Source organism: Primulina tabacum, chromosome 1 (assembly GCF_025594145.1).
Source record: "Primulina tabacum isolate GXHZ01 chromosome 1, ASM2559414v2, whole genome shotgun sequence".
NCBI classification, from domain to species: Eukaryota; Viridiplantae; Streptophyta; class Magnoliopsida; order Lamiales; family Gesneriaceae; genus Primulina; species Primulina tabacum.
Window position 1 is genome coordinate 52,589,261 of NC_134550.1, and position 143,790 is coordinate 52,733,050.

Below are 143,790 nucleotides of genomic sequence, written 5' to 3' on the forward strand. Positions count from 1 at the left end.
TTGGTTTTCAGACTGACTTGATTCACCAAGGGTTGTAGAATTAAGACACACTGAATTTGAAGAGATGTTGCGACCAGGTATTGCAACACCTGTGGCAACACCTAAAGGATTGATTTGCATTGAACGCTTCTCCTTGATCACAGCAGACAACGATGTGTGATTTTCAGATTCATTTGATCCTTGATCATCATCAGACTCTTCATCACTCAAAGTGACAGCCATGCCTTTGTTTCTCCGAAGTCGATTGGCACACTCATTGGCATAGTGTCCAAATCCAGAACACTCTCTGCATTGTACTGAGTCCAAATTTCTGACATTTGATTGGATTTGCAATTCAGTTTTTGGTCGAAATTGTCCTTTCATATGAGTAAAATTTTGAGCTTTTGCAGAAGTGGTGATATTGGGCAACACAGATTTTTGTCCAATTTTCTTATTTTCTCTCATTTTCTTCAAGTAATCACCGAATTTCTTAGTAATTAAAGAGATAGAATCTTCACCTAAATCAGATTCATTCACTTCTTTAGATATTTAAAGGGATTTCATTATAAGAGTTAGTTGAAACTTCAAGGGCTATTGTCTTCCCTTTATCATTCTTTTGTAAAACAAGATTCATCTCAAAAGTTCTGAGGGAACTCATTAATTCATCCAGGTTGATTGTTGAAGTGTCTTTAGATTCTTCAATTGCACAAACTTTGACATTAAATTTCTCAGGTAGAGATCTTAAAACTTTGTTCACTAATCTTTCATTGGACATGGGATCTCCAAGACTGTGAGCTTCATTAGAAAGTTGTCTCAACCGGCTATCATAATCAAGAATAGACTCCTTGTCCTCCATTCTCAGGCTTTCAAATTTTGATGCCACCATCCTTAGCCTAGTTTTACGCACACTCTCGGATCCTTCACAATGTTTCTGAAGTATATCCCAAGCTTCTTTGGCACAGACACAATTGGTGATTAAATTAAACATCCTTGTGTCAAGAGACGAGAATATAGCATTGAGAGCCTTGGAATTAAAATTTGACGTTTGCACTTCATCGATTGTCCATGTACTTTCAGGTTTGAGCCGAGTGTCTCCATCAGCATCCTCAATCTTTGGTGGACTCCAACCATCAAGTACACGCTGCCAAGCTCTTTCTTCAATTGATTTAATAAAAACCCTCATCTTTACTTTCCATAATGCATAGTTTGATCCATCCAATATGGGAGGTCTAAAAACAGGGTTTGTTGATGCTTCCATGATCCTTTTCCACCTGAAAAACAAAACAAAACAGGATCTCACTTAGTAGCGTCAAGTGGAGGCTCTGATACCAATTGAAAGTTCCGTTTCCACAAAGTGAATGTGACGAGGGTGAGTGTTGTGTGTATCAGAATATAGGTGTTGTGTGTATCAGAATGTAGGTGTTGTGCGTAGGTGTTGTAACACCCACGACAACATGCAGCGGAAATTATAGTTTGACACACTAACACGCAACTTGAATGATAACAATACGAGATACGAGTGATAAATTATGCACAAGTATAAAATACTTGTGCGGTGCCTCAGGGCAAAATAATTCACTAGAAAAACTTGAAAGTTTAAAAAAACCAATACTAGTGAAAGAATAAAACAACTCCCTTATTAAGGCGAGTAACAAATTGCATCCTAAACCTCTAACAAACCGTATAACCAAAATACATAGGATGCATCAACTGAGAAGTGAAAAAGTCTTCAAAAATCAGCGCACTAATCAAAACAGTGATTAGGTGTTGTCTTCAGATGTTGTCAGCACTTCACAGCAACATTTTATCAACCACGCGAGATTGCTTCAATCAGAAAATATTTTCTTCATACAAATGCATCTCTGTCTCTCCGAAAGTTTTATGCTCTATATCGTCCCTCTCTCTCGTTTCTTCTTCTTTGAGTCCTATTTAACATAGAAACGCAATTTCATTAGGAAACAAACTCTTTTTAAAACAAGGATAATATCTTAAAGATATTATGATATCATATCTTAAAGATATTATAAGTCATATCAAATATAGTCTTATATCACATATTGAATTTATACGAGATCATATCATCAATTTCGAGATTATTCTCATGTCTAGAAAGGCAAAATATTAAAGATAAAAAAGGAAAATATATCAAGGAATAAAATTCCTTTCACACATGTAACACATAAGTTAATAATATGACATGCACATCTAACATAAAGCAAATTACCATCTAAAATTTGTTCTAATGAATCTTTAAGATATTTAATCGTAAGAGTATTGGCGTTAGCATTATCTAATGTGACGACATTATTTTATTTTGTATCTCATAAATCTTAACAACATTTAACATATCTAGCTATATTGTATGCGTTGTGTGTTGATTCTAAGTGCATAGTCCAAGTTTCATCTATCAAATGACATGTAACAACAAGATAATATTCATATTTCAAATTAGTCCAAATATCAATTGTTAAACTAACTCTACAAGAAAATTTTGAAAGATGTGATATTAGTATTTCTTATATTCATTATACATATCAAAACAATATTTCTCAAATGTGTGTCTAGAAATATTATGAAAATCAGGTTGAATAGTACTGGTAAATTCAACAAACCTTTTTGTTCAGCTATTATAAAAGGTTGACAACATTTATTAACAAATTTAACGATAGCTTTTCAAGATATTTCTTTTGTAATCGTAAAAGCTTTACCAGATGAAAGATTAATTTGTTGTTGAGTTGTTTCCCTACCGAATGGTTGTAGAATATCATGATCAAGCTTATGTATCTTGACTAAATATTTTTTCAAAGTAGGTACCACCGAAACCAACATCTCTTTTATAAGAATATCTATTTTTGCAAATTATACCCACAACAAAATAGTCGTTTGTACCAGGTCTTTTTTCAATGTCGAAGTGATCCAAAACTTTGGTTCGCTTTGCTCGACCTGTTGTCGTGCTCGTCAGAATATTGCTTCCTCCGACGGATGTGATGATCGAAAATTCTCACCACCTTCGTTGGGAAGTTCCGCGACATGTTCTTCCTTGTGACTAGCTTCGAAGTATTCAAAATCGGGAATGTAGGCAAAATCTTCACCAAAATCTAAATTGCGGTTTGAAGACGAAGCTATTGAAAATATATTTAGTAAATATGTATAATGAATAATAACAAATAACAATTGTGTTGAAAAAATTAACAATTCAAGATTAAGTTCAAAGGAATATAGAATGAGATTGTCGGGTAAACATTATGAAAAACAAGAACATATTTATAGGGATGGAAAAAAATATTTACAATTTTATCCTAAAAAATTATGATTAGGTCATAATTGCAATTATTTCAAAAATATCCATTGGGCAACGGTTGCCCAACGGATATGTCAATTTTTTTATTATTTTTCATTTTTTATTATTTTTTTGGCTAATGGTTATGTCATTTTGTACTTTTCATTTTTAATTATTATTTTTAAAAATTCAAACTAGAACTGGATCCGAAACCTACTATGACCGGTTTTTTAATTGAACCGGTCCACTCCATTTAAATACGGTTTCGGACCGGTATGGACAAACCGGTTCCGGTCTTTTCGGGTCGGTTCCCGATCGAACCGACCCAATAAGCATGTCTAACACATACATATATATAAATATATATACATAATCCAACATTATATATAATAACATCCGTGAATTCAAGTGCAGAGTATAAAGTTCTTTTTAAGTGCATAATATAAAGTTTAATAGTTCTCAACAACGAAATTTCAATATTTATAATAAAAAATAGTATTTTTGTCATAAAAAATATCACTATAGATGACCAGGGCCGGCCCTTTCCAAGGGCAAATTGGGCCCATGCCCAGGGCCCCATTTTGATGGGGGCCCCAAATTTTTTTAATATATATATATATAATAGTATTGGGACCCAAATAATTACTTTAATTATATTATATATATAATAAGACCTAAATATGATAAAAAATTGATTGTTGAATAAATTATTTTGAGATACTGGAGGATATCTCATATGACGACATAATTGATGACTTTGCTTCAAAAAACGCAAGAAGAGTGCGTTTTAAATAATATTGATTGTTGAATAAATTATTTTGAGAAATTATGTAAACATTTTTCTATGTGTAGTTTTCTTATTTACACATTTTGGTTTACTTTGATTTTGCTATTCAATTTTTTTAATATACATTTGAATTTCGAATCAATACAAGATGATCATATTATAAGTTTCGCCCAGGGCCTCTTTTTTCTTAGGACCGCCCCTGTAGATGACCCAAATAAAAAATGTGTCTCACAAAATTGATATTTAGCATTCGAGTTCTTACTTGGGCTGTTTGACTAATTTAAAATTTTCAATTCTGGTCGTGAAAGTTTGCTTCATCCTTTTTCTGCTGCTGGTAAGTTTACAGATGATTTGTTTTCAACTGTACAAATAGGGATTATATTTCTATTTCCGTGTTATATACTTCAAGAATAAATTATAAATATCCTTCTTGCATTTCGTTTGAAAATAACTCATTTTTATCTTGTCTTTATTTTAGTTATGATATGAAATGGGAAAACGTGATTCTTCATTTGATATATGCTATTTTGTTACCATAAAGAAATGCATATATTGTGGGGCCCTTAGCTCCTAATAGTTATTACAATGCAATTGATTAGGGTTAACTAATTACAGCGGAAAACGAGTTTAAATTTTCTTTACAATGAGCCCAAATCATTTTATTTGAATACTAAAAATAGTATTTCATCTCAAATCATAAAACACGCTCACACGTAATCAAAGCCAATCACATACAAACAACTCATATCCTCGGGACATGCCCCGGTATATAGATACATATACATATATACTGGGAACAAAACATAAACCTCAACTCAACTGTGACTCCCTCCAGAAGTACCCTCTCCGGTCTCCTGATATCCTGGAGTACCTGCCATTGTCCACACACAAAGACAACAACAGCCCCCCTTCGGGGTGAGCAAAGCTCCGTATGGAACAACCAATCATATATACCACAAGTATCTAAACAATGATATATGGTATGCAATGCATGTATGTCGTGGAGGTATCAGGTCAAATGCCCATCCACTGAGCACATGTCAGAATCAATCGAATCGCTATCAAATCAATGCTCGAGCTGGCACACCGGCCAATATGGGATACTCGTATGATAGCGTCGGCAAAGCGCCATCAAATCCCAAATCTCATATCCAATCATATGGGGCCACAATTGTCCATGCTTTACGGGTCATATAATACCGGCATAGCGATTGTGTTCACAAACCCCGGAATCCAATCAAATCATATCAGGGTATCCAAGGATCATAGCTCAACGTGCATGTCATGTATCGATGTATGCATAAAATGATGTGTATTAACAAAATATTTATTTTATACATCGATATCTCAATCTCAATGTCATGCATGCCACATCAATCAACAAATAAGGCACATAGACACATAATCTCATTTCAGTCAATCAAATCAATCCGACATATATCATATAATACAGATACCTGTCGTATGTTACACGGTCGCAACATACCTCAATTCTTCGTTTCCAGTTGATATAGCCTGAAGATATTGATATTACACTTTATCTACATCAATAACATACTCATTCCAATCAATAACATACTCCAAAATCATTAATATGAGTTTCAAATATCATTTGAAACTTCAAAATTCATATCGAATTCAAATCATATCATAATTCAATTCCGACTTCGAATATAAGTTTCTTGTCGGTTATTCTACTACATATAAGAAATTCAACTTCAAATACATGTTATTCCAGCACTTTGATATTTAGAGCTGCTGGAACCAGAAGAAAATTACCTCAATCAGAAGCCCTCAACGCGAAGATCACAAATATATAATTTGTTTCGCGTTTAGACAGCGCTTCGAAGTCGATTTGGACGGAAGAAAATCGAGTTTCTTTTCTCTTTCTCGAAACCTCTGAATTGCAAATGAAGAAAAAAAGAGAAGAAAAGTTACTCTTATTCTCATCTCTCTCGCGCTCGGGCGGTAGAATTCTCGCGCCCGAGCGCGAGACATTCTGCCCCCGGATTTTACTTGTGCCGCGCTCGGGCGGTCAAAAATTACCGCTCGGGCGCGGTGTGTTCTGCTCGAACACTAAAATTTCTACCTTGGCGCTCGGGCGGTCACTTTCTACCGCACGGGCGCCACATCTTCTGTACAAATATTTATGTTTGTACTATATTGGCGTCCGGCTTCTCCACTCGAGCTCTTACAACGTCAACTCATATTCAATATTCAATATTCATTTTCTCAATTTCATTGTCATAATATACATCAATTACATAATCACATAACAATTTCATGAATTATCGATAATCATATAAGATTTACGATAATACGATACACGGTCCTTACATATATTCATCCACGTTTTTTTTAGGTTTTATGAATTCATAGTATAGATCTTGAACTAAATTATAGTAAGTAAAATTCTACTCATCCCTTTGCCATTTTTTTTCAAACTTTTATGCTAGACGTAAATTAACAGAAAAAGTCGTGATTGTACTGTAAGGCCGCGTTTGGTTCGGATGATTAGCCGGGATATATTATTTTATCCTACCTAGTCAGCTGTTTGGTACGCGTGATTATTTAACCAAGTTAATCCCTCCTATGAATGATTAGGTTATATTAGGTAGGTTAAAATAATACCTCCTCACCCCCTAGGATTATTTATCCAACTCTTAATACCTCCTATTTTTCCAATTTTACCCTTCTCTTATATTCAAACTCACCACCACTTCCCGCCACCGACCGCCGCCGCCGCCGCCACGATCGCCGCCGGCCGACCGCTGACGTACCGTCAGCCGAGCCCCGGTCGACCGCCGGCGCCGACTATTTCCGGTGCCGGTCGAAATTTCCGGCCGGCCGTTTCCGGCCGTCGCCTCCCGCATGCCGTTTCCGACCGTCGTCCGCCGTCATCGCCTCGCCGCCGCCGCCGCGAAGGGGAAGGACAATTTTGTCTTTTCATCAAAAAATTCAAAATTATCCTACACTTAAAAATCTTACCAAACATAATATTATTTTACACCATATATTACAATCCTACCACAATCATTTTCTTTATCATTTACATACTAATCATTAGTTTATCCTATCCTTCCAACCAAACGCAGCCTAAGTGATTAAAAGATCATTAATTTAGTAAAATTAGGCTACGTTTGGTTGGAGGATAAAATTATGAAATGATTAAGAGATAAATGATAAAAAGAATGATTGAAGTTGTAACGTCCTAAAAATTTGAAGGTCCACGTAAACCACGTGCATGCAAGTTATTAAATTTCTTTGGTATTTTATTTAATTATTTTAAAGCATTAAATGCTTGTTTATCTCATTAATTTACGTTTAATTATTTTTATGCATTTTATGCATAATTCATGCAAGATAGGATTTAATTAATGAAATTTTAAAGTTCATGCATTAGGGTTTCTAGGTGCATTTCACGTTCGAACGAGGATCGGAGACCGAAGAATTTTCAGAAAAATTATTTTATTACACGATTTGTTTTTATAAATAAAGCTAAAGCATTTTTAAGTGTATTTTTCAAAATGGGAATTTTTGGGTATTTTTACCCGCAGAATCTTTAATTTTTACGGTACGCAAATTTTATCGAATTAGGGGACTTTTTAGTAGTTCGGCTAATATTTTCAATATCTTTTCATCACGAAATATTTTTCGGGAGTGCGTTTAGAACTAATGGGCCTATTTTTAAGCCTATTGAGCTTAATTAGCATTTTAAACCTTTAATTGATAATTTAAAGCCCATTACCTACTATTTATCTATTTACTCACTACATAATTACTCATTAACCTAAACCTAAATCCCTTAGCAGCGGACACCCCACTTTCAGAGTTCATAACCCTCGGGTTTTTCACCCAGCAGCTGAAAGCACCGGTGGTTGGCTTGGGTTTGCAAAGAAAACTCCTTCGGGTCTCCATTTGCATCATTCTTGTCTTCAATCATCAGGCACGCTTTGCACCATTTTTTCTGCATCATATCCGTGTTATATACTGATGATGGTGTTCATGGATAACATGTTTCGATCTAAGCATTTCCATGAAAGATCTTTTCGGTTTTTATGTGGGTCTCGTTCCTATGAGTGTGGCTCACGTTTTTTCTGGTTTTTGGTGCAAGGAGCTGCTGTATTATGATGTTAAGGGTCTGTTCAGATCTTGGTTGGTAAGTTTTAAGTGCTGGTGTGCGCAGCTTGTTGGGTTTTGATGAAATAGACGAGGGCCGATCGGGTGTGAGTTGTGAGATGGCGTGATCCATTCTTCCTGCTACACCAGCTGTGCGAGGGCCTTCTCCAGCCCTGGACCAGACCCTGGTGGGTCTGAGTTGAGGTCTGGAACAGCTCAAACCATGCTGTAGTGACGGGACGATTGATCAAGCCAAGGCGAGACGGGTTGGTCACGGTAGGAGCCTTTTGTTGTTTCTCGATTTTTAGAAGACAGCCGCTTGCATAGGGCTGGAACCATGGGTTTAGTGTGTCAAGTAGAGTCCCAAGGTGGTCAAGGGGAGGTCGTTCATGGCTGGTACGTCGGGTGTGGGCAGTGGCGTGAGTTTAGAAAAGAATGAGTGTATGAGGTGGTGCAATAGGATAGGACCGAGAGTTTTGGCTAGTTCTGGAAATTTCAGCCGTGGGTTTGGGGCCTAATGACAGTGTTTTAGGGCCTATTAAGTGTTATTAGGATATGGTAAAAGTTGTAGAAGATTTGGGTAAATTTTGGATCGATTCGGATTAAAATCGGAACCCCGAATCGAGTTTTTAAACGAATTAGATAAGCGGTGAATTGTGCTCGAGTTACGTCTAGGAACGCTTATAAATATGTTTTGGGACATTGTTTTAAGGAGTTTGGTAAGCTTTGGGTCAATTTTAGAAGTCCAGGATTGAAACGATAATTTTTGGGCTTCTAGGGCAAAATAGTCATTTTGCACTCGGAGTGAGATTTTGGTCGTGGCAGCGCCCTGAGCACAAATTTATGATATTTTAAATGTTCATGCATCATGTTTACGATTTTTACGCAATTATGATAAATACGGTGCATGCTTGGTTTAAAAGAAAAGTTACGTTTATGCATGTTTTTATTAAGTGATGAATATGATGATACGTTTTGAAGGAAGTGATTTAGTTGTGACTAACACGATGACACGATGATATGATTGGAGATATCGTGAGGGAAAAGGCCCCAGAGGGAGCCCGTTTACGGGAGAAGGCCCCAGAGGGAGCCCGACGATCGTATTTTCATTGACATGATATGATGACATGATAGGCTCGGGCTCAGTTGACGGGTGAGAGTGTCGCTGATGTCCCCCGCCGTCGGGTACCGCGGTTACACGTAGATGGATCCATCGACTGACATGATGACATGATGATACGAAAGTCACAGCTAATGAACGGAATTCAAATTAAGATTTTAACACGTATATGTTAATACGATGGTACATGCTATTACCATGTTTTGACAGATCACTGTTACGCATACGATATGATAACATGATGAGACATGTTTTGACAGGTTACGATTTTACACGACACGCTTATGTTCATGTTTTTAAGCTCATGAAACGTATTTTGATTATGCTATTTTTCACTGCTGTGTGCTACGTATATGTACTTGTTATTACTGGTACAGGTGTGTTGAGTCTTTAGACTCACTAGGCGTGTGTGATGCAGGTGAGCATTTTGATCAGGGGACCTGAGGTGCCGAAGACTGAGTAGGCAGGCGGGATGCGCGGTGACACGACCCGAGGACCATTATTTTTCCGCATATTGATTCACGTCTTTTGAGAGGAGTTGCACATTTTTATATGTTGATGATATTACGATTTTTACACGTTACGCTTTCGTTTGATTTTGGAGTAGTTTAGAAATTTAAAACTGCGTTATTTTTATTGTCAAATATTTAAGATCATTTTAAAATGTTATTTCGAGATTGCGAAGCTTTTATTCAATTAAAAAAAAATGTCTAGTAGAATTTTGAAAATGAGCGAGACGTTTCAGAAGTAGATAATGATAAAATAATATTATGTTTGGTATGATTCTTAAGAATGAGATAATTAATAATCTTTTGATGAATTGACAAAATTGCTCTTCCACTTTTGCGGCGGCGGTGGTCGGCCGGCGGTGTGATTGCCGCTAGTGAGGCAGTCGGCGTGCCGAAGGCGGCGGGCGGTGGTGGCGGTAGGCCGGCGGCAAGGTGATCGGTCGGTAGGAGGGAAGTGGTGGTGAGTTTGGATTTAGAAGAAGAGTAACATTGGAAAAAAAATAGGATGAATTAAGAATATGATAAATAATCCTAGGGGTGGGGAGTGATTATTTTATCCCAGTTAATATAACATAATCATTCAAAGGAAGGATTGACTTGGTTAAATAAAAATCCTACCAAACATGAGATTAGGTGTGTTAAAAATTCATAAACCCACTTTTTTCCCCCAAACAAACGCAGCGTTAATGTATAATATTAACACGCATACAACACGTGTGTTTAGACCCTTCTCGCGAATATAAATCTATCAGATCGTCTAAAAAGACCTATTAGTTAATCAACATTGCATTAAAGAATATTTTAGGTAAGTTTAAAATTATACAATGGACCCCAAATCGTTATTCTATGATGCTGAGCTGTTATATGACAATAAAGATTTAATTTGATAAATAAAAAATTGAATTTAATTAATTTTTATTTTAATTTAAATGTAATTTATGAATTATGTGTTTTTTTTTATTTTCTTTATTAAAATTGAAACTGAACTCAATTGAAAACATAAACTACTTTTAAATCATTCAAAAATATATTTAGCACTTAAACTCTGATTAGTTCGTTGATATGATCTACCAGCATATGAAAACAACATGAATTCAAGTTTAAAAAAAAATTTCATTATCAAATTTTATTATTATTTTTTCCATACATTTTATTTTTTGATTTAAGGGTATTATTTATATTACCTTTATTTTATATGGTTCACACGCGCACACACATATATATAAACTAGGTTTTTTTCCATATCTAGAAAGTTTTTCGTCAAAAATAATATGTTATAAAAAAATTATTATTATTGTATTCACATACCACATCAATATTAAAACAAATAGGAAATAAATACATAAGTAAATTTGAATTGTTTTCAATTTATTTTTTAAAATTCAAATTTAAATTTGATGTTTTTTGAAATTATAAACTACATTTAAATATCTGCATTATTATATCATTATATTTATTTTTGATTATGGTTTTAAGTTGTGCGTTATTTTATATAATTTATGTTTACTACTCTCTATAATACTAAATAAAATATAAAAGCTTTTATATAATATTATGTTTTTCAATTTTTTTAAAATAGTGTCTGTAAATTATTGTTATTATTGTTATGTATCTTAATAGAACTTTAAAATATGTATTTTAATAGAAATTTAATATAAATATTATTAATATGTCCAAAAAATAATTAATTTTTCTGTCAAAATTTATTTAGATAATAAATGACAAAAAATTTGTATTTTTAAAAAATATTTATTTATTCTTTAAAATTTTGATAAACAATATAATAATATAATATTTGTTAAATATTTTTCTATTCTTTTTCTTTATAGCGATTCCACTTAACCAAGATAATAAGTCAATTTAACGACAAAATATTGTTATCATCATTTGATGTTTATTTCAAATGATAATAATATTTTGATCTAATAATTTTTGATAAAAATATTTAAAATTTAAATATATTCATTATATTAAAGTAATAATTTTAAATAATTATTCAAACATTAATACTTACTAATTTTAAAAATTAATTATATAAAATAATATTCTGCACATCGTCCATGTGAAATAATATTTTTATTTAAAATAACCGACGAGAACAAGCCCAACAAAAAGCCCATCCATAGAAGAAACGCAGCCCAAATACAAATATTTTATTTTAGGCAGAACTGTTGTGCCGTATCCCTTGCATCGTTTGTCATAAAAACCCCACTAAAACCCTCGGAACCCTTGCTTCGCCTCTTTCAAACTCTGAATTTTTTTCCTTCCCGTTCCTCTCCGCAAGTTCCCTCGTTTTGTGCCTGGTTTCAATGGAGTTTTGGGGTAAGCTCTTGGTTCTTTGATTTGAATGAGCTTTCACTGACTTGTATTGTGTTCACTACTCCCGAAATAGTTAAATTTCATGTTCAATCATTGTTTGTTGATTGTGTTTCCCTTTTCGAATTAGAGTTGCAAGACAAAATTACGGTTAACTACTTTTCTTATTTTTTATATGATATTTAATTTAATTTTTTTGTGGAATATAAGTATGTATTCACTTGCTTTGAGCTTTTTGGTATGCTTTGAATTATTAAAGCTGTGTCAAGTTGATGGCTCTCTTTGCGGTTGAAACAATTTTGGTCCAGAAGAGCATGTATAAGTTTTGTCAATTTAGTGTTTTTTTTATATAAAAATAAGTTCCTTCTATGTGCCTATGCAAAGTTCTCTTCTTTTGGGTATTTCTTTTTTTTTTTTTGGCTTTTCGAATCATCTGGATTTATGTTCTGAAGTTGAATCTTCGTATATCAAGTTTGACGAGGGCCTGTTTTGAAAATGACTTGTCGACAAGTTCCCAAATATCTTACGTCGGATTCATTGTATTCTGGATCATTTAAATATATCCGTCCGTTACTTTTTTCCTATTTTCAATGTGATTTTTTTAATTTGTTGTCTTCTTGCAACTCTAAGGAGTTGAAGTCAAATCCGGTGAACCACTTAAGGTGCAACCTCAGTTTGGCAAATTGATACATATCTCCCAGGTGAGAGTTGTTTCTTTCGACATAGAGTTGCCTTTCATTATAAGCTCGTGAATGTTGACTAATTTGACAAATGTTTCCAGGCCGCATTGGGGGAGGTGAAGGATGTGGAAGGAGCCAAGCATGTTCCCCTTCGTCTGAAGATTGATGATAAGAACTTATTTTTGGGAGCTCTTTCGGCAGAAGAAATAAATCAATTGATGTTTGACTTGGTATTTGAGAGAGAATTTGAGCTATCACACGACTGGAAAAACGGTAGCGTGTACTTCATGGGTTATATCGCCAATGATCCAGTTTCAGGTGCATATTCTTTGTCCCATAAATGTATGTGTTATTGCTATTCTTTGTGTAAGCAGTCAAATGCTGTTTTAAGGTGTCTCTTATTGCTTTGATTGTTTTTCCTAATTCTGTTCATCATATCTCTATTCAATTTCTGTATTGCGTAACTATCTATTGTTTACTCTGTGAGTTGGTGTTCAGGATTCTGAAGATGATATGGATGGGAGTTTTTCCAGTGAAGAAGAACTGCCAAAGGTACCAGTCCTTGAATCTCTGCCATGATTGGTATAATAAGAATTTGGCTAATTTCTCTTTACATAGAAGGAGCAGCAAACCAAGAAAAGATCAGCTGATTCTCCACGAGAAGCTCCTGTTCTTAACAAGAAAGCTAAAACTTCTACTCCTAACAATACAGGTTTCATCTTTATCCCTTTTTGTGTTTTTACTGTAAAACAGTGCCATTGCATGTTCTTGAACATGTCTCGAACTTCATTCAGTTCAAAACATAAACCTGCCCCTAAACTTGCCCTCTATTACGAATTACACAACCGTGTGTATCAAAGATATAGGCAGGTACTAAAGTAAGTATTTTGTTTAGGTAACAAGAAGACTGTCCATAATTCCATTCCTTTTCCTCCAAAAAAAGTTGGAAAAGGTCCATCTAGCAACAAGTCAAATGAAAAGAACAAGAAGTCGAATGGCCGCATGTCTCGCTTATTTAATGTCTCGCAAATAAAATAAGCTATAGTGCCATCTTCCTCTCCTATACCGTCACTTCCGTATTTACTCCTCCCTTTCAAAGAGTACTCTTCTGTTCACTCTGCAGTTGCACCGCAGATTGTTGATAATTTTTGATCTGGCATATACTACAAGAAATATGGCTCATTTATGTTTTGGTTTAAATTTTAAGTTCTTAAAATTTTGAGTGTTTGTTAGCTCCAACATGGTGGATTTGTAACACGAATCAAGAATCTTCTTTACCTTGTTGCATTTTGGGAAAATCCACCATGGATTACTATTTCGTGTTTACTTATGGATTCTCTTACTTGTTTATTTTCATTCAAGGCAATATATTTCTCGAGAGGTAGCCATGGAATGCGGAAACGAGTTAAATTTCTAGATTCCTCAAAAGTCAAAACCCTGTATTTAGGTGCTTGGAGGCGTGTATATCATCATTCGAGCACATTTACAAAGAAAATTGGTCTTTATGAAAACATTATACCTCCTAACAAATGAGTTTGCACGCAATCTTCCCATGGAATTAGAGCGGTGGAAATGAGTTGGACCTGTCTGGTCTACACGTTCAGTCACATAAAATAGGTGGATTGGGTGGGTTGTGGTTTAGCTCATCCCGTCAAATTCAACACAAAATTGACAAAGTTTGTCGCGTCGATCCGTCTCAGTCATATAAAATAGATGCGTTGGGTTAGTAAAATCCTGAATTGTCAAAGTGCGAATGTTGGGTTATGGGTTAGTCTTCCCACCGACCGTTTTGACAATACCAAGTGGAATCAGCTACCTTTTTAGGACAACTTTTTTTCCGAATAGAGTTTTAGAACAATTTCTTAAGTGCTCTTCATGGATACGGTGCCAGTCTTGTTTTTATTCCCCTGAATAGGGGTTATTTATTGCCTGAGAATTGCTTCTCAAAGTACTATCAAAAATTGATTATTTACGGTTTGGTCTAAATTCTGTAGATCCCAAATTTATACAAGAAAGATATAATTTACACTATCCGATTTATATAAATTAAATTATTCTTGTTTTATAAATTTTTTATAAAATTTAAAAATCAGAATCAAAAGAATAAAATAAAAAAGCACAATAATCTGTAGTATGATTGTGAAACAATTAAAAATAATTAATGATTTCATGATTTGGTGACTCCTGTAATCTTTTTTTTTTTATTTTATCGTTTTTTCAAATAATTTTAGTTCTACTCAGCCGAATTAGAACCGAAACCATTAGCATCAGAAGTAGCATTAGCATCCACTATTTTCGGTCTGCTAAGAAATATTCAACACCATAATGACAAGGGATGAAAAAAACCGGATTGATTTGATTTTGTTAAAAACTCAAACCAAACACGACTCTCTTCCAGATGCCCAAACCCTTAGGCTTGAGATTTTTATATTTCATAGTAATATGACTGATATTCACGGAAAATTTTAGGGTCCGTTTCCAGCAAGTGTCACTAGTCCAGACGCAGGTTTTGAAATTACCCTGAGCCTGAAATCACAAATAAGATCGTTAGAAGGGGGCCAGGAGGGTGTCCTGGCGTAGCCCCTCCGACGCTCAAGTCAGAGACTGAGGATATATGTGGGGAGCAGCTAAGGGTGCTGCTGAGAGTAATATAGTGAATGAAATAACTGAACACTCAAACCTGGTATTTATAGGAGAATACCTGGGTCCTTGATGAGCTTGTCTTCCACTTGGGCTAGGGATGGGCCAGGGGTAGTGAGCCCATCCATGGGGTATCACCAGTCTCCCCTCCCGAGTCAAACTGAATCGTAGGTTCAAAGTTCGATTGATTGGGTTATCCTCGATTTACCGGCGACGAGAGCATACCGTGTTAGAAAAATCTATTTAGTTTTCGTTAACGAACGATGTTTGCCGCTGCGAAAATTACGGGGATCGATCTGCCTGGTCAGGTCGTGGGGGTTGCCCCAAAAGCTCTTCAGAAACAAGCACTCGTCAGGGTGAGGTCGTGCATTTTTCTTGCCGTTCGTCAGCCTCCAAAGATTTGGAAACGAATCAAATCGTAATCCTGCTCTGAAGGTAAAGATATCAAATCAAATCGCAATCTTGTCCTGAATGGTAAGATTTGGTCTGAGCTCCCTTGTAGATAGCAGTCATCTCCTCATTTCAATTTCACTTCTCCCCTACATAATTTCCTCTGCACTTCACATACGTTCCACTATCGCAGCCCACTTTCTTCTCCCTACACCTGCGCTTGTAGACCTCGCCCGACGCCGTCGAGCCCTCGCCCCTGCCGTGCTCGCCCAATGCCCGCACGAGCGCCTTCGCCACGCTCGCCCAGTGCCCGAGTCACGCTCGCCCAGCGCCCCTGCCACGCTCGCCCCTCGCCCTTGCCTACGCTCGCCCAACGCCCGCACGAGCGCCTCAGCCACGCTCGCCCAGCGCCCCGGCCACGCTCGTCCAGCGCCCGAGCACCTCCGCCACGCTCGCCCCTCGCCCGAGCGCCCCGGACGCCACACTCGCCACGCTCGCCCCTCGCCCTTGCCGCATTCGCCCAGCGCCCTTACGCTCATTGCCTTAGTCTTTTTTTCTCGAGCATTTCCTCACGCTTCCTCCGGGTTAGTTTGCTCCTTTTCTTGCTTGATTATCCTTAATAGTTATGTCTTCTTCCACTTCTGAGTCTAGTTCTTCGAGTGACTCCGAGAGGTTTAGCGAGGCTAGCGAGTCTAGCAGGTCTAGCGAGTCTGACGAGAGTAGGACTTCCCTAGCTGATCCTGAATTTACCCTTTATTCTCATGAGGAGGAAGTCACCACTCATAGCCGTCCTGGTAAGGAAGTTCGCCATGTGACCCAACAGATGAACATATCTGACGCAGATAAATTATGGTACGATCATTTGTCATCCCACATCCGTCATGGTAGCGAGTCAAAACTTAGGACTTTGTGGCACATTCCTCCCTCCCATCAGATCATCATTCCTATCTCTAAGGACCGACCCTATCTAGCTCCCGAAGGCTGCTGCTACACCTTCTTTCAGCACCACCTTGATGCCGGTCTTCGTTTTCCCTTGTGCGATTTCCTCCAAGAATTGAGCAAGTACTATCGGGTGCATTTAGGTCTGCTCACTCCCAATGCTCTCCGCTTGATAAGCTGTTTCGCTGTGTTATACGACCTTAGATCTCCCTTTGAATTACACCACTTTCTCCTGCTTCTTAGTTCTGTCCAGATCAAAAGAATTACGTTTTTATGTGACTTCTCGATCTAGCCATAAGCTTTTCGAGGGGGCTCCTAGTCATGTTAAGGACTGAAAAAAATACTTCTTCTTTATCCATCCACCCAAAGAATTGACTTGTTATACCGATTGGTACCCTACTTTCACCATGCCTGAACTTTCCAAGGATTACAAGAAGGATAAGGAGTCTATGGAGATAATGAGTGTACTAGGAGACCGATGCTTTAGTATTCCCCAAATTCTATCTGAAGATCTCCTGTGCCATGCCGGGTTAAGTCCCGCGAAAATTAAGTTGAAGGAGGACGCCGGTAGATATTCTCATCTCTTCACCCTTTCTGTCTCTCTTTTGCTTATTGTGATCTTTGATAATATTCTCATTCGGTTCACTGTTGTTTTTATTTGCAGGTGTTAGAATCATGAATGCCGCATTGCTTCGCGAGGTTGCGAAAAAGAAGGCTGGGAGTTCATCTAGCAGTCACGATGGGCACAAAGGGATATTGTTATGCTGCTGAGAAGAAGAACACATGTTCTTGCTCTACTACTGCGAAGAGACCTGCTAGCTCCCCTACTGCTGTGAAGAAGAAGGAAGGCTCATCCTCCTCCGCCCCAAAGCGAGTCTCCTCTCCACCTCCTCGAGCTAAGTCCCCTCCTCCGTCTGGTAAGAAGAAGGCGTCCACTGATCCTAGCCTATCAGTCCCACAGCATGGTAAGCGCAAGATTTCTGAGATCTCAGTCGTATCGGTCTCTTCTCCAGAAGGGTCAGGGTCAGATGAGGGGCCTCCCCCTAAATCGGGGGTACATCCTCTATACACCAGGGATTCGACCATCGTGGGGCAGGGTCCTACTCATCTGGCTCAAAAGATAATGTATCAGCTTCCTTCCGACGCGGATGCAGCGTTCATAAGTTCACTGGGGTGGTCTGAACTCACTCGCCGGACATGCAGCAGTATCACTGAGGTATATTTCTCCTTCTAGTCTCTAGATTGATGTCCAATACATGTATGATTTTTATGTCGTCTTTTCACTCTTGTCTACTTATTCAGGGCATGATGTACGTAGGGGAGTTGGTTGAGCGCGCTAACGCCACTCGATCTAGCGCATGCCAAGACTTACGCGAGGAGAAGGCTCTTCGTGAACAGCTGCAGGTTACTATTGACGAGATGAAAGTGATGCATGCTAAGGAGCTCCAAGCTCGAGGTGACGAGCTTCTGAAGGAGAAACAGGAGCATCAGCGGCGGACAGAGGACCACGCGAAGGAGAACCAGAGGCTGAAGGAAGAGTTAAAGAATGCTCGAGCTGAAGCAGCACAAATCCATAGGGACCTCAAGGACGCCAAGGCGCAATATGCTTCCGAAGCCTCTTCATTCAAGGAAGAATTCCTCAAGTCAGAGGAGTTCAACGAGATCTGCGCTCCTAAAGCTTATCATTTCTTGGAGGTGGGTTTCGAGGGTGCAATCGGCCTCTTCACGGCTCAGGGTTATCCTCCGCCAGGCGCCCCTACTGACTTCATCGACATCGAGGGTTTCATAGCGAGTCTCCCCCCCGATTCTTAGACCGAGCTCATTTACTTATGTTATTTTTCATTTACGTAGACATTGTATGCCTTCGGGCCATATTCTGTTATTTTCTGCACTGTTTTACTTTTCATATTATTATGCGACTATGGATTTTGTGACGTTTATATCTCTCTTTGTGCGCACTTTTGGTATGTACGAACTCGTTTTCTGCCATATTGAGTATTTTGAGTTTGCATTTACTGCTTCCTCTTAATTTATCTCTGATGCTTTTTAAACCACTAGGGTGAATAAAATCGGCAGAATGCGAACTCCTCTGCTAGGCGATGCCTTTGTATGATAATAAAAATTCAACGCCCTAGCTCTGTAACTCTTCTGCTAGGCGACGGTCCTAGCAGGAAAATAAAAATTCAACACCCTCACCCTCTAACTCATCTGCTAGGCGATGCCTTAGCAGGAAAATAAAAATGCATCATCCTTGCCCTCTAACTCCTCTGTTATGTGATACTTTAGCAGGTAAATAAAAATTCAACACCCTCGCTCTCTAACTCCTCTGCTAGGTGATACATTAACAGGAAAATAAAAATTCAATACCCCCACCCTCTAACTCCTCTGCTAGGCGATGACTTAGCATGAAAATAAAATTTTTTCTCTTCTTTTTAACTCTGCTCCTCTACTAGGCATAACCTAAGTAGGAAAATAAAATTTCTCCCCGCCCCAACTCTGCTCCTCTACTAGGCGCAGCCTAAGTAGGAAAATAAAATTTTTCTCTTCTTCCAAACTCTGCTACTCTACTAGGCACAACCTAAGTAGAAAAATAAAATTTCTCCCCGTCCCAACTCTACTCCTCTACTAGGCACAGCCTAAGTAGGAAAATAAATTTTTTTCTCTTCTTTCAAACTCTGCTCCTCTACTAGGTAAAGCCTAAGTAGGAAAATAAAATTTGTCCTCGCCCCAACTCTGCTCCTCTACTAGGCGCAGCCTAAGTAGAAAAATAAAATTTTTTCTCTTCTTTCAAACTCTGCTCCTCTACTAGGCACAGCCTAAGTAGGAAAATAAGATTTCTCCCCGCTCCCCTCTGCTCCTCTACTAGGCGATGCCTTAGTAGGAAAATTTAATTTTTTCTCTTATTCGCCTCTGCTCCTCTACTAGACGATGCTTTGGTAGGAAATTTAATTTTTCTCCTGCACGCTACTCCTCTGCTAGGCGATGCCTTAGTAGGAAAATTTAATTTTCCTCCTGCACGCTATTTCTCTACTAGGCGATGCCTTAGTAGGAAAATAAAAATTTTTCTCTTCTTCGCCTCTGCTCCTCTACTAGGCGATGCCTTAGTAGGAAAATAAAATTTTTCTCCTGGACGTTGCTCCTCTACTAGGCACAGCCTAAGTAGGAAAATTTTAATTTTTCTCACCCTCAAAATACAACAACATTTATGAACTGAAAAGAAGAACTTGATTTTATTGAATCCCAAATGATTACATAGGAAAATTCGAAATGAAATACATCAACAAGAAAATCAAGGATAATATTTTCTAAGGTGATAAGCGTTCCAGGGCCTCTTCAATGCCTTGCCTTGCGCATTCTCCAAGTAATAGGCTCCAGAGCTCAGCCTCTCGATAACTTTGAAGGGACCCTCCCACTTTGGGTCCAACTTTCTTCTCTGCTCTTCTTGCACCTTCCCCACTGTTCAAAAGGACAGGCGACCGTGATGGCCTTCATCATCGCGGTCGGCCGGTGATGCAATCGGGCATGACGTTGACAACTATCACAAGACATCACTAACTCTTGAGCATCATGCAGCACTGAGGGCCAACAATAACCGGCTAGCAGCACCTTCCTTGCCAATGCATAAGCCCCCAGGTGATTTACACAGCACCCCTCATGAACTTCTCGGAGTACATAATCAGCCTCTTGATAACTCAAGCATCAAAGAAGCGGCCCTGCAAAAGATGTTCTATACAACACTTCTCTGACCATCACATAACGCGAACACTTTGTCTTCAACTTACGAGCTTCGCGAGGGTAATCAGGAAGCTTTCCCTCTTTCAGGTAATTAATTATGTCAGTCCTCCAATCCTCCTCCTCCTGTTCAACTGCGGGCGAACTCGTGTGAGGTGTGAGTTCAACTTGAAATACCACATCTCTAGTCTTCCAACTTCCCATTGTTCCAGCCATTTTGGCTAGACTATCCGCCTTTTCATTTTCTTTCCTGGGAATCTGTTCAAATGTAATCTCTGTGAATTTCTCTCTGACTCTATCCACTTCTTGAGCATACTCAATAAGTTTTTCATCTTTCACATCATACATTCCCTTCATCTGTTGTGCTACCAGCTGTGAGTCAGAAAAAATAAGTACCCGGGTAGCTCCCACGTTCCTGGCTGCTCGAAGTCCTGCCAACACAGCCTCATTGTTGGATGCTCGAAAGTCCAACCTTACCGCTAACTTCACCTCCTCCCCAGCTGGTGAAATCAGTACCACTCCCACCCCACTTCCCTCCTTCGAAGAGGAACCATCCACATAAACTTTCCAAGGTTCTCATTTTTTTGATGCACGATCTCAGCCAGAAAATCGGCTAAGGTTTGCGCTTTAATAGCTGTTCTCGGCTCATATTGGATGTCATATTCTCCCAGCTCAGTAGTCCACTTAACCAAACGGCCAGACATATCTGAATGAGTTAAGATCTTCCCCAATGGACTGTTGGTGAGCACCACAATTGGATGAGATAGGAAGTAGGGTCTCAAACGTCTTGCCGTCATCACTAAGGCCAAAGCCAATTTCTCCAATCCGGAGTACCTTATCTCTGTACCTTATCTCTGCCCCTTTGAGGGCATGTGAAACATAATAGACTGGCTGTTGAGTCGATCCCTCCAGCTTGACAAGGATCGAACTCACAGCTTCCTCGGTGGCAGATAAATATACCCACAAAGGCTCACCTGCTGCCGGTTTGGCCAGGACAGGCAGCTCAGTAAGATACTTCTTTAACTCTCCAAAAGCTTTCTCGCAGTCTGGATCCCATTCAAATTTTTTCGCCTTCCGCAAAGTTCGGAAGAACGATAAGCTTCTGTGGCGGACCTCGAGATAAAACGTGCCAACGCAGCAATCCTCCCTGTCAACTGCTGAACATCTTTGGGTCCCCGGGGAGAGACCATATCTTGGATAGCTTGAGCTTGCTCGGGGTTGGCCTCAATCCCCCTCTCTGTCACCATATAACCCAAAAACTTTCCACTCCTCACTCCGAAGATACACTTTTGAGGATTCAACTTCAGCCCGTAGGATCTGAGGGTGGCAAAGGTTTCCACCAAATCAGGGATGAGCTGGGCTGAGTCTTTTGATTTTATCATGATGTCGTCCACATACACTTCAACATTCTTTCCCAACTGCTCAGAAAATACCCTATCCATCAATCTTTGATACGTGGCTCCGGCATTTTTAAGTCCGAAGGGCATGACCACGTAGCAGAAAGTTCCTTCAGAGGTGATGAAGCTCACTTTATCTTGGTCCTCAACAGTTAAGGGGATTTGGTGATATCCCTGATAAGCATCCAACATACACAGATATTGATGTCCCGTTGTGGAGTCCACCAACTGATCTATCCGGGGCAAATGATAACAATCTTTAGGGCACGCCTTATTAAGGTCTCTGAAGTCCATACACATCATCCATTTCCCTGAACTCTTTGGAACAAGGACGACATTCGAGAGCCAAGTAGAAATTGTACCTCTCGAATGTTCCCAGCATTGAGCAACTCTCCCACCTCATTCTTTATAACTCTATCTTTCTCAGGCCCGAAGTGTCTTTTCTTCTGTTTCACGGGACGAGAATTCGGTAAGATGTTCAATCGATGTTTTCTACATCTGGGCTCGTCTCTGTGCGCTCTTGGGCTGACCAAGCGAACCCGCTAAGATTAGCTTGTAAACAAGTAATGAGTTCTTCCTTGACCTTTGGATCAAGGTCAGGGCTATTCTGAGCGTCTTCTCATCGGGCCCCAATGTCACAATTTCCGGCTTTTTATCCATCACCTCCTGAACCTCCCTCACTACCACGGGCAAACCGTTTCGCCCCCTTCTAATCATATTGACCTCCACACGCGCCCTCTTCCCCTCTTCTTTCACTATTCCTTCATAACATCGTCGCGCAATTTTCTGGTCTCCACACAAGACTCCCACCTCCTTTCCCACAGGAAATTTCAACTTCTGATGATACGTGGAAGCTACAGCTCTGAAGTCCTTTGAGGCCGGCCGTCCCAGGATTCCATTATATGATGAGGGGGTATCCACCACGGTAAATGTTATCATCTTTGTTACCTTCCCAGCGGCGGAATGGCATGTCCTGCAAACCCATATAGAGGAGTAGAGATCGGTTCGAACTCAAATCCTTCCACCTTCATCTGATCCAAAGTGCTCTTGAACAAGATATTTACAGAGCTTCCATTATCAATAAAGATTCGTGCCACATCATAATTGGCAACGGTAGTTGTTACCACCAAGGCATCGTTATGCGGAGCCACAATGCCTCGAAGGTCTTCCGGCCCAAAACTGATGACAGGATCCTGGGGTAAGTCCGCACCCTTAGATATTTCAAAATTTTTCAACCTCCTCCCATGCGCTTTTCCCCCAGGCCGCTGCTCCGTCCTTCTATATCGTTGGGCATCTTCTAGAGTTACATACTTCTCCGCCCGAGCCAGCAAGTCATCATAGCTCGACGGAGGTTTCTTGACTAATAATTTAAAAAACTCTCATCCTCTCAGGCCTTGGGTGAAAGCACTTATCATGATGTCCGGGGTATCCGCTGGTATCTCCATTGCTGCATTGTTAAAACGCTGGAAAAATTCTCGCAAAGTCTCAGAGATATGTTGCTTCATCACGAACATGCTCAAATAATTTTTCTAGTGCCTCTTGCTGCTAGCGAATCGGTGCAAGAAGGCAGCTGAGAAGTCCTCAAAAGAACGTATGGAGTTAGGCTGCAAGGTGTTAAACCACTGCTGGGCTGACCTCACCAACGTGCCCAAAAACACCCTGCATTTCACTCCATCTGTTTACTGATGCAACTAGAGCCGCGTTCTCAAATCTCCCCAAATGCTCTTCTGGGTCGGTATGTCCATCGTATTCTCCTATATTTGACAGTCGGAAATTTGGAGGAAGTCTTTCCTCCAAGATGGCCAATGAAAAAGGACTTCCTCTCTTGGGTACAGGCGCTCGGCTTCCTACCTGCTGCCTCAACATCCGTATCTCCTTCCACATCTCCCCTATCTCACTAACTTCCCCACTGTGGAGGGGCTGCGTCTCTTCAACCCAGCTCTGGTGGCCCTCCACATTCTCCTCTCGCTCCTGGCGAGCGGTCTGCTCTTTTGCAAACATAGACTTTTGATTCCTCTTCATGGCCTCATCCACTGTCCGGGTGATAAATTGGCCCAACTGTTCTAGGGTCAAGTTCCCCACATTTTCATTGGGACGGGTTTGCTCGACCCTTGTCTCGTGAAGGGGCTGCTCGGCTCTTGTCTTTTGACGAGGTTGTTCATGTCTCGTCTCAAGATGCGGTTGTTCCTGTCTTGTCTCAACATGAGAAGAACTGAACTCACAGCTTTTTTGGTGGTAGATAAATATACCCACAAAGGCTCACCCGATGTCGGTTTGACCAGGACAGAGAGCTCAGCAAGGTACTTTTTCAATTTTTCAAAAGCCTTCTCGCAATTCGGACCCTACTCAAATTTTTTCGCCTTACGCAAAAGACAGAAGAACGGTAAGCATATGTGAGTGGACCTCAAGATAAACCGTGCTAGTGCGGCAATTATCCCCGTCAACTGCTGAACTTCTATGGTTCCTCGGGGGGAACCCATATCTTGGATAGCTCGGACCTTCTCGGGGTTAGCCTCAATCCCTCTCTCTGTCACCATATAACCCAGAAACTTTCTACTCTTCACCCCAAAGATACACTTATGGGGATCTATCCGAGGCAAATGATATCAATTTTTAGGGCACGCCTTATTAAGAACTCTGAAATCCGCACATATCCTCCACTTCCCTGAACTCTTCGGCACTAGGACTACATTCGACAGCCAAGTAGGAAATTTCACTTCTCGAATATGCCCAGCACTAAGCAATTCTCCCACTTCCTTTTTTATAACTCTATTTTTCTCGAGCCCGAAGTATCTCTTCTTCTGTTTCACAGGGCGAGCATTCGGCAAGATATTCAACCGATGCTCTGCAACATTCGGGGCCGTCCCTACAAGTTCTTGAGCTGACCAGGCGAATACGTTGAGAATAGCCTGCAAACAAGTAATGAGTTATTCATTAACCCCTGGGTCAAGGTCATGGACTATTCTGAGTGTCTTCTTCTCAGACCCCAACACTATAATCCCAGGGTCTTCATGCACCACCTCTTGAACCTCCTTCTTCACTATGGGTAAACCACTTATTCCTCTCGTGATCATGTTAAACTCTACTCGTGCTCTCATTCCTTGTTCCTTAACTACTTATTCATAACACCGACACGCAACTTTCTGGTCCTCACATAAAACTCCAACTCTTTTTCCCACAGAAAACTTAAGCTTCCGATGATAGGTGGAAGCTACAACTCAGAAATCCTTTAGGAGTGGCCGTCCCAGAATTCCATTATACGTCAACGAGGTGTCCACCACGATAAAGGTAATCATCTTTGTTACCCGCCGATGATCATTCCCCAAGGATAGGGGAAAAGCAATCTGACCCAATGGCAGGATGACATGTCATGCAAATCCATGCAGAGGGGTTGAGACCAGCTCAAACTCAAATTCCTTCCACCTTCATATGATCTAATGTGCTTTTGAATAAGATATTCACGGAGCTTCCATTATCAATAAATATCTTTGCAACATCATAATTGGCAATGGTGACCGTCACAACCAAGGCATCGTTATATGGAGCCATAACGCCTCGAAGGTCTTCCGGCCCAAAGCTGATGACGTGATCTTGTGGTAAGTATGCACCGCTGGATATCTCAAAACTCTCCAACCTTCTATCGTGTGCTTTCCGAGCTTGCCTGGAATCTCCATCAGTAGCACCCCCGAGATCATATGAATCATTCCTCTCTTAGGAGGGTTATCCTCATTCATTCTCCTCCTCGGATCAGCAAGCTCCCGAGGGACATTTTGACCTCACCTTTCCCTTCTCTGCTCGTCGACCCTCTGATTTATCCATGGAGGACCTCGACCTCGCCTAGGGGACGGGTGAGACCTCGGTTGACTCTCGGATGAGGATCCTTCTTGTCTGTCCAGCAGAGTCAATCTAGCACTGCTCTCAACCCTCTGCGATTTATCCCACATCTCTTCTGACTCCCTCACCTTGTCACGATTTCTATTCAGAGGAAAATGAGACGAGAATTGTCCTCTTTCTCTAACTTTATCCTCCTCTCTCTCACCCACACCTCTCTTCATACCTCCTCTTTCAGCTCCCTCAACCTTATCTCCCCTGCGCCGCTGCTCCATTCTCTTGTGTCGTTGGCCATCTTCTAGATTTACATATTTTTCCGCCCGAGCCAACATATCATTTTCATCATAACTCGATGGAGGTTTTTTGACCAACGATTTAAAGAAATCCCTTCCTCTCAATCCTTGGATAAATGCACTTATCATAATGTCAGGGGTAGCCGCTGGTATCTCCAGCGCTGCATTGTTGAAACGCTGGATAAATTCTCGCAAAGTTTCAGTTTATTGTTGTTTCATCACAAACAAGCTCAGGTAATTTTTCTGGTGCCTCTTACTGCTAGAAAATATGCAAGAAAGCGGTGGAAAGATCATCGAAAGATTGTATGGAGTTCAGCTGCAGCGTGTTAAATCATTGCTGGGCTGATCTCACCAACGTTCCCAGGAACACCCTGCACCTAACACCATTTGAATACAGATGTAACAAAGTTGTATTCTCAAATCTTCCCAAGTGTTCTTCTGGGTTAGTACGCACATCATACTCTCCCATGCTTGATTGTCGAAAACTTGGGGGAAGCCCTTCTTTCAGAATGGCGAGGGAAAAATGACTATCTTTCTTGGGCGCTGGAGCTCTGTTTCTCAATTGTTGCCTCAAAATTCTTATCTCCCTCCACATCCTCCATCTCCGGATTCTCCCCACTTGGGAGGGGCCGTCTCTCTTCAACCCTGCTCTGATGGCTCTCATCATTCTCCTGTCGTTCCTGGCGAGTGGCATGTTCTTCGGCAAACATAGACTCTTGGTTCCTCTTCATGACCTCGTCTGCTGTCTTGTTAATGAATTGAACTAACTGTTCTAGGGTCAGGTTCCCCATATTCTCATCGGGGCAAGGTTGCTTGGCTCTCGTCTCAAGACGAGGTTGTTCATTTCTCGTCTCAGGAAGAGATTGTTCGGGTCTCATCTGAAGACGTGACGATACTGAGTTGGTTCTTCTGCTTCCTCTCTGGCCTACTATCTCTACGTCTCAGCTCAAATTTCCCACAGACGGCGCCAAGTGATACTCACTGAAAATTTAGGGTTCGGTTCTAGCAGGTGATAACAGTCCGAATGCATATCTCGAATATATTCTAGACCTAAAATCACGAAGGGGACCGTTAGAAGGGGGAGAGGAAGGTATCCCGGCGTAGCCACTCCGACGCTCAAGTCAGAGACTGATAATATAATGAGAGAGCAGCTAAGAGTGATGCTAAAAATCACTATAGTAAATGAGTCAATTAGACGCTCAAACCTAGTATTTATAGGATAGCATCTGTCATGGACTTTCTACCTGAGCTAGGATGGGTCGAGGGTTTGAGCCTGATCTTGATGGCCCATTCATGGGGTATCAATAACCATTCTAGAATTTGAATCAATACGACTACACTCTTTCTTGGTTCTAAATTCTAATGATTCCATTCCTCTTGGATTAATATGGTTTGTTTTTGTTCTTCGTTGGATACTAAGTCACATAAATAAATGATTTCGGTAGTGCAACAAGTTGACAAAAAAACTGAAACAAGATTTCACACAAAACTACAACCTCTATAATCTGAAAAGAAAAAGAAAAGATCTTACATATATATTTAAGCACTATTTATATGATCTTCATGCTCCTTCAATCTTTCTTGAACGTGTAACTTGCTGCATCTTCTGCCATTTTTTTTGGCCACGAGCAGCAATAGACATCTGACTGAAATGAGAAGCTTGCATTTTCTATTACACTAAATAAATATTTTATGTTCTTGTCCTAAAGGATGTAGGACCGGTGTCGGCTTTTGGTCCAAGAAAAGCATAATCTTGTATACATATGTTGTGTAGAATTGAGAGATACAGTAAAAAGCTGAGTTGAGAAGACAGAACCCTGCTATCAAGAACTTGGGACTATGGTGCCAATGTACCCGAATCCCGCAATGGTAAAAGTGATGACTTGAAGGAATAAGTATATGAAATAGCAGTTCTTTCCATACAAGAAGTCGTAGCACCCACAGATGAAAAGAAACACGGCTAATCCCAGTTCGTGCAGCTGTATTCTGTAGAAGAGACAAACTTATTTAAGAAAGTGGGATTCGATCAGCAGGGGAGAAGTAGAGGCACAAGAGTGACAACAATCTGATCTGAACTTTCGAGATATTTTACCTGTCTCCGAGAAATTTAAACAGCTGTTTCTTTGGTGCAGCTGTTTTACTATTGGATTTGTTCTTAAGCGCATCACCAAGTTTTTCAGTGACTACCCATTCGTTAACTCGCTTTGCCTCCAATAACCCGATGAACGCGGCCTTGGTCCGGTGAAACGACATCACATTCTCAAAAAGAACCCAATAGAACAGCAAATGGAATGACCTGAAAATCACCCAAGTCTGATGAACTTAAAAAAACCAGCGTGTTCAAAATTCTTAACCAACTTCACAATTTCTCGCGGACTCAATGTACATATAGATTTATATACCTTGGAGTTCCGACTGAGTTGAGGGCCGTTATGATGCATGGAATGTAAATGGCTCCCCATTTAGGGACGTCGACTTCCGGGACTAGAATTGACAATGGTAAAACCACGCAATAAAAGAAGAACGTGAAGAAGTGGGCGATGATCTTTCGGACGAAGAAGAAGCTATAGATCACATAAAACTTCTTGTACAATGAAACTTTCTGCAAAAGATTAGCACAAAACAAAAGGATAAGTTCCTGTCCAGTAATATTTCGTTAAAAATGTCAATTTAAGTACAGATTATTGCAAAACAAATTACCCTGTTCAACACAATATCTAGCACCATTTTTCTGAATAAATTTGCTGGACCACAAGACCATCTGTGCTGCTGGAATCGGAAGGCTTTAAAAGTACTCGGAAGCTCACTTTTAACCTATAATAATTATACACACAAGCCAAAAAAAAAACCTTTGATAAAATGATAAAAATTTAATTACAGTTTGACAAACAAGAAGAAATATGAAATCCATTTGTTATGAAGATACCTGGAGGTCTCCCAAGTAGACAAATTTCCAACCCTTGAGACCTGCTCGAATAGCAAGATCCATGTCTTCCACCGTGGTTCTATCTTTCCACCCTCCTGCCTCATTTATCGCCGCAATCCTCCATATTCCTCCAGTTCCTATAAGGATCGTTCAGAATTATAAATTATTACGCCGTTATTACGTTTGTAAATCAATCAAGTTTTTATGAAAACACTTTAATGGAGTAAAGGCTAATTAAATTCATTGTTGAATTGATCATCATTATTTTAAGCATGCTTGTATTATTGTTACCATTAAAGCCAAAGAAGGCATGAGTGGAAGATCCCACTTCTTGCTCAACTGTAAAATGGTAGTTCAATGACATCTCTTGCATTCTTGTCAACAAGCATTCGTCCGCATTCACTGCAAAAAATTTTAGGAACATTTGAATTTCCAATATAGAAACTTACATTTCACAGTCCAATTTTTCCAAAAAAACAAAAACGTGTCGACCAATGTGTGACCAATGTTCCAAACGTGAGCAAGAGAGTTTTCTGACAGCACGTGACTTTACAGTTAAAAAAACCCAAGATGCGATACAAAATATTGTCGGTACTCAACATTTTCCGAAATAGGTGGCGATGAATTACAGCCCTGCACTCCACCTTCTTGGTTGACCGTTTTGACCGGCTTTAACTTTTTATTCACCGATAATAGCCATTCAATTTATAAGAGCGCACACACACACATACATTTATATATATATATATATATATAAATAAACCAAGTTCTTATCTAAACTATCTAGATTGTCTACATCTTGTTACCTCACTCCTGTGATCAGAATCCTTCTATCGAGTAGCTTATTATCGATAGAAAAACGACGAGAAGACGGACATCGTTTGAGATTTTGGGCAGGGGCATCACTAGGCTAAGAGTTGGGTCCTGACGCCGTGATGTGGGGCGCCAAGTAGACAAACCAAGTGTCTCAGATGATTCAGGGCGTTAACGGCCCCACTCCGTCAGTCAAGATAAGAGGGCCTAAATAGATCCCACTTGCTGGTTAGGTATCGGGCAAATATCATTAACAAAGCAACCCACGACAAAAATAAAATTCTAAACAAATAGTTTATTAGATTTTTGTCTTTTCGAGCTTTTAATTTTAATAATAAATAATAATTTGGCGGTCTATGCTAGTTCAAAATTTCTAAACACGAATGAATTTCAATAATAAATCATGTATCTAACTAATATTAAGAGTTAAATTCTAAACAAGTTCAATTCTCTAACTTGAAATTGAACTAATAAACAAAGGCATGCATGCTTAAGTCCACCAACACACAATATTCATGCATGTTTCCTCCATCACCGACACTCTTGCATATTAGAAGAATGGGGGGAAAAGCATCTCCAATGTCACATTTTAGTGAAAAATAAAATATTTACCAATCTAAAGCAACAACAGTAATATTATAAAGTTTATATTAAATATTTTTACGAACAAAAAAGTAAAACCTAAGACACAGATATACGACTCTTACCGAACCTCCAACGGCCTTGAACAAGGGCAATGTCGGGGTTGTGAATCAGGAAAGGAACAGACCGGCGGAGAAAGTCGGGATCGGGTCGGAAATCCGCGTCGAAAATGACGACAAAGTCACACTCTTTGACGTAATCGTGTTTCAAGCCTTCTTTAAGTGCTCCGGCTTTGTAACCTCCCCTAGTCTCTCTAATTTGGTATCTGATATTAATGCCTTTACTTGCCCAACTTATGCATTCTTTCTCTACCATATCCTACACAACGTTTAATTCAGTTTAAAACCTTTGTACTATATAACGGCTGTGCTTTTATGTTTAACGGATCAAATGATGACAACTAATCATCTACTCAATAGCTAGCATTTCAATTTCGACACCCAAATCATGAAAATGCAGATATATACGTAATAATTTCTGAAAAATGTAAACTTCCATCATTACATGTAAACGTATAGATTCTATGAATCTACGACTGCACCACCGTACACAACAATGGAATAGCCCTTCTATGGAAAACGTAGAATTAAGTGCGAAATGGAATCATGCATCGTACCTTGATGACAAGATCAGTGGAATCATCCAGAACTTGAATCACCAGCCTACCAGTAGGCCATGAAAGATTACACGCCGCTCCAATGGAGATCTTGTAAACCTGCAACAAAACAGCCACAAGAAAACAAACAAATGTCACTTTTTTTCTCTCCCCAAGCATGTCCATCTGTGTGTGTGTGTGTATGTGTGTGTGTGTGTGTGTGAAGAAAGTACAGAGTCAAGAAACCAGAGACTCGCCTCTTTCTCGTTGAACATAGGGATCTGAACAAGAACCATAGGGAAAGCGCCATTTCCCATCTCCAAATCATCTTTCATCGGCTCCCATTTGTATCTTTTCTCGGGCTTTTTCCAGAAAAGCTTCACGAGAATGATAACGACTCCCATATACAGCCTCTCCATGAAAACCATGATTGACATTGCCAGACAGATGTACACAGAGATTCTCAGCAAGGGAACAATCAATGGCGCTTTGATTAGCTCCCATAAAAGACCAATCTGGCCCGCCATGTCTGCCGTGTATCCAGGTAATGATTCTGGTATAAAACTGTTCTCGGAGACTTCAGCCATTTTTCGTAGTTTTCAAAAATCAAGAAACAGGGGAATGTAGAAGAGAAAAAGACGGGGATGCTCTGTTTTTCAATCTCACTGTGCTATGTGCTATATCTGAATAAACCTATAGATCTGCTAACTTCTTGCGCCCGTGTTCAAGCCCAAAAATAGATTCGAAAACAACGGAAAAACGGAACTTGGGTACACAAATTGGCCCATGATTTTCAAAAACTGAGGCTGGTTAAAAGAGTCGCACACCCCTTCTCTTGCATTCAGATGTTTCTGCTCTTAGTTTCGAGCCAATGAATTGCTTATTTCACTGTAGCATCGTGTGAGCAGTAGCGGGAAGGGAAGGGAAGAGAAGGGGAGGAGTTGAGGAGAGTGGAGCAAGTGAGTAATGGGGGAGCAAGTGTGTGAGAGACGAAGAGGCTTTTTTTATATAGTCATTATTCCGTTTGATTTAGAATTACTGTTGCTAATTACGTAAGTCTTTTTTTGGTAAAAACATAAAAAAAAAAAAGTATTGAGAAGTTAATGGCATAAATTTTTGACTCTTTCTTTTCTTTTATTGTCTTTCTTATTCAATATTTAAATTTTGAGCAACGGTCTCATGCTAATTCTTATTTGGAAGTATTGAATTCTGATTTGAAATTTGGTATAGTCACACGAAAAAATTTTTGATTGCATTCGAGGATTGTCAGTTCCGGTGCAGATATGAAATTCACGAAATATGTGTATATTTAAATGAAATAAAATATGTGACCAAAGTCTAAAAGAAGCCCATTTGCACAAGGATTTCAAGAAAAATATTAATCTTAGAATAATACACAAATAAATCTTTTATGATATGACCTTATAAATATATATAAATGTAACGAGTCGATTTGTTTCATAAAAATATATTTTATGATAAGTAGGGTTAAATAAAAGATCCGTCTCACAAAATTATCATGTAATTCTTTTTAAAGATAATTACTCTTGTAAAACAATAAAAATTAAAATTTTATAAATAAAACACTCCTTAAATTTGCAATCACTTCCCTCATATTAATTCCCAGAGACACGTTGATAACTCACAGAATTTTCTTACAAACCCTCCTTGTACTTTCGTACAACGATTGGAATTTTATTTAGGTTATAATATCTATGAATTATGTTCCGCTGGACCTTTAATGATATTAATGCCAAGAAACTATCTTGTACACGAAAAATAATAATAAAAAAGAAAAGAAAAGAAAAGAAAAGCAAAAGTGGGTCAAACCTGCAGTTGCTCCGGGACATGATTCCGGATCCGGGTTTTTCTTTCTTTGGAAATGGGATCCGAATTTTGATAAAACAATTATTGGTCTGCAAGGACAAACCCAAATGATGATGATAGAGAGAAAGTGCCGACAATATCCAAATACTCATCTTGGTTTAAGATGTGTTATTCTCTTTGACAATTTTTTAGGAGACATTTTTTTTATTCGACATGATATATGATCAAATATTAATTTTTATTTCAAGAAAATTATTTTTAACTCTAAATATTGACCGTATCAAACTGAATCTATGACAAAAAACACACTCTTATCGGAATAACTTGATTGTTCGCAGGGAGTTGATTTTGGTTGAACAATACGTAGTCCAAAAAGCAGGTCGATATATCATGCTCGAGGTTGCAATTCTTTTATTTTGTTTTCCTCGTTTAGTCAAAAGCAAATAGGCTAAAATCCGCGCAAGAAATTGCGAGATTTGCTATTGGCATGCAATAAACCTTTAAAATGTCTCTTTCGTGGGTCATCTCTGTAGTCTTCTAAGTAGATCTCTTGTGAGACGGTCTCACGAATCTTTATCTGTGAGATGAGTCAATCCTATCGATATTCATAATAAAAAGTAATACTCTAAACATAAAAAGTAATACTTTTTCATAGATGACCCGAGAAAGAGATCCTGTCTCACAAAATACGACCCGTGAGACCGTCTCACACAAGTTTTTGTCATGTCGCGTACAAGGTCTTTGGGAATTTGGGCTGTTTGACGTGGAAATATATGGAGTAAATACGAACATAATAATATATATTTAAGAAAGATTGAGACAATATTTATCGAGTATTAACACACAAACAGGTGTACAAGGTATCCTGCATACAATGCATCCGTTGTTAATAAAATGCTAAAATATTCGCTTTCGACTAACAAATTTAAATTCTAATAAATGACGACTTGTCCTTCTAAATTGTACGAAAACAAATTGAAATTTAAATTATTCCAACATTATAGCAATTCCAAGTTACTCGTTTGCTATTTTTTATTTATTTAAATAAGTAACATATTGTGGAATTTATTAAAGATTTAATAAAGTGAAAAATTTCTAGATTTAAAAGTAAAAAAAGACCTAGGTTTTATAATCCAAAATTAGGCCCATGTGTTTGAATTTTGAAAAAGCGAAAGTTTCTATCCATATCAATCAGCGTTATAATATAGATTAAGTCTCTTTTGAGACGGTCTCACAAATTTTTATCTGTGAGACGAGTCAATCTTACCGATATTCACAACAAAAAGTAATACTCTTAGCATAAAAAGTAATATTTTTCATAGATGACACAAATAAGATATCTGTCTCACAAAATACGACCTGTGAGACCGCCTCACACTAGTTTTTACCTATAATATTTATTCTAGTAATACTTGGATGATATGTACAAAGTTTTGTAGGAAACAATGTCGTATTTTCCAGATAGGGCTTGCTAAAAAAATTATATAGACACTATTAAAAATATGATATCAGTATATTCAGAAAAATTGCTTTAGTAATTTTGAAAAAATTAAAACTTGATTGAAAATTAAGATTTTTTCTAAGTATTTGTTTGATGTAATCACTGTACATGTTAAGAGAAGCATATCAACTTAAATTTTTTAAGTTGTATTATTATCGTAAATTATAACTTTAAACACTTACCATATAAGCATTATTGGACCATCTTATACACATGGAGTTGGGAACAATTTCGTATCAATTTAACAAAAGCTACAAATCATTTTTCTTTAAAATGTCGTGACTATAAAAATCAACCTTGTCATAAAGTAATTTTTTCCCTCTTTGCAATCCAATTAATAACAATACAAAATAAAAAGAAGACAAGGTAAAAATTATGGTGAACCTTGCTATTCTAACTTTCAGTCTGTCACGTAGAATTTTCTCAAATATTGTTTATTTGGTTAGCATAGTTTGCAGGTTACTGCGTTGACCATTTGGATTTACTCGTAGTACATCAAAAATAACGGCTGGGAGTTCCAAAATAAAATATAAAAGTTATGGTAATGATTAACCACATAATTTACCTTTAAAACTCAAATTGAGCAGTACACATCAACCGACGACAAGTAGTTTGTTATTTATAAGTTTTGATTTTTACATAATCACCCCATCTGACTGGAAAATTTATACTCCCTCTGCTTCATATATTCTTAATTTTCTTTTTCATTTGTCAAAAATAAATAATTTAATTTTTATAATTAATATTATTTTATATACTCTTTTATCAATTTATCCTTGTTTAATTTGTTTTTTCAATATGTTAAGATTGAAATTTGGACTTAACTCGATCCCAAAAGCTAGGTCAAGGGGGAGGATTATCCAAGCCCATATATACAACTCCCAGATTATTTATCCAACCGATGTGGGACAATTAACACAATTCACTAATTTGTTCTTTTAATTTTGAAAATTTAAATTATTAATTCTTACATTTGTTACTTTAGTGTGGAAAGACCCACTATTTCCCCCTACTGAATACACAGCTGCTGCATGGAAATACGGTATGAAAAAAATTGAAGAGCTTCTCCATAGGAGTATTTGGAATTAAATAGGTTGGTGAAGATTAAATTAAAATCATTCACTATTCCCAATAATTTTTCTTATCCTATTAAAAAAACTCATTGAATAAGGATAAAAATGGAATTTTTTTTATAAAATTTATTTTCTCAGACACTTTTTTAATCAGTATGAAAACACACACATACCTAGATATAATTAATTATTGAGTAGGTCTCTTGTGAGACGGTCTCACGAATCTTTATCTGTGAGACAGATCAATCCTACCGATATTCACAATAAAAAGTAATATTTTTTCATGGATGACCCAAATAAGAGATCTATCTCACACAATACGACCCGTGAGACCGTCTCAGACAAATTTTTGCTTTAATAATTATATATATACTTCCTGCTGCAATTAAGCTTTGAGGCATTCTATGCTCTGGTTAATCATTGACTAGGAAGATACATTTACTCCTTTTTTTTTTTTTACCCTTTAAGAATAATTGGACACCTAGTATTATAATATAGATAAATTATTTTATTCCAAAAACTGGTGGGGCAAATTAATAATTTTAAGGGCTTGGTTTAACAAATATACTAAAATATAGAATTATCATACAACGTACAAGAGTATAATGATCCCCGGGTAGAAAATTACATTGAACTAATTATTTTTTATTAAAACTAAAATTAATTGAGTATAAATTTATAAATATATAAAGGTAAACATTAAAATATTTCATTAAAAAAACAAAAATTAAAATCTTGATAGTAAGATTACACACGTACGCTTATTTAGGTAGTGTTTCAAATGTTTAAAAAAGTGATCATTTGTAAAAGAAATTCTCATAATCATTTTTTAAGTATTAGTAAACACTATTTTAATCTACTTCGAATTATCGTTGGAAAGATCTAAAGTTATCTATATATATATTTTTTCATTTTGTAAAAAACATAATACAAAAACTCTTATGAGATGGTCTTATGAGTCTATTTTTTGACATGAATATTTTATTTTGGTTATTCATGAAAAAATATTTTTTGTTCGTTGATTCACATCTAGATTCGATTTTAATTGGACATAGGCTTCTAATCCAAGGTTTTCCCAATTATGTTTTGATTGTGTCTCTTGTGAGACGATGTTATAAATGTTTATTCGTGAGACGGATCAATCATGTTAATATTCTCTTCAACGAACCAGAAAACGAAATATTATCTTCAATCAACAGACAAAATCATAGTTATTTATCAATCTAAGACGTTTTTCTTAATAAAACAATGTATATCGACACATGTTTTTTGTTTTTTGTTTTTGGTTTTCCTAACGGAACTTAGCCGAAATATAACGTACATAGAAGTATTTTTTTTAAACAATAAAACGTACATAGAAGTAGACATGACATGTATGAAATAAAATATTTATTAGAGTATGTCTCTTGTGAGACGGTCTCACGAATCTTTATTTATGAGACGGGTCAACCCTACCGATATTCACAATAAAAAGTAATACTCTTAGTATAAAAAAGTAATACTTTTTTATGGATTCATCTACATTGAGCAATTTAGTCTCAATTTTGTATCTTTCGAAATGAAATTTTAGTCCTTCTACCATATTGGTAATGTGACATTGCAAACATTATGAGATCAAATTAACTCATCTTATAAATATAGATGTGGACTCTTACAAAAACTTTATGTTTTAAAAGATGTAACTAAGAATTTAAAGAAAAAAAAATTTAAAACCAATCTTCAGAAATTGAGATATGAATCACGGAACAATAACCCGAAGACATGTAATCTGAATAGATTGAAAATATAAAATATTCAAAAGATAATATTGATTTCATGGCAAAAAAAATTCTTCTGACACATAGTAAATCTGACTTTTCTTTGAGATAAACATATCAAAATTATACGTCTAATATACGAGCTCAGATCAGATAGTCAGTTCCAATTGGTATTCAATTCAGTATAGTGATTTGAGGCCAAACAAAAAAGTTGGAGGCGAAAGGATAAATTCATCGAAGCACAGATAAAGAAGTAACATAAATTGAAAATGAAGGTTCGGTGACGTGACGACATCTAGATTGCACGTTAACATGCTGGAGAAGCATATGACAGCACATGCCTTTCCTAATTAATTCCCACAATATACTCTAAATTAAAAATATATACATACGAACACAAAAAAATAAATAAATAAATAAATATAGTGGAATAAAAATTGCGTATATCCTAATTAACTTTTACTCCATTATTTTTCGACACAAGGGAGGTTAATTTGTAAATTAAAACATATAGTAAGTACTTAGGAACAAACACTTGACGATTTGAGTACGCATTTCATAACTTCGTTTATTTGTAATTTTTTTTATGAATGACTTAAATAAGATATCTGTATCACAAATTGATCCATACAAACAGGGATTTGTTGAAAATGAGTTACTGTATAAGAATATCTCACTAATATTATATACTAGTTACTATGCACACGCGATGCGTGTGTGTACAAATTTTTTTTTATCTTTATTGATGGATTAAAGTATAATTTGACAATTTGTGGAGTGACTAAATTGATATTTGAATTGTTGAAATAAAAAAAATTAAAATAAAAATAAAAGTGTGTGTTGAAATTAAAAAAAAATAACAAAAAACAAAAGTGTAATATTAATATTATATAAGGGTAAAATTGAAAAAAAAAATTGGTATTTTCCTAGGTAGTTATTATCAAGTGTTCAACCTTAATACAGTAGAATAGATAAAAATAGATTTTACCCATAAAATAAAAAACATAAAATCCACGAACGAAATACGAAGAATCCCTAGTGGACTATTATGTATTCGATTTTCTTTTAATAAAAAAGCACCGATTAAAATTTAAGACGAGGAATTTATCTCAAGTGTCGGCAATGCAAGACTAAAGGGCCCATTTGAGGGAATATTGGGAATGACAGTCATTTCATTTGGAGGAAGCACTTTTTACTGTAACTGAAATTGTATCACTTTGTCTCCACATTTCCATATAAAACCAATAAAAGATCATCACATACAATTTTCCAATCTTACACAGTAAAGAAAAATAAATGTGAAAATGTAAACAGTCACACGTAACATACTACAGCATGTGAATCGAACTAGTGGAAGAGTTTTTATATTGAAAATAGGGATTTAACAGAAACAAAGAATAAGTAAACATGACTAAGTCGACACCTAAAATGAACATAAAATCCTTTCAATCCCTCCACTAAACTTTGCCTCGCAATCCCCCATATGGCTTCTAAGCTTATGGAAAGCATCCAACTTTAATGGTTTTGTCATAACATCTGCAATATGCTCCTTTGTTCCACAGTGCAATAACTCGATGGTTCCATTATTAGCAAGCTCTCTCGAGAAATTAAAGGGTACATCAATGTGTTTGGGGCTTGGTGATATCCCCAGGTCATGGTTACTGGATGATCTCGAGTCAACTGGTTAGGTCCTGATAAGCTGATAATAGCTACCCAAGATATTATATTTCCGGACTGCCAGAAGCTGGGCTTCCAGAAGAGTTCTTGGGTTAAGTTTCTCTATCCGGGTTACCTCGATAATAGTATCTCACTTGAGTACACAAGTATGAGATACTTTATCTTGGTAATCATTAGTGTTAGAATCGCATGGATTTGATAAGACAAAAGGGGTAGTTTGACGTGTCAGAGAAGTTGGTGTCAGAAAACAGGTATGAACAACCATCTTGCCATAATTAGTAAGTGAGCACTGAAAACAAGGTTATCGCTGACTTTGTAAGTTTGTTAAATATTGATTCATTCATCGATTCACATATATGCTTCCCCTACCATTTACTCTATAGATTTTCATACATCGTTGGCACATCATTTCTCTTTGTTACATTGATTTTTCTCATTCACCTGCTGACTTTAGCATCGGAGTTGTCACGTCAGACATCTCTTCGACGCTCATTCACGTGATTATCTTCGTGTTTGCATATCAGCACCAACTTTGCTCGGAAGCAAGGTTTCTAGTCTTGATAAATCTCGCTGTGCTCTCATCCTTATCATTTACATAACCCGACCCGGTGAAAAATTGCCCACACATCTTGCACCCATTTTTATCCAGTTTCATCAGCGCTTTTTGCAACAGTAGCTGCAGTTAGAAAGATCATTCTTATGCCAAAACTTACAAATTATTTTGCCAATGTTTGATCATCAGACGACTAACTTTTTATAGGCCAACTAACGGCCTAGAAACTTAGATCAAATTATTTGAGTCCGCAAAGGATTTAGCTCAGGAGAAACTCACACATCGAGCCCACAAGTGAAAAAAGTAAGAGACTAGATTTTGGAAATCGGGTGTTACTTTCTATTATGATGTTTATTTTATGACTAGTTATCAATCGTATGAATTTAAGTCAATGGCATACCCTGTGAAGGAATTGTTGAAATTAATGCATTGTAGGTTCTCATATTTTATGGGAAAACCACGTCACCCAATAATTTACATACGAAGTGGAATATTTCAATAGTCATGTAGCTATTAACCGATTATTTAATTGAACAGATAGCAAATGCAGAAACTGAGGCCGAAATTTAGTAAGACAAATTAAAACAAGTAAAAATTCTTCCTAATAAAAATCATATCATTAACAAACAAATGCGTCTGCTCTAGCGTTCCTAACAAAATATTTTCGTGTGCCATATTTCATATTACAGAGACAAATGGAAGTAAAAACCTGACTAGAAAAGAGGCAAAAAAAAACAGGATAAAAATATTACACATCTATTGAAAAATAAGGAAAACACCGCTACGGCACAATAAAATTGTGCAAAAGAATATGAAAACCTCACAACCTCCAAGATTTATAACTTCAATGCAAAGCCGAGTCCACACAGATTCACCATCTTCCCCGCGAGCTCTAGCATCACGTTCTTGCTGCCCTTTTTGCATTTTAAGGATGTAGGGGCAGTTGCGCTGTATGAACTTTGTTCATTACATAATATGGTTTCCACTATTGACCGTGTCAACATATATCAGTTAAGCAAACCAGCAAGAAGATCCCCAGGATCAGATGCAGCAGTTGTGGGTTGACTAATTGGTTGAGCTTGAGGAGGCATAGGTGCGGAAAGAATGGGTATGTCGACCAACTGTTCTTTAATGAACTCCTTAAACCTAAGAATGGTTTCAAGATAATTTACCATATATAATTTGATGCATAATCCGAATACATAGACTTGGACATTAAAGACATACTCAAATGTTAGCGCAGGATCACCAGAAGCAATTGTCATCCGCAACTGGGATCGATCTGCTGGATCTGTCTCAATTCTCATCTAAATAATGAAGACCATATCAGATTCATAATTAGGTAGAGTAACTTACACGTAAAACTTTTAAGTCATTTAATTGAATGCAGATAAATTCATAACCCAATTCTTAAAAGGTTTCGGTACGACTGCAGTGAAGCATGTTAGAATGAGAATTTTAACCAGCAGAATCTACTAGCGTGTCATGTGTATACAGGTCATTGAAAAGATTTATCGAACAAATAGAAATCATATTGAATATGTTCATAAGACCGAAGGCTGGTCCCCGCATTTTTCATCCAATGGTCCTTATGCAGTTACCGTAGCACCTGAAGAGATCACTACAAAACAAAAACTAAAAAATAGACGAGCTTACCAAACATAGCATGGCTCGTGTGCTTTCAGAGTAGAAAGTTGTGCTAGCAACCAAATTATTTGCATTCGGATCCTAAATGTGGAACCATAGGAAATCAAAACAATCAGAGCATCAACATAAAGGCAATAAATATAATAATAATCCAACTGTTGCATCGGGGGGAAGTAAAAAGGAGAAAGCACTTACCAGCCCAGGGCAAACCATCACCCGCAGACTGTTAAATAAGTTTGTCATTTCTGCCAGCGGCATCGGTCTTACACCTCTCACCTGGAAAGCTCATGCAAAATGAGGTCAAGTATTTTATGTCTGAGTTGAGAAGATATAGGAGTTTGAAGATAAAATTCACCAAGCACATACAACTTCTTGCAACTTCAATGGAGGCCCCGAGAGGGATCTCCACTGTAGGAAAAACTCTTCAGCGGAAAGTGAGATTGGTTGAAGAAATTTGTTCAATAGAGCGGGAAGTCGAAGTTTTACATTGACCTGCTGATGGAGACACCCGTATGTAAAGTTTACAAACAAAAACAAGTTAGAATGTGAGTGAGCATTTCACGCACACTTCAGGTGTACGTGGCTGTACACATACACTATAATATCTTCAGTAATGGTTACAAAATTATCAAGAAATACCACATGGATTCCAAATTTGTAAGAAAAGTCCAGAACAGCTAGATCTCTGCTTGGCCGAAGGTTGATGACTTCAAGAGGGCATTGAACCTAAGAAACCAACAGACTTTGTTTTAATCTCATTATCCTAAAAAATAGGAATATAGTGGTAAAACATGACTAAAGAATGCGGAAAACAGGATTTGATGAGAAAAAGAAATCTTAAGCAATCCAACCTGTGCCCTTGGAGGAATAGTTTCGGGAACTAATGAAAGTTCAATCTGTAAATGTGAAGGGGGCAATATCATAGCTTGAACTGAAAGGAGAGGGGCAACATTTTTATTTCCTAAGAAGAGAACAAATCGCCCTTGATGTGATCGCCACTCAGCTTTTATGCCAATCTGGAATCATATCAGAAAAGTTGACACTCAACCACTGGGAAACAATCATCATCAGCTAAGCTAAAACCAATTGGTGATGCAAAAGAAGTAGATTCTTTACAAATAAAAATTGGATAAAACAAATGAAAAGACTGTACCTGAATATAAGGGTCCTCGTACAATACGCCACTATCCTTCACTATCAAAGCATGAAACCGTTCAGCAATATCACCAATTGGCTGCAAGAATAATGTAATAGGGGGAACAAAATCATGAGAGAAGTCATCTAGAATAAGGTGTTGCAGCATTAGAACCAACTAATTAAGAACTTTACAAATCTTCTTTAAACACAGATTTTAAATACTATAGAAATGCAAGGCAAAAAAGAATTTAAATCCCATAATCAATCTTTGATCCTGATATGGTTATGTTTGAAATATAAAGAACAAGGCCCACGGGATCCAATCTCTGAATCTTGCTACCGACCACACAAGTATGCGCACATACAAATGCAAGGAGACTCAAAAACATAGAGGATAGTTTAATTTACCTAGCTTTATTTGTATGTGCATATTTAGGTTATTCTTCATGTGTATATCCAGGTTATCCTAACAAAAAATTCTGAAAGCTATCATGCGTGAATCCCCACTAGTGATTGTATAGACGTATTTTAGAATATAAATACCATCAAACGGATGCTACAGTGGACAAGAATGTTAGCATTCTGTCTCACAAAATGTGGGTGGTTCTAATATATTAAGTGGGAAAGTTAACCAAATTTTAGTCCCTATGTGATTGTCAGTGGCAAAAAATATATTAAATAATAAGCCGAATCATTATAATATACCATCAATTAAGGCAGCCTTAAAAATGATTGATTGACTATTCAACTCTAGAAAAATCAACTATCATATCAAGATGCATTATCTACATAGAGTAAGCCAATCAAAGAAGCCTGAGTAAGCATTTAGAAGCACCCACATATAAATTTGTGACATAAAATTTCCGGATCTTGACGACAGGTCAATCGGATCATACGCTGGCTTCTAGATTTATATATAATATAAAGACAGATTAGTAAAAACCGTCATACTAGTGACTACCAGATCCCAAGATAATACCACCCTTCGGGTAACCTGGGTATAGATTTCTATAAGTAATAAGAAAGTGATACCTGGACATTGTTTGCAAGCTCTTCAACAGGTTCAATAGCTAAAGCATCTGCTCTTATACCACTTGGCTCGCCAGATGCCACACTTGGCTCAGACCGGTGCGCGGTAACAGAAGGGCCTTCAATAGCCAGTGGCCCTAGAAGGTCCCCAAGGAGATCAGGAGAAACTGTGCTGGGCGGTTGAGAATCAATTACGGTCAGAATGCCATTTTCACGTGTGACTCCTTGTTCAGAGGTGTTATCATCCTGCTGACATATATGATTTTTGTTCAGGTACATGAATATGACCAGATTATCAAATCCTCAAATCTGTAGCATAGTTTGCCACTACTAAGAAAAGGATATCTTACCGTGTTACTCATGCTAGGCACCTTCACAATACCAAGCTGGCCCACAGGTTGTGTTCCGTTCGCAGGTAGTTGATCGGTCACTACCAAAGCATTAGAAGTCTGCTGTTGTGTCCGCAATTTAATTGCACTTTGCTCGGCAGTATCAGCTTCAGAATCTTCAGTTTTTTTTATCAATGAAGACTAGAATCAAATACTTACACAGTCAGAATAACAACTGAAAGAATTAAGCTTATTTTCAAATCAAAATAAAGGCCCTCAGCAGAACAATGTAAAAAGTGTAAGCTAAACAAATTCTAAATCCATACTGGAATCTCATCTTTGTACCTGCCGCTCAGGGAACTTTGGCATTTCAGCAAGTATGTCCATTAGAGCTGCACCTTTCCTACTCAAGGCATGGTATTCAACTGCCCTTTGCTGTATTTCAGAATCAATGCACCCTTCATACCTTAAAAGAAACAATTGGTCATCTCATGTAAGTACCCAGACATATACTACTAATAGTGAATTAACACAACAAATTTCTTCTTGTGATTACTTGCTAAAAATCGCCCAAATTTGACTCTGCAGTTCCTTATCTGGTGGTTGGGCATGCATCAGAATTTTTGCATATGTGGAAAGAAGAATAGGAATCGTTGAAGTCCTGGTTGAATTTGATACAGTTAAACATGGTAGAAGGAAAATATAAAGCACAACAAAAGTTGAACAAATGCACTTACGAAACGGCAGGAAGCTTCTCATTTATGATGATAAAGATTTCTTTAGGGCTACACCCAGGGCGTCTGGCAAGAAGATGGCCGTATTCTCCAAGGATGTATGCGCTAACCTTCACATTTTATTTTAATGTTCCAATAAATACAACCATCATGCATATTTTAATAGTTCAGAACAGAGGACTAGTCTACAATTAGTAGTATATGGTGGTGGAGCAGGTCATATCAGGTGTACCAGGAATTCAATAAATAACATAAGCACACAAGTAAAATTTAAGTTCAATTCTAGCCCACAATATATGATGAAACAATTCATATCAGCTACAGTCTATGTAGCACGGATACTCCTAATTTTTTATTCTAAAGCATCGGACACGGATACGACAAGTCGATACGCGTGTCAGATACAACAAAATCCGTGTTGCTAACTTTTTGTATATTTGACCAATCAGATACGTTTTGGACACGGTTAGGATACAGCATGTACAAGGCGGAGATACGTTTTTTGGATACGTTGCAGCAAAATTTTTTTTTTGTTTTTTCTTCTTAAAAATCTCGTCTGAAGTTGTACATGGTATATATTTACGTAAATAAATATATATATATAATATTTATATATATTTTAATAATTATCGTATCCTAGGTGTATCGTATCTTATATTTTCAAAATTTGTCGTATCGCCGTATCAGTATCGTATTCGATAAGATATCCGTATCCATGCAACATAGGCTATAGTTCACCCCAATAAAAAATTGAAGAATATTAAAACAACAGGTGATGTAACACCTTCACCATCGTCTCGTGGGTAGCAGGCTTATCCATATAACTTCTAGCTTTTAATGCTGCATAAGGCTGACAAGATTACAAAATGAAGTCTATGAGAAGCACGGAAAATGTCATTTCACAAAAACAAGAACACTATGCAGCAACGTACGTGACAATTACCTGTAGGTCCTCGTTGTTAGTCACAAACTGCACTACGCGAAACCAAATGTCATCGCTGACGAAATCCCCTGCCTTGTCAATCAACTGAAGAATCACATCAACATACCTGGAAACGAGAGAGTGATATATTTATGTTCTTATATCAAGCTTGCTACAAACTGTCATATAAACAATCTAAATACCTACAGATCTGTATAACGTCACATAAAGCTTATTCTACATATTGATGAAAAAAGACTAAATTTGATCCTAGATTTTCTTGACATCACATCAGACAGTCTAATCCACTAGACATCAACGAACTTGACCTTCTAATACCTCATTTAACATGGGGGCATTGTTTCAAACCCCTTAACCACCACAGTAGGCTCACATAGCTCATTTGGACAAGCTCCAAATTTGATGTTCAGCAGTAGTGAACCAAGAACTAACAACATAGAATGAACCTTTCATAATTTTTTAAACCTTGATAAAAGTGAGTTATTATATAACAACATAAATGAACCTTTCATAATTTTAAACCCGGTTGACCACAAATCTAGCGCATTATTGGAAATTCTTTACTATTCTCCAAGTCTATCTCTTCTCTAACAAAAGAGAAGTAGAGAAAAGAGCCCTCTGGGTTCTGCAGATTTGCCTTTGACAGAACACAGATAATGCATCTAGTATAGTCCAATTAAATCTGATATGGTACAAAAAAAGCAAGATTACATAAAAAGCACATGAGTAATACCTCATCATGACAGACAACCACCATAATTTAAAAGAAAATACTCAATGAGGGTATCAAGGACATTCCATCAGTGTTAGTTGCACATTTTTTTAGTATGTCACACACATTGTCTATATTATCTACTTTAAGGTAAATATCATACCACGACAAATCAGGTGCAAACTTCTCAGCCAGAATAGCAGCTTTAAGTGACAATTCTTCACGCATTGCAAAGTCTGCTGTGCTAAGATACTGAAACCAGATGAAATCAGCCAATTATTCCATCTTGGTCAGTTAAAGCAACCAAAAAATATAATTAAAGGCCACTTATGTAAATATGCACCTGTAATAATTCTTCAACTATGTCCTTTGCATTAGAGACATCACACATGCCATATAGCAAATCCAGTGCACGTCTCCTAATACTGTAGAAATAATTGTTCATCAGAAGCCCTCGGCTTAAACATAAGCCGAAACAAACTAACTTTTTTTATCATAAATTAAAAGTAACAAGGAAACAAACCCACTTTAAGAAAATAAATGTCGACAGCATCGTTTAATCAGATTATGCCTTTTGTTTCAATTGAAATTTGCAAAGGAAATTATAGATACAGATCATAAAGTGAAGAGACACAGCACCCAACTGTTCATAACCTTGATACAAACACTAACTGTAATGCTTAGTAGATAAGTAACTCTAGTGAAAAACATGAAACAATTTAGGCGACCTGATATCAGGATCCTTCAGGGAAGTGATGATCTGGGCTTGATGTCTTTTGATGATCTCTTGTACTTCTGTGACCATCAACATCCTGGTCATGTTCTCCTGCACCAAAGGAATATTCAGATCTCTGCAGTAACATAATAACAATCACCTCACAACAGCTACACCATTGTAATTTGAGAACCCAATTACTTGTGAATTTGGTGAAGTAAAAAAGCGAGGAATAGATACAGTAAAGCTGAACAACTCACCAAACCAAGATATCTTATATTAGGTTCCCGAACAGCAATGAATTTACCAAGCAATGCAATACACTGAGACATCATTTCCTTTTCTGCGTCAAGATGCATGACCTACAGTCAAGAAGTAGACACGAGAACTGTTATCTACTGGTCAAATTTACCACCACGCCCGCAAAAATGCACATAGAGAGAGAGAGAGAAAGAGAAGAGGAGGAAATCCCTCACCAACCGTTTCCACCATATGCAGAGATGTCTCCTTAAAGGATATACATTACTTGTGCTAAGACAAAACACTTGAACAGCACCTTGAGTGAAAAATCATAAAGGAAACTTCACAACAAAATCACAAGCATTTCATCACTAAATTAAGGCCTAGTGGCCTACATTCCTCACTTAACATCTCAGCACCAGCTAATAACCAGTTCTTAAAAGTTTGTCATGAATCCATACATTTGCATAAAAATCACATTAATTCTGCCCTTTAATGGAACAACTATCAAACTGGTAATAAAAGGAAAAAATCAGTTCAACTGCAATGTAACAATTTTAAGTAAATAACAACCAAATGAAATTGTGAAACAAAACTTACGAGAGCAAGGGCTTCAAATAGAACAGCATGTGATGCATTATTCTTGTTCACATTTTTCACAACATCAGTTCCCATTAATATCCTTTGTAACACCTGATCACAAAAAATGAGATAATTGAGGAGATGATAGATCATGATACAAGAACACATGCTGGCGCACTTATATAAAAATTACATCATAATTCTTTTAGAACTTAAATAAAATGGTTATCACAAACTAAAAAGATCAACTTAGACCTCAAACAATGATCTTCTAGTGTTTGGATCTTCAATGGTTGGAAAATACTGAAGAGCCCTCATTGTCCTAACCTGCAGAGCCAGATGTTAAAAGCATCGAAGAAATGATTGGATACTAAGAGTGTAAATCTAGAAAAAGGTTCTTTTTATGTGCTGCTATTTTTAGATTAAAACTTTAACGCGCACGGATTTATTTCATCTGATAAACAAGGAAGACAAACCAAGAAAAAAATAATGACCATGCTTCCTCTTTTAGCTCAAATCTGGGCAAATGTGCACAAGGTAGCTGAAACTATTGAAATCCTAAGCAAGCATAAAACTATTATCAGGGCTATCACACTACCAAAATGCATGAGATTTATCGATTGCAAATTGACTAATTAGGGACCAATAAACCATGCAAAGACCCTTAAAGGGCTCATCTTTCGCCAAACCGTGTTGTGCTCAATATAAGCATTTTGGAAAGTAAAGCTCGAGCCTGAGGAATATTGACCATGCACATAATTTTCCTTTTTCTTTTTTTGGCATAAGGTCGACATCAGAAATCACCTACGAGAGACCAGTCATTATGATATGATTGTTGCTACCATTATCTGACACAAACAAAAGGTTGGTTTATTTTTCATCTGCTCCATCCGCATGCCACACAGGATACAAGTCAAAATAAAATATAACAGTCAAGTAAGGTGAGTTACTGTATTTAATGGTAAACAATACATTTTGTCAAAACCGTGTCCAAATTTGGTTGGTGGCTGCAGAAAAGGAATATCGCTTCGTTTGTTCATACGGGAGGATTTCACCTATAAATAGTGCATAATTTGCATTGTAATATTGTCCCAACAAGCTTTTCAGCATTGTAAAATAGAGAGCAAAGAAAAAAATAGTGTTGTTTTTCTTGAGTGTAAAGGTTCTCTTATGAATTAGAGAAAATATATTATTGGTTATACTCTAGGTAGAGATTGTGAGATATTAAGTGTTTTGTATACACTTGTAATTTTCTCCTTAGAAAAAAGATTTGCAGTAGCTCCGTGTATGTAACCTATATTGGTGAACTACGTAAATCTTTGTATTTTTGTTGATTATCTTATTTTGCATTTTTGGTACTATATTATCATCATGATCGTCATCGTTTAGGTGTAAATCCACAACAACTGGTATCAAAGCTTTCTTGAAAAAAAAAATAGAATTCAGAGTACCTTATGTGGTTGCAACTTTGTTTGATCTCCCACATCAGAATTTTTTTTATATTTTTTGCTAAGGCTAGAAAAACGATGGCCGGAGATGATGGATCGGGACCGGGAAACAACAAGTTCGACGGAACAAATTTTTCGTTCTAGCAGTTACATATTAGAGATTATATGTATAGCAAGAAGCTGCGTCAACCTCCATCAGAAAAGAAACCGGCAAAGATGGAGGATGATGACTGGGAGCTCCTTGACCGACAGGTGTTAGGTGTAATATGATTGACCCTAACGAAAAACGTAGCACATAACGTGACGGAGGCACAAACCACATAAAAGATGATGTCCATTTTATTGGACATGTATGAAAGCCACCAGTAAACAACAATGTACATCTCATGAAAATATTATTCAACTTAAAATGGGAGAAGGTGTTATGGTGGCTAAACACATTAGTGAGTTCAAAACAATTGTTTATCAGCAAACATCGGTTGAAATTAATTTTGATGATGAGATTCGTACACTTATTCTTTCGGCGTTTTACCAAATGTTTGGGAACCAATGCGGGCAGCGGTTAACAACTCTAGTTGGAAAAAGAACGCTACAATTACATGATGTCGGAGATCAAATTCTCACTGAAGAAGTTTGCATGATGGACTCGAGTGAAGGAACATCATCGAGATCTGCTCTAAATTTCGATAACAGAGGAAGAGCCAGTAATAGCGAAATAAGATCTAACAGAGGGCACGTTAGGTCCAAGTCAAGAAATGGAGAAGACAAAAACACTTTTGAAAAGAATTTGAAGTGTTGGAGTTGTGGTGAAGTGGTCACTTGAAAAAGTACTGCAAATCACATTTATCGACGATTCGAGCCAGAAAGTTTGGGTTTATTTTCTTAAAAAATAAATATGATGTTTATGAAACCTTTAAAAGATGGAAACTCGTGGTTGAGAATGAGACCAACTTGAAGGTGAAGTGCTTACAGTCTGATAAGAGTGGTGAATTTGAAGATGATGAGTCAAAACGGAGAAAACCATTCCTGATACATCTCAACAGAATGGCGTAACTAAAAAGGTGAACAAGACCCTGAATGAATGTGTTGGGAGCATGAGACTGCATTCTGGATTATCGAAATCATCAGGGCTGATATTGTTAACACTGCAGCATATCTGATCAACAGAGGACCTTCGATACCGCTTGACTCTGCTAGCAGAAGAAAGCTTGAACCGAAATCAAAGAAGTGTTTCTTTATTGGTTATGGAGATACTAAGTTTAGTTATTGTTTTTGGGATGACCAAAATCGAAAGATCATTCAGAGCAGATATGTAATCTTCAATAAGCAAGTATTGTACAAGGACAAGTCAAACATTGGAGCGGGAGATGAAAGTCCTGAAGTCAAAAAGACTGATGAAGTGCCAATGACATATATTCATGTGAATGAATCAAAAAGCAGTAACCAAGAAGATGAAGAAGCAACTGCACAAGATGATAACCCACAAACTCCGGTGATTGAACTCAGAAGATCTATCACTATATTTTACTGACAGATAAAGGTGAACTAGAGACCTATGAAGGAGCAATGCAAAATGAAGATTCAACCAAATAGGAGTTAACCATGGAAGATGAGATGGATTCACTGTCATCTGATCAGACGTGGGAGTTGACAGAACTTCCGCAAGGCAAAAAACATTACATAACAAGTGGGTGTACCGGTTAAACGAGGAACATGATGGTAGCAAAAGGTACAAGGCAAGAATTGTTGTAAAAGGTTTTCAACAAAAAAAAAGACATTGATTAGACTGAGATTTTCTCTCCAGTGTTTAAGTCAACACTATCAGGACTGTACTCAGATTAGTGACAAAAGAAGATTTACATCTAGAGCAGTTAGATGTAAAGACGGCATTTTTTCATGGTGACCTAGATGAAGATATTTATATGAAGCAACCACATAGTTTTGAAGCACGCGGAAAAGAGAAAATAGTGTGCAAACTTCAGAAAAACTTGTATGGTCTCAAACAAACTCCAAGACAATCAGAGTGCCATTCATTTAGCAAAAAATCATGTTTATCATGCTAGAACAAAGCATATACAGATTCGATATTATTTCATCATATCGGTACTGGAAGATAGAGTCTTGATGCTTGAGAAGATTCCTGGAAGTAAGAATCCTGCCGATATGCTCACAAAAGCTATGATCATTGACAAACTGAAGTTATGTTCAACTTCAGTCCAGTTGGACTCTATTCATAAATAAGGAGATATGAGCCGTTGCATTAATAGTGTGAAAACATGATTGAAATCAAGTCTTCAAGTGGGAGAAATGTTAGGTAAGGTGGGACACTATATTTAATGGTAAACAATACATTTTATCAAAACCGTGTCAAATTTGGTTGGTGGCTGCATTGTTCATACCGGAGGATTTCACCAATAAATAAGTGCATAATTTGCATTGTAATATCATCCCAACAAGCTTTTCAGCATTGTAAAATAGAGAGCAAAGAAAAAAGTGTCTTTTCTTGAGTGTAAAGGTTCTCTAGTGAGTTAAAAAAAAATATTCTCGGTTATACTCTGAGTTGAGATTGTGAGATATTTATTGTTTTGTATACACTTGTAATTTTCTCCATCTAATAAAGATTTGCAGTAGCTCCGTTGACGTAACCTATATTAGGTGAACCACGCAAATCTTTGTATTCTTATTGATTATTTTATTATGCATTTTTGATACTATATTATTATCATGATCGCATCATTTGTAAATCCACAACAACAATTTTTGTCAATGTACACATCCCAAAGCCAATGATAGCTTGCATTGTCCTGCTCTTTGGTCAACCCAACAGCACTATATTTCCCCCTTATCTCCCCATTGTGATTTATTGTTTATAAATAGATGGATGGTTGCCAATATTATTATCAAACAAAAGTAAAGTGGGTCTCAATTTTCATCTGTTTCTTTCCCACTAGCCTTTGTGCTCTAGAGACACAAATCACATAGCAAATTTCTCTCCATATCCCAGCACTGTCCCACTGTCTTGGTCAACAGAAACCCCACACTTCTCTCTTCAAATCCTGCAAATGCATCATCCGAATCTGACAACACCACAAAGTTCTCAACTCAAATCACTGGTCACCTGTTGCATGGACAATCTAAAGTCCCCCCACGTAGTACTTCAACAGTTGGGCCTGGATATGTGTTCAAATTTTAACTAACCACTTTACACTTTCAGATTGTATATCTTATATCTAATGAAATTAATGCTAATTCTATACGTCAATACTTTCATATCTTATATTTAATGAAACCAGAGCTAATTCTAAACGTCAATCATATTCTTCAGGTAACTTAAGGTATTTAATTTGTGGCTAGCAATCAATTCTTGGATAAGGCTCGCTAATTCACTGCACGGGCTCAAAACTTTCTTTAGTAAAATAAAATCAGATCAGGAAGTAATTTTAAAGGACATCCTGGTAATACGACAAAAGTTACAGACTTGCGTCATTTAAAACAAACAGAATTTAGATTAATATCACATCTGGAAAGAAACGGAGATCAAGATAAGCACAAACCTGAATCCAGGGAGATGGAATACCATAGTATGTGTATTCTTGGGGAACATCTTGGTTCCTGATAAGCCTTTCTAGTATTCTAACACATTTGGGAACACAACTCCAATATGCCTCATGGTTATTTGCAACTAAAGCAACTAGAAGACTCATAGAAGAAGTCAAGACACCCAAATCCCTTTCATCTAACAATTGTGTCATTCGATCCGCCCTGCAATGACGAAAACAGTTGATAATCGCTTTGTCATGCATTCAGATAAAAACAAAATTAGTGGCATATATTTATTTTACCAGCCATCGACATTCACCACGTCAGGATTTTTTCTGTAGAGGCGCAGTAGGCATAATGCTGCCTTCTTCCTCACCAGTGGTCTGACACTACTAGAAATCTGGAACAGGATAAATGTTCAGCATCATTGAATAGCTGCATCAACATGGATCCTTCAGATTAGTATTCACTTACGAGTAATTTTTGAACATCAGGAGCTAGGGATTCAGCAAATTCTCTCCCACCAATATTTCCAACCTGTACAAAATGACAGGATTGAACACAGTAAAGAAAAATAAATAAATTCAAAGAACATGGTATACAGAAAGAGAAGAGAAGATCCAGGCATACCAATGTTAAAGCTAGACACTGAAAAGTTTCATTACGACCGATAATATCATTCCGCACTGTATTAATTGCTAGTCTCAAAAAATCGTGATTCTCATTGAGAAGACATGATGTGACTATATATCCAACCTGAAAAATACGAGTCAAGCTAACTTCAATGAAAAACTGATAAAAACATATTGTTGATCCTAGACCATGAAGAAAATATATGAGTACAAGTAATATCATATATCATTGTAAGGCAACTTTTGGCCAAAGTAATAATATAAATGAATAGAGACATAATTTTATTCTCGGTTGATTCCGAAATCTACAAATAAAATAGATATAGAAATGTGGATGTAAATTCTTCCAGATATCAAACACATTAATCCTCTTGAGAACATTCAGATACTCATTATAATGACCATAAAACATATCCCTTGATATCTTTTTCTATTGACACTTGACAACTTACCTTGATTACCTTCGTATTCCAGAAAGAGCAAGGCAACCAATTGCATTACATTCTAAACACATCAACAAAGCTATCCATCAAAATTTCTAATCCAATTTTACAGAGCATGGTGGTGATGAGTTAATGTATTTTACAATAAAAAAAGTGCATATACTGGCATATAGTGACAATAATAGTTGGTTTTATCAGGGTATTATAGTGTTAAATCTATTTGTGGTTTCATAATTCATTCAAACTTCCCTAATCGCAGTGGTAAAACCAACAACTTCATTCCCTCTGGATTTTCCAAAAATATTAATATCAATCATTTATTATTTTAAGATATAAACTAAAAATAAAATCTGACTGACTTTTTCGAGTAGTACTTCATTACTAAACACAATCATTATTATCTCCCAAATGAACTGGATGTACGAACTATAAAATTCAGCATGTAATATTCGACATGGATTACGGATTGAGTTCAAAGAACCGTTAATGTATCAAACAGTAGGCCTATGTTAACGGAAATACAGCTAACCAAACAGTCAAGTGGTAGAACCTCATTATAATAGGCAATTATCACACGACATCCTTAGCTAACCAAACAGTCAAGTGGTAGAACCTCATTATAATAGGCAATTATCACACAACATTCTTTTACAAAATAAATACTAGAAAGTCGATCTTGATAACAATTAACAACTATATGCAGACCCACATTTCATTTATCAATTGATTTGGCTGCTTACAAAGTCAATACTAACAGTCATGAGATGCAGGTTAACTATGATAATGCAAAAGTTTCTAGCATATGATACCTGCTTTTCAGGATACTTCGGAGCAGATATTAAAGAAACTGCTTCCATGTGACCAAAATCAACATCATAACCCAGCATATAAATGTAAAGCATTTTCCAGACATATTTCTTCTTCTCGTAATGTGTTAGACCCTGCTGAGTGAACGCACACGGGTTAAGTAAAAAGGGCTATCAAAATTTGGAATCGTGAAAATAAATGTAGCCACCTTCAATTATCCATTTGACATTGCTTTTTATTGAACAGATAAGCATCAAGATCCAAGACTACAGTTGATGAGCACAACACGTTTGAAACTTGTGTCTACCAAAGGTCAAGCAAATCTTAAATTCATATTAAAGATTCGCATGTTCTCCAACCAATGAATTTGAGTCAATGCCTGCCTCTCGTTCATTTTCTTTTTGTTTCTTACATCACTATATTGAAATGAAGCCAAATGTGTAACTCATTATCCATGTAACAGGCCATTGAAGATTCAGCTGTGATATAGTTGGTTCAATGAGGATAAAAGTTTCAATGAAATGCACCAGACTGGAAGCTAGTCGACCTCCATTATACATCCCATTCCCATCCATGAAGTGAAGATGATCACATCTGAAAAACCAAATTCCTTCACAAGATATGATTTATGATCCTAACCAATTCCAATTTCTTTACCAAATGATTACAACTTTTAAGCTATTAGGACACCTTTAGGCTATAACTATTATACTTGAATCTTAAAGAATGGAAAAAAAGAAGAAGAAAATGCTTTCCCCGGTGTATTTAATTCTCCGAATCAACAGGTCGACAGTAACCAACAATTGATTAACTTAACAAATTCGATATATCCAGCTTATCTAACCAATTTACACGCACTGGAGCTTTTTCCTGCTGCTTAATCTCCACCCTAAAACCCTAGATATAAAAAAGTCCAGCCATTTCTCCCTATGAGATCGATCCGAATTCCCGCAATGTAAAATTAAAAAGTGATTACAGTAACCCTGAATTACATCTCGAGTTCAGTTTCAAAACTGAGGCTTGCATGTCATACCAGAGCCCACATATTCAAAATCAATCAAACACTGACAGCAACAAAGGGAAGAGCAAGCTAAAAGAACAAATTAAAATGGATTGATAGAGAAAGACTAGCCTTTTCATTCTTAAAACGTGTGCGCAAGTTTCCCAGCTCTTTATCAACACGAAGCCGCTCCTGCTCTTTATTCTGGCAATTCCGAACATCACTGATGAAAACGGACAATCCTCTCATCCCCGAAAGCGCCATCTCAGATCCAGCAAACCACCAGATCCAATAGCCAATATCACAGATCTCGATCAAATAAATTCAAGTTACAAAAAAATTGCAATTAATTTTGGGGAGTATTTGGTCTAAGATAGAGAGAGTGGAAAAGCCCGTCGGACAGTGGACGGAGGCAGGGTGACGGCATTTTATTTTATTACAGTGATATATATATTTAAAAAATATAAATTTTAGTCTAACACGTACGATATTTGATATTTCAAAATGCCAACTAGCTAATTAATTTATTTATCATAAAAAATAAATCTATTATTGTCCCTTTGAGTGTTATATATGGGATTGAACAATCCCCCCTGAGCTAACTTTTGGGGTTGAGTTAGGTCCAAGTTCCAATCTTAACATGGTATCAGAGCCCGGATTCCACCGTTATGTGTTGGACTACCTAGCTCCAGATGTTCATTCCTGTGCGTGAGTGGGGTGTGTTAATTGTCCCATATCGGTTGGATAAATAACCTTTGAGTGGTATATATGGGATTGGACAATCCTCCTGAGCTAGCTTTTGGGGTTGAGTTAGGTCCAAGTTCCATTCTTAACAAATGTAAACGAACCAAACCGTTTGTGAGCTATTCGAAGCTCGAATTAATTTTATTTAGGCTCGATAAAGGCTTGAGAATAAGCTCGTGAGCTATGCATATATTCGTTAAATAAAGCTCGAGCTCGACTCGATTATAAACGAACCAAGCTCAAATATTCAAGAGTTCGACTCGACTCGACTCGATTACATGCCTAATTCGGATACATACTTATTTATTTTTATATAATAAATATATATATTTAATTGAAATGAAAAAAAAAGAAATAAATTATCACTCAAAATCTTCTAATATTATTCTTTCACTTTCTCATTATTCTAATCACTATCTCATTATCTTAACATAGAAAAAAATATAAATAAATTCAAATTTGCAATAATAAATTTTAATTACACAAAAATTTATATTACATGTACGTGCATTGCATGTGTTTGGTGCACTAATATATAAAATATAGATAATGTTAAATATACTACCAATATATCGTACAATGATATTTACATCAATTATATCGTGAAATATTGATATTATATCATAAAATTTTGCAATTATATCGTGAGATTATATATTCGATATATCATACGAATTTGATAAATACGATATATCTGATTTTTAAAAAAACAAAAGTGGTCCATGGCTTCAAAGACTAGAGCCAGGCCAAAATGTTGGACCTCGTCGCTCGTAAAACGTTCTCGACAGGACCACTTAAATTCTGAAACGAGGCTGATTATGATTTTAAAAACTTTGTATGTGCTACCACCCTGGTGTTTGTTCTCCTGTTCTCAAAAACCTCAATACTTTTGTTAAAAAAAAAAATTTAATATTTACATTCATTTATCTCACAATACATCAGCAAACTCCATCTCCAATAAAAATATTTTTGGAATTTATTAAAACATTATTTTACGCTTTTAACTTTTTTCCAACACTCTCTATTTCTTATTTTTTCGTATTTTTTTTATAATTTATAAATTTTATCATTTTTCTAAAAACATTTCAGGTTAAATGCAATAAGTATTTCTGGTAGATAAAGCAACCAAAACGTGCATTTGAACTATTATATGGTCTAAAATATAGAGTTACCTGATTAACTTAAACTATAACTTTTAATAAAACGAAAAACGCTCGATCCTAAAAAAAAAATTTTACTATTCCAGACCATCATTTGCGATTGACAAATTATAAAGAAAAAAATGTTGACTTCCATTTTAAAAATTAATGTATTTCATTTTTTAGTTCATTGTATATACAGTACATCTTTAAATACATCTGTAGATCCCATTGTGTTAAATCAATGCATTTAAAAGCGAAACATAATATTGTTTTCGTAAAAAAAATTACGAGATCATCTCACGATTTAATTTTGAGAAAAAAATTCCATACTCAACCCAATACATAAAAATATATTATTTTTATGTTAAAAATGTTATTTTTCACCATGTGCAAAACTAAGTCGACAACTCTCATGGGAGACCTGTATCATATTGCTACTATAACTAATTTGTTCAAAACAAAAATTTTCTAAAATTTAGCAATTATATATGTGGTATAATAAAACTTTGAATTTGACTTAATTTTTACAAATATTTGATAGATTACAATAATTTAATATTAAAAAAATTGATGGTATACTTATATTAAAGACAAAAATTTGTGTGAGACGGTCTCACGGATCGTATTTTGTGAGACATATATCTTATTTATGTCATTCATGAAAAAATATTGTTTCTTATGCTAAGAGTATTATTTTTTATGTGAATATCGTTAGGGTTGACACATCTCACAGATAAATATTCGTGAGACTGTCTCACAATAGACCTATTCTTAATTAAATATAAGTAAAGGTAGAAATCAGAGATACTAACTTTTGTGATAACTTTAATTCACACCTTTTCACTTTGGTTGGCCATTAAAGAGTACAAAGGTGAAAAATTTTAGGGGCCAATTGAAAAAGATGGCGATGATTACAAATCGAACAGCAAACTTTTAAACTTGTCAAAATGGAAGAAAAAGTATAGGATATGGAGTACCATAATTTCTAATAATTAATTTCTAGAAGGTCCGAAACGATTGACCAATCATAACCAAAGAATTCAATACATGCAGCTGGAAATTATTTTTTGGACCATTACTTCTGGAAAATAGAAAGAAGATCATAATCAATTGCTATTCCATAATAACTGAAACTTTACGTCTCACAGTTATTAACATGAGATGCTATCTTTAGTTTGTATGTGTTATCATATATATTTGAAATCTATATATTTTGATTCTAATTTTACCGTTAACAATAAAACAATTGATTAAATCTCGAATTCATATCTTACTTATTTACTCATTAGTTACACAAAGTAGAATAAATTTCAAATCTTTCATTATTATGTGAACTATAAATTCATCATATTTAACATAAAACACGATATAAGTATGCAAGAATGAATTTGAAGTTTACAGTCTTACTTTTCTAAAACTATAAAAATACATTTAAAATTCATCAATGCAAATTCAACTTTAGATTAATGTTTTAAGAATGAATTTGAGGGTATTTATTTATCTATATAAGTGAGCATATATATTTTTCACATATGTTAGAAGAAATATCTTCATTTAGATGTATTTACCTTAAAGGTATGTTGAAATTTGAAGGTATTTTTAAATTTTCTGATGGAGAACATGCGTTTACTTAATTTATAAAATAAATTTTTTATATTATTTGTCATGTAGTTCTCACGTTTCCAATTTTAGTCACGTTATGAGTCAATTTGAAATCCTAGTGCAATAGCTTGTACACAATTCCAGTCCTTTATTTTTGTCCAAAATTGAAATTGGTCAGGAGAAATTACTCGGCTGGTGTTCGTGTATATTGAGTTGGAAAATGAACTTGTGAATTTTGGTAGGAAAGTAATACGTATCTTTTTTAAAAAAAAAAAAAATCCACTAAAGAAGTAAAATAATTTTAAAAATCAAGCCCGTCCACCAAAAAGACACATATTTCTAGCTTTGGCTACTAACTGCACATTTTTACTAATTTTTTGTTATTTTTATTTTTAAGATCACATGGACCTTGGCTTATCAATTTCATTTTGTTTGCTCAAATGAATTTTTTTTTTTAAAAAAAGAGTCAAATAAGCTATTTAAAATCAAAATCCCCAATTTTTTTTTTAAACTCGACAACCCAAATTTATTGTCAAACTTGACATATCCAACGTTCAACTAAGCAATTTCCCGTGGTCAATTTCAATTTTGGGCAAAGAAAGACCGAAATTGAGGGAAAAAAAACAAATAATTATTTTAAAACCGCAAATTAACTCACAACAAGGCTTGGAAAAAAATTTCTTTATAAAATTATTGAATAATTAACCTAAAATCAATTTGTGCTTACATTAAAATTCATATATTTTTCATCAGCAATGCATGAACGAGGCTGGTACCGCTCTCTGTCGGGTACCTCTCTGTGTTTATGTATTGATGTAGTTAACAAAATAAACCGCTTTTTCAAAAAATTACCTCTTAAAGTAATATGTATATCGGAATATGTTACGAGAAAAAAAATCTGCTAGATTATAGGAATAATATTTTCTATTATAGGAATGTATATATTAGTCAATAATTGTAATTGATTCTGTATATTATATTTCCTAGAATAGCACAACTTATGCCATGTATAAATTCATGTTGCTCTTTATAGTAAATACACAGAAATTCTCCCAATATTCACTTCTTCTTTCATGGTATCAGAGCATTGAACCTGGTGACTCTGAAATCTTTCAAACGCTTCCGCAATTGTTACAATCATGGGAGACAAAGGCAACAATGGAAAAGAATCAACATCGTCTAAGGCTATCATAGAAGCCCTAGACACCTACAATCTACATCACTCGGATCATCCAGGTATGGTACTTGTCTCTAAGGTACTCGAAGGAGACAACTACAGCACATGGAGTCGAGCTATGCGAATTAGCTTGAGCGCTAAAAACAAGATTGGGATGGTCACATGATTAATCAAGCCACCTTCTACAACAGACACTAGTTTTGATTCTTGGAAACGATGCAATGACATGGTTTTGTCTTGGATATTGAATTCTATTCATCCGGACATAGCCAATAGTGTAATTTATTGGGAGACTGCAGCAGAAGTTTGGGCAGATCTGCAAGAGCGATTCTCTCAAGGGAACGATTAAAGAATCTATCAGATCAAACAAAATATTGTGGAACATAGGCAGGGACAACAATCTATTTCAGTCTATTACACAAAGCTTAAATCTTTTTGGGATGAACTCTCATCCTATCATGAGACATTATCTTGCTCGTGTGGAGGATTGGAGAAACTTAATCAGAGAGATGAAAAGGAGAAGGTTATGCAATTTTTGATGGGATTAAATGACAGTTATGCAGCCATTCGTGGTCAAATTTTGTTGATGCAGCCTCTACCTGATACACGACGAGTTTATTCACTTATTCTTCAACAAGAAAAACAAGTTGAAGTCTCTCTCAATTGCGGGAACATGAACCACCATGCCATGATTGTAGGTCAAAATAGCAAGACAACTCAAGCACATCAAGAACAAAAACAAAAGGCACAGTTGCACTGCTCTTATTGTAACCGTGATAATCACAGCATTGAAAAGTGTTTCTACCTCCATGGCTTTCCAGTTGGTCATAAGTTTCACGGCAAGAATATGAAACCATTTAATCAACGCTCTTCAAATGCAAATAACGTGAAGGTGGCACCAGAGACAACGACAAAGTTTGTTTCAATAGATGATGGTCCAAGGCTCACAACTGATGAATACAACCAATTAATAGCCATGATCCGGAAAACCAATGAGGGTAACACACAAATTTTTACAAACACTACAGGTAACATCAAATCATCATCTAAAGTTAATTTGGCTGCTTCGGGCTTGTGCTGGATTATTGACAGTGGAGCCACAGATCATGTGGCTTCCTCAGTTGAATTATTAGAATCAAAAAGAATATCAGGAACAACCACTATTGGTTTGCCAAATGGTAGTCAGGCACATATTGAATCAATTGGTTCATTACGCATTTCACCTGACATAGAAATTGATGATGTTCTCAGAGTTCCAGAATTTAAAGTTAATTTACTATCAGTTAGTAAACTAACAAGGGCATTGAAATGTATCGTAATTTTCTCTCCTGATTTTTGTGTTGTGCATGACGCTACTACGAGGAAGACGATTGGCCTGGGCAAGCAACATAATGGCCTCTACTACCTAACACAAGACCAAAATCCAGCCTTGGCCCACACTATCCGCAAACACTCCAACCTTTGGCATCAACGTCTTGGGCATCCATCATCTAGTCCTCTTCAAATTCTTAGTAAATCTATTCGTGCAATTTATTTTGATTCCAAGCATGTTTGTGAAGTTTGTCCTTTAGCTAAACAAACTCGTTTGCCTTTTCCATCTAGTTCAATTTCTTATCAAGCACCTTTTGATTTGATACATTGTGATATTTGGGGACCTTATAAAATAAATTCTCATTGTGGGGCTCGTTATTTCTTAACAATCGTTGATGATTTTACTCGATACACTTGGATTCATCTTATTTGCTTTAAATCTGAAACTTAAGGAATACTACAATCATTTATTTCTTGGGTAGAAACACAATTTAAATGTCGTATCAAAACTCTTAAGAGCTGACAATGGTGCTGAATTTACCTCTATGAAACATTACTTGGATAACAAAGGAATAACTTTTCATCATTCATGTACCTCAACTCCCCAACAAAATGGGGTAGTCGAGAGGAAACATCGCCACCTTTTAAATGTAGGAAGAGCCCTTCGTTTTCAAGCAAACTTGCCACTAAATTTTTGGGGAGAGAGCATTCAAACAGCTTGCTATTTGATAAATCGCTTACCTACTCCTCTTCTATCTCATAAATCACCATATCAACTCCTTCATAATAAGCCACCTACATACTCACATCTTCGAATCTTTGGGTGCCTATGTTATGCCACCAATCTTCTACCCACATCTAAATTTGATCAAAGAGCTAATCGTTGCATATTCATAGGCTATCCATTGGGTCAAAAAGGTTATCGAGTTTATGATGTTGTCACTCATAAAATATTTTCTTCTAGGGATGTTGTATTCTATGAACATATTTTTCCATTTCATACTAATTCTCAAAAACAACCAGATGATATGCTTGTTCTTCCTTTACCACACACATTAGATGAACCAGCCCCCACACATACAATTGACCCAAAAGATATTGACCAACCAAACTGTCCAAGTATTTTGAATGAAAATATACCGGCCCATACTAGTGTTCTACCACAAGCACATGTTACTACTCGACATTCAGATCGTATCAAACAACCCAATGTCACACTCCGAGACTTTCATCTCTACCACACGGCCAAGGTTGCTTCCAACCAGTCTTCTTCCTTGTCAGGTACGCGTCATCCCTTATCTCGATACATTTTTTATGCACAACTTTCGCCCACATATTGCAATTTCATTTGTGCTATTACTACTCTTGTGGAACCTGTGACTTATGAACAGGCAGTGTTGGACCCCAAATGGCAAAAAGCTATGGATGCCGAATTAAGTGCTCTTGACCAAAATCGTACTTGGACACTCACACCTCTTCCTTTTGGTCACCGTCCAATAGGATGCAAGTGGGTGTACAAGATCAAATATAACTCTGATGGCACCGTTGAGCGCTATAAAGCTCGTTTGGTGGCTAAAGGTTTTACTCAACGGGAGGGAATTGACTATAAGGAGACATTTGCTCATGTGGCCAAATTAGCTACAGTCCGTTGTTTACTTGCTGTAGCTGCTGTTCGAAATTGGTCCCTGCACCAACTGGATGTCCAAAATGCATTTCTCCATGGTGATTTACTTGAAGAAGTCTACATGCAATTGCCTCCTGGTATGCATTCTCATCGACAGGGGGAGATACCTCTGGTATGCCGACTCAATAAATCACTATATGGGCTCAAGCAAGCCTCCCGGAGTTGGTTTCAGAAATTTTCTACTGCTATTCAGCAAGATGGTTTTCGCCAATCTAAAGCTGACTATTCACTTTTCACAAAAGTTTCTGGCAATTCTTTTACAGCGGTACTCATTTATGTGGATGACATGATCATAACAGGTAATGATGACAGCACAATTGCTGCACTTAAGGAGTCTCTTCGTACCAAATTTCGAATTAAAGACCTTGGTCAGTTACGGTACTTTCTTGGAGTTGAAGTTGCTCGTTCTGCCAGTGGTATTTCAATATCCCAAAGAAAGTACACTCTTGACATCTTAGATGAAGCAGGCTTGCTTGGTGCCAAACCATTATCGACGCCAATGGAAGAAAATATCAAACTTCTACCTATGCAGGGAGATTTGTCAAAAAATGCATCTATTTATAGAAGATTGGTGGGACGACTTATCTATCTTACTATCACAAGACCAGAGATAAGTTATTCGGTTCACATTCTGAGTCAGTTTATGCAAGAACCAAGAAAACCACACTTAGATGCTGTTCATCATCTTTTACGGTATCTTAAAGGTTCACCTGGACAAGGATTATTTTTTCCAGCAAAAAGGAATTTACTATTGAGGGGATTTAGTGACGCAGATTGGGCTCGATGTTCAATCACGAGACGATCTGTAACTGGTTATTGTATTTTTCTTGGAGGATCTCTTATTTCGTGGAAGACCAAGAAACAAGCAACAACCTCAAGGTCCTCGGCAGAATCAGAATATCGTGCTATGGCTTCTATAACATGTGAGCTTACTTGGCTTAGGTATTTGTTAGATGATCTACAGGTACAACATCCACAACCAGCAAAACTGTTCTGCGATAGTAAGGCAGCACTGCATATTGCAGCAAATCCAGTTTACCATGAACGAACAAAACATATAGAGATTGACTGCCATGTTATTAGAGAACGTATTCAGTCAGGTGTCATAGAAACTGCTCATGTTTCATCGAGCTGTCAACTTGCTGATATATTTACTAAACCTCTCAGTTCATCAACTTTTCATTCTCTCCTTAACAAGTTTGGCGTTCTCAATATACACGCTCCAACTTGAGGGGGAGTGTTACGAGAAAGAAAATCTGCTAGATTATAGGAATAATATTTTCTATTATAGGAATGTATATATTAGTCAATAATTGTAATTGATTCTGTATATTATATTTCCTAGAATAGCGCAACTTATGCCCTGTATAAATTCATGTTGCTCTTTGTACTAAATACACATAAATTCTCCCAATATTCACTTCTTCTTTCAGAATATGCTCGAACAATTTGGGTTGAGTTGTATATTTTTCAAAAAGAGAAATTTGACCAAACTTATTCACCAAAATTTCCCAATGATCTAACCCTATGAATTATACAGCATTATATGAATCGAAGGATCTCTATCAAACACTAGACAGTATATTTAGTGGCACGGAAAATCCCGCGACCATGCACAAGCTTGATAGTTGACGCAGAAAATCAGGGAAAAAGGTCTAGTACGCAGTAAAATCACGACCACAAAGCGTGGAGAAAAGGTTGATATTACTAGGCATTTTTTCCCTGCCCATTATGCCAGCTACATCCAGCTTTGATTTTCTTGTACTAGGAACATCATGATCTTTGTTATTACTTCTCGATTGCCGCAAGGAGCTGACTCAGCTTACTAACATGTGTTATATAGGGCCTGCGACTTATGTTAGATATGTCAAAATGGGTTGGCGGAACGGGCCAACCCACAACCCGTCGCAACCCGCCATTAGGCGGGGCGGGGCGGGGCGGGGCGGGGCGGGGCGGGGCTCTAAATGGTCAACCCAACTCAACCCACCTTGGTCCGCGAGTTAAGCGGGCCAAACCGCTTATTTTTTTAAAAAAAAAATTCTAAAGAGTATCACATTAAATATAGAATAAAAATATATTTCAGTCAAATAGTTTCATAAAATACTTAAAAACGTTGAAATAAGAAATTAAGAAAGCATACAACATAATCCATAAAAAATAAAGTGTTTAAACCAAACATGAAGATTGAGACATGGAAGAATATAAAATCGAGGAAAGAGACAGTTGTAAATTTAAAAAATATTATGTCTTCAACAATACACATAATTAGCAAACCTCCGCCGGGTCTACAAAATTTCACTGCAACTCGTCGGACTTCAAACGAAACCACTTTTGGGTTCACAAACAACTGCTATGCTTAATAATTAATTTACAAAAATTTCTTTCCTTTTGTTTTCTTTATGTATATCTGTAAATTTCTCTCTTATTTTCTTTATGTATATTTGTTCTAAGAGTAAATTATCAATATATTTGTTCTAAGATATGGAGGCGCATAAAACTTATTCCAATTTTTATATAAAACTTAAAAATATAAAATTTTATCCTAACTTGGCGGGCCAGCCCGCCCCGTTGGGCCTGACCCGTCTTGACCCGCAACCCAAACGGGCTCAACCCATTTGGTCCGTCTCCAAACTGGCTGCTATTTTATCAACCAAACACGTTCAATTTTTATGGCGGGCCGGCCCGGCCCGACTCCATTTTGACAAGTCTACTTATGTACTGAGGGATTCTTGGAAAGTCAAAATTTACCAAAATACAACTTCAAGGTGGTGTATTGACATAAAGATGGACTTCTCTTGTGACGATACTCAAAACAATGAGAAGCTTTTACGATGTCGAGAGAGACAACTAGAAGGTTGTGCTTGTTCAGCTGAAGCTTGTGGTATGCCTGCTGTGCCATCTTCAGTTCTCTTGTGAGCTGAAATAAGGGGAATATGTGACTTTGACACCTTTTTCATTTCTTCCTTCATCTTACCAAATTCCTGTTCAAGTTCTCCAACTCGAGACCTCACCCTTTCCAGATCAACTTTCAGCACCCGGTTTTCTCGTACAACATTTACCCACCCATCTCGTTGAACTACTTGACTAGCTGATTCATTTGAAAAAGTTATTGTATCTGCAGGGACGGATTCAGCATCTAGAACATGGAGGTAGCCAGCTAAAGCAGTTCTCAACTGCATCTGTTCGAAAAACAAAATTTGTAATATCACTCTAAGGGGGAACCTCTCGTTTTGGGATGCATGAGCACAAGCATCTATTGAGAGCTTCTGAAAATCAATGATGCTACACAGTTGCTCCCGCTCGTTTTCTGAGAGCCAGTGATGTGCCTGCATGTTCAGCATTTGTCAGAATTCTTGATATTTCAGTGGCATTGTTATCGAACACCTCATTCTAAAGACGCCCTCAAAAGATGGGATTTAATGGGAATCCTCATACTCTCGCTACTAAGATAAAAAGAAGTAATCTAGAGTTACTATTTTGACTGCATTTTAACTATGGAAAGAAAAAGAAAAGAGGCATTTGATTATTAGCAAACATACAAATGTGGATTCATAGGGGGTAGAGCCAATATGGACAAGCAAATAAAGTCACCTAAAATTAGCCATATAACATGTGAGTTCCAACACATTAGAAGCAAAAGAATCAAGCAAACCTTGAAGAATATATCCAACGCCCTGTATAGCCCATCATGCAAAGATCTGGAAGATTCTGGCAAGGCTTCTGCCAATGAACGTAGATTTCTGGGTTTCAAATTCACATCAGAAGCAACTTCTTGAATATAACTGTCCACCAGTTTAGCAACTCTCTTCCACCGTCCGGATGATGGGGATGTTTCAAGGTCAAGCGATGATGGGGATCTAGTAGTTACACTATGGTCAGAAGAAACAAAATGCTGAAGCAATCTTTCAACACACTCAGTATTATACAAAATATCAGAATCCGAATAATTAGGTATTAGAAGACTATCCAAGGTTGCGAATTCTAGCTGTATGCCTATTTTCCACTCCAAAGAGTTCTGACACGTGTGATTAACTCCTAAAATTAATGCCACACGAAGAAGCCCCAGTAAAAAACGACAAAAGGATTTACCGTTCTTGTCGGGTAGTAACTTTACGACCCTTTCCAGGAGAAACCTCTGATCAACAGCAGCCGGAGTCATGCTAAAACTCGCAACTGTTCTACCAGTACCCGTTTGTCCTCCCGGCCATCGTCCCAACCCCGGGATATATTTCTTACAATAGTACATTATGGCAGATGCCAAATTTTCAGGTTGTATACCTTTGACCCCCATTTCCCGAATCAGCCTCTCAAACAACTCAACACAGAGATATGAGATGTCCTCAAACCACCAGTCAGATTCAGCACTATGGATCTTTGCACCAGTGTTTATCCCATTCCACAGGATGCTACCTCCAGGGCTTTGCAGACTACCGTACATCATCATAGGCCATCCAAATAAACTGGGATCTGTACAGACCATTACAGATAAAGCATTTATACATCTACTTGTAATTCGAAGTTTGTCTGCTCTTGTAATAAAGGTTTCACAACGTTGGATAGCAAAAATGCAATTCTTCCAGTGTTGCAGTATATGCTTATGGAAAAAAGTTTCTGACTTAGACAGTAAATTTTCATCTCCATAGTTATCTGTCATATCAAGAAAGTCTGCTGCACAATACAACATCACCACATTGTTTGGTGTCAATTCTACTCGGATACCATAACAGAATTTGACAATCATTAGAAATGCATCAGCACCGCCTGGAAATTCTTCGAGAACTGTTGTGAATGTCTCATCGATGGTGCTTTGAGATTCTTCAATGATGTGAACTATCGTCCCACATTTTGAAATCAGAGGAAACTGACAATAATCATTTTAATAAGATCTTAGCTAGAAATTGACACTGTAACAAACGAAAAATGAAAGTCTTATTTGCACTTCAAAAAGTATTTATCACGCTCAACTTCAGATTTTTGTCATGTCAATGGCCAGGATTGATCCTTGACATTCTTCTCAATTTTTCTTATAGAAATATAATATTTTAAAAAACCATGCACTTCGCTGTCTAATTTCATCTTTTGACCAACTAATAAATTTTAATTTCTTGATGTTACCCAAGAATATCTGATGAAATGTGGAGACAGCTAAGAATAAGGAAACACAGCGTAAATTTATTGTTACTGGACGGATGAATTTTATGGTATATGATTGGTAACAAAACAATTGTGCAGCAAATAGCAAAATTGTGGATAATCAGATCTTCGAGATCATATTTTATAATTAATTTTCAGAACATTATAATTCTAATGGTCGACATTGTAAAAGTATTGCCTCGTGATTTTCTCCAAATAACAAATGACAAAAAGAATATTTAATATTGTCAATGACATTGGATTGCAGTTTGCATACGTACACAGAAGAAAATTTACCTTGTGAAGATGGAAGTTTATGCCGTCCACCACCACAGAAATATCGCTTGGAAGACTTGAACTGCAGAAACTGACATGAAACACACAAATTTCAAATTGCTACGTCCGTGCCAAATTCAGCTTATTGTAAATTACTTAATTTTTTTCTCCAGTGTGCATAAAACTCTACTATTTTCACAATTTACATCTCTCCTCTGCAGAAACACCAAGCTTCTCAAACTCAGGCCATTCATCAAACTGACTACCCCATTCATACCATATTCCTCACAGCAAAAAACAACTACAACTAAATAAGCTCTGTAAAGTATCAGGGCTAACTATTACCAAAACTTGATGCTCCAATAAATCGATACATACTTCACTATAACTATATAACAAGAGAACGGTATCTATTTCTGATTGTGTTTAGCGAGAGTCTGCAGTTCATGGGTACAAAAGTGAAAGAACTGGAAAATTTTAAAAATATATAGCAAAAAATGCAAAAGGGGAATCACCAGTCGTTTCCTTCACGGTAAAATGCAGGAATTTTGCCGGCAGGAGCCATCACAAACCAAAATTCAAGAACCAACTTTATTTTGTGCAAGAAGAGACTTTCAACACATCATTTTCTCTAATAAATGACGAATTCAATTTAAGAATCAGCTCTTTTCTCTGTGTCCTAAAGCATAAAGAGATGTCCCCATCAGAATTCAGTTTCTTTCAAGCATCGGAGAAACCTAATGATAATTCCACAGCTCAGCACTTCATTAATCATGGATATAAACAAACCCCACCAAAAGGCAGCCCACCGACCACATCAATCACAATCTCATTCAAACAGTTAAGAGAACACAATGAGTCTCGCGTAGTTGTAAGGGGAAAAGGAAAAAAAGAAAAAAAGAGCAATCATACCTACAAAGACTCTAAACTTTAGAATATCCTTCGTCGAATGGTTCTTGTAAAAAGTCCAACACACTGTTCCTAATGATACATCACTTCACTCAATTCACTCATTAATACAAGCATAATTTACATAGGTTGTAAGCGTACGCGATTTTTTTTTTTAAAGACAGATAAAATCCAGATAGGATCATAGGATGTTAACAAAACTAAAAACAACAGGAAACCGCATAATCTTTTACAAAGATTCTAAGTTCACTCATCATTCCGTCGTATCGTAGTCGTGCGTCTTCCGTGGAGTTTGATATATTTTCCCATAGTGTTTTGGCATTCATGCATGCGCTGGCAGGCGTGTGAGAATGATATAGGCCGGCCAAGAAACAGATGGCATAAAGACGGAGACAAAAAAACACGGGTGATCATTATTAAGAGAATAAAATAAAACGTTTTGACTGCGACTTTTCGTCGAACAGCTGATATGGGAGAGAAACAAAATAAAAAGGACCTAATAGCGGGAGAGAAATAGGGTTTTGGTCTTCAGCGCTTCTGCGCGTGCAAATAGATTCTCTAAAATGCGAATCATCTCTTATGGATTGGCATAAACCTCTCCCCATGGTTCACTCCCAAATAGGCGCAATAGTTAAACTCAAAAAAAAAAAAAAAAAAAAAAGATACTCTAAAACGTCTACTCGTTCAGCTCATGGAATTACTTTCATGCCTTTATACTGAAAAAATCAATAAGGATTTGAGAATTTCAATGTTTTCATTTATAAATAAATATAAGAAATGGGCACAGCAGTATAAATTAATAAGAATTTGAAAATTTCAATGTTTCCATCTATAAATACAATATAAGAAATGGGCACTGTCAAATATAATTATCTAGGACAAGTCTCGTCAGATTGAGCGACGCCGAGCCTTGTATACAGTTTACAAATTCCCGCCAAGACTTCGAAAGGCTTCTTCCCCCTAAATCAGAACAATATACGTCCCCTAGTTTTTCATCAGTATCATATCCAGTATACAGTTTTGGCCGAAGTGCTGCGGCATGTTAGAGAAAAATAACAAATTATGTTGTAACTACTGAAGTGAATTCTCAAAGGTACGAGGCATAAGATCCTTACAACTACGGAACCAATGGAACATTCCAAGATTTTCAGAGACAAAAAAAGTTCAGATATCCTCGAAGAGGAGGACGCGAGTCACGTAACAATAACTGCAAATGTAGAATAACTGGAAATGAAATTCTCTTCCTTAGAAATCTTAATTAGCCACTGGTTTTGAAATAGCTTTCTTGATGGCTTCAGCATAAGTCCTGTGTTGGTAGGTTAGTGTGGATTCGAGTAAATCCCAGAGCGATGTCTTTGGGTTCCACCCTGAAAAATAACAACATATGAAAAATAAATGGTAGAAAAAGGATCGTATTCGTAATCTAAGAGGAGCCATTATTGTACTCTTTTTATGACATAATCTTGTAGGAATTGACGAGCAAACGTAGTAGATCATTTTGGCTTAAGTTCAGATATTGAGGTGGACAAGCATCTGGGTAATGATGAGTGAAATGAGAATTAGATTGGCAAAATTTAATGGGAAAAATAAAAATTCCAGCAAAAAGGATCGATTGTGTTGGTTGGAGCCAGACAATTAGCAGAGGACAGCCCCGTACACGCATCTAATGGAGGGACCATAAATAAAGGACTAAAATTCAAACTCATGTTAACACACAGAAAAAATGTAATTTTTGGCCACAAGAACGATTCTTTACCAAGTTGTCTGTTGATTATCGTCATGTCTGGAATTCTCTTGTCACTATCATCATAGCCTTCGCCATAAAATTCTTTAGAGCTAACATCAGTAGTAGGTGTCTCTAGCGGAGGTTCCCCACTAACCTTAGAGTAAACCTGAAATCGTGCAAAAAGAAAGAAATTACTTACCAAATAGAGAGTTTAAATCGAAGGTTAATAGTTAAGAAGATACCAAATACCAAATTCTTTTTTTAAATAAAAGATATACCAGATTCTTAATTTACCTGAGTCATCATCTCAGCTAGTTGTCTCACCGTAACTTCATTGTTAGGGTTGCCCACATTAAATATTTGACCATTAGCTCTAGCTGGATTTTCCTGAGTTTAATCGCACCACTTAGCTACTGTTAAACATATCCACATAGAGAAGGAAAATGGAAAAACAAAATTTGAACATACAATCATCAAAAGAACAGCTTCAATTGCATCCTTAATATAAATAAAGGTTCTCTGTGATTGGCCACCATCCACAAGCTTCAAAGGTTCACGCCTCAAAAGATTCTGAACAGAAAGAACCAACAATTAGAAAATGAGATGAGCATAAATAGTGTTTATGGCTTTCGGATTAGCATGAAAATGATCTCACATTGCTGAAGCAAGCCAAAACTCTAGGAACGCCCTCACTCGGCCCATCAATTCCAGGTATAAAATCCATCCGGGGACCAATCCAATTGAAAGGCCTCACAATCGCAAAATCAAGACCATTTTCAGCACCCTCGGCTGTTATACAAAGTAATTAAGATACATATAAAGCGTCAGTTACAGCACAAACACCAGTTAATCTTTTAATACAAGATCATTGCTCACCATAAATCAGTCTTTCAATTAACTGCTTTGCACATGCGTATGACCACCTCTGTTTTTCAATAGGACCAAATATGCAAGGGGAGGCATCTTCCTTGAGAACATAATAACTAGGATCCTAACAAAAGATAATAAACAATGATTCAGTATTTGTTTGAAAATTAACGCAGTCAAGAGACCAAAATCCATCATATATCCCCCTCTTAAGTTGGACAATCGGCATAGCTGGTTGACAGCTTTAAGCGAATTACACCACCTCAGTCACTATTTACTAACTATATAGCTGAAAATCCATATTTCGGATTCAAATATTGACAATAAGACATTCTCCGTCAAAATTCAGTCCTTCAAAGTAAACATAGCATAAATTTGAATATAAAAAACATATATATTGAGGCTCAAAACGGGGGGAAAATCAAGAATTGATTTGTAAAACAAGTAATCGATAAAGCATTTTCCATTGAATTAACACCTACATTGTATGTGTTAAGCAGTAGGCAAAAAAATAGATAGGATATAGAGAAGTATAAATCAAACTATCTTAAACAAACCTTGTTCCTCAAATATTGGTAATTTTTTTAAGCATAGATTGCAAGCATCTGAGAACACTTGTGTTTGACAAGACTTCTTCTGACCTTCAGTTAAAACAATTATTTTTTCCAGAAAGAAACATGACAATGCTGATACTAGACATACAAAGAACAATAAAATGTTTTGAATAAAGCAAAAACCAACATGAGTCAGATCCAAGGCACAACATTCAAAGTTAACTACAATTTTCTGTGGTCAAAGGCAACCCCAGGAATCAAACTAGAGTATACATTTTGCACCTTCGAAAAATGATATTACTAGAGTTTATTCTCTTGAGTGCATGAATGAGACCCCTTCGCCCAATGGGGGCCTGTCTTGGACTAGAGTGGAAGAAATCTCAATAAGAATACAAAACAGGTTTGGAGACTAACAACACCAGACCGATCATTTCAGGAACGACATGAAAAGCATAACGAAAAATTGAAACCATTCTTCACCAATCCAGCCAATGATACAAAACGTTTCACTTACGAGGTAAGAAAAAGACTTAAAAGGTAGTAAATAAATAAAAGAAATAGCACAACATTAGTGCTCAACTAAGGAAATATAATCCTACAAGAGTGGCAATGCAAATTAAGATTCACCTGGCGCAACGGGCTATCTTTGGGTAAAAAGCTAGCAATGGTTTTTCCATAAATCTCACAAGTGGAAAAATGTATGAGTCGCTTGCCATTTTCTGAGCAGTACTTGACCTAAATCCACAGAGGTCAAATCGAATCCAAAAAATAAACTCACAAATTATTCAAATACCATCAAAAAGTGTGAAAGAAAACATACCACCGGGAGAGCATCTATGAAGTTGCTATAAATTGTGTCAAGAGGGCGGGTGTTGTAATCTGCTGGAGTGCATATAGCAGCCAGATTTATAGTCTACACCACACAAATTTCTATAGTCAATCCCAGTCAAAATCGTATGAGTCATGTCCGCACGTAAGTACAAAATAAGGAGGATAATGAGCTGATAAAATTAAAATTGACACCGGTGCAGAAGAAACTTCTACACAGTAAACAATTATCTAGACTCACGTTCACATCAAACTTAGATCCAAAAGACAATTACGTACCATCAAAGTCTTAAATAAATAAACTCCAATTTCAGAAATAAATCCAGTTATATAAGAGCTCGAAATTTCAATTCCGTTTTGGTTCAGAAGAAATCTCCAATCACCATATGAGTTAAAGTTGAACATCACCAGCAGTAAATGCAAAGCCAAAAACAGAAAAAGAATCAAACGAAAAATCAAAGACACGAAGAAGGAACATCCAGACAGAAACAATGAACTTCTGAAAATGCTGAAATCAGAGAGAAGGCATGAATAATTTACAAGATCCGCCATGCGAATGAGGCCTTCGAGGCGAGAATCGTTTTTAATGTTGAGGCGGTGGAACTGTATCCGATCAGCCCAGGGGAGGGTGGACGGCTCGAGGAGGCTCTTGATTTTGTCACTGTATACATCAACCGCTAGCACCTTGTGCGGGGTCTCCATCATGAGCTTCTCGCACAGATGCGAACCAATGAATCCCCCCGCGCCAATCATGCATATCGTCATCGGCTCGATCGGATTCCCGTCCAGATCTACTCTCGCACTCGCCATTTCCTGTCGGATAGCCGGAAACTCCTATCACGACGGATTTTTTGTGTTGCGTGAGAGAAATTCTGCTACAGCGTAAGAATTGGGTTCCCTGAATTTGTGGCGCTCTGGATTTTATGCTTGCCATAGTACGTACAGAGATACTCGCTGTACTCGACTAATTTTATGCCACGTGGATGCTTGGAACCGCAGCTCTTTCTATTAAAATAAACGGAGGAGATTTAATTATTCTGTTATAAAATTTTATTTTTGTTACGCTTTACTTTATAGCAAAATTCAGATAATTACATTATCCTTTAATTATTACCATATTTAATAATATAAATCACAATAATTTTAAAAAAAATTGATTACTTTTCATTTTATAAAAGTGCACACATATCATCTATGATTTTACACGATATAAACTTAAAATATTCAAATTGATGTTCAAACCAATATGACGTCCAATTTTTTTCACATCAACTGAGTGTCCAAACATTTGAACGCCCAATATTTTTTTTTTTTTTTCAAACTATTTTAAGGTACATGCTTCCACACGCCATGTCTTTTTTTAAAAAATTTCTTTTAAAAAAAATTTGTACCAATTTTAATAATAAAAATAATTATTAATAATAATAATCTAAAATCATATATATATATATATAAAATTTCCATGAATTTTAGTATTTGAAATGAGCATATTTGGATACAATCACTTTTCTTTGGAGTTTGCATACACTCCATATAATCTACCTATAATAAGTTAATAACTTGGTCTGATGGCCTCCTTTTTGGTGATGTAAATTATATCCATGTCAATTGTATAAAACTTTATTTATCTTGTTCAACGTGAAATTTTAAAAAGTTCCACGAACTAATTAAACAAATTGAAGAAAATTCACCAAAATGTTACAGAATCTCAATGGATAAAGCCAAACTAACAATTATTACTATATATATAAGAGTAGAACAAATCAAATATAATTTCACGAGGATGTATTATTGCGAGATCATATTCTTTCCTTAAATACAAATATACAGTAGAACTCTTTTATAAAGAAATGTACAGTATTCCTGTATGAATCTTCTGTACAAACAGCCTGTATAATCCTATGAGGACTAAAGCCAGTGGAACAAAGCTTCAATCAATATACTGCACGATATACATCTACCTAATGCCGTAAATTTGTAATAGCAGGGAATTATGTAAAGAAAGTCGAAAAAAATAGAGTTGGAGACGGTAAGAATCACTTATCCAATCTCATAAAAATGGTAAAACACCGAAGAATGCAACATGCAACAGTAAAGTTATTATGGTACTCGATATCATCTTATAAGCTTCGATATATGCAGAATTATTGTCGTTAAACTGTCCCGCATTGAAAAATTCCGTTTTACCAGTACTGCCTGCGGTGGTGACATTTACAGAAGACGAACCTGTTATAAGAAGTGAAGTTTGTTTAAAATGAGCTGTAGTAATGCTAAAGAAATAGGTTCAAAAATTTAGAACAGAAAGAACTTACAGTCATAATTTGCCCATCCAATCCTTTGGTCAGCCAAATCATATACAACAATCTTTTCTTTCAGGACCAAATCTGCACATGGGACCAAGAAATTCATATAATCCGAATACAGCATTATCATATTTTGAACGATAAGCAGGCAAGCATGCGAAGGCAGAGTTTTAGCGAGCAATAATTGTTTTTATTGCCTGCATGAATGTGGTGCAACGATGAAATGTGGCAGTTGCCTGTTATATATATGATTCAAAAACTAATCTACGACTTTTGATAAATAAAAAAGCAAACTTTTTAGTAATGCAACAATTGTGTAGTTCTATAGAGTGCGTTGGTATTAAAATAATCGTTCAAGATGCATTATAATATATGTATGCTTCATACCTCCTAAAATTGTCATTCCTTCACCCTGAAATTTCTGAATGCCGATGCACCACACTGCTGCACCACCCTGAACAAACAAGAATCAAATGTAACAACATTCATTAACAATCAAGAAAATCAGGTTCTTATTTGAGCGTGTAACTAGGGTGCACAAGGTTTGTAGGAGCATGCAATGTTGACTCACAACAGTGTTTTGCGGCAAGAGGTAATCTTGAGGCCTTAGCATCATCGAGGCACCACCAGCAAAGTTTAAACTAACTAGAGGGAAAATATCTGAGATACTGGAAAATAAAATAAAAAATAGTCAAGACTATATGACAAGACAGACAAGCAATGATTTTTCATGTGAGATTTATATGCTGCAATTGGTTTTTCATGTGAGAGAAAAACCTGGAGGTAGTTAGATAGCATTGGGTTCCCTTTGAAACAAGAGGGCGGACGGATTGCGAAACAGTCTGTGTAATCTGCCAAGGAAAAATATGCCGCATTTTGGACATCACGGCGTATAAATTTTTGAAAATAATAATTAAAAGAAGTGGCTTCTGAAAGCAGAAACTTACCGCGGTAACAAAAGGGTCATAAGCTTCTTTTGCAAGATATGCCAGCGTTGTTCCTGAATCAATTATTGTTCCTCGGTTGGTTGATGATGCAAAAACAGATGGATCGATGGGTAAAGTTTGCCCATTTACTGAAATGCTTTGTAGATTTACGTTGTAATGGGGCCTGAAATTTAGAGCCACAAAAACCTTGAGAGTTAAGAACTTGATTGTTCTCAAATAAGAACCTGCCTTCACAAAACAAGATATTTCGGTACATGCAAACCAAAAAATGATTTAAAAAGTAATATGACCCCATTATAAATAAACATGATTCCAGGATCAGTCATTTCAATTTTTGACCTAAATTCCTTTAGCTTAAGCTCTTTCAGTATTAGTACCTATATGCTATTGGAAGGTAACAAAAATTAAAATTTTGAGACTATGAAATAAAGAAGCTAACCCTTCGAACATAAATCACAATGACTGATACTGCCATTGCCAAAAGAATTAAAAAAGTAAGCTGAAGATTCTTGGTAACAGCCTCAAATGATAGTTATATAAATGCACATCAAATTTAACAGTAAAATTAAATATGCATAATCCTGTTGCATAATGCTTCTTTAAGTGACATATCGGACACTAAAGAAGACTCTTAATAATTTATGAGCAGGAAAAGTACCAAAAAGAAGACTCTTAATAATTTACGAGCAGGAAAATACTAACTGTGATGGAACTAGAGGAGTGTAAACAAGATTTGGCTCCACAATCTGCCCAAGCACCAAAATACCACCCCCACCATTTTCTCCTTTTAAGCAATGGGAAAATGAATTTGGGGTGATTCCCTGTGATGAAAGTTGAGAGATTACAGATAAGCCATTTTGTCCAAAACCAAATATACCATCAACTGCCCTATCTGGCTTTGTAAGATCCCCGGTCTGTGATGTGCTACAGCTGAGTAGAAACATAAGAAACCATGTCAACCATAAGTAACCATATGCACCAAGAATTGTTTAATATAGATAAAAGATAACTCACCCAAAAACAACTGCTGCTGAAGAATTCGACGTCAAAGAATCTCCAACAACTGTGTCCAAATATATTGAATCTAACACATAATATCCTGATGTGCCACTGCCATCACCATACTGGAATGTGTATCCGCATTGGTTTTTACCTGAACACCCGGAATCAGAAGACTGTGCTCCTAAAGCACATCTCTGATCTGAACATGAGACTGGCGAAGCTGTTTGTGAGCTGGAAGGATCGAAAAACTCTAGCTGAATCTGTTAAAAAGAGAAGCATTGGAATTTAAAATCATTCAATATTTCCACACCTAAAAAACAAAACAAAGAAATTTAAATTTAAAGATGAAAAAACGAAGATCTGCATAAATGAAGGAAGAATTTACTTGTAGTCCACTTGATGTTGGGCAGCCAACACAGGGACTGCAACTGACCCATAGCACATCACTTCCAGTATCTATCTGTACATAGAATTCTTTTGGAGGAGTACCCAATTTAACTCTAGTAAAGTACAACCTAAAAATCAAGATTCACCAGCTTGATAAGTTCTTGAATCATTAATTTTTCTCTAAATCAAATCCCTGATGTATCACCAAAGAGATATATAAAGAAAAGGCCAAAGAGAATTATCAAGAATTGAACAGAACCATAATCGAAGAAATTATTGTATTTATCAAATTACAATGACAGCCCAATATCATTTCCTTTTTCAAGGTCATTTGAACGATCGGCATATCAACTAAACTGAATTAAATAATACGTATTCTTTCGTTAGCCAGAATCAAAACCCATCAATAAAAAGATCAGAACTTCTACACAATACATAAAAACGAATATCAAAACCATTTATAAGAGGAAAAGGTAACACATATACGCATTTCAAAAGAAAGAAAAAGGCGAGAATATAGGTACATACCCCACAAGATAAGGGTCATAGGTTCCTTCGACAGGGAAATCAACGACACCAAGAGGCTGTTGCTGCAAGAATCTGCCGTGTCTAAACCTGTCACGGTTTCTGAGTTGACTCAGCTCAATTCCCTGGTGATTCGCCCTCTCAAGAGTCAACGTCACGCCCTTCCCTTCACCAACGACCGCCGCCGCCAACACAACCACCGTCACCGCCACCGCAAAAGGAATCCACGACGGCGTCATTACCTATAAACACCCCTTCTCTTTCTCTCCTCTATTTCTCGCCTTTTCTCTCACTTGAAGCAATACAACGGCTATTATGTACAGGGATTTTTACGCAATTGTGTCGGGCGTGGATATCTATTCATGCATATGTATGTATGTCATATGTGTGTGTTACGTGTATTGGATGGATGCGTGTGAATCTTGGGAAACAGAGGGGAGGGGAGAATGCGCCACAGACAAGCCCGATAGCAGCAAGCTTGGTTTTGAAAATTAGATTTTATATTCGCCAAACACGCGTTTTATGGAAATTACCCTGCCTTGTGTAGAAAGCGTTGTACCTTGTTTTGACCAAGTAAAATTTGGAAACCTTTTTTTTAAAAAAAAAAAATCGCAAAATCCGTTTTTATATAAGTAAAATCTATTTAGAGAAAATTAAAAGAAAACCGGTGGCTCATTTTCTTTAACTGTTTCAAGATTGAATTAGTTTTATATCTAAAAATAGGGGATAAATATGGCTATTTGTTTACACAAATGGATGAGATTTAATGTTTTTGTATTATTTTGTATTTGAATCATTTTTAGGATAATTAGAATTTAAAAATAGCTATCTTAGTATTATTTTTTAATTTATTATCTCATCATTTATCATCCAAATTATGGGATTAAACAATGATTTAAATTTTCAGCTATTTTACCTCTACATTAAATATCAACAATATGTTTTAGTTTTTTAAAACTAACAATATATCATACCTTCATTGCATGTAAGGCGTGACGATCGGGTGAATTCTTTGTGCCGTGTATAGTTTATTAGATTATCAATTCTGCTTTTAAAATTTTAGGCTTTTCAGACGAGATCTCATTATGTGTGTGAGGTCATATCAGCGTTCTGGAGAAAAAACACTCAAATTATTGAAAATCAAAAAATATACGACTAAGATTGAAATTTAATAACATATTATCAAAATCTCGAAAACAAATATACAAACATAAATACAATTTCTCCATTCTTTTATTCAGTTTGTTTAGAGATCCATTCTTTTATTTTATGTCCCCTTATGGTGTGACTCGTCTTGCTACATGATCATAGTTATGATATCCAATTTTAAATGTACAATGTTCAGATATCTATACACGATTATTGAACATAAATATTTTTAGGGAAAATATTTTTTTTGGTCCAACATCTTTATCGTTTTTTGTTTTTGGTCCACTAACTTGTCAATTTTTATTTTGGTACATTATCTTTTCATATTCGACAATTTTGGTTCATTCTCCTGCAGAGTTACCAATTTCTGCCAGAAAATGCGGACGAGACGGTGACCGAAGCTGATGTGGCTAAACGATTAGGCATTTATTTTCTTTTTTTCCTACGACGACGTCATTAATAGGGAAAATATATTTTTTGCTCCAGTATTTGTCATTTTTTCGGATTTGATCCACCAACTTTCCAGTTTTTGTTCTTAGTACAATAATTTTTTTATTTCGAATATTTTGGTCCATCTACAATTGAAATGTTCAGTTTTCACCAAAAAACACGGATTACATGATTGTTAATGCATATTTTGGTGTCACGATCATTCAATGATTATGATAAAATACATAAAACTTGTAAAATTTGTTTGATTTGTTCATTTTTTTTTGTTTAGTTGCTTTCAAATAAATTTGTTTCCCAAGAATTCCATAAATTTTTTTTGTAACTTTAGCTTTAATCACCATCTAATCAATGTTTTTTGACAAAAAAAATGAATATTCTAGTTTTAGATGAACCAAAATATCCAAAATTTAGCGGTTATTGTACCAATACCAAAAATTTAAAAGTTGGTAGATCTAAACATAAAAATACAAGTTATTGGACAAAAAAAAATCAAAAAATCCTATTTTTGTAGGCACATCTGCTTCAGTCACCGTCTCGATAGTATTTTCTTTCGAAAAATTGGCAATTTCGAGAGATAATAGACCAAAATAGTCGAATATGAAAAGATAATATGCAGAAACAAAAACATTAACAAACTAGTGGGAAAAAAATAAAAAAAGGGTAAAAATATTGGACCAAAAGAGTATTATGTATGCATACTTCGTGTGACAAGTGCATTAGTATGCATATTGTATATGTGTAAACGTTTAAATTGAAAACTTTGATAAAGTCACGAAAGAAACAAGAAATCCCAATTCATAGATGGCGATGAGACTTGCGTTACCCAAAACTAAACTCGTTAGCTTTTAATCGTAACAATTAAAAGTCGGTCGTATGCCTCTTTTTACACCATCGGACTTCTCAACCCAAGGTACATCAAATTCAAAGAAAGACCTGTAATTAAATAAACATTAAAGAACCATGAAATTTCAAGGAGTTTGAACGCTTTCGCTTTCGGTGTTAAACTTGAGTAGGTTTCTTGTGAGATGGTCTCACGAGATTTTTATATGTGAGACGGGTCAACTCTACCGATATTCACAATAAAAAGTAATACTTTTTAATGTATGACCCAAATAAGATATCTGTCTCACACAAGTTTTTGCCGTTAAACTTTCACTTAAAATCAAAATTAAAACGATATATCTTTCTTTTGATAAAATAAGATGTATTATTCGTATCTTGATCGATCATATTTGAATTTGTAGAGACAATGTTTAATGGGAATTAATTGTAAATCAATACACACAATAATTAAAAAAACTCGATTTATAAGTTCAATATCAAATTACAATCTACAAATTGTTACGTTACACACGCATCGCGTGTCATATTTTAGAAGTATCGACTTTGATAGATTCGGAACCATTGCTATATCTTGTCTGCTTTATGATAAATCAAAAGCTACCAAAAAAAAACACACACACACTAACCTTTTCACTGCAAATTATTGATATAGCTTTCTCTGATTTTGTAAAGGTAGATTATAAATTATTATTTTATTTTGAATTATGATTCACATTTTTGTATTGTGTTTCATTCCTTTTGAGAAGCTAATTAAAGCACAAAACATTATTGAAAGGCGAAGCCGTTCTTTAAATACATTGGGCCAATATATAAAATTGTTGCTTTTTCAATATTTTGCCCTGTGACTGAACACTTTAGCAAAACTTGGTGCCTCCATTATTTCACGCTTTCACTTTTTGCTACCCTACTTTTGCTTCTCCCCCAAATGGACAAAAAAGTAAAAGCGGGCACACGCCTTTTGCGAAATTACTAGGGGGCACCCTGTATCTATTTTGCATTTGAAAAGCTGATCCATTATTATTTTAATTGAGTCTGAATACAATCATATGCATGACTTTTATTTCTTAGTCCTCCTATTTGCATTCAACTATTGTAACTACTACTAACAACTAATTCACACATTAACTACCTAACGTTAAATTAACATTTTCTCCAAAAATTTATCTGAATTTGGCCAGAGTTCTATCAAAAAATCAATTTATAACGAAGACAATAGTATGCGAATGCACGAATGTCAAGTTTTAGTATAGATTTGAGAGTCGGGTTGTCGTACCCACATGTGTGAGAACCTGAAATTCCAGCAGTAGCAGCAGCTAGCAAATTTCAACAGAAGCTAAAAATTCCAGCAGAAGCTAATATTCCAGAAGCTGGCACCTTTCCAGTAGAATAGAATCCAGCAGACAGAATCCAGCAGCAGAAGAGCGAATTCCAGCAGCTGAAGAACGAGATTCCAGCAGACAGTTACTGATTCTACTTAGGACTTGTAACTGAAGCATTTATCATGGAATTAAGGTTGTAATGGCACATAATGGCCATTAAGTGGGAGGACTAACAGTCAAAATCTTGCTTATAAATAACACTCTCAGATCTCTGAATTGGTGTTACACAAATCTGAAATTATCACTTGAATTTTTCGAGCTAAGGGAGGGTGCTTATTTTCGAGCAGTAGAAGCCAGTAGCAAGAACGATCATATTCCATACTTCTACCGAAACCTTATTGCAAATTACGGTAAGTGGGCTTATATATAAATATCTTAAAATCCGTTTGATAATTCTGTTTTAAAGTTCAGTTTCTGTATGTTTGATTTCTGATTTTGAAGCACTGAAACTCCATAGTGAACTAATGGTAGGAATATATATTCTGAACATTTCTGAATTCTGATTCTGATTCTGATTCTGGCCTCACCCCTTAGAGGAGAGAACATATAGGGGACTGATATCAGTTTAGCCATGAAATTCACTAACGTGTTCAGTGCTTACTAATTCTGATTTATGTTCTGAAACCTGTAAATTCTGAATTCTGATTTCTGTTATGAAATACGAGTTTTCTGTATATTATTGTATTACTGTTTCTGTATTAAAAATGCTTTTCGAAAACTGGGAGTTATTCCCGTCCTCGCTTACTGAGTGACAATCATATCACTCACCCACCAAACCCATCTCAGATAAGAACGAGGAAGAGTTGATAGAAGAAGAGGAGCAACGTCAGTTTTGGGGCTGGTGATGAAGATCGTTGTTCTTAGTTCTGATTTATGTTTTATATTTCGCTGCATCTGTTCAGACATTGTAATTTTATGGTTTTACATTTTCGCTGTAAAGCATTTGTCATTGAGTTGTAACAGACAATGATTATTATGAATAAAAGACTGGTTTATGAAATTTTGTACTTCTGAGGCTTGTTGTTTTCGAATGTAAATTTGAGAGCAACGTCGGTGTCAACCAACCCCCATCTCGGGGCGTGACAACTTGAGAATTCGGGATTGCAATATTTCATGCTAATTCTAACTCAAGATAATCAAAATAAATTATTAAAAGTTCAATGAATTGAAATGAAGTTGTTTAATGAAATAAATTCCTTTTGGAACTTTCAAAATATCGACTACCAATTGATTTAAAGGAAGCTATTATTGAGTCACCCTCTCCTATCGATTATAAATCAAGGTTGGTAGATTTTACTCAGTAGTGTTCTCATTCACTCAACACATGACAAGTACTGTATTGATTGATGAATTATAGTAACTCATCCATATATCATGGTTGTATGCACTACAATAAAATATAGGTTTAACAACACCTAAAAGACAATGATTTTTGTTAAAAACCATTGTCTTTTGTCTTTTAACAACGATTTTAATGAAAACCGTTGTCTTTTAGCATTTTTAAAGCAAAAGACAACGGTTTTATAAAAATCGTTGTTTTTTAGCGTTTTTTTGGGGGTCAAAGACAATGATTTTTAGAAACATGTTGTCTTTGAGAGTTTTTTTAGGGTCAAAGATAATGGTTTATAAAAAAATCGTTGTCTATTAGCGTGTTTTTTTGGACAATCGACAACGGTTTTAGAAAACTGTTGTGGATTAGCGTTTTTTTTTTCTCAAAGACAACGGTTATAAACTGTTGTCTATTAGCGTGGTTTTTTTTGGATAATCGACAACGGTTTTAGAGAAAACCGTTGTCGATTAACGTGTTTTTTGGACAAATAACATAAGTTTTTTTAAACTGTTGCTATATTTAGCGGCGGTTTTAATAAAACCGTTGCTAAATATAGCGACGGTTTAGATAAAACCGTCGTATGTTTAAATCAGTGACAATTTTAACAAAAATCGTCGCTATATTTAAAATTTGCGACGGTTTTATTAAAAACGGCTTTAGAATAACCGTCGATATTAACTGTCACTAATATCGACAGTTTAATCAACAACCGTCGCAACTTCTCTATAAATATCCGCACCCTTGCTCCATTTTCTTCACACTATAAATTTTTATCTCTTAACCGTAGCGTTTTTCTCGTAGTGATGGGTAGCATCTATCATATAAATCATAGATCATTACGAATTTAGAACGGTAATTCAATAAGGTGGCAAAAATTCTCAAGTTACCAAATATACTATCGTGGTATTTTGATGTCTAATTTGACACCTAGGGTGATCAAATCTCTTCGAAAACCTGTCAATTTTAAACCCACAAAATATTAGCAAGAATTTCATAATCCTTCAATCAATCAATCAAGATCTATATATGCCACAATGTGTGTGTGATCCAATATCTCTATAGTCATCACATGCACCCACGGTTCTATTGATTCGTTCACTCGTCGATAGTAATCTCTCGATCTAAAATCAACAAAATAAAACGGCATCAAAGGTTAGCTACTTCTCTAATGTATAAAAATAACAAAAAAAAAAAAAAAACTCATATTAAATAACTAAATTTTAATAGAGATCCACAAAACATAAGATATAAGGGAGGGTTTCTCGAACCCTAACACTCAAAGAAATTATAAGCTCATGTCTAGATTCAAAAATAAAACGAACATGATTCTTTCTCTCGAACAAAACATGTTCAAAATTCAAATGATCATCCACTTTACGATCGATCTAGTATCGACATATATATATTTTTAAAATACAAGACGATCAATGTAGCAAAGTATCTTATATCTCCGCTAGAAAAAAAAAGTATTTCGGCGGCCATCAACCTTTCTATGATTTTAGTCTTGGTTTTAGTCAACTACTAGTTTCAAAAATAGTCACAATGAAAGTTCCATCGTAAAATCGACACAAACACTAACGTGATTGCTTATGAAGAAATAGATGCTAATTAAAATTAACAAAACTTTCAATTTGAGAAATAAGATGAAGGTGGCAAGGACACTTGGGAGAAAGTGAATTAGGATATCCTTGAATAATCAAAGTGGTGACCAAAAAAATATTTACAAGGCTTTCCCCAAAATTCTCTTGATTGTTTCAAGAATTTTAGAAAAAAAACATGAAAGTGATTTTGGAAGAAATTAAAATATAGCTTTAATACCATGCAAATAACCTGGATATTTCAGTTTTTTAGTCCATTTTTTCAAAAAAATTAAAACTAAATATGAGGAAGAAACAATTTTGACATATTATTTTTTGATCTCTCGTCATAATTATTTTGAGAACATGGCTACTAATCTATTGGAGAGTAATAATTATTTGGGCCATGAAAAAGGTGTGATATATCATATTTGGCCCATTTATAGTGGGCTCAGCCACACGCCCATACCTAAAAATTTGACATGCATTTATTTCATAGTCCTTGGCCCAAATTTAGAAATTGTCACTTACCCATGAGTTTGTAAAATAAAATTATAAAATAATCCATCAATTTTCCCTATATTTCAAATGGAGGATCCATGTGAAAATATAACAGCCCGCGGGTTGCGGTTTGTAATAAGAATCTGCCAACCTCAATGGCTAGAAGTTAGTATATACTCGATCGATCAATTCGGAAATTCGATTTTAATTTCAAAATATATCGTTTAAATTGATTCAATTTTTGGTTTTCAAAAAAAAAAAAAAAATTGATTAGCCCAATTATTAAATAATTAAATTTTGAATTTTTTATATTAGGATTTACATATAATTTATAATATTTCTTTTATGTTTTTATATTTAATATCATACACCATTTTTGTTATTTTAAATTTTTTTAGATATAATGTGTTTTATTATGATAAAAATCTCATATTTCAATTGTTAATTTTGTATAAAGAATTTTTTAAAAAAATTCTATTAATTCAGTACCAACCGAAATAACCGATTTTAATTCTTTCGATTATTTCGATTTTAGAAAGAAATTCGGTTGGGTTAGTTTCCGGTAACCTTAAAAAAATACGTTTAAATTTATTTCTCTTAATTCGGATCGGTTTATAACTGAATATTCACCCCTTATTAGTAGGCTCCGAATTTTTCCACTTTGACAGTGCTGAAGGGAGAGGAATATCGTGGACTCGACCTCCTTCCTTTTTTTTTTTCAGTTCATGCATATTATATTCTTCAAATAATTTATGAGTTGGTCTCTTGTGAGACGGTCTCACGAATCTTTATTTGTGAGATGAGTCAACCCTACCGATATTCGCAATAAAAAATAATACTTTTAGCATAAAAAGTAATAATCCTACCGTTATTCACAATAAAAAGTAATATTTTTTCATGAATGACCCAAATAAGAGATCCGTCTCACAAAATACGACCCGTGAGGCCGTCTCACACAAGTTTTTGCCACAAGTTATATAAACATGAAAACACAATTTCAATTCCATATATTTTAAAAAGGTTATTTAATTTGATTATTAATAATTCTTTCAAGATTCTTGAGTCCACCCTTGACTCAATCCATTTGGATAAGGGATAGCATTGGTCTTGCATGGGTTGATGGGACGACACGCTTCAAATTTAGTACTCCCTAATCATTCTGATATAAGGTTTGTCAATTAATATAAGTATGATATTTGTCTCACAGTGATATGTCCTTTTTAAGGAACAACTCCGGCAAAGATCCGGTCAAGAATATCAGTCCCCTTCCGAGCTCCATCGATTCCGCCGCAGATCTTCGTAACCGGATAAATTGGCGGATGATTATATTGAGCAGCCCCTGCATACACAGATTCCAATAAATCTTCCAGCTCGTAATAAATATTCAACTGCCAGAAATTGCAACCAAAAAAGGAAAAGACATTGGTCAATTACACATTTTAACGTTAATCTAAACATGCCAGACGTGATTATTAGTACTCAAATTATAATAATGTTAATAATTTAATTTGTTTTGACCTACAAAAATTAGTCGGGGACAATGGAAAAGTATCCATTTTGTGGGGGTGATGTCATCTATTCTATTTTATTAAGATGGTGTTTTCGTGGTGGCATGACTAAAGTAAAATGATCAATTTAATTTTAGATAATTTGAAAATCTGAATATGAGAAAAATATGGAGAATGAAAAATAACTTCCAATTAATCTAACTTTTATAAAAAAAATAAAATTAAAATTTTTCGGAGTAAAAAATCACATATCATCTATGAATTAATTCAAAACATATAATAACTTTTGTTTCAAAAAAAATTCACATACGCATTGCGTGTATACTTGGCCACTAGTCAAAATAAAGAATAGGTATCGATGACGATAATGCGCCAATTGCGATATGTGGATACTTGAGCAGACACCATGAGGCCAGCACTGAAAAACATTAAAATGAATTTAACAATGTTTAATTTCATAAAATATTGTTTTTTTTTATAATTATAAGTTTTTTGCGAAAAAAGAAGAAGAAGAAGAGAGTTTGTATAATGAAAAATGAAAATACATTGATTTTCCAGGTTATGATAAAATGTTCAAGTTTGTCATATTTTGGATTGATTTGTTATATATGATTATAAAATTCACTAATTTTTTTACTTCCTCCGTTGGATTCTCCAACAACAATAATTGGAGAATTATGTACAGAGAATTTTTCTAAAGGTTTGTTCCTTGTTATCTGTGCAAGCATCGTCTGCAAGAGTCCGGATCTTGACATGTGTTAATTTTAGTCACGTATGAAGATATTTTCCGGACTTGATTTTGTTTGCTAGAACAGGATCTTGACATGTGTCAATTTCTAGACTCATGCAGAGAGTGTGCACGGGTAGCGTCGAACAAGACGTTTTTCTTTTCTCAACTGTTGAATTCGATTTGGAAAAAGATATTGAGTAGTAGAAATATAAAAACTCCTACGAGACGGTCTCATATATCAATTTTATGATATGAATATTTTATTTCGATCACCAATGAAAAATAAATTTTATTGCAAATACAAGCAGAGTTAACTCATCTCACGAAAAACATCTTTGAGATCATCTCACAAAAAATTTACTTTATTAGAAAAATGCGAGATATTTTTGCCATTTCGAAAAGAGTTTCATCAACACACCATGCCATCATGATCCCACGAGACAAAAAATAAAATAAAAGAGAACCATAATGGGACGCCCATGTGACGAAATATCAGAAGCCAAATCCGGATTTTTGTAATTGGGTGGACTAAATTAAATACAAATCATAAATATTTTACATGAAAAAATTAATTAATAAAATCTTAATTTATCAATATTCGCAATAAATCTAACATCTTAAAATGTATAGCCTTTCAATCAAGATTACAAACGAATATGTCAAAAGAATAAAGATTATACGACGGTGGAAATATAATCAAACTCAGTGATTTAATGTTCTGGTAATTGTAATTTACGTCTCTTTTTTAAGAAATAAAAAAAAATGAAACTCCGTGATCCTATGCTTTACTGAAAAAAGTTAACAGCATTTATTTGACCCATTGATTTTGTTGCAAAAATGATATACACTCGACTTTGATTTATTCATTGAAGGATGTATTCACTTATTGTCAATGGCCTACATTAGCTTTCATTAATAAAATTAATGAGTTAATAGGATGAAAGATTTAGACTCTAATTAGTTTCATATTTGTTTTTGAAACCGAATGACATTATCCATAAATATTGATTAAAGCAAGCTATGTGGATACAAAATCGAATAAATATATTTGAGATTTTAAATTTTTTTCTGAGAAAGAAAACCGATACGTTATTATGTGCTAATAATTCACACATTTGGTTCTCCATATCATAAACATCAATGAGGAGTATAAACTCCATCGTGTTGGTCCCACATGCAGAATTTGAGATAATAAAACCCGAAAATAAAAATAAATTGGACACCGAGATTTACGTGGAAAACACCTAAAAATTATTAGGGTAAAAACCACGGGCAAGATGAAAAGAATTCCAATATAATATTTTGTGGTGTACAACTCACTCACTGTGTTTCCAAAGAGAACACACACTCTCTTAATACAGGAAAACAAAACACCTCACAAATATTATAGAACTAAGCACTCAAATGCTTATAAGATGAGAGAAAACTCGAAGAATGGATGATTTCAGAATGAAGGGGAGAGCTCTATTTATAGAGTCCTTTGTCCGTGTGAATACGCGTTAAAAACGCGTATTCATATTTCCGTCTGAATGTTTGAATGCCAACCACACGTCTTCTCATTTATTCCCACGTGACTTTTCCTGAGACAATTCTGCCAACCTTGGTTTGAAATTTCAAAGACTACAAATTTGTCCCTACCTATTGCCGACATTTCTCCCACTTGGAGATTTGATTGAGAATCAAACACATCTCCACACATATTTTCAATCTTGCCATTCCCTGCTGCTTACGTTTCCGCTAGACCACTTGAGAATCTACACCCAAACTTATCAGTGTTTACTGGCTTGGTTAGAAAATCAGCTATGTTATCCTTCGTATGGATCTTCTGCATATCCACGCTTCCTTCTTCTACTACTTTCCGTACAAAGTGAAATTGAACTCCAATGTGTTTCGTCCTGGAATGAAAGGCTGGATTCTTTGCAATGTGCAAGGCACTCTGACTGTCACAAAACAAAGGAACATTCTCTTGTTTGTGTCCGATCTCCTCCAATAACCTTTTAATCCATATTGCCTCCTTGCACGCTTGAGTAGCTGTCATATATTCTGCCTCCATTGTAGATAACGCCACAACTGTTTGCAGTTTTGAAACCCAGCTTACTGCTCTCCCTGCAAGTGTAAACACATAACCAGTAGTAGATTTTCTCTTATCAGGATCACCTGTATAATCTGAATCGACATAGCCCCTGAGTGTAAAATCTGATTCTCCATAACATAATGCAGCATTCAAGGTACCCTTAATGTATCTAAGGATACTCTTAACAGTGCTCCAATGCTCTCGTACAGGATTCGTCATATACCGACTAATTTCTCCCACTGCTTGAGCAATGTCTGGTCTTGTACAGATCCTAGCGAACATCAAACTTCCTACTGCTGATACATATGGTACTCGAGACATCTCCATCCTCTCTGCTTCACTGCTAGTACACATCTCGGAGGATAACTTGAAGTTAACAGGAAGAGGGGTCGATATTGGCTTGCTATCTTGCATGTTGAAGCGTTGCAAGACTTTCTTCGAATAATTTTTCTGGGAAAGCCAAATCTTTCTGTTACTTCTGTCTCGGTGAACTTGCATCCCTAGAATCTTGTTTGCTGGTCCTAAGTTCTTCATATCAAATTCCCTAGCCAACTGTGTCTTCAATTCTTAGACCTGATTTTTGTTGGGGCCTGCTACCAACATGTCGTCCACATACAACAGTAAAATGATATAATCATCACCAGACCTCTTGAAATACGTACAAGGGTCTGCACTCAGCCTGTTGTATCCAAGGCTCATGATATAGGAATCAAATCTTTTGTAGCAACACCTCGGCGCCTGTTTGAGACCGTACAAAGATTTGTTCAACCTGCAAACCAAGTTCTCTTTGCCTTTTTCCGCAAAACCTTCTGGCTGGAGCATATAGATTTTTTCTTCAAGATCTCCATGAAGAAATGCCGTTTTCACATCTAGCTGTTCTAGATGTAGGTCAAACACCGCACACAATGCCAACACTACTCTAACTGTTGTAAGCCGAACCACAGGAGAAAATATCTCATTGAAGTCAATGCCTTCTTTCTGAGCATACCCTTTTACCACCAACCTAGCACGATACCGCTCCACATGGTTATTGCCATCACGCTTGATCTTATAGACCCATCTGTTATCAATGGCTTTCCTCCCTTGTGGTAGTGTAACAAGATCCCATGTTTTATTCCTGTCTAATACCTCCAACTCTTCTTGCATTGTTATCACCCACAAAGATACATCCGAGCTTTGAGTAGCCTCGTGGAAACTCGATGGCTCACTATCCTCTGATAATAGGCAATATGGAATATTGCTTTCAGTGACATAATCTGAAAGCCAACCTGGTGGTCTTCTATCTCGAGTTGATTGCCTCACATTGGAAACTTCAGACTCAACATGTTCTTGTTCTTCGTGCTCAGGTACTGCTTCACAAGAAACTTGACCTTCCTCCGTCTTATTTTCCACCTGAAAAATAGTAGTTTCTGAATTCGGTATGCCTTTGTCTCCCTTTACTTTATCTTCCTCGAAGATAACATCCCTGCTGTTGACAAGCTTGTGAATAGTAGGATCCCACAAGCGAAACCCCTTTACTCCATCAGCATAACCCAAGAAGATACATTTTCTGGATTTCGAATCCAACTTTGATCTTTCTTGCTCATTGTACAGAACGTACATCGGACTTCCAAATGTATGCAAATGAGAATAATATGTCGGCTTCCCGGTCCACATCTCCATCGGAGTCTTCAGATCAATCGCCACTGAAGGAGAACGATTGATAATATAACAAGCGGTTTTGACTGCTTCCGCCAAATGACTTGTCTAGACCCGCAGTCCTCAACATAGCTCTTGTTCTGTTCAACAAGGTCCTGTTCATCCGCTCCGCTACTCCATTCTGTTGAGGTGATGTTGACAATATGCATCAAATTCGTCACTGGTATATTCTCCTCCATTGTCAGTCCTCAAACACTTGATTATCTTTTCAGAATCAAGTTCAACCCGCGCTTTGAAATCTTTGAAGATCTGGAAAACATCTGATTTCTTCTTGATTGGATACACCCAACATCTCCTAGAGAAATCATCAATGAACGAGACAAAGTATCTCGATCCTCCTAGGGATACAACCGGTACTTGCCAAACATCCGAATGAATCAGCTCCAACATACTTTTGCTCCTAGCAGTAGAGGTGCCAAACTTTAATCTGTGTTGTTTACTGGTAACACAATGCTCACAAAAGGGTAGTGACACTTTTGTAAGTCCCGGCAGCAGCTTCCGTTCTGAGAGAATTTTCAATCCCCGTTCTGACATATGCCCGAGCTTTCTATGCCATAACACTGTTAATTCTTCTCTGAACCATTTGATGCAACAGCTAATTCTGTCTCTTTGTGTGTTTCCGCCTTCATAACCACAAGCGCACCCTTCACAATTTTCATGATCCCTTTCTCGATAGGAGTTTTGCACCCGATGTCATCCAATTGCTCCAAGGACAAAAGATTCTTCGTCAGTCCCTTCACATGTCGTACCTCATGTATGGTGCGAACGGTGCCATCAAATATTTTAATTTTGATAGTACCTACCCCAGCGATTTCCAAGGCATGATCTTTTCCCATGAATACAGATCCTCCTGAGACTGGTTCATAATGATCAAACCATTCTCTTCGAGACGTCATGTGCCACGTCGCTCCTGAGTCCATAATCCATGTATCACAAAATTTGTTTCTGCCTTCTGCAACAGTTGCCGCTTCACTGAATAATATTTCACCACTGCCTGAAGTACTGGCCACATTTCCTTGAGAACTTTTATCAATACTCGTACACTCTTTCTTGAAGTGCCCTTTACCGCCACATTTAAAGCAGTAAATATTTTTCTTCTTACTTCTCGACTTTGATCTACCTCGTCTTTTCTCCCACTGGAGTCACGGTCCATAAATCTTCCTCTTATCATCGGTAAAGCCTCTGCCTGCTTCGAAGTTACCAACCTATCTTCCTTATTCTTGCGCCGGCTTTCTTCTCCGAGAACCGGAGTTATGACACCGTCGAATCTTAGAAAGCCCATAAGGATATTGTTGGTAATGTTGATGATAAGTTGATCATATGAGTTTGGTAGACTTTGAAGTAGAAGCTCCGCACGTTCATTTTCCCCTATTTTATGTCTCATGGAAGTGAGTTGGACAAATAGAGTATTTAGTGTATTGATATGGTCGGTCATCGATGAGGATTCCGCTATTCGAAGAGTATAAAGCCTTCTCTTTAGGAAAATCATGTTGTGCAGCGACTTGACCTCGTACATCTTTGTCAGAGTATCCCAGATAACTTTGGCTGTTTTTATCTCAGAGATACTTGACAAAACTTCGTCTGCTATAGCCAAGTGTAAATTGGCAACAGCGTTATCATTCATCTCATTCCACTTTCCATCGTCCGTAATTTCCACCGGTCTATCTTCAATAGCCGCCAAGCAATTTTCCTTTCTTAAAACTGCTTGTATCTTTATTTTCCACGGCATAAAATTGCTTCCGTTGAACTTTGCTATCTCGTACCTTCCCGCCATTATGTCTACAATAATTTTAGTAGACTGGACAAAATAATCCCGTCTTAAATAAAAAATCTCAAAAAACCTTTTCTGATGTGGAAGATCAGTCTAGGGTGCAACCACAAAGCATACTCAGAATTTTAAGAAATTTTAAACCAAGGCTCTGATACCACTTGTTAGTCCCACGTGCGGAATTTGAGATAATAAAACACAAAAATAAAGAATAAACAGGACACCGAGATTTACGTGGAAAACCCCTAAAAATTATTAGGGTAAAAACCACGGGCAAGATGAAAAGAATTCAATATAATATTTTGTGGTGTACAACTCACTCACTGTGTTTCCAAAGAGAACACACACTCTCTTAATACAGAAGAACAAAACACCTCACAAATATTATAGAACTAAGCACTCAAATGCTTATAAGATGAGAGAAAAATCGAAGAAGGGATGATTTCAGAATGAAGGGAGGAGCTCTATTTATAGAGCCCTTTGTCCGTGTGAATACGCGTTAAAAACGCGTATTCATATTTCCGTCTGAATGTTTGAATGCCAACCACGCGTCTTCTCATTTATTCCCACGTGACTTTTCCTGAGACAATTCTGTCAACCTTGGTTTGAAATTTCAAAGCCTACAAATTTGTACCTACCTATTGCCGACACATCGATATTTCAAGTTTTTGTTTACATAACTAAGATGCAAAAGCTAAGAACTATAAATATGGAAGAAAAAAAAAACTATTGTGACAAGGGGATAACCGCTGTTTTCAGAATCAGATCGGACCGACCAGTTCCACCGAAAATCAGTCACATGTCTGGTTCAAACAGATCAAAAACTGTTACAGGTCAAAAATTGGTCAGACTAGTATTAACCCACTGGCCCGACGGGAGGCAGCCTAGGGCCTCTAATTTTTTTTAAAATTTGTTATTTTTATTTTTTTTAGTTTTTCATTTAAAATTCTAGTGGTTTTCAATCATTTGTTAAAAAATTGAAACATTGGTCGAGTTTTTGTACTTTTGCTCAACCTTTTATTTGCTTAAAAAACCATTTTCCTCTTAAAAACCTCAATTTCTTTGTTGCAAAAAAGTCTCATCTAGTTTGATGATTATTATTTAGTTTGTATCATACATAGATTCATATCTGATTTATGAGATTAGGCTTAGAGAATTCATTAGTTCTTTTTAAGTTTTAGATTTTTGTTCTCTTCCAATACAATTGTTTATGTCATTATTTTAGTTGCAAAAATTAGAATTTTGATTATTAGATGAAGTTTCATCGATCATTTCTTGTTGGGAGCGCCAACATTAAATAAAATGAGTTTTAATCTTCTATTATGGTCTAAAATACGTTTCATATTGTATATATCTAAATCTCATATCAACAATCAATCTTTGTTAGTATTTAGATTATATATTTTTTATTTGTGATAATAATGTATATTTAATTATCAACTCGTTTGTATTATTTTTATATTTAATAAAAAAAAATATATAGGATCTTCCCCTAAAAATTATGCTAGGACAATGGCGAAACCATGATTATTAATCTATCTTGGCTAGGATTTTAAACTCTGAATTTTTTTAATTTTTTTTAAATTGAGTTACCAGAACTAATATATAAAATCAAATTTTAGCCTGTGTGGCCATATATGTGGATGCTCCACTAGCCTGCAACAGTGTTCTGGTCCGACCGTCCAGTTAAACCGATCCAACCGGTTGAACGATTACGTTAAGGTGGATCCGATCCTATTTTGAAAATATTGGGGATAACAATATTATTTTAACAATCCCAATGCTGGGATTGCATATAATTTTGGAGAGAGCCTTTTAGCTTCACATTCTACAACTTATTTTATCCAATGTCGTTGAATAATTCCGTCAAATAGAAATGACTTTGTTGTGTTACACATATTAGCAGCTCAAAGGGTTCTTAGCAAATGTTCCAAATACTCTAAAGCCAATTTAGAGTGATCGATGAATACGTTTTATACGTACGTAAGTTTAAAAGAAAAACATATAAATGAAAATTTCAGCAAAACCCATAAGGTAATAAGTCCAAGGGGCCGATTGGGTCGAAGCCGAGTCTAGCCCTCCATTGGTTCCGACCATGTCGGTATAATATGTTTCGATCCATCCTTCCATTATCTTGATTTCCGTTTTCCGTTGTAGCACCAGCCAATCTGGATCTGTGTTGTTCCCAGAATGTAGGTCCAAACAATGAGAACCTGCAAAATAATACATAGGCAGATAGTTTCCACGCGCTCACATAATTTAATTATTTGAAGAAATAAATATTTTTAAAAACTATAAGAGAGAAGAAAACATGTGAGCTTTGAGATAAGGAAAAAACTTGTGTGAGACAGTCTCACGGATCGTATTTTGTGAGACGAATATCTTATTTTGGTTATCTATGAAAAAATATTACTTTTTATGTTAAAGAGTATTACTTTTGATTGTTAATATCGGTAGGATTGACCCGTCTCACAGATAAATATTCGTGAGACCGTCTCACAAGAGACATCCTCTTGAGATAAAATCGGAAGAAGTTGGAGAAAAAAATGGTAAAAAGATTATTAATAAAACTCACACCATCAAAGTTTTACACAACAAATTATGCAATGGTAAAACTGAAAATAAGCTTTGGAATCACATTCATGACACACCAAAATAGTTAAAGTATTATGCAATAGTAAAGATAATGATAAACAAAAATTGTTTTGAATGATAAAAAAATAGGAAAAAAATGTTTAATTTCCTTCGTCATAATGAAAAATAAGTCAGCTCTATCTTAAAAATAATCGAATTTTTTATTAATATATCTAATCAAGTGCATTTTTTCACAATTTATTGCCCTTAAAAGAAACCATTAAATAAAACGAGAAAAAATAGTTTCCCTGAATTTTTATTTTCGAAAATGTACTTCGTCGCGTATTTGAATTATATTATTATTGAGGTGATGTATTTTTCCGAACTCTCTACGAGTGATTTCATCAAGATAATATATATATATATATATATATATATATATATATATATATATATATAAAAGTGATTTTGATACCAAAAGTTTTTATTTAAAAATAATTTAATTTTTTTGTTAAACATAATTAGGAAGCATACCATTGGTTGTAGACACCGCAACGATGCTCTCTGATATGTCCTCTAGCACCCTTTATATATAATATATAAATATCAATATACCAAAAAAAAATTGAACTAAAATAAAATAAATTTAATAAATTAACACAATATTTTTACATATACGGAAAGATTTATACATTTTTAATTAACATACCCTCCACTGCTATATGGGTCTCTTAACCCATTGGAGAATATAATATTGCTCCCAAACCTTCGAAGAACCAATTTAATATCCTGCATAATTCATGGATATTTTATTTAATAAAAAATATGGTACTCCTTATTTTACTTCAATATAAAATTTGCAATATATATATATATATATACACACTTAATTAAATACATAAATTAATATTACATGGCCTCCGTAATAAGTTGTAACCCAGTGAGGTCGTGGTGGAACACCGAATACGGACTCGCATTCCCGGATGCGTCGCGTTAAATTGAAGGGCGATGGCGGAAACATTGTCTCATTGTCAATGCCGATCGGTATCACCATTTCACTACAAGTCTACAAAAATTAATAATATTTGACTCGCTCAACAATTTTGTAGAAAATTTTATTTTAATCTAGCGTTATAAAATCTCGAATCAGCTTGGTTGAAAATTCACATGATTCACCCTCGGTCGATTCATTAATTTTAAAAACGTAATGATAAAAAAAACATTAGATATAATTAAAAACACCGTTTGGTTCATGATATGAGATGATAATTAAAATAGCATCGAAATGTTAATATCCTCACTTGCCATAGCCATCCCATCATTGTTTCCTTAGGAATACCAAAAGTAGTATTATAACATGTCTGATTGCCTTTATAAGAAACAACTCCGGAGTAGATCCGGCCAAGAATGCTAGTTCCGTTTGGAGCTCCGTCGACCCCGCTACAAATCCTCGTGACTGGATAACTTGGCGGATGATTATATTGGGCAGCCCTTGTGTACATTGATTCCAATAAATACTGTAGCTCATAAGGAGATCTCAATTGCCTGAAATTGAGGGGGCAAAAATCTCAATTGCTGGTTTATTTCTTTTTTTTTTATATCTAAAATATGTTAAGAAATATATAAAAAAAATAAATATTACGAGCAGGTCTTGAATTGTTGACTGAGAGTTGAGAGGCCATTGGGCGTGGAGGCGACCCTCTCGATTTCAGACCACGAATCTCGAATAGTTTGGAAACACGTTTCACTAATCTCCTGCGGCGTTTAAAAAACTTAATTTTTTCTTTAGAAATTGTCGTAAAAAATATTTGTACGTTTAACCTTGTAATCCTTAGTGACAATGGAATAGTATCCATTCTGTGGAGTGATGTCATCAAAATAAAGAATTGGCGCTGATGACGCTAATGCGCCCATGGCTATGTGTGGATACTTGAGCCGAAACCATGAGGCCAGCACTGAAAATACGTACATTAAGATTATTAAAAAGAGACTTTAACCAACGCATGCAATTTCACTTAAATGAACAGATAAAAATTGTATAGATTCGAGTGAGTGAAATGAAATTTATCGGTCATATATGCATTATATATGTGCCATGCATTAATTATACTGTCGTGTATAAATGATTAAATTAGAAATTAATTAATATTGAAGATAAGCTTACTTCCTCCATGGGATCCTCCAACAACAATGATCGGAGAATTGTGTGCAGAGAAATTTTGTTTTACATGCAACAGGACCTCTGCATAATCGGCTATGGCTTGAGCAGAACTAAAATACCCTCGTAGGGTTTCATTTTTCAAGGCTTCTTCCAATGTTCCGAACGGGATTGAATTTCCATAAAAACGATGCTGCACCATATTGTAACAAGAAAACGACATATGTAGTAAATTAAACTATTTGGGTTCTTAATATATTGGAACGAGAAAACTTGAGAAATTAAATGTATTAAGCACCTCAATGTAAACAGAGAGAGCCTTGAAACGGAGGGAGACATCATTGATAAAACCAATGACCATTAACTCATCATCGAGAGATGCTTCTGCTCCAAAATATGCAAGGATTGGAGAGCTCGAATTCGAGCCGCCCCAATATTTGAGATTGATGACGTATCTTTGTTTGAATGTTGCATAACTCCCGGGTCCGTAGTTGAAGTGATCAAGGGTTTGATCATAATAATATGTTTGGAAATCTTCTGAAATATTCGCAGATTCATGGGAGAAATTTTCGTCACGGTTTAATGCTTCCATATCATGATCATAGGGACTGAGTCCTGGGATTCTGTGTGAAAATGATGATGCATATTTCACACAAAAAGGGAGAAGAAGAATGAGGAAAATATTGAGAGGAAGCATGAAAGTGGGAGTGACAAGTACTTCTGCTGGCATGTTTTTGAGAGAGATGGATTCTTAATTTTCCATGATATATATATATATATATTATATATATATATATATATATATATATATGTATGTATATATCATTGAAGTACTTGTCACTCATATGTGTGTGCGCGCGCTGATTATTACATAAATGAATCGGAAAAAAGTACTAGCATCCGAGAATAATTAATTGAAGATGACAATAACAAGACAAAAGAATAAATGGTTTTTGGACTATGAATTGAGCCTAGAGGAGATTACGAGGTTTGAATTTAAAAAATAAAGAACAAAAAAGAAAAGATAAACATGATTTCTAGGATGATTCGTCATTAATTTGCAAAATAATACTTATAATAAAATATAATAATATATGAAAGGGCTGCTGTCCTAAGGAAAGTTGAGATATTACATTGTTCATTGTTCATCTTTTCACGCCGTGATGCACGATACTTTTTTGGGAATTTCGGATCAGTATAGACTTATGATTCAATAATTTTGCAAAATTATGGACAGGTTTAACTCCACCCCAAAAGATAGCTCAAAGAAAAATTGTCCAAGTCAATATATACAACTCTAATCATGAAAAAAAAAAACACGTGGAGCGTGAAATTTACAAAATTTTTAGCGGGTGACCCATAAGGGAAGTCCAACACATATAAGTGAGCATGAGCTTTGATATCATGTTAAGATTATAGACTCGAACCTAACTCTACTCCAAATTCTTGCTCAAGGAGAGAATTGTTCAACTCCATGGCCGTACCTCCTATGAGGCGAGGGAGGCCATCGCCTCAGGGCCCGACCCTCACAGGGGCCCAAAAAAATCATAAGTCTCATGTTATAGTATGTGTAATGGACATTTAAAAAAAATTGGACATTGATCCATCGTAGTTGGACTCATTTCAAAAAAATAAAACACAAAAAATTGTGATACTTACCTATTTTACATATCTTTATTTTCTATTTTTTTGAATAAAATATTATATTTATTATTTAAATTGGTTCATTATATTTATCATTTTGTTATTTTGATAGTTTATATTGATAAATTTCAATTTTGGCAACATATCTTACATTTTTTGTCAATTTCAATCTTTTCTCAATATAATTGTTCATATGATACTGCATTACGTTAGACCTATGTTGATGTTGTGGCACACGAAAAAAAATCGCAAAGAGATAAATATATAACTCATAAATTATATTTTTCTTATATCTATTTTTTGGTTATTTTTAATTTACAAAATGAACTTTACGATTATTTATCACAACAAGCTTTTTTTAACATATTGCCTCAGGCCCTGTGAACCACAGGTACGGCTCTGTTCAACTCCATATATATCTAACTCTAAAAAACTTAATGCATACGATGAATGACATCTAACACGTCCTCTCACGTCCAAAAATGAACACATATATGGAGCCCGAAGTTTAAAAGATATTTAGCGAGTGGCTCATAAGAGAAGTCCAGCAAATAAAAGGTGAATCAAACTTTGATATCATGTTAAGATTATAGATTTGAAATTAAATCTACTTCAAATTTTTGCTCAAAAGGACGATTATTAATTTCAAATTCATAAGTTATGTTTGGATTTGAGGACTGAATCTCAATCAACCTTGTTTTTTTATGGGGTCAACAGGGTAAAAACTCTTATGCCCAAAATGTTGGTCTATTTTTATTTTTATTTTTTTAGTGTATGTCTAATATTTAATTTGAGATAAAATTGTAAAAATTTCCATTCATATCAATTTGTAAATTTGGTTATCTAATTTTCAAATTTGTGTCTTATTCTCGTATCTTTTAGTTTCGTCAAATTTAATCAATTTTCATCGAAAATATCACGTTGACACTTGAAATGCGAGTGTCATGTCCATATCTAGTTACTAAAACTTAACAAACTAGAAAAAATTGCAAAAAGATAAATTTACAAAACCAAAATTACAAATTTATCTTGATTTAATTAATTTCATCTTTTGTTTTACTCAAACATAAAAAAACCTAGCTTTTGAATGTGTGGAAATATTAAGTGGGCCACCTAAAGTATCGGCCATGCGTTATTATTTATCAGTATTTAATTATATACTATCCGATCACTTCAATAACACAGTAAAACTTATTCATACATAATCATGTCACTCAAAATAAACAAAATCTTAAAATATGAGTCGATGTAAATGAAGCTACATAATTTGTTCTCATCCGTAATAGGTCTCCTCTACACCATCTCGTTATACTTATATTCACATAAGACGAATCGATTTGATTCATACTTGTAATAAAAAATAATACTTTTAGCATAAAAGATAAAATTTTCGAGTTAGATCAGATATTCATCTCATAAAATTAATGTGTGTGACAATTTGTTCTCAATTATTATTTTTTTTTAAAAAATATGATACATTGATTTATGACATAATTGGGAAAATTATATTTTTTGTCCGTTTTTATTCCCATTGTTGGTTATTTTATGTCCTTGGGTCCACTAATTTGCAATTTTTGTCAATTTTGGTTCTTTCTCAAGGGAGTGTAGATATATTTTTAAAAAATGATGATATGAATTTGAAACCTTGTTGATTTGGTTTATATGGCCAAAATTTCCAAAGATAAATATTTCGATATTAATGTATAAATTTGTACTCAGTAATATCATCAATTTCGCACAACAATTACAGCTTAATGGCATCATCCAATTTCATTTTTTCGTAAGCAACTGTGAAAAATTAGTTCAAGAACTTTTGTAATAATTAACCCATTTGAATTATAACATAAAATTTACACACATATACAAGATTTTTTGGAAAAAAGACATGAGATTTTAAGTTCTAAATTTAATTATAAATATGAACCGTTTTTTTAAAAAAATAATTCTTTGATGGTGATCACTGAACAACCATGTTGTTAAAAATTATGGACTTAGGTTTAACTCCACCTCAAAAGATAGCTCAAGGAAAAATTGTCCAAGTCCATATATACAACTCTCAAGAACTTAAATAATTTGATATAGGATATCTAATACACCCCATTATGCCAAAAAAAAAAAATTATGTGGAGCGTGAAATTTACAATATTTTTAGCGGGTGAGCCATAAGGGAAGTCCAACACATATAAGTGAGACTGAGCTTTGATGTCATGTTAAGATTATAGACTTGAACCTAACTCTACTCAAATTCTTGCTCAAGAAGAGAATTTATTCAAGTCCATATATATATATATATATATATATATATATATATATCTAAAAAACTTAATGCATATGATAAATGACATCTAAACGCCCTCTCACGTCAAAAAATGAACACATGCATGGAGCACGAAGTTTAGAAAATATTTAGCGAGTGGCCCATAAGAGAAGTCCAGTACCTAAAGGTGAATCAAACTTTGATATCATGTTAATATTATATACTTGAAATTAACTCTACTTCAAATTTTTGCTCAAGGGGACGATTATCCAAGTCCATATAAAAAAAACAAAGAAAGATAAGTTTAACTTTCAAGCTTAATATTTGTATTAAATATCACTCAACCAGACGAGTATCGATTAATTTTTAGCACAATCATATCGAGGAATCAACAGTATATTTTTTAAAATTAATTTATAGCTTGAAGATCCGCATAATATGTTTGGATCCATCCTTTGAAGATCTCAATTTCAGTTTTTCGTTGCATCACGAGCCATTCTGGATCTGTCTTCATCCCAAAAACAAGGTCCAAACAATGAGAACCTGCAAATAATGAATAAAAATCTCCAAGAATTAGTTTCCGGAGAACAAGAAAATATTCGACCATTAATTAAAACCCGTTCATATATAGGGTTTGTCAATCAACAAGGAAATAACTCTTGACAAAGATTGAATTATATAATTAGATAGAAGCATAACATTTGGTTGTAGATACCGAAAGGGATTTTGTTTTTTTTTTTTTGTTTTTAGTTGGGAGTAAGAATTGTTACAATTGGGTCTCGAATCCGAGACTTCATCCCAAATTTGAGACATTGATGATATGTCTTATCGCACCCCAGTGAGGTCGTGGTGAAACATGGAATTCCCTCTAGCATTCCTATGTAACATTATTTTTGCTTTAGGTGTATTATAATGTGTGTAATATCTGTTTTATCTCGTCACATGAGTCACATAGGAGAATATCAGTATCAAATAAACAATATTCAATAAGTTTAATAACTTCTATGATTAAAATCTAAAATAAATTAACTTACTGGATTAGTACAATTTTCTCTAAAATATAATTATTTCGAGCAAAGTGGAGAGGCGACTTTTTCAATCTGAGACCAGGAATTTTTCTTTCTTTGATGATGATCAACCCTATGGTCGTCACTCTCAACTTTATAAACAAATACAAAGGAAATATATTTACGCTTGAAAATCAAGATTTATATTAATTAAATATCAGTCGATGAAATAGGGAATTATTGTTTACAAAGATATTGGAATTGGAAGCTTACCATTGGTTGTAGACAGTGCAACAATACTTTGAGATATGTCCTCCAGCACCCTTTAAACATATCAATATACCAAAAATAAAAATAAAAAATTGTTGAACAAAAATAAAATTAATTTCATTAAATACAAAATATGTCTACGTATATGAAAATAATTTTGGGAAATGTTATTTATATTCCAAATTTTATTATTCACACTCCATCTTATGTTTTAAAGACAAAAACTTGTGTGAAACAGTCTTACGGGTCGTATTTTGTGAGACAGATCTCTTATTTTGAGTCATCCATGAAAAATTATTATTTTTTATGCTAAGACTATTACTTTTTATTGTAAATATCGGTAGGGTTGACTCATCTCATAGATAAAGATTCGTGAGACTGTCTCACAAGAGACCTACTCTATTTTAAATTAATTAGATGAATAAATACCATCTATTGCATTTATTCATGATAGTTGGAAATTAACCTTTTTTTTAGAAATATAATAATTTCTTTCTGTGTCATCCATATAATCCCACAACATGATTTATTTTTGTAATTTATTTTCATACAATTTAGATACAAGTAAATAATTTTTTATGGTCATAAGATATATATGTTATTTTCATTTTAAATATAGATAACTTATATATAATGAGAAAAATGAATTTAAAATTTCTCTTTAAAATATACGATTAACTTATATATGTATTTTTAAATTTGAAAGACTAAAACATGATCATATAAATTCTAAATATGAATATTTAGTATAATTTAAATATTATTTATATTTTAATATATCAATTTTCATTTTTTTCCATATAATATGACTGTTACAAATTATTTTTTTTTTGTTTTACCTAAAATAATATATATGGGCAGTATAACAATCATACGTATTGCATAAAAATAAAAATGATTAAGCATGTTTAAAAATATTAATAATATTAAAATGTTATGTGTACACACACACACACACACACACACACACACATATATATATATATATATATATATATATATTGCATAAAAATAAAAATGATTAAGCATGTTTAAAAATATTAATAATATTAAAATGTTATGTGTGTGTGTGTGTGTGTATATATATATGTTAATGAACATACCCTCCACTGCTATATGGGTCTTTTAACCCATTGGAAAAAATAATATTGCTCCCAAACCTTTGAAGAACCAGTTTGATATCCTGCATAATTAACAGATATTTTATTTAATAAAAAAAGAAAGTTGGTGCTCCTTAATTATTTTATTTTGATATAAAGTTTTCATTAAAATAATGTAATAATTAAAAGAAATTAATAATTACATGGCCTCCGTAATAAGTTGTAACCCAATGAGGTCGTGGTGGAACACCATATTCTCCCTTGCAGTCCTCCATGTATTGCGTTAAATTGAAGGGTGATGGTGGAAACATCGACGTATCTTTGTCAATGCCGATCGGTATCACCATTTCACTACAAGTCTACAAATATTAAAATTGACAAATTTTATCCAAAGTCTTCATAAATTAAGTAATTAATATCCAAAGAACTTTCTAGATTAAATTATTAACGAGATATATCAAACAAAACGGCTTTAATTATAAAATTTTATAATGCGACGAATATAAGATTAATATCCTCACTTGCCAAAGCCATCCCATTCTAGTTTGATCCGGGGGGTTAGAGGTATCGTAACATGGCTGATTCCCTTTATAAGAAACGACACCGGCAAAGATCCGGCCAAGAATATCAGTCCCCTCCGGAGCATCATCAATCCCGCCGCAAATCTGTGAGACTGGATTACTTACTGGATCATTATATTGAGCAGCCGATGCATACATGAGTTGCAAGAAATTTTGTAGCTCATCATAATTGCTCAATTGCCTGAAATTGAATGGTAATTATAATAAGAAGAAAAAAAACCAAACAAAACAAAACAAAACAAAACAGTTCCCAGATAATTATGGTTTACATTAATTTGGCCTACAGACCGATAAACTTTAAATTCTACTTTAATTTCTGATTGATGAATAAAAAATGTGATATTAGTCCTTGGATTATGAAATTATCGCTGGAATGCATAATTTCTTTTGCTTTAATCTGTGAAATAATTAAGAAATATATAGAAAAAATAATGATAAAAAAAAGTATTACGAGCAAGTCTTGAATTTTTGGCTAAGAATGGAGAGGCCTTTGGGTGTGGAGGCGAGACTCTCAATTTCAGACCATGATTCTCGAATAGTTTGGAAACACGTTTCACTAACCTCCTGCACATTAAAAAAGCAAAAAATAAAAATAAAAATAAAAAATAAAAAATAAAAATATCTAAGTACTTAAAAAAAAAACCTTTTTCCTTAAAAAAATTATATTAAGTCGTTAAAAATGTGTCTGAAATTAATATATAACCAACCTTGAAATCGTTGGTGACAATGGAATAGTATCCGTTTTGTGGAGTGATGTCATCAAAATAAAGAATTGACGCTGATGACGCTAATGCGCCCATGGCTATGTGTGGATACTTGAGCCGAAACCATGAGGCCAGCACTGAAAATACGTACATTAAGATTATTAAAAAGAGACTTTAACCAACGCATGCAATTTCACTTAAATGAACAGATAAAAATTGTATAGATTCGAGTGAGTGAAATGAAATTTATCGGTCATATATGCATTATATATGTGCCATGCATTAATTATACTGTCGTGTATAAATGATTAAATTAGAAATTAATTAATATTGATGATAAGCTTACTTCCTCCGTAGGATCCTCCAACAACAATGATCGGAGAATTTTGTGCAGAGAAATTTTGTTTTACATGCAACAGGACCTCTGCATAATCGGCTATGGCTTGAGCAGAACTAAAATACCCTCGTAGGGTCTCATTTTTCAAGGCTTCTTCAAATGTTCCAAAAGGAATTGAATTTCCATAAAAACGATGCTGCACCATATCGTAACAAGAATACGTAAGTAAATTAAACTATTTGGGTTCTTCAAAAAAAAAAAAGAAGAAGAAGAAGAGAAATTAAATGTATTAATCACTTCAATGTAAACGGCAAGAGCCTTGAAATCTGGGGCGACATCATTGATGAAACCAATAGCCATCAAGTCAATATCGAGGGATTCTTCTGCTCCAAAATATGCAAAAATTGGAGAGCTCGAATTTGAGCCGCCCCAATGTTTGAGATCGATGACATATCTTTGTTTGAAAGTTGCGTAACTCCCGGGTCCGTAGTTGAAGTGATCAAGGGTTTGATCATAATAATATGTTTCGTAATCTTCTAAAATATTTGCGGATTCAGAGAAACTCTTATCCGTCTTTCTCAGGTTTAATGCTACTTTATCACGATCATAGGGACTGAGTCCTGGGATTTTGAATGAAAACGACGATGCAGATTTCAAACAAAATGTAAGAAGAAGAAGAAGAAAAAGATACAAGTGGAGGAGCATGAAATTAGTGGGAGTGTTGAGTTTTGATTGCATGTTTCTAAGAGATGAATATGGATTGTTTGATGCGCAATATATGAAGCAATTTATATATGACAAAAACTTGTGTGAGACGGTCTCGGGTAGTATTTTGTGTGACGAGTCTCTTATTTGGGTCATCCATTAAAAAGTAATACTTTTTATGCTAAGAATATTACTTTTTATGATGAATATCGGTGAGGTTGATACAGATAAAAATTCCTGAGACCGTCTCACAATAGACCTTACTCTTTATAGATATTATAAGCGTCTAAATATTGAAGTTTTTTTCATATATATATATATATATATATATATATATATATATATATATATTAAAAATTATTTAAGGGCTTCCATAAAAGGGAAATAAAAAAAGATTAATGCATTTTTAAGAAATACACAAACGAAGAGATAGAATCCTCACAAGAAAGTGATTGATATTGCCTCACCCGCTAGATTTTGGTGCTTGTTTTAATCTTAGAATTTTAGTGGAATACTTTTCAACTAGTGTTGGAACTGTTCTAATAGTGCACGCGTACGTGAATATTTATTCAGTTTAAATCCTATGGTTTGTCTTTTGACTGACCTAATATTTTTTTTAAAAATTGTATAACAAGTTTTGTAAACTTTTAGCATTATACATCTTTAATATTTATAAGTTCATTGTATTTGACTGTTTGAGTTTGACTACCATATATACATGCATGGCTTGTGATGCACACTGGATGGGAATATATTCATGACTGCTGTGAGACGATTTCACGATTTTTATCTGTGAGATAGGTCAACCTTACCGATATTCACAATAAAAAGTAATACTTTAACATAAAAAATAATATTTTTTCATGGATGACCCAAATAAGAGATCCGTCTCACAAAATACGACCCGTGAGATCGTCTCACACAAGTTTTTGTCTAATATTTTATAATTTCTAGTTCATAAAATTCTGAAAATTGCCAATATGTTGATAGCTTATGTGGTTACAAGTTGGAATAAAATCTCACGTTCGAGATTCAATTATAACAAAAAAAACTCAGCCAACTCAATTGAAGCTATGTGGTGCAACACATCTGGGACAAAAAATAAGTGCAGTATATCTTGATAGTATAAGATTCCGATGGCTAATCATTAAGGCCAGTGATACAGACCTCTCTCCAATATCTACCAAGTTTGAGATGATGCTTATAATTAAAGTCAAAATTTTGTAATTTAATTCGTTAAGATATGCCTATTTTTGTCTGTAAGTATTCCCATAGTATTTGAATACTTGTTCAACTGATTATCTCATTGATGTCAAAAAATTTTTATTTTAAATTTAAACGATCAATTAAATATGTTATATTAAAATATATGTGAGTGTTAATCCAAATACAACACAAACCAAACTTTTTTTTTATTAGCTGCTGATCATATACTTTAACAGGGTTTTTCTGACAATTTATGATAAATTATTTTGCATCGTGATAAAAATTTATGTAAGATATATTAAATTTTTTAAAAATACTGGAGAAACAAAAATTAGATATCAAAAATTATTAAGTGAAGCTGAACACAAAATCATAAAATTTCACTCATTAACATTTCTGAACACAACATGAAAAAAAATTTAAATACATCAAAAATACAATAACGATTTCGTTATGTTCGCTCAGAATAAAAAAAAGATTCCACAGAATTACATCAACCTACACTTTCCAGGGTTGAAACCAAACCAACCAGACAACCTTTGGTAAGATGACTAATACATACAAAAGATAACACTCTTCCTTGCCTGGGCAAATCGTGGTTGTATAATATCTCACACACAAACATACAAAAATAGAATTCAACCTGCAGCAGTAGTACATAAGATGCAACGCATCAGGGCATCATCTTCATCTTCTTCATCATCAGCATCATCATCATTTTCGTACTTATAAAATGATAACTCATCCTGGGTAGGGGCTGGAGCAGGTTTCTTTTTGCTGCCACTAAGTGAATTGATGGAATCCATAAGACACGTCTCATGATACGCATGACAGCAGTAGAAAACATATATGGACACATTATGTATCGAAAATGGATCAAAACACATGCAACATCTAGTGCCTCCTCTGACTTTTGGCTTCACCTCCATGCTTTTGATGCTTGGAGATCGCTCAGCCAACTGAAAGGACTGCTTTTTATCTGTTATAGTGTGCGACTCATCTTCTTCGTTACTCAAGTATATAGCACGTCTCGCTTCCTTATAGTACTTGATCAACAAATTAACACAATCGGCCTACAAGATTTAAATAATGATGATAATAAAACAGTTCACTTAAGAGGGCATGCAAAGAACTCTTGGGCAAGGATACCTTTAGGATAGCATTGCAGCCATGTCTGAGAGAAGTTTCTGTTCTATAGTCCGTGATGATTTTAACTAGACGGTCACGCAGCCTGAAATGTCTTGATTTAGAATAGATGAGCTTCACATGTAAAAAAAATTCTGAAAGGAAACAAGGGGGAGCCTTTGATGGTTTATAATCAGGATCTTCTGCTACCCAAAAAAAGGGAAGAATTTGGGTAAATGTGTGGACTGATGAGTGACACGAGAAGGAGAAGACTTCACCAGATTTCAGTATACAAAAATTCTGACGACACGGACTGAGTAAACTGGTCCTATTGGCGGTAACAAAATTCTCACAACACATAGCAAGGGAATAAAAATCACACTCTTGTAGCACCAACTGAAATTAAGCTAAATGTACCTGTTTTTGTATAAAATTTGACCCCAGTGACAATTCTTCCGTGTAAAAAAGCCAAAAGAAGATGTTTGATGAATCCAGAGCTTCACCAAATATGCATATTAACTACAAGAATAAAACCAAAACCATGGAATGTTCTTACCGGGGTATCTCCAAACCATTCGGAACCCTATTTACAATATACAAGGGATCAAGATTACCAACAGTATGCTCCAAAAGTACCCCTACCTGCCAGTTGGGCAAAAGAATGAATAAAACCAATCAAAAGGGAATTTCTAGAATAAAGTAAATGCAGTCTACCATTTGATCGGAGCAGTCAGTTGACAACTTACCATCTCTGGTTTGTTTAAACATTGCTTAATAAGTTCTTCCCAGAGTTCATCATCATTCTGCATACTCACAAATTCTATTGCCTGCAAATAATCAAGAGACATATACATCTTATCACAACAACGTTTCAAAACTAATCAATGGATAATGGAGCATTAAGATGGGCACCTCTTCTACATCCCCCAACTTATTTATAATTATAGCTAAGGCTTGCTTCGCGTTTCCCATTCTTCCAAGGATAAAGACTTGCTCTTTCAACAGATCTCTTTTAACACAAATTTCATATGCCTGTGATTGGTTTTCATCAAGGATGTATAGCCACGAGATAATAGAATATTACACACAAATAACACACCCATGAAGAAAACCTTTTCCAGTGTATAATGCTGACTGTTTCGGAGAAAGGGAAGCAACATTTTTGGATCGTAGTCAGCATAGAGCTCAACCTGTTGAAAATGGTCCAAATAAGGAAGAAATGTGTGAACTACATGTAGTGTGCAAAATATATATCCATCAAATACATATTGAACAGCTTTTCCTATTGGAAGATTTCCTAGAAAAAAGACTCCTTAATCTTGTACCCAATTTATTCCCTGATGATAGTGAATTATCCTTATTTGGAAGCAGAAAATAAGTAAATATTTGCCAAAGTTTACCAAAAGAAATTAACTAAGATTTTGCTAAATTTCCCGTTCGTGTAACTTATCACATCTTTTAATGGGCTAGGGCTCTTGGTTGGGCTGCTAGAAGCTTGGACCACCGTGTATCTGTTTTTGTCCGTTGCAGAAGGTGGTCCGCAAATCCCAAACTTGGTATTCATTGCCAATAAGCTAATTGATTTAAAAGATGCGCGAGGTGAGGTGAGGAAACAGTCAAGAAAGGACTGACAGCAGTGGTGTTACTAACACTTATGAATCATGTTGAAGTGCCAGGAGGATGTAAAATCATACAACAGATGGTGATGAGTACAAGGGTATGGTGGTGAATGGTGGCAGAAGGGGGATGGGGGTGGGCGATGATATATGTTCTGACTGTATACAGATGAAACTTGTGATGGTTCCAGACAACGAAAATTCAACTTCTTTTTCGGTTTCGCCATCTAATCGACAGTGCAGCAGTTGCAAGAGATAGTCATCTTTCTGGCGTGGACTAGTGAAAATACTCTTAAATATTTTGTTGTGATGTGATATGTGTCGGCATATTCACCCACAATGTTGTAAATGACGGGGTGGTCAGTGACCACCTACCGTCTCAGCCACATATGCACCGCCCATATTAACCCACAGTGTTGTAAATGTCAGGAGACGGCAGCGGGGAGGTCAGTGACCGCCTCCCGCCTACGCGGCTGAATTTTTTTAACAATTTTTTATAGGTAATAATATATAATCATGCAATGCAGTTAAAAATAATAATAATTTTTATGTAATTAAATAATGTTTATATATAAAAAAGTTTCATACAATATAATATAATCTACACATAGTACAAATAAATATATAAATGCAAAAAATCAAAATAATTAAGGTGGTGGCTGATGACGGCGGCGGGAGGCGATATGAGACAAGTGGTAGCTAATAGTAGAGAACAGTTGAAATCAAAAGTAAATACAAAAGAGGCTTCTTTTGACTGATTTTTAAAATTATTTGACTTTGACAGTTGACTAAAATTTTAATGGCAGTGTCGGCCGCCTACTTGCCCACCGCGCCAATCAGATAGACTCGGGCCACTTATAGAGAGCGTCTTAGACGATGGCGGGACGGTCGAGGACTGCCTACCGCCATTTAGAGTACCGTTCACCCATAAAAAAATGTTTAAGATTGCCCAGTTAAGCAGGTCAAAGTTATAGTTAACAAATATTAAGAAAGTATAAGATAACTAGATAAGCAGTGGAAGAGTACTAATACAGTTCTTGTAATACAGTTCTTGCTGCAGAGGATGACAAGGTAACACAATAGCATTTCTGTTTGTCATAAAGAATCATGGGAAGAAGCACTTCGCTGCAAATACTTAAGTATCAAATCTGAAGGATCACGCCTAAATTAGTGACAAACAATTTGCAATGAGGAAAATTAACAAAAAAGGAAGAAGTACCAAAGGGAGTCATTTGTTTCTGAAAAAACGAGTGCAGAACATTATCAACAATAACTAGATGGGAAAAACATTGTTAACCAAAGAATCACATTGGATTATACCTTTTTCTTTTCACATCAGATTCAATTCAAAATGTTTCATTTCTATTTTGGGTTCATTCAAATTTCACTACTCAGAGAGATTATAAATATGGCTTTAAATGAAAACTGTTCATTGCTAGCTTACTTGACATATTGGGATTAATGGTGTTTAGCATATTTCTGATTATCCTTGGCCAAGAAAATAAAGATAAGTAAAGTGATAAAAACATTGCTGACGTGTGTAGATCATTGAAAAGATAAAGTACTAAAATAAGGGATGTTCAATCTCCACAAACCTGCATGTCATGTAACTCCATTCCAGCATGTGGATTCGACATATACAGGGAATGCAGATATAGATGCAAAAAGTATCGATAATCACATTTATTCTTCGCAGCCATAAGTTGTGAAACAACATCAGTTGGGCTTATGAGATCTCTCTGCTGAATAAACAATGGAACTGCACGTTTGCAATCTATCATCATAAGTTGTGCAACCTGAAATGCCGTGTGAAGGAAACAAATAAGTCGTAGAACTGTCAACTGTTAAAAAAAGATTATAAATATGATATTACAAATTTGTCTTGAAAATATTGATCTAACATGGTAACACAGAAGTGATCTACATCTAGTTCTCCAATTATATTTCTTACAGCATGACATGAAGTGGTGTAATACGCATAGCCGTATGTTTGACTTCGACAGTGAAGCAAAACTACAGAAATAAGTTTTGTAAAGTATTTTTGGAAAAGAACTGTGGAACAAAGGAATTTAAAGAAATGGAACCTGAGTTCAGGATCCCATAAAGGCAATAACGTGATAAAATCTAGCACGGAGTAACCACATGTTATTATGATAATGACTCACTCTACCAATATTGCGCTAAAAGTACCTTTTCCCGAATGCCATCATGCAAATCATGTTTCTCAATAAAATCAAATACACCTGGCTTCATAAGCTGAAACACATAGAAACTAATGTTAAATAAAGAACGAACAAGTGAATTTGAAGGAATAATAACTCCAATACCATACTCCACGATGGCACATCACAACCATTTGAAAAGGGTTCTAAATGTAGTAACTGACCATTATTTAATCATTATGCAAATCACTTACATCGGCATACAGACTGAAGCCTTTCTCAGTATTGCCCATCAATTACATAAATCTCAGCCAGAGCCTGACATGAAAGTAAGCATCATATAAGATGCATAAAGAAACATGTGTCAAACAGAATTTCCTGAAACTAACTTCTTTGAGTTCACCAGTCATAGAAGACGTATTCAGCTGAGGTTCAATAGCTGAGATAATGGGCAAAGCAGAATATATTACAGGTGGCCAACTTTTAACAGTTGATAGGAGATCCTTGTGAAATGAAGTATTTGTCGCCAAAGCAACAAGAGCAACCTAGTTCATAAGAGAGATTCAGCCCCAGTTACCGATTTAATATGATCACAAGTTATTGACAACACAGAAATATGGGACGTGACCTGCATTAAACAGTTGCAATACACACCTCATAAGCAGTATCACGTAGCCTTGGATTTTCCGTCGGAATGTAGGGAACCAGCACAGGAAGTTGACGGAGATGAGCAAAATGGAAAACCCACCTGAATCAAGTACCACACCACCAGTTAATGAAACAAACTGAGAAATTGTTCCTCAACTAGATATCTGTATGCATATGAATGTATTTACTATCTTACCTTTCCCATGCAGAAGCTGATCCGCGCAATAATTTTGGACATAATGAAGCCGCTTCGGCATATTTGCGTTCCACAATCAGATGGTCAAGATATCCTGATCCCACCTGTATGGATTTGACAAATTAGAGTGTATACTCTGTAACGTGCATCCTTAGAGTGCTCTGCCACATCACCACAATGTTGTGGCTAGTTATAATTATTTAAAATCTATAAGTACCTTGCTGTGCAAAATTCATTTAGAAATTAATATTTACCACTCTATATTTGCGAGAGCTCTACAACTTGAACAAAAGATAAAACATTTCCATTCTGCATAAAACAACTTCTTGCCATAGTCAGCATATGCGGATCAACCCCATGCTTCACTGCAGATTTTTATTCTAGTTATTCTGAATATTGAAATTATTGCCATACTTTTCCATCCATGGCATAGAGCTCCATGGCAGAAGGCGTCAGAGAAGTCATACATTATATAATATTTTATTACAAGTAATATAAGGGAAAACATTGGATATGGAAAGTGCCAAAAAAAGAGAGAGAGAGAGAGAGAAAGAAGAAGCCATGGCAATCACATAATGACTAATTTGCATTTTCAAACCTATAAATAAATTATTTTCAGAACTACGCCCACACAAACCAGAAATACCTGTTTTGGTGTATGCAAATATTATCCATCTTATTCTCACTCATAAAAAGTACTGAAAAATATACACCATAAGTATATCCAACCTTCGTGCATTGCGATATGAAAAGCTGTGATAAAGTGTTACTATGATGTAAACAAAGATCATGATAGATATTCTACAGAACAATGATCGTTTGCAAATTCTTTAAAAGTAAAATTGCAGTCTGTTCGTTAACCATTGAAAAGTAACATTAGGAGATCCCTTGGTAAATTTATTCACACACATCATAGTTCACAATTGTATGGTTAAAATAACATATCGAATTCGCTACCAAGAATTTATAAGAACCTATGGTGAAAATCTTAAAATTAGCAGCCCAACCTCAGTGCACTTGAAAGGAAAGGAAAAAATCTAAAAGTACGGTGGTTTCTATTACCTAAGGTTAGCATGTGTCAGATGGAAGTAAAAGTCGCGACAGATGACAATAGGTAGCATCACTAGCTAAAATAACTGACCAATCTTGGATGACAAGCAACAACAGATGCAATTCAAAAACCTAGCACGTCCAAATTTGAACAAACTACCTCATCAAGAAGCTCACTCCGTCCCTGACCAGCTTCAACGGCTTCCAAGGCTTTATCATGCCATCCATGTTGAACCAGCCATGCTATGTGATCTTCTGCATCCCTATCAGCCAAAAAGCAATTAAGGATTTATAGTTCAGAATCTTTGACTAACTTCAAATAAAATGTGAACATGGTATGATCACTATGATCAAGAGATAATAACTTCTTAATTTTTCCTTTGAACTTATTTAGTAGGATATGGAGAGAGTGATTTTATCTTGAATGCCAGATGCCTAGAAAGTATTATCAGAAAACAAGATAAACATGCCAAAAGCCTCTTGGCTTGATGGCATGGCCTCTCCCATTAAGGGAAATCCCCTCCCCCCCACCCCCCTTTATTAAAAAAAGACTTAAAAAAATAATGATGTAACAACAGCAGCAGCAGTAATATTGATAATAACAAGCCTCAAAATAAAATATTATGACAAGACACAATGTTTTTCTTAATCTCTCTGTAAAAATTAACCACAATCAATCATGCTAATGAATAAGGACCAGAAAGAAACCGACTCCTAACTGGATTGACTTAAGATCATTCCACATATTTAAATCACGTGGAGTTTCATGACATCATACTCCTCCAAGTCGTAACAGCCTACTAAAACCTGGTTCAGCGAAATTGGTGGAAGACACAAACATGATCAGCCAACTAGATAGACCTAACAGCCTCATGGCTTTGCTATTCAAAACACATAAAATGATCAATTTGGAGTTAACATATATACACGAAATGTAGTTCCTTCCAACCAAAAATTTACACACACCACATAAGTCTATAGGTTATCCTTGAATCCATTATTCTCTTTACACATATTTATAATAATATAAGGTGTGATTGTTACAACAAAAAAAGGCAAAACTAAGATGATCGAGCAATATTCATGTATATACTAAATAATAGGCTTTTATAAATAGCATATCAAAGCAAAGCTATGAACATGTTTCCAACACGCCATCTGAATCTAAATAAACAAAGATAACAGGAGTGTATTTGATGGAAGATGAGGAAAAGGTATCACTGACCTAGGTTTAGCAATCACAACATCTTTTGGGGACACGATGTAGTATAAGGGTTCATCTCCAGCAGCCCACTGACCACCAGCATAACTGCTACCTAAATCACAGGTACAATGGCATCTTCATCACAGATATCATTCAACAACTCACAACAAAATGAAGTAGCAAGGAATAACATCATTTGTATATTGAAATGAGATTACATATAAAAGTAAGTAAAACCTGACTACCTGAGAAAGGAGAATGAGCAAGGGAATAATCTTTGGCCTTGTAATGTTCGAAGCCAAGAACAGGTAATGCATCAGTTGCCAGCTCATCATTAGTCCAAGTGACAACTCGCACTTCTGGTCTCTTCGCATTTCCCTATTGTTACAAGATTGACCCATTTAAGCAGTTGGTTCACTCAACTTCATACAGAAACAAAAGGGAGGATCATTCTGTTATCATGCAAAGTTTTTCATAAACAAGCTAACATATGGTTGTGGTAAAGGTGGTCAAGAGCTCATACAAAAACCAACCTCCATCCCTAGAAAGTGGAATATCCACAAGACCAACCATAGGAGACTTATAAACCAAAGGCACTAAGACCATAAAAACAAGCCATTAATACATTCAAATACAACCAACTCTAACAATATGACACCGGCATGGTTTGATAGAATATAGCTCAGTACGAGGAGTATCACACAGTTCTTGTTGCATAAAGCAAGCTGCAATCACGCAATGCTGAAGGAAAACAGCATTACCATTCCACAGAGTAAATACCTGGCGTGAAGGAACACTGCTGCTAAAGTCCTTCTCACCATCTTCTTTCCCAGAGATATATGCCAGAGCTACCAAAGAATTCCCAAAGGGCGCAATTCCTGAAATGAAATAGCTGGTCTGAAAAGATGCCACAATATCCACCTGGTTCATGCTAGACATTGAAAAATGCTTAAATGTCCCCTCAGCGCCGTTATTTTGGTTGGTTCTAATCGACGCAACTTTAACAGATGTTCCCCATCCAATGACCAGCAGAGTATCATCCTAGTGCCAGGATAAAACATGCAATATGAATCACATCAGTATCTAGAATATTGCTAAGTATTTATTTCACATGGTATTCAAACCTGCCAGACTAAATGAGGCAGCAGAAGCTCAGGGCGTGGGCTCCCTCGAGGTCTTTCGATGAATGTTACACGCTGATCATTAGAAGCATCATAAACTTTTACACCAGCATCATTAGCCCAAGCAATGAGACTAGTTTTCCATTTCACCGCATGAATTGGGCCTTCACCAGAGTGCAGAATCTGGGAGAAAGATAATAATTCAACTGAGCGGCCATAGTTTCAGAAAGTTTAATAAAATTTAACGAGTGAATAAAGCATGCCAGGAACCTAGATAAACCTGGTCTTTATAGCCTATCCATTTCTTCATGTTGAGGTATAAGTTACCAGCTAAACCTCCAGTAACAAATCTTCTTGATGATTTTCTTGAATATTCTGGGTCTAAAGCAATGGCTTTCATAGGGCGATGGTACTCGAACTTCATTCTCTCCTCGGTGAAAAGACTATTTATTACAACAGAACCATCGTCAGAGCAGCTTCCAATGTATTCACCTTCGATGTCAAAGCAAAGATCATTTACAGCAGATGTATGAGGATTAAATTCTTTAACCTGGAGGGAAAAAGAATTATGTTATTCATGTGATCGTCAATCAAATGAGTTACATCAGATAACACAACCAAGTTATATCACCAACTACCAAGGATTCTTGCTTGAGAGACTCCGATGCACTCTACATGATAGAACAAGGTCATAGGGCATGCTTTAAATATGCTGAAAATAAATCTACGCTGTTAAGCTATGAGATTCTACATACTTAAGAAGCTTATTAAAACGGAAAAAATTAAACTTTTACAAGCAATTTATGCATTATCTATCAATTATGTACTTGAACTTTCAATTAAATATTTCTGAATATTTCTAAATTGGCACAATAACTACTATCAATCATCGAGCCAAACGCAGGAAAGAAACCAACTTAAAAGTTAGGTTCACATATTCCTTAATCATTCTGAAACTAAAAACTCCCAACATAAAAAATACAGTGGACCCAATCAGCAAACACCACAAAAACAAACAACAAAATACAAGAACCAGACTCACTTGATTTCCGAGAAAATCAAGAATGTGAACGGAGCCACCATGAGTACCCAGCGCGATCATTCGTTCAGCAACGGCAATACACGAAGCGGCGTCGCTTTGTAGGAGAGCTGGCACGCTGCCACCCATCCGCTGGTACTTGAGGCGAGGCTCATCTTCCTCTTCCTCCTCCTCAGCTTCCGAATTTTCTTCATCCGAATCTTCTTCTCTTTCATCGTCGCCTTCCATTCCGTTCTCAGACGGCTTCGGTGACATTCTGGTTAAGCTTGATGCAAAGATTGCTATTTGAATCAAAGTTGTTATACTCCAAGGATCTAACTTGGTGGATCGATCCAATATGGCAAGTAACTACATAGTGGGTTTTCGTGTTCATACATCAAGCACTATGATATGATAATTAAAAAAAAACAGAGGAGAGAAAAACAAACCCAATCTAACTTTTTGAAATGGAGATGTGCAGCTAAACACAATTGTGAACGAAACTCACAATCACAATATCTTTCTTTACTAATAAGACTAAATGTAACTAAACTTTGATCCATGTAAATAAACTAAAACCTAACTTGTCTTTTATGTAAGAAATTACATACGAATCATTACGATATCTTCCAATTCATTATTTTACACTAATATAACAAAAAATACAAATAAGCATCAACACCCCAATCAAAATCTTGTGAAAATACAATTGCCACACAAAAGTACAAAATTCAATGAACAGTGCGCGAAAAAATTCTCAGAAATAGAAGAATCATAATACCCTGACCAATGCTAAAATTATTAGAAGCAAGAAACATTTCAGAAAGATAGGCTATCTTATTCACAATGGCTTGACGTACTCAATATATACAAAGTGCATCCGTAACCTTTATAGAAATAACAAAATAAAGAGCAAAACTGAAGGAGAAGAATAACAATTCACGGAGTGCACAGATTCCAAAAAATTTAACCAAAAACTCTTACCTCTGAAACTATTGATTTGAGAGAAGATTTTTAAGAACGGAGAAAAGAAAGAACCTGATGTGTCCGAGTGATTAGGGAAAATCCTGAAAAAACGTGAGAGAATGCATTCATATATATTTAATCGCATAAATTTGATCATTTATTCGTAATTGATTGAATGATCATAATTTATTTATTCTGGGTTGGGTAAATAAAAACACTAACATAAACAAAATCGGAACGTCGAGTTGATTTTTGTTAGTTAATCATTTATCAAATTTTATAAATATTAAAAACAGAGTAATATCATTGTATATACGTTGTGGGGACCCGGATATTAATCATGTTTTTAATCATCATTGGAACAATTTAATCAATTATAATAAACATGGTCTAAATTATATATATATATATATATATATATATATATATATTTTTAAACACAGTATTAAATGCGAAACGTAATAGAATACATTCTAAATATACATGTCAGTATTAAAGTACAAGTCTTGTACTATATACAATCATTTAAACTAAGGTTTAACAACTAAATATCAAGTGTCCAAACCCTATCTCAAATCAAAGTCCGTAGTCTGCACTCTAATCACGATCTCTCTCTTCATCTCCTCGACCCCGATCATGTCCCACCTGTTGTCATGCACACATACAAACACGAAAATAGCCGGATAACTCCGGTGAGAAATACATCCCAGTATAAATCAACGAAACATGCAATCATATAAACAATGTAAAAGCATGTATCAGATATCAGTAAGATGTATCAAAATCTGAAACATAATCAATATAAAATCGTCACTCAGACTCGTAATTCCACGTCTATGACTAGACTCAATCCTAGTCTAGGGATCCCGGTTTTCAGACGTTGGTATTCCTATATCGAACATCAGTAATAGAAGAAACTCCAATTCTATCCACTTCGATATAACCAAACATCCGGTGTCTTGCCCTATCCGTCACAGACTTTGGCACTTTCGCCAAATCACTATCCTGTGACAATGTGCAATGTGCCAGTGACGATTCCATCACTATTCGGCACATATGTCACCAGATTTCTCGTCTAATACATGTTTCTATAAATCCATAGAACAAGCATATCAAATCAAATAAATGTAAATAATAATAATAAGTATGTGATTTAGGGAAACTCAAGTATATCCTACTCGAGTCGTTCTCCCGGTACCACATTGACTTATACATTTCTCTTCTCGGTCTGACGAAGTCGAAGTCTCGAAGTCAAATCTGTCCATATCAAATCTGAAATGACAATATCGAATAGACTATGTCAATGTACAACTCAATTCAAGACTTGTTCTGATCAATACTCAAATCAAGACATAATCTGATCAATGTCAACGATACAACAATATCAATATACCCAGCAATACAGTATCAATCAGATATCAATCCCAACATCTCATAATTGGTGACAACACAATTCTAATATCAACTCGGTCTAATCACAATCAATTCAACTCTGAAAATTCATAATAATTTCATACGATATCTGTTCTTCGATCCGGTTTCGATTATACAATGTCTGATATCGCAAGAACAACATATATGGATCATATCTGATTCTGGGAGTATCATAATTTCAAATCATATCAAAACTTAGTAAAACTTACGTCCAGTTGTAGCCTGCGTAGATAGAAACTCAGTACTGCAGTCAGATTCAAAATCTAACGGGCGGATTTCTCGCAACTTGAATTTTTGTATTAAGAATTAAAGCTTTCCCCTGACCTTCGTTTTTCTTTTTGTTCTAAGGAAATGAAGCAATTACATATATATATCATCTTGCATGTGATAGCAACGCGTCACGTTCTTCTTCAATTTTGATTGGCGCTCGGGCGGTCATGAATTTCCGCCCGGGCGCGACGTGCTCGGCCCTCTCATTTTAAACAAGGGCGCTCGGGCGGATAAAACTTCCGCTTATCCGCCCGAGCGCGAGATGTTCGGGTTTCTGGCCTTATTCATTGGCGCTCGGGCGAAACAAAAACTTACGCCCGGGCGCAGCACCTTCGATCCAAACTTGTATAATTCCATATGCTTTGCCCAAATCTGATCTCGGAATGGCCCGGCTATAATCACATTAATTCATAATCAATAAACTCAGATTAACAGAATCAAAATCTCGGGCATTACATTTTTCGCCACCTAAGATCCGATTTCGTCCCCGAAATCACAGGCAATCAAATCATATCTCAACGTAGATACCAAAGGAGTTATATACAGAAGCCAACAGAAAACTCACCTCGATAAAACAATTCTGGAATCTCTGTCTCATCTCGGATTCTGTCTTCCAAATAGTTTCTTCGATATTCTAACCACTCGATTGCACTTTCAACAGCAGAATAGTCTTCATTCTGAATTATCTTTTCTTTTACTGATTCTGATTTCACTCTGGAATAATAATTCAAGAAATATAATATCATAATATAACTCGAAGTAACTCTGATAAAATCAATCTCAAAATACTGGCTATACAACATCCGTATATACCAATCAACAGCTCATAACAAATCAACATCAACAGCTGTTATCAAATCTGTTTAATTCCAGTTAATTCAATATTCAATCTTCTACCTCAAATATCACCGGTCATCTTCTGTCGTTGGCATATTTAGTGTGTCTATTCTGAGTTGTTTTCATTTCTTCTAAATCAGCTTCACTTTTCAGTCACATCTCTAATCATATCAGGTCCAGCCTCAGGAACCTTAGAGATATTATTCTAATAAAGAAGGGAATCTGCACTTCTTGTCGTATAATCCTTTACGATATTATTTCAGTACTTGTTTAATAACAGTCGTTGTACGATAATTCTCACAATGACAACGAACCTTGTCAGCTAGTGTTAAAATCAAGCACTACAGCTCTAATTATATCTCTTAATATCTGGATAATCCACTCTGACTGTCCGTCAATCGGTGAATGATATGTAGTACTCAGATATAATCTCGTACCCAACTCTTGCTGTACACTTTGCCAAACGTGCAAAGTCAACCAAAATCACGGTCTGATATAATCAACTCTCGATACTCTGTGTAATCTGATCACTTTTCTGATAGAAATCTCAGTAATATAATCATATATGTACGTCTTTATATACGAGCTAGCACTCGAAGACTAGGTCAGTCTGTCACTCCTAACTCAATCAATGCTCAATCCCGAGATGAATGCGGTAGCTTCATCACGATATCCCTGGAAATGTAATCCTATTTCCATTCAGGAATCGATAAGCTATATAACCAATCTCCTGGTTTCTTTCTTTCTGTATTCATTTGTCAGCAATTCATACATTTCAATACAAACTCAACCATATATAATCTCATCTGTTTCAATTAAAACTATCTTTTCGATCATCAGAATAAATATTGCATTAATTATTGTGCACTTCAAACAATACATGTCGTTTCAGATCTGAAATATTCGGCACACAAACGATTATTAACATATAACACACTGTCACAAACCTGTTATTCTGATCGATGCCCTGCTCTGATGTCGATATCTAGTTCTGAACATTCTGATCAACTTTCTGAACTGTTTTAATTCTCAAAATCAGCTCTGGTTCAGACTGTATAATATAAATTCTCCACTGTTTACTACCTGTTTCAAACACGAATTCATATCTGTTTCAAACACGGATTCAGAACAACAGCAATATTCAATCAGATTCAAAACATTACTCACCGATACTGATCTACTAAACTCATAAAACTGTAATTTCTGACAATACTATCGGACTCAGCCAACTGATCATGACTTCAACTTGTGCTAAGATCAACCGATATACTATCTTCGGATATAACATATTCCGAATACAATCTGTCTCGGCCAAAATTTACATTTCAACAGTTTCTATATACAATGTTTCAATTCTCAGAATATGCAATACAATTTTCAAATGTTCGATCTGATCAGTCATATACTTCAAATATCTTATGATATCATAGATAAAATAACCCCATAGATACAACAAGCATAGAATCATCAGAATACTTCTGAACACAGGTTCATCAACCCACAAACATAACTGGAGCATCCCAAATATAAACACTCAATCAAATGTAACTCTCGGCTAGAAATCTTCTAACTAGTCTTTCAAATCTTTCAATTCAATCAGTACTATCTGTCCAGCATTTCAGAAATAAGAACTGTACCTGATACGCAATCAATGCTGAAATCTATTTTTCTAACTGGAAGCAATTCTGAAATCTCATCTGAGAAAATATCAGCAATTTCATATATCACTGGCAAATCAGCCAATGATAGGCCTCGATTTCAGTAAATCAACTGAATGCACATGGAATCCCTTTGTTTCTTTCGATAATCATCAAATCATGAACATCACACATATTCAAGGAATCCTAATCTAAAATCCTTACCGTAAAATTTCCGTTCACCAATCATATCTATCTAAATCTTTCAATCTTCTGGAAAAATCACGGTAACTTTATACTTGGTTAACATATCAGTACCGATAATGTAATCACAATCAGATAACCCAAGTACTATATATCATCTAACTCAATCTCATATCTGTCATATTGCAGCATACAAAATCTAACAGATATCACTGATACAAAACCTCTCCCAAACAGAAAAGAGATCAATACTACAGCATATAATAACTTAATACTAAAGCATATATCAATGCAATTCATTTAAAATTAATCGTATGGAATGCATTAGTATCTATCAATACATATGCAAATTAACCATACAGTAAATCAGTACATGCCACTACCTTGTCAGTTGTGTCTTGGCCTTGGTTGTGATTGAGGAGTCGTCGGTGGTTAGAAAAAGTGAACAACCGGTGATTGTCTATCAGGCGGTGCCACTGGTCCAGATGGTTCTGCTCTCTGAGATCGTCGGGAAGCTCTCAGTGGACATACTCTAGCAAAATGTCCTGGCTGATGACAGATGTTGCAACTACCAAATACTCCTCGGCATTGCTCTGCGGAATGTCTTCCTCCACAAGTTCTGCAATAAACTCCTGTATAACTCGGGCTAAAACTACTGGAGCTCGACGAACCACTCCCTAACTTCTTAAACTGTTTCTTGTAAGCTTTCAGGAAATCTTTCTTTCCCCCACTACTACTGCCCCTATCAAATCTAGACGGTGATTGCAAGAATTAAGCTGAAGGTTGTTGTTTCTGGGGTGAGCAACATACGACATTCCTCGTTGTTTATCAAACTTGCCTCAGCTCTCTTTGCCCTGTTCAAGGCGTCAGCAAAATAATGGGGTCGTTCCACATTTACCAATGCAGATATTTCAGGATTCAATCGACTGATGAACTGATCAACTTACAGCTTTATCATTCTCAGCCACCTGAGGAGCAAAACGTAGTAAAGTAGAGAATTTTGCTACATATTCTTCAATATTCATCTGGCCTTGTGTCAAGTTGGCAAACTCTGTACTCTTATCTTGTCAGTACGATACTGGGAGAAATCTTTTATGAAACTCAGCTTTAAAGATTTTCCATGTAATCACGGTACCATGCTGTTCTAATGCTTCTTTGGTTGCGATCCACCAACTCTTTGCGACTTCATATAACTGGTGCCCAATCAATCTAACTCGACGTTCATCTGAGTAATCAAGTGAATCAAACAGCATTTCAATATCATTCATCCAACTCTCACAATCATCAGACGTCTCAGTACCCCTCAGAATCGGCGGTTGAAATGACTGAAACCTCTTCAACATTGTTTCCATCGGAGTTTCTGACACATCCATCTGATAAACCGAAGTACCACCTGATTCTAGAATTCTTCGAGGAGGTATATCTGATTACCAAAAGAATTAGTAACCAAATACAACAAACATGTTTCAGTCCTCCTCTGATCATCTTACTGCTGATCAAGAATCGGTTCTGATTCATTCTCAATAATACACATTACCATATCAAAATCAGATAAAGCAGGTAGACATGTATTAAAGCAGTAAATCATGATAGCAGTCAAAAGCAAGGAAAGAAAACTCAATCTACCCCGCTCACTAGCTTTTATCTTAGTCTAAAGGATCTATCGCTCTGATACCACCTGTCGTGGAGACCCGGACACTAATCATGTTTTTAATCATCATTGGGACAATTTAATCAATTATAATAAATAGGGTCTAAATTATATATATATATATATATATATATATATATATATATATATATATATTTAAATACAGTATTAAATGCGGAACGTAATGGAATACATTCTAAATATACATGTCAGTATTAAAGTACAAGTCTTGTACTATATACAATCATTTAAACTAAGGTTTAACAACTAAATATCAAGTGTCCAAACCCTATCTCAAATCAAAGTCCGTAGTCTCCACTTTAATCACGATCTCTCTCTTCATCTCCTCGACCCCGATCCTGTCCCACCTGTTGTCATGCACACATACAAACACGACAATAGCCGGATAACTCCGGTGAGAAATACATCCCAGTATAAATCAACGAAACATGCAATCATATAAACAATGTAAAAGCATGTATCAGATATCAGTAATACGTATCAAAATCTGAAACATAATCAATATAAAATCGTCACTCAGACTCGTAATTCCACGTCTATGACTAGACTCAATCCTAGTCTAGGGATCCCGGTTTCCAGACGTTGGTATTCCTATATCGAACATCAGTAATAGAAGAAACTCCAATTCTATCCACTTCGATATAACCAAACATCCGGTGTCTTGCCCTATCCGTCACAGACTTTGGCACTTTCGCCAAATCACTATCCTGTGACAATGTGCAATGTGCCAGTGACGATTACATCACTATTCGGCACATATGTCACAATATTTCTCGTCTAATACACGTTTTCTATAAATCCATAGAACAAGCATATCAAATCAAATCAATGTAAATAATAACAATAAGTATGTGATTTAGGGAAACTCAAGTATATCCTACTCGAGTCGTTCTCCCGGTACCACATTGACTTATACCTTTCTCTTCTCGGTCTGACGAAGTCGAAGTCTCGAAGTCAAATCTGTCCATATCAAATCTGAAATGACAATATCGAATAGACTATGTCAATGTACAACTCAATTCAAGACTTGTTCTGATCAATACTCAAATCAAGACATAATCTGATCAATGTCAACGATATAACGATACAATCTCAATCAATAACGAATCTGATTAATATCAATCTACTGTTGTTTCGACGGCATAACAACACAATCTCAATAAACCCGTCAATTTCAACATCACAGATTAATAACATGGTTCATAATCGATATCAGTACAACCCATAATCTTAACAATAACATATCATAATCTCAAATCTGTACAATCTCGCAATACCGGCAATACAATATCAGTATATACGAATCAACAACTCATCTGATCCAAATCTGAATAATATCAATATACCCAGCAATACAGTATCAATCAGATATCAATCCCAACATCTCATAATTGGTGACAACACAATTCTAATATCAACTCGGTCTAATCACAATCAATTCAACTCTGAAAATTCATAATAATTTCATACGGTATCTGTTTTTCGATCCGGTTTCGATTATACAATGTCTGATATCGCAAGAACAACATATATGGATCATATCTGATTCTGGGAGTATCATAACTTCAAATCATATCAAAACTTAGTAAAACTTACGTCCAGTTGTAGCCTGCGTAGATAGAAACTCAGTACTGCAGTCAGATTCAAAATCTAACGGGCGGATTTCTCGCAACTTGAATTTTTGTATTAAGAATTAAAGCTTTCCCCTGACCTTCGTTTTTCTTTTTGTTCTGAGGAAATGAAGCAATTACATATATATATCATCTTGCATGTGATAGCAACGCGTCACGTTCTTCTTCAATTTTGATTGGCGCTCGGGCGGTCATGAATTTCCGCCCGGGCGCGACGTGCTCGGCCCTCTCATTTTAAACAAGGGCGCTCGGGCGGATAAAACTTCCGCCCAGGCGCGAGATGTTCGGGTTTCTGGCCTTATTCATTGGCGCTCGGGCGAACAAAAACTTCCGCCCGGGCGCAGCACCTTCGATCCAAACTTGTATAATTCCATATGCTTTGCCCAACTCTGATCTCGGAATGGCCCTGCTATAATCACATCAATTCATAATCAATAAACTCAGATTAACAGAATCAAAATCTCGGGCATTACATACGTAGTAACAAGTGTTATTCTATATAAATCTTCATTATATTTTTTATTATAAAATATTTTAATAATTACATTGTATTTAGTTTTTAATATCAAAATAAAATCATAGTTTTAAATTTCGATTGTTTTTAATTATGATTTTTAAGTTAATTTTGATTATTTTCCAAATTTCCACGAAAATGTATTGGAATAAAGGATAATTAATTAATAAGGTCTCTTGTTTTATTAATAGAGTATGTCTCTTGTGAGACGGTCTCAAGAATCTTTATCTTTGATACAGATCAATTCTACCGATATTCACAATAAAAAGTAATAATCTTAGCATAAAAGGTAAGATTTTTTCATGGATGACGGTTAAAAAAACCGTCGCGCATCCGTCGCTATATTTGAATCAGCGACGGTTAGAAACTGTCGCTAATTTTAGCGACGGTTAAAATACCGTCGCTAAATGCCAAAATACTGTTTCCCCCGGATAATCTTGAACTTTCAACGGCTTGCAACTTTGTAGCGTGCAATGTACGCTGCGAAAAGTCATTTTTGTTGTAGTGAAGATAGAGAAAAAAAATTTGCTTAATGTTGGTCCGCAGCATCTTGTACATGACATTCAACCACAGAATGATGTTGAGGAAAATGAACAACATTCAATTGAAATCGAATAATTCTTACGATCTCTCCACAGTACCAGGAAGCACGAATTTTGGTTCCATGATCATTTCAAGATTGGCATCATCACATGCGCAGCCTCTTTTGCTCGATAAGCCATGAAAAACTTATTTTTTGATGAACTTATTGTCTGTTTTTTCCTCTAACTTCACTACAACAAAAATGACTTTTCGCAGCGCGCAAATTCTCTTTCCGCAGCGTACATTGCACGCTCCAAAGTTGCAAGCCGTTGAAAGTTCAAGATTATCCGGGAGAAAGAGTATTTTGGCATTTAGCGACGGTTAAAAATTAACGACAGTTTCTAACCGTCGCTAATTCAAATATAGCGACGGTTCTAAAATGCGCGACGGTTTTTTCAATCGTCGCGGATTAAATATTAGCGACGGTTTGGGTATATATTCCGTCGTGACGGTTTGGGTATATATTCCATCGTTAAAATATACCGGCTATTACGTGGACCAGCGTCCGTGCTTACGAAGCGCGGACGCTGCCGTAGTTTTGAAAAGGTTTTTTTTTTTACATTATTTTTGAATTTTTTTTAAAATTACATTATTTAAAAAAAAAAAACCCATTAATTTTTAGATTTTTTGTATTTATCAGAATTAAAATTGTATGTAAAATTTAACGATTTGCCTCCAATCGGCCAGGTTGTGAGGCCGGTTCACTTTTCCTTGGTTGGATAGATTCTGAAATTCATTGAACTCTTTCCGATCTCATTGTCATCCCTACTTACATACATAAAAATGCATTAATTAGAATTTTTATTGAATGGTTTGATTTTAAAATGCTTAATTTCTTTAAATCATCATATTTTGCAAATTCGATGCAAATTACAAATTTGACATCTATGCAACTGGAGACTGAGTGACGCCACGAATCATGCTCAGTGCCACACAGGGCTGGTCAACGGGTACCTGAAATTCAGACAAAACACATAAATCAACTCCAATTATGTGTGATTGTGTATGAATACGAAGAACTTTATTATTTATTTGGACAAATTATTTAATATTAATTAACAATATATCTGTTTTCTATATTTTTGGAAATGGGATTATTGGCGTTTCGATCACCGACAATTAATTGGTTTCCAAAAAAAAGAGTAAGACATAAGGATTGATTTTTGAAAAAAACAGAAAAGAAAAATAGACTAACAAAGTGGCCAGCTCCAAGAATCCAGTAGAAATGTAAGCTCTTGTAAGATTTGAAATAACCCTTTGTCATCTTTTCTTGCCCGCAATAGATTGGTGTTCTATCCATGCTCAAGAAACTTCTCAGCCCATCCCATCTGCCACATAAAAATGAATTACATCTTAGCGAATATACATATAAAGACGACGTATATCACAACCATGTACGAGAGACTCGCCTTTTACTTACTTGAGCTTTGACACCCATGCTTCGGTTCCTTTTGTTGAGCAAATGACATCTAACTGTATGATCATGGAAACAAATTCATATCAGTTTTATTACAAATTTAATCTGTACAAATGAACATTATAATTTGAAGTATATTAAGTCGAAATTCTAAAAAACATTAATGTTTCCTTGATAAAAACCAATTTGCGTACAATGAGAGGGGGAAACACAAGAATAGAGTTCTTACTTGACCGCTGTAAATGGTCATATTGACTCCTTTAGCCAGCAACTCATCAACCTAAGAATGGTTTTAAAAAATATTAAGATTTCATTCGTTAAGATAGATTTGAAATCTATAGATTTGGATTATGGTTTAATTGTTAACAATGAAATAAAATATCAGATTTTAAATTCATACTAGGCATTACTTAAATAAAATAGATGAATGTCAAATGATTTCATTATTTAGTGAACTTGAAATTCATATTAATTAACATGGTGGATTGTTTCTCTACATTAGAATATATTTGAAATGCATCGATTCAAATGCAATCTGAATAAAATAACCAAAGAAACCTCTTTAATTTGGCGAAACTGGTGCTTGAATTGAATATTAATCCATTGACTCAAAATGTTCGAAAAATCGCATCAAATTGTGTTTCATGAACTCTAGATTTGCTTAATGTTTTATAGTAGGAATGGATTTAACTACAAAATAACAGACCACAAAGATTTTCAATAACAGATGTGTCTCAAAAGCGATCTAATTTATTGAATAGATTCAAGGATGCATGAAATCTTATAGGCACAAAATTTCAATTTTATTTCCAATATGATCATGGGTCCGGTCTGCTGAAAAGCAGAGTTAATGGAGCTTAGATATTCAGTGAAGAACACACTCGAAAGTCAGAAATCTTGGGCGATCAAAGACGACTCTATGCAAGAAAAGAACCAGAAAATGAAATATTTTCAGTATTTTCTGCGTAAAGTCATGAAGAAATTAATTAATAACTACTATAAAACATGAAATATTTTGAGATGTGAGATGAATCAAGAACTCTGTTTCACAAAATACTCAAATCTGTCACCTCATCGATCCTCGGCTTCATGAAATCTGCTTCTAATGCAGAGAAAACAAGATCTGATTGCCCACCCCATCTGCAAACACAACACAAGCCCATCATCAATATGAAAAGAAAAAATTTACTGAATTGTTGAAAACATACAAAAATTCACATACTGAACGTCTTTTGGTATAATCTTCAGTTTCTTTTTTATCACACCATTCATTAAACTATCAAGATCACCATCACCACCTGCAGTAGACCTCAGCGAATTCAAATATCTCGAGTACCGGTTCATCGCTATGTGTTGAGATAGCTCCGAAGCTGTTAATGATACAGGGTCCATCCCTGAATCCAATAGAAAATTGTAGAAATCCTGCAAATATTCCATCAAGAGAAATTAAATCCATCGAGAATTGAGTCGTCGGAATCAATTTTAAGATTTGGAGGAAAAATTTAAGGGACATGGAGAATTTTTTACAACTGAGTTACTGCTAGTAGTAATAACATCCTCGAGCTCGCTCCATGAGTCGGTAGCCTCTTCGAACTCACCAGCATCAAGTTCTTGTTTAATTTGCTCAGCCAAACTGTTTTCTGAACGTAAATTTATCAACATAGCAGCAATATATTTTCTTCTGAGAAACAAGAACATGAATGAAGCAAAAGTAGACCTGTTTGATTTTTTTAGGCCATTGTTGTCTAGCCTGGAGACATCTTTGAGGAGAGGACCCCATGAAAACTGCAGTTAACATGTGAAATCTTGGAGCATTACTTGACTAAGTTGCCAAAATCTACATTTAATTTAGAATGTTGAGTTCATACCACAAAATCTTCTGGTGAAATCCAAGTGTCACCCAATGCAATTCCTAGGTACAAGAAAATTTAAAAATCAGAAATCTCAATAAATTTCAAGATTCAAGCTTGGGTTCTTCTTAAAACATTGCAATGTTTGATTTTTTTCCATTAGAGAATAATGATCACCTCCAAGTTTGAGCTTCAATTTTCCAGATTCTATAGCTTTGAGAACTGATAATCCAAGGGTAACAGCATATTTTCCTCCATAAGATTCTGCAACTATATAAAGTGGGCTCTTTTGGAGAGACTGGTTTCTATTAAAAACTTGAATCAAAAGTGTAGTTAAATCAGTCGCAGCTTCATAATCAGTTTTCACCAAAATTTTTGGATCTTCCACAAAACTGTATCCAGTTCCAACAGGATTATCCTACACGAAAACAAAATAATTAAATAAAACAAAAAAATATAAAATTATCTAACATTTGGCTCATTCTGAGGACACAATTCTCACCACAAATAAGAGATCGGCAACGCTCAGCCATGTCGAATTTCTAGGCTTCAAATCTGTATCCAATGGCCCAATTTCTTCAAAATTCCCAATCCCAACTCCAGAAGCACCCTAATTAACCAGATTCAGACAATAGCGTAAAATCTCAATCAGATGAAAAGGGTGTCATTCATTTGATGATGTAGATCAAGATGTGCAATGATCTTTGAAAATTTATTAAGTATAATAATATACTGACAGGTCCACCCTGCAGCCAAAGAATGATTGGCCATGGCTTGTTTGGATCTTGCTCCCTGTTTGGACTTCTGTAATACCACCAAAACATGTGGGCTCCTGTTGCATATACACGATACAGTCCAAACAAGACACGAAATCAGAGCAGTGAATGAACGCAATTCTCATCCGAAACATGAAAAATGAAATAAATAAAAATTGAATCTTTTCAGAAAACAAAAAAAAAAAAGCTTACTGGGCCTGACTTCAGCATATCCCCACGCCTCTGATCCATCTCCAGTTCCTGCAGCTTTAGCTGCTGATACTTGAAGAAAAAGTGGAAAGAAGAACACGAGATAAGCAAAAAGACGTACAACAAAATGGGACTTTTCCATTCCAAAATCAGGAAAAAGTCAAACTTTTCCACTTCACAGAATTAAAAAAATAAAAGCAATAGGCAGTGCAGAAGTGGGAAATGGCACAGTGGGAATGACGTTTTATATGCAAAAATGGGATCGTGATTGGACGGTGTTCTTTAGTTCTTATCTCTGACTTCAACGGAAATAACCAAAAAAGTGGGGTTGCAAATCAATAGGATAGACCAAAGCTACTTGATTTCACTGTTTATTTCTATTTAATTTTTCAGCACCGCGTGTCTTAATTCTTTAGTGAGTGACTTTTTTATGGGTAAATTTATTGGAGTATATGATAAAAAAAATTAAAATATTTTTTTTAAGTTCTAAAAATATATTTTTTTAAAAAAAAAAGTGGTCACATATGTTGAAAAATATATTTAAAATGTGAGTATTGAATATTTGAATGTTGAATATTTGAATGTTGAAAATAAGAGTTGTAAATATTGAAAATTAGTGTGTGATGATGTAGGTAATGACGTATTTTATTTTTGGATTATTTGTAAAGATTTCCTATAAATAGATCTCTCATTTGTGAAGAAAATCACAATTGAGTAGAGAGAAAAATATTATAAAGTGTGTAGTTTGGTAAATTTTGAGAGTTTGAGATTTTTACTTTTTACCATAAATTTTTACTTTTTCACAACACGTTATCAGCACGAAGCTCTAAAAGTCCTACATACTTTTCCAAGCTCCAAACAGAAGAAAAAGGAAAGAATTATATGCCATGGACTCTAGATGTAGAAATGCATCTTGAGTCATTGGGTCTAAGCGAGACCATTAAAGAAAATGGCATATGCACGTCACAAGAAAAGGCAAGAGCCGTGATATTTTTGCGTCGACATCTCGACGATGGATTGAAATGTGAATATCTGACTGAAAAAAATCTCATGGCTTTGTGGAAGAGATTAAAAGAAAGATTCGAACATATAAGAGAAGTTATACTTCCGACCGCCCGGGATGAATGGAATACATTGAGATTCCAAGACTTTAAAAAAGTCAGTGATTACAATTCGGCGATGTATAGAATAATCTCGCAATTAAAATTTTGTGGACATGAGGTCACAGAATCTGAGATGCTTGAAAAAACATTTTCCACGTTTCATGCATCAAATATTACTCTACAGCAACAATATAGAGTACGTGGATTCGCGAGATATTCTGAACTCATCGCCTGTCTTCTTGTGGCGGAAAAAAACAACGAGCTATTAATGAGAAATCATCAGTCCCGACCCACTGGATCAACAGCATTTCCAGAAGTAAATGCTGTAAGTAAAAATGAATTTAAACCTGGAAACCAAAATCAAATTCAAAGACAAGGTTTTGGTCGAGGTCGAGGTCGTGGACGCGGACGTGGACGTGGACGTGGAATTGGCCGTGGTCGTGGTCAAGGCCGTGGTTTTGAAAATAATCGAGATAGTTATTTTTATAACTCATCTCAAAAGAACGTCTCAAACCATCCACAGAAAAGGCATCATGAGAATACAAGTGTTAATGAGAAGCACTCAAAAAGATATGAAAGTTCTTGTTACAGATGTGGTACTCCAGGACATTGGTCCAAAGTTTGTCGAGCCCCTGAGCACCTTTGTAAACTTTATAAAGAATCATTAAAGGGGAAAGAAAAGGAGACCAACTTCACTGAACGCAGTGACCGTTTGAGTGATTCAACTCATTTTGATGCTGGTGATTTTATGAATGATTTCTCTGGAAATGATCAATATGTTGGTGGGATAGAAATGAACAATATTGATGCTGCAGATTTTCTCAACGATTTCTCTGAAAATGAACAATATAATGGTAGAATATAAATGTACAATAATCTATTTTTCATGTATTCATAGAATAATGTTTTATTGTATAATTATGATTTGTGTTATATTTAAATATATATTGCAAGTAATTTATTTCATTGCATATTTTTTTGAAGTTCAAATATGGAAAATGCTATGAGCAAAGCTGAAGTTTGCATACCCGATAGTGGTACAACGCACACTATCCTCCGAGATAAAAGATATTTCTTGGAACTAAAACCAACAAAAACAACGGTGAATACAATATCAGGTCCTGTAGACTTGATTAAAGGATGTGGTAAAGCACAATTTTTGTTACCTAATGGTACAAAATTTTTGATCAATGATGCTTTATATTCACCACAATCGAAAAGAAATTTGTTGAGTTTTAATGATATATATTCCCATGGGTATGATACTCAAACAATGAATGAAGGGAATGAGAAATATATGTGTCTTATCACATATAAATCAGGAAAGAAATATGTGATTGAAAAACTACCAATGCTCCCTACTGGATTGCATTATACACATATAAGTCTCATTGAATCAAACATGGTAGTTGATAATTCTTCGATATTAACCAATTGGCATGATCGATTGGGACATCCTGGTTCAACAATGATGCGAAGAATTATAGAAAATACACATGGTCATCCACTGAAAGACCAGAAGATCTTTCAGAATAATAAGTTTCAATGTAAAGCATGTTCTCTTGGAAAACTTATTATAAGACCATCACCAGTCAAAATCCAAACTGAATCACCAATGTTTCTTGAACGTATTCAGGGTGATATTTGTGGACCAATCCATCCACCATGTGGACCATTCAGATACTTTATGGTATTGATTGATGCCTCCAGCAGATGGTCACATGTATGTTTATTATCAACTCGAAATGTTGCATTTGCAAGATTACTTGCTCAAATAATAAAATTGAGGAATCAATTTCCCGATTATACAATCAAGAAAATTAGACTTGATAATGCTGGTGAATTTACTTCCCAAACTTTCAATGATTATTGTATGTCTATGGGAATCATTGTTGAGCATCATGTTGCTCATGTACATACATAGAATGGATTGGCTGAATCATTGATTAAACGTCTGCAAATGATTGCTAGACCAATGATAATGAAAACAAAGCTCCCTATTTCTATATGGGGACATGCAATTTTACACGCTGCTTCATTAATTCGCATCAGACCAAGTGCATATCATAAATACTCCCCATTGCAGCTTGCATTTGGTAAAGAACCAGACATTTCTCATCTGAGAATTTTTGGATGTATGGTGTATGTGCCTATTGCACCACCGCAACGAAAGAAAATGAGACCTCAAAGAAAGGTTGGAATTTATATCGGTTATGATAGTCCATCAATCATTCGATATATTGAACCTCAGACAGGCGACGTGTTCACAGCACGTTTTGCTGATTGTCATTTTAATGAGGAAATCTTCCCAATGTTAGGGGGAGAACAGAAACATACCGAAAAAGAAATTACATGGTATGTATCATCATTGTTACATCTGGATCCAAGAACAAAACAATGTGAAAAAGATGTACAACAAATTGTACACTTGCAAAGAATAGCAAATCAAATACCAGATGCATTTGCAGACACAAAAGGGGTAACTAAATCATATATACATGCTGCAAATGCCCCTGCTCGAATTGAAATTCCAAAGAAACAAATGGAAGATACTCATGATGTCATTAAACGCCTGAAGCGTGGAAGGCCAGTCGGTTCCAAGGATAAAAATCCTCGAAAAAGAAAATTCATAGAGAAACACGATGATCACAAAATAAAGAATGACGTTTCTGAAGAAACACATGATGATCACAAAATAGAGAATGGTGTTCCTGAAGAAACACATGATGATGAAAATGTTCTGTCAGAACCACAAACTGACGAGAATCATGAAATCTCTATCAATTATATTAATACTGGAAAAATATGGAACCGAAAAGATATAGATGAAATTGATGATATATTTTCTTATAATGTGGCAATCGACATCATAAATGATAACGAAGATCATGAACCAAAATCTTTTGGTGAATGTAAAAATCGGCAGGATTGGATAAAATGGAAAGATGCCATCCAGGTTGAATTAAATTCGCTAAATAAACGTAATGTTTTTGGACCTATAGTCCTTACACCTGAAGGTGTAAAACCTGTTGGATACAAATGGATTTTTATTCGAAAGCGAAATGAGAAAAATGAAATAGTAAGATATAAAGCTCGACTTGTTGCACAAAGTTTTTCTCAAAGGCCTGGAATTGATTATGAAGAAACGTATTCTCCTGTGATGGATGCAATTACGTTTCGGTATTTGATTAGCTTGGCGGTATCTGAAAATTTAGAAATGCGTCTTATGGATGTTGTTACAGCTTACTTATATGGATCACTTGATAGTAATATATATATGAAAATCCCTGAAGGATTTAAGATGCCTGAAGCACAAAGTTCAAAACCCAGGGAATGTTATTCTGTGAAATTACAAAGATCATTATATGGGTTAAAGCAATCAGGTCGAATGTGGTATAATCGACTAAGTGATCACTTGATGAAAAAGGGATATGTAAATAATTCAATATGCCCTTGTGTTTTCATTAAGAAAACAACATCCGGATGCGTAATTATTGCTGTATATGTTGATGATTTAAACATCATTGGAACGAATAAAGAAATTCAAGAAGTTGTGTCATACTTGAAGGAAGAATTTGAAATGAAGGATCTTGGAAAAACCAAGTATTGTCTGGGTTTACAAATTGAACAAAAAGAATGTGGAATGTTTGTTCACCAGACAAATTATACAGAAAAGATCCTTAAACGTTTTAATATGGATAAAACAAATCCTTTAAGTACTCCAATGGTTGTTAGATCATTAAACATAGAAAAGGATCCATTCCGTCCATGTGAAGATGATGAAGATATTCTTGGTCCAGAAGTACCATATCTAAGTGCCATCGGTGCCCTTATGTACCTTACAAATTGTACAAGGCCTGATATATCTTTTGCCGTGAATCTGTTGGCAAGATTTAGCACATATCCAACAAAGAGACACTGGAACGGAATTAAACATATATTCCGTTATCTACCAGGAACGACAGACTTGGGACTTTTGTATTCAAAAGATGCTAATCCAAGTATAATTGGTTATGCTGATGCTGGATACTTATCTGATCCACACAAGGCACGTTCCCAAACTGGATATGTATTTACTCGTGGAGGCACTGCAATATCTTGGCGTTCTCAGAAACAAACGCTCGTAACAACTTCATCAAATCATGCCGAGATTATTGCACTACATGAAGCAAGTCGTGAATGTGTGTGGTTAAAATCAATGACCCAACATATCCAAATTTCATGCGGATTATCATCTGATGAGAAGCCTGTGATACTATATGAAGATAATGTTGCATGTGTTGCTCAAATGAAAGAAGGATACATAAAAAGCGACAGAACTAAACATATTCCTCCTAAGTTTTTCGCATTCACTAAGGAGCTAGAGAAGAATAAATATATTGATGTTCGTCACATTCAATCAAGTGAAAACTCATCAGATCTCTTCACAAAGGCACTTCCTACGTCAATATTCAGAAAGCACATATATAATATTGGGATGCGCAATCTACGAAATTTGTGAAGAATTGTTCGTGTCAACATGAGGGGGAGTTTACGTGACTGCACTCTTTTTCCCTTACTATGGTTTTTATCCCAATAGGTTTTTCCTAGTAAGGTTTTTAACGAGGCAGTATAAAAACACGTAATGAAGACAATCATTATGATCATCATCACAAGGGGGAGTGTTGAAAAATATATTTAAAATGTGAGTATTGAATATTTGAATGTTGAATATTTGAATGTTGAAAATAAGAGTTGTAAATATTGAAAATTAGTGTGTGATGATGTAGGTAATGATGTATTTTATTTTTGGATTATTTGTAAAGATTTCCTATAAATAGATCTCTCATTTGTGAAGAAAATCACAATTGAGTTGAGAGAAAAATATTATAAAGTGTGTAGTTTGGTAAATTTTGAGAGTTTGAGATTTTTACTTTTTACCATAAATTTTTACTTTTTCACAACAATATACTCATATTGAATGTGATTTGTAAATATTCGGGATAACACACTCACATATCTCTATTGTTTATCTAGTGTGAGACCTATACATTTTGTGGATTCATACCAGATGAACAGTGAATGATACACTAATTAATTGTAACACGTCCCGTGTAATGTTTAATCGGAGTATTTTGTTAAAAAAAATAATTTTTTCAGTGTATTTCAGATATATTTACGGAGTTCATTTTAATTAAGAAATGATTATATCCCTGTTTAATGTACTTATATTTTAAAAAAATAATTTTTTCAGTGTATTTCAAATATATTTACGGAGTTCATTTTAATTAAGAAATGATTATATCCCTGTTTAATGTTCCTATATTTATGGCGGTGGCATGCCGTAGATGGAGATTGCATGCAGAAGATGAAGAGTCAACTTTCTAGGCAACTAGAAGGATACATTAATCAAGTTTTATTCGTTTAAGCACCAAAAATTTTTGTTGGCAAAAATTTGTGTGAGACGGTCTCACGGGTCGTATTTTGTGAGACGGATATCTTATTTGGGTCATCCATGAAAAAATATTACTTTTTATGCTAAGAGTATTATTTTTCATTGTGAATATCGGTAAGATTGACATGTCTCACAGATAAAGATTCGTGAGATCATCTCACAAGAGACCTGCCCTTTTTTTTTTTTTCCATTATTTTATCAGTGAGACAAAACTTAAAAAAGTGATGTTAGAAATAATTTTTGACACCTAATTTCGTCACACTCGATAGTTATTTGGGCACACAATCTTCTTATGCGCACTCAATTTCTTTTGACTTGAGAAAAAGTGAGAGAATATTCACCTTTTTATGAAAGAAACGTTTCTTGCATTTTGATAACTTTTCTTTGAGATTTTATTTTATATTCAACCATAAAAGTTTTCAAATCTCCAATAAAATTTCTTTGATTTAAATTTGTTGCTAAAAAAATCATTTTTCGTCTCAATTGCGCTATGGATAAAATACCAAGTAGAAACGTGCTTAGCATATAATGTTTCAAAGCAATCAAATCAAACAAATTAAAAAATTACAAAATGGATCACAAATAATTAATGCGGGCGAATTGAGCAATATAAAGTTATAAAATGGAATTGATGAGTTGTTGAGATAAGGGTAGTATCGCCACACTATATTTAAGGGTTTAGTTTTAATATAGTTTGGTGAGATCTATAAAAATTTATGAGTCTCAAATGTCCAAATCAATTTTGAACTTTTAGATTTTGCCTAATAGTCTACTTTTATGTTAGAATGAGGTAGTTATTGAACCTAACATGTATTGATAAATGTTCGCTGTTATTTGAACTTTTAGGCATAGTTTGGTACACATGATAGGATAAACATGTGATATATAATATAAGGATAAGTTAAGGATAAATAAAATGTAGGATATTATATTTAATGTTTGGTATGATTTTAATAAGAGTGATTAAATTTATATATTAGATTGTAATGACAAAATTAACGTTATCATAATAAATTTTATAATTTCAAAGTTGTTGCTTGAATTCATTATTCTTATCTGTTCATACGCCGACAGTGCTTGCATGATTTATTTTTATCTAATTTTATATATTATATAATATGATAATTGACTCCTTGATTTTGTGAGTCAAGTCAAATATCAATTTTTAAGGTTAATCGAGTTATACTAATAATTTTATTGAGATTTATAAAAATCATTTATATAAATAACTCGAGTTCATTTATATAATTATTATATTATATAATATATAAAAATAAATAAAAATATTTATTTGATTTTAATTTCTACCTACTAGTAGAGATTTATAAAAATCTTTTATATAATTATCATCTAGTGATATTAATTTAGAACTTGATCATATATAGAGTTTATGATTTTTATATTAAGGACAATTAAGTCATTTGTGGTGTTTTTATCATTAAATTAAAATTATCACATCTCATAAAAGGGATATTTTATCATTGTAAAAATTATTTATCACGGACCCATGATATTATCATGAACTTTCTAAAAAGGTACCAAACGTGAGATAATGATGATTATTTATCAATCACTTTCTTATCCAGTATATCAAACTATACTTTAAGGTATTGCTAGAGTTGCAAGTAGTCAAGCTACTCGTGAGCAACTCGGTCAATACTTGACACGAGCTCGATTCTAATTCGAGTTTCAATTATTTATACTCGAGTAGCTCTAATATCATATAATATATATATATATATATATGAAAATTAAATGATATTTTTGTCAATATATATCTAAACCCGAGCTCGAGTTCAAGCTCGAACTTGAGTAACTTGATATATACACAATTTGAACTCAAAATAAATTACTCGATCGAGCTCGAGTAGACAGAAAATAAATAAAATTGAGCTCGAATGGTATCGTACTCGAATCAGCTCAAAGTACTCTATTCTAGTGGTAGGTTGAAATTTCCAGCTAGCATGAACTGGATCACAAATAATTTAATGCAAGCGAATCGGACAGAGACTAAAATAGTCATTATTAATTCGGACGATAATTTATAAAAATAAAAAGTATAACCTTGTTAAATTAAATCTGTAAATTAGTCTTCGGCTCCTTGTAAGTTGTAACTATCGTCTACTGGTCATATCGAAGCATGAAAATGGGCTGTAGCCAGACTACAGACTGCCTTTCTGTTGGAGTCGACGAAGGCAGCTGGCCTAGGAAATTAATTAACACGATGAAATTAACGTTTTTTGTGTTTTTTCTTTTCTGCTGTTTTTTTTTTTTTTAAAAAAACAAACTAATAGCTAGGTTAGCTTGTCTGTTTATAAAATCTTTGGGGACAAAATATTAAATCAATGGACGAATTGTATAAATTTGAATGATACTTAATGTTACCTCAGGTAATACTATACATAAAAATTAACGGGTCATATCACACACACACACACAGTTGATGTAATAAAAAATTGTGATTATTCGGACTACTCTGCAGGTTTGTAAACGGATCCAAGTGATCATAGACGGGTATTCCAGCTAGCTAGTAAATATGTCCCAATAGCTGGTGGAGAGAAAACTTTATGGGTTATCTATCACTTGTGTCACAAACAAATGTCATAAGCACCGGGCTTTGCTCGAAATAGACGCTACGTCGTTCAAGTAAGATAACAATTTAAAGATATTATCTGAAAGTTAAAGAGTTTAAAAGAGTCTTGAACAATAATAACCTCCCATATTTATAGATTTTTTGCAGTGTATAGAGAGTTCAGACTTTTATAATTAATCTAAGCTTCAATAATAAATTGAATAATTAAATTTAGTCACTACCCATCAATAGTCAAACTAAAAAAAAAAAAAAAAAACTAATTTAGTTTGATGGGGAGTACTTTAAAATATTTGAAAAATTATTTATATTTTTAGATTTATTTTTACTCACCTTTTACTCGAGTCGAGGGACCGGACCATAAACCAAGTGGTTTGCATATACTCAACAAGAAAATATTTTAAAGTTACACGGATATCTGAAAATCTCTATGAAATTTAAACAAAAAATATTTATTTTCAAAACAATATTGATTGTGCATGTAAAACATAAGCTTGGGCTTGATAGGCCCAGATAGAAATGGGTTCATCTAGCTGGATAGTGCTCACACGAGGCCCAACCTATGTAACAGCCTTTTCAGCCCGTTAAATAGAAAAGAAAAACAATAAAAATTGACTGCTGTCACAATTTTTTTTTATCCTCAATATGCTATTTTTTTAAATATTTTTTCAATGATAATGGCAATAAATATAAGAATAAACACTATATTATGTAGTCTAATAGTTTTATTTCTTAAATGAGTGATGAACAACTAAATAAAAGTAGATCTAAGGGCACCCGCATTGGTGGGTGTTCTCATCAAAAATCGTGGGGTCCACATGCCACATACACATTACATTAACACATCTATTCTCCAACATTCATTTTAACATTCACACTCATTATTTGTAGGTCCCGCTATCCACTCATTCATCTTACTCTTATTTTACATTAAATAAATTCAATTTCAAATTTTTTAAGAAATTTAAATTATTATTATTTTATATTAATAATAATTTCTTTTTATATATTCAGTACGTAAAATAATTTAATTTTATGAGTGTCATTTAATTAAAATTAAAAATTTATTATAAACCTAAAATAAAACGGTACAACATATAATAATAAATAACACTTGCATAAAAATATTAGAAAATAAATTAAATTTAAGAGAAGATGTAAAATACTAATTGATCGGAGAGTTACATTAACGAAAAAAAAAATTACAATGAATGAAAATTACAATAATCGAAAATTAAAATAACTGCAAATTAAATATTCAATCTCCCCCTAATCTCTTGACATAGACGTTCGTGGATGATAAGTTGCTCATATGTCATTTGCGAAGTATCCTTCGAAAGGATTGCATATTCCTTTAGTTGAATTTTGGTCATAGCAGCTTTTGCTTTCATCTCATCTACTTCGAGTTGTTTTTGTTTCATTTCAACTTCAACTTTTTTCATGCTTGTATATTCAGTAAACTTTGCAAATATATTGTCCAAGTTTGTTGTCATACACTCCATGTCCGATATCGTTTTACCTTTTCCATTTCTTTTTGCTGCCTTCTGACCCATTGGACGATTTTCTTCTTCAATTAGGTCTACATGTAGACTCGCATCTTGGTTGGATGAGGTGTTGCTTGCTCCCGACTCCGAGGTCCTTGCCTTCTTCGTGCTAACATGGTGATCAACGGACTGTGTAGTAAACATTGGACGGTCTTTTACGATCCTTCACACATGCTCAAGATTAAATGCGATGCCGTTATTTTCCGCACGATATTTTTCATACGCAAGTCGTAGTATATCCTCATCACTGTGGCCGCTACGATATGCACTATAAATACTATTGTAATTTGCATTGAAGCGATATACTTTTTTTTGGATGGTATTGTGCCAGTGCGATCGTATGACATTTGCACTTCTATTGGGTGTACCTGCGGGACGATTGTCATCATAGTAGCTTGCAACACGTCCCCAGAAAGCTTCCGCCTTTTGATCATTGCCGATGATTGGGTCATCGCTGATAGTGACAAACGATCTCGCTAAGACCTCGTCTTCAACTTTTCTCCAGGTTGACCGTTTTTTTCTACCCTCAGCGCCAGAATCCACATTCTCCAAATTTACGACTTCAATTGGGGATTCACGATCGAACAATTGAGTCTCTGGGACGAAAGTCGGAGTGGTCGGTTCATTTTCCGTCGGAGAAATAAATGGCATACTGGTTGCATGTGGATTAGATGGATAGTTTGGTGGATATGGATTATATGGATACTTTGGTGAATATGAATTGTAAGGATAATTTGGTGGATATGGATTATGTGGATAATTTGGTGGGTAGAAGTATTTTCTTCCGGATTTTTTGGATAACTCACGAAATTTCTAAAAAACCCTCGGTAATTTTCATCCATTTCGGAACAAAGTAGGATTTAAGAAATTTTTGAAAAAAAAGATTTTGAGATGATGAAAATAGAAGAGAGAAGATTTTTGGAGTGAAGAATAATATGTTTTGATGTTTGAAATAATTTGTGTAGTGTGTGAATATTTATAGAGGAATATATTATTTTTTTAATAAACTAGCCGTTAAT

General features: G+C 35.3%; 13 protein-coding genes across 21 annotated transcripts; 3 read left to right on the forward strand and 10 right to left on the reverse strand.

Moving 5' to 3' along the window:
- The first annotated feature begins 11,969 nt into the window (after window positions 1–11,969).
- On the forward strand, window positions 11,970–14,116 carry LOC142512607 (histone deacetylase HDT1-like). The gene is made up of 7 exons (XM_075619691.1): window positions 11,970–12,116; window positions 12,741–12,811; window positions 12,892–13,108; window positions 13,165–13,217; window positions 13,289–13,342; window positions 13,412–13,502; window positions 13,686–14,116. The coding sequence occupies exons 1-7, from the start codon at window positions 12,104–12,106 to the stop codon at window positions 13,826–13,828; spliced, it is 642 nt and encodes a 213-aa protein (XP_075475806.1). The 5' UTR covers window positions 11,970–12,103; the 3' UTR covers window positions 13,829–14,116.
- Window positions 14,117–15,243: 1,127 nt separating this feature from the next.
- Window positions 15,244–18,705, forward strand: LOC142519603 (uncharacterized). The gene is made up of 3 exons (XM_075622643.1): window positions 15,244–17,326; window positions 17,424–17,975; window positions 18,062–18,705. The coding sequence occupies exons 2-3, from the start codon at window positions 17,439–17,441 to the stop codon at window positions 18,569–18,571; spliced, it is 1,047 nt and encodes a 348-aa protein (XP_075478758.1). The 5' UTR covers window positions 15,244–17,326; window positions 17,424–17,438; the 3' UTR covers window positions 18,572–18,705.
- An 8,733-nt stretch (window positions 18,706–27,438) lies between these two features.
- On the reverse strand, window positions 27,439–31,973 carry LOC142548507 (glucomannan 4-beta-mannosyltransferase 2-like). Its single transcript, XM_075656865.1, has 9 exons — window positions 31,246–31,973; window positions 31,010–31,108; window positions 30,459–30,711; window positions 29,230–29,340; window positions 28,939–29,075; window positions 28,713–28,826; window positions 28,415–28,614; window positions 28,105–28,308; window positions 27,439–27,998 (listed from the first exon to the last, which is right to left on the reverse strand). The coding sequence occupies exons 1-9, from the start codon at window positions 31,573–31,575 to the stop codon at window positions 27,836–27,838; spliced, it is 1,611 nt and encodes a 536-aa protein (XP_075512980.1). The 5' UTR covers window positions 31,576–31,973; the 3' UTR covers window positions 27,439–27,835.
- A 7,982-nt stretch (window positions 31,974–39,955) lies between these two features.
- LOC142548516 (AP-2 complex subunit alpha-1-like) lies at window positions 39,956–55,754 on the reverse strand. Of its 3 annotated transcripts, none has more exons than XM_075656883.1 (27): window positions 55,447–55,753; window positions 54,317–54,448; window positions 53,063–53,188; window positions 52,907–52,969; window positions 52,735–52,832; window positions 52,447–52,654; window positions 47,700–47,771; window positions 47,463–47,555; window positions 46,883–46,984; window positions 46,636–46,733; window positions 46,251–46,332; window positions 46,071–46,159; window positions 45,196–45,301; window positions 45,037–45,102; window positions 44,256–44,362; window positions 44,075–44,179; window positions 43,864–43,984; window positions 43,540–43,719; window positions 43,193–43,435; window positions 42,177–42,257; window positions 41,875–42,039; window positions 41,663–41,749; window positions 41,390–41,515; window positions 41,219–41,299; window positions 41,033–41,104; window positions 40,604–40,683; window positions 39,956–40,522 (listed from the first exon to the last, which is right to left on the reverse strand). In XM_075656883.1, the coding sequence occupies exons 1-27, from the start codon at window positions 55,576–55,578 to the stop codon at window positions 40,384–40,386; spliced, it is 3,054 nt and encodes a 1,017-aa protein (XP_075512998.1). In that variant the 5' UTR covers window positions 55,579–55,753; the 3' UTR covers window positions 39,956–40,383. The 3 variants fall into 3 exon arrangements, 2 of the variants coding, with proteins under 2 accessions (XP_075512998.1, XP_075512991.1); XM_075656876.1 differs by having other exon boundaries at window positions 41,390–41,518; XR_012820972.1 differs by lacking the exon at window positions 39,956–40,522 and having other exon boundaries at window positions 40,602–40,683; window positions 41,219–41,518; window positions 55,447–55,754.
- Window positions 55,755–59,941: 4,187 nt separating this feature from the next.
- Window positions 59,942–63,436, forward strand: LOC142512623 (uncharacterized). The gene is made up of 4 exons (XM_075619692.1): window positions 59,942–60,038; window positions 60,465–61,528; window positions 62,682–63,352; window positions 63,433–63,436. Exons 1-4 carry the CDS (start codon window positions 59,942–59,944, stop codon window positions 63,434–63,436), a joined length of 1,836 nt encoding a protein of 611 aa, XP_075475807.1.
- Window positions 63,437–65,685: 2,249 nt separating this feature from the next.
- On the reverse strand, window positions 65,686–69,938 carry LOC142548531 (BTB/POZ domain-containing protein At3g44820-like). Of its 4 annotated transcripts, none has more exons than XM_075656918.1 (5): window positions 69,296–69,938; window positions 68,899–69,062; window positions 68,405–68,474; window positions 66,627–67,835; window positions 65,686–66,300 (listed from the first exon to the last, which is right to left on the reverse strand). In XM_075656918.1, the coding sequence occupies exons 2-5, from the start codon at window positions 68,946–68,948 to the stop codon at window positions 65,782–65,784; spliced, it is 1,848 nt and encodes a 615-aa protein (XP_075513033.1). In that variant the 5' UTR covers window positions 68,949–69,062; window positions 69,296–69,938; the 3' UTR covers window positions 65,686–65,781. The 4 variants fall into 4 exon arrangements, with proteins under 4 accessions (XP_075513033.1, XP_075513023.1, XP_075513042.1 ...); XM_075656908.1 differs by having other exon boundaries at window positions 68,899–69,120; XM_075656927.1 differs by lacking the exon at window positions 68,899–69,062.
- A 127-nt stretch (window positions 69,939–70,065) lies between these two features.
- On the reverse strand, window positions 70,066–74,190 carry LOC142548553 (UDP-D-apiose/UDP-D-xylose synthase 2). Of its 2 annotated transcripts, XR_012820975.1 has the most exons (10): window positions 73,808–74,190; window positions 73,260–73,352; window positions 73,067–73,174; window positions 71,895–72,009; window positions 71,674–71,807; window positions 71,487–71,588; window positions 71,313–71,405; window positions 71,049–71,184; window positions 70,408–70,659; window positions 70,066–70,324 (listed from the first exon to the last, which is right to left on the reverse strand). XR_012820975.1 is itself a non-coding variant. In XM_075656936.1 (9 exons), the coding sequence occupies exons 1-9, from the start codon at window positions 74,075–74,077 to the stop codon at window positions 70,547–70,549; spliced, it is 1,164 nt and encodes a 387-aa protein (XP_075513051.1). In that variant the 5' UTR covers window positions 74,078–74,190; the 3' UTR covers window positions 70,348–70,546. The 2 variants fall into 2 exon arrangements, 1 of the variants encoding a protein (XP_075513051.1); XM_075656936.1 differs by lacking the exon at window positions 70,066–70,324 and having other exon boundaries at window positions 70,348–70,659.
- An 831-nt stretch (window positions 74,191–75,021) lies between these two features.
- Window positions 75,022–78,896, reverse strand: LOC142548563 (aspartic proteinase 36-like). The gene is made up of 10 exons (XM_075656950.1): window positions 78,435–78,896; window positions 77,905–78,034; window positions 77,532–77,779; window positions 77,220–77,447; window positions 76,518–76,680; window positions 76,348–76,421; window positions 76,142–76,238; window positions 75,958–76,024; window positions 75,580–75,651; window positions 75,022–75,493 (listed from the first exon to the last, which is right to left on the reverse strand). Exons 1-10 carry the CDS (start codon window positions 78,668–78,670, stop codon window positions 75,318–75,320), a joined length of 1,491 nt encoding a protein of 496 aa, XP_075513065.1. The 5' UTR covers window positions 78,671–78,896; the 3' UTR covers window positions 75,022–75,317.
- A 16,523-nt stretch (window positions 78,897–95,419) lies between these two features.
- LOC142519608 (uncharacterized) lies at window positions 95,420–98,845 on the reverse strand. Its single transcript, XM_075622648.1, has 9 exons — window positions 98,469–98,845; window positions 98,177–98,363; window positions 97,834–97,967; window positions 97,655–97,767; window positions 97,314–97,557; window positions 96,926–97,078; window positions 96,722–96,801; window positions 96,547–96,596; window positions 95,420–95,651 (listed from the first exon to the last, which is right to left on the reverse strand). The coding sequence occupies exons 1-9, from the start codon at window positions 98,760–98,762 to the stop codon at window positions 95,428–95,430; spliced, it is 1,479 nt and encodes a 492-aa protein (XP_075478763.1). The 5' UTR covers window positions 98,763–98,845; the 3' UTR covers window positions 95,420–95,427.
- A 3,634-nt stretch (window positions 98,846–102,479) lies between these two features.
- On the reverse strand, window positions 102,480–106,828 carry LOC142548571 (uncharacterized). Its single transcript, XM_075656964.1, has 9 exons — window positions 106,368–106,828; window positions 106,080–106,266; window positions 105,737–105,870; window positions 105,481–105,593; window positions 104,970–105,210; window positions 104,652–104,807; window positions 104,452–104,531; window positions 103,352–103,401; window positions 102,480–102,614 (listed from the first exon to the last, which is right to left on the reverse strand). The coding sequence occupies exons 1-9, from the start codon at window positions 106,806–106,808 to the stop codon at window positions 102,481–102,483; spliced, it is 1,536 nt and encodes a 511-aa protein (XP_075513079.1). The 5' UTR covers window positions 106,809–106,828; the 3' UTR covers window position 102,480.
- Window positions 106,829–108,494: 1,666 nt separating this feature from the next.
- Window positions 108,495–119,211, reverse strand: LOC142548579 (vacuolar protein sorting-associated protein 41 homolog). Its single transcript, XM_075656974.1, is given in 21 exon segments — window positions 108,495–109,054; window positions 109,131–109,212; window positions 109,663–109,748; window positions 109,853–109,933; window positions 110,019–110,138; window positions 110,219–110,296; window positions 112,318–112,518; window positions 112,913–112,978; window positions 113,139–113,165; window positions 113,167–113,202; window positions 113,274–113,429; window positions 113,539–113,632; window positions 113,729–113,832; window positions 114,939–115,041; window positions 116,004–116,094; window positions 116,228–116,360; window positions 116,763–117,023; window positions 117,107–117,286; window positions 117,384–117,653; window positions 118,146–118,490; window positions 119,160–119,211. Coding segments are annotated over 20 exon segments (2,856 nt in total). The 5' UTR covers window positions 118,398–118,490; window positions 119,160–119,211; the 3' UTR covers window positions 108,495–108,619.
- Window positions 119,212–128,652: 9,441 nt separating this feature from the next.
- LOC142548586 (serine carboxypeptidase-like 51) lies at window positions 128,653–132,455 on the reverse strand. Of its 3 annotated transcripts, XM_075656994.1 has the most exons (13): window positions 132,104–132,448; window positions 131,873–131,967; window positions 131,638–131,745; window positions 131,313–131,553; window positions 131,154–131,197; window positions 131,003–131,070; window positions 130,813–130,918; window positions 130,508–130,707; window positions 130,356–130,425; window positions 129,515–129,565; window positions 129,289–129,341; window positions 129,064–129,196; window positions 128,653–128,822 (listed from the first exon to the last, which is right to left on the reverse strand). In XM_075656994.1, the coding sequence occupies exons 1-13, from the start codon at window positions 132,240–132,242 to the stop codon at window positions 128,754–128,756; spliced, it is 1,377 nt and encodes a 458-aa protein (XP_075513109.1). In that variant the 5' UTR covers window positions 132,243–132,448; the 3' UTR covers window positions 128,653–128,753. The 3 variants fall into 3 exon arrangements, 2 of the variants coding, with proteins under 2 accessions (XP_075513109.1, XP_075513102.1); XR_012820979.1 differs by having other exon boundaries at window positions 129,278–129,341; window positions 130,813–131,070; window positions 132,104–132,455; XM_075656987.1 differs by having other exon boundaries at window positions 130,813–131,070; window positions 132,104–132,453.
- Window positions 132,456–142,936: 10,481 nt separating this feature from the next.
- Window positions 142,937–143,422, reverse strand: LOC142512639 (glutathione S-transferase T3-like). Its single transcript, XM_075619693.1, has one exon. The coding sequence runs from the start codon at window positions 143,420–143,422 to the stop codon at window positions 142,937–142,939; it is 486 nt and encodes a 161-aa protein (XP_075475808.1).
- Window positions 143,423–143,790: the final 368 nt, after the last annotated feature.

Bases quoted from the DNA above. Each gene is read 5' to 3' on its own strand.
- LOC142519608 (XM_075622648.1), bottom strand. From the start codon at position 98,762: ATGGAAGCATTAAACCGTGACGAAAATTTCTCCCATGAATCTGCGAAT. The intron at 97,558-97,654 runs GTAATATTTATT...CCTCAATTTCAG, and splicing joins CAACAATTCAAGACCTGCTC to GCAATTGAGATCTCCTTATG. The intron at 95,652-96,546 runs GTATGCTTCCTA...ATTATTTTGCAG, and splicing joins TGCGGTGTCTACAACCAATG to GTTCTCATTGTTTGGACCTA.
- LOC142512607 (XM_075619691.1), top strand. The intron at 12,812-12,891 runs GTGAGAGTTGTT...AAATGTTTCCAG, and splicing joins AATTGATACATATCTCCCAG to GCCGCATTGGGGGAGGTGAA. The intron at 13,503-13,685 runs GTTTCATCTTTA...TATTTTGTTTAG, and splicing joins TTCTACTCCTAACAATACAG to GTAACAAGAAGACTGTCCAT.
- LOC142548571 (XM_075656964.1), bottom strand. From the start codon at position 106,808: ATGCAATCAAAACTCAACACTCCCACTAATTTCATGCTCCTCCACTTG. The intron at 106,267-106,367 runs GTGATTAATACA...GATATGGTGCAG, and splicing joins CTCTTGCCGTTTACATTGAA to CATCGTTTTTATGGAAATTC. The intron at 105,211-105,480 runs GTAATACTTTTT...ATTCAATTTCAG, and splicing joins CAAAAATTCAAGACTTGCTC to GCAATTGAGCAATTATGATG.
- LOC142548507 (XM_075656865.1), bottom strand. From the start codon at position 31,575: ATGGCTGAAGTCTCCGAGAACAGTTTTATACCAGAATCATTACCTGGA. The intron at 28,615-28,712 runs GTAATTTGTTTT...AATCTTTTGCAG, and splicing joins TAGATATTGTGTTGAACAGG to AAAGTTTCATTGTACAAGAA. The intron at 28,309-28,414 runs GTATATAAATCT...GGTGATTTTCAG, and splicing joins AACTCAGTCGGAACTCCAAG to GTCATTCCATTTGCTGTTCT.
- LOC142548553 (XM_075656936.1), bottom strand. From the start codon at position 74,077: ATGGCGAGTGCGAGAGTAGATCTGGACGGGAATCCGATCGAGCCGATG. The intron at 73,175-73,259 runs GTATGTTTTCTT...CTGTGGATTTAG, and splicing joins TCATAGATGCTCTCCCGGTG to GTCAAGTACTGCTCAGAAAA. The intron at 72,010-73,066 runs GTGAATCTTAAT...ATCTTTTGTTAG, and splicing joins AAGATAGCCCGTTGCGCCAG to GATCCTAGTTATTATGTTCT.
- LOC142548531 (XM_075656918.1), bottom strand. From the start codon at position 68,948: ATGGCTCCTGCCGGCAAAATTCCTGCATTTTACCGTGAAGGAAACGAC. The intron at 67,836-68,404 runs GTAAATTTTCTT...GATTATTGTCAG, and splicing joins TAAACTTCCATCTTCACAAG to TTTCCTCTGATTTCAAAATG. The intron at 66,301-66,626 runs GTTTGCTTGATT...CTGAACATGCAG, and splicing joins CGTTGGATATATTCTTCAAG to GCACATCACTGGCTCTCAGA.
- LOC142512639 (XM_075619693.1), bottom strand. From the start codon at position 143,422: ATGCCATTTATTTCTCCGACGGAAAATGAACCGACCACTCCGACTTTC.
- LOC142548516 (XM_075656876.1), bottom strand. From the start codon at position 55,578: ATGGCGCTTTCGGGGATGAGAGGATTGTCCGTTTTCATCAGTGATGTT. The intron at 54,449-55,446 runs GCTAGTCTTTCT...TTCACTCAGCAG, and splicing joins CACGTTTTAAGAATGAAAAG to GGTCTAACACATTACGAGAA. The intron at 46,734-46,882 runs GTGAGTTGTTCA...CCTTTGGTGCAG, and splicing joins ATATAAGATATCTTGGTTTG to GAGAACATGACCAGGATGTT.
- LOC142512623 (XM_075619692.1), top strand. From the start codon at position 59,942: ATGGGAGACAAAGGCAACAATGGAAAAGAATCAACATCGTCTAAGGCT. The intron at 60,039-60,464 runs GTATGGTACTTG...GCTCGTGTGGAG, and splicing joins ACATCACTCGGATCATCCAG to GATTGGAGAAACTTAATCAG. The intron at 61,529-62,681 runs GTTTGTGAAGTT...ACTTATGAACAG, and splicing joins TTTATTTTGATTCCAAGCAT to GCAGTGTTGGACCCCAAATG.
- LOC142548586 (XM_075656987.1), bottom strand. From the start codon at position 132,242: ATGGAAAAGTCCCATTTTGTTGTACGTCTTTTTGCTTATCTCGTGTTC. The intron at 131,071-131,153 runs GTATGAACTCAA...TGTTAACTGCAG, and splicing joins TTTCACCAGAAGATTTTGTG to TTTTCATGGGGTCCTCTCCT. The intron at 130,426-130,507 runs GTATGTGAATTT...TTGTGTTTGCAG, and splicing joins ATTATACCAAAAGACGTTCA to ATGGGGTGGGCAATCAGATC.
- LOC142548563 (XM_075656950.1), bottom strand. From the start codon at position 78,670: ATGACGCCGTCGTGGATTCCTTTTGCGGTGGCGGTGACGGTGGTTGTG. The intron at 78,035-78,434 runs GTATGTACCTAT...CTTGATTTTTAG, and splicing joins TATGACCCTTATCTTGTGGG to GTTGTACTTTACTAGAGTTA. The intron at 76,681-77,219 runs GTTAGTATTTTC...TCTAAATTTCAG, and splicing joins ACTCCTCTAGTTCCATCACA to GCCCCATTACAACGTAAATC.
- LOC142519603 (XM_075622643.1), top strand. From the start codon at position 17,439: ATGCCGCATTGCTTCGCGAGGTTGCGAAAAAGAAGGCTGGGAGTTCAT. The intron at 17,976-18,061 runs GTATATTTCTCC...CTACTTATTCAG, and splicing joins CATGCAGCAGTATCACTGAG to GGCATGATGTACGTAGGGGA.